Raw genomic sequence first — 144,179 nt, 5'->3', positions numbered from 1 at the left:
TTATTATGCATAGCCAAGGCTGGTCTGAAACGCTAATACTTCTGCCTCCACCTCCCAAGTGGTGGGGATACAGGTGAGCCATTGTGCTCAGTTATCAGCATCTTTGTAATGACATCCTGTCTACAGTATGTGCCTATTATGTGCAGATTCTGTGACTCTAAGTCATTCTCACTTGGAAGGTACTTGGTGGTTCTCAACCTTCCTGGTGCTGCAAACCTTTAATACAGTTCCTCGAGGTGTGGTGACCCCCAACCATGAAATTATTTTTGTTGCTACTTCACATCTGTAATTTTGCTACTGTTACAAATCATAACGTAAATATCTGTGTTTTCTGATGGTCTTTCTGGGATTGCAACCTAGTTTGAGAATAACTGCTTTATGTGAATCTGAAATATGCATACAGAACAGCCAGGAAGACTGACCAGAGTAGGTTTCCTCATCCACAGACAGTCTGCCTCTAAAGCCATTCCTCCTACCCATCACCACCCCAGGTCTCTACTTTTAAGTCAATCTGTCCCCCACATCATTATTTCCTTCTTTTTGATCCTGTTGGCATTTCCGCCAACACTAGGTGGAACTTCAGGTTATTTTAAGAAGTTATTTGTGGTCTGGAAAGTCCATTTTGTTGCTCTGATCACAAGGAAAGTCATACATCCCCTTGACCCTCTGCCCCAAATCAGGACTAGTCTTGAATCTGTTTTCAAAATAATGGCACCGTTAACTGTCATAGGAGTATCCACAAACCCGTCATAGCTTTTGATCTCAGTGCTTTGTGTGTGTCATGTGACTCAAGGGGGGGCAGAGAGGATGGCTCAGAAGGGATAAGGAACTCGCTCAAAGGCAAACAAGGTGGTAGGAAGAAGAGGCAAGCAAAAGCCATGCTGTGTGGATCCTCGGTCTTTTATTCTTGCCATGTAGCACAGAACTTCAAAGGTGAGTGAAAAATTACTGTCAAATGCTGAGATTTTTGCCTTGTGGGTATCCAAAGATTCCTCAAGGGGCATGGTGGGCTGACCCTGATGGAGATTTTGGCTTTACCATCTGGGTGTCCTGGTCCTGAGCTTGAGGGCAGCAGACAACTAGTTATACAAGGTTTTATCTCTGAAGGACAAGTCTTCCACAATCCTGATGCAGGCAGAAATTCTGCAACAGTGCCACGTCGTTCTAGCCTGTGGGACCCCAGCAAGGTCACAATCACCTGCCAAGCAGCCAAGCAGAAAATTTCCCTAGGTGTCACTTTGTTCCAGTTATGCCATCTGGGCTACAGGATCTTGGCACTGGGCTTGAACCTAGGACCTCATGCATTCCAGACAAACATCCCACCGCTGAGCTACATTCCAAGCCCATGAAACTGAATATCCTTGAACAGCTGACCTAGCACAAACACAGACTGGGCAGCCGCAAAGGTGAGCTGGTACAGCGCTCATCTGTGTGCTGTTCCTTTCTTCCTTTGTTCTTCTTTCTGTTTAATTATCTTCACTGCACATCACTTTTTTGCCCCCACCCTCCTTTTTATGGTTCCTGTCCTCTTGCCATGTTTTTACATGATATGTAATGCCACAGTTGTGTATATGTGTTTATTTATTATGTGAATATGTATTCATCTACACAAACATTTATAGATCCAGTATTTGGGGATTATCCACTTACTAAGACAGATTGAGTTATAAAAACTTGACAAGGGCTTGGTTTTGTTAACCAATAAGCTTCCTGGAGATCCCTTTAAGACTGGTGTTGCATGTTATTTTAGTCTATTTATTGTCACTATAGTCAAACACCTGAGACTAGGTAGTTTTTAAGGACGAGGGACTTTTGGTGACTGGATACATGTGGTAAAGAAGAAACACACAGGGCTGCTTTGTCTTGAAGTAGTCTCCTCTGCTGGTACCTACCTTGGTCCCCCAAATGACCTAAACATCTCTTAAAAGCCTTAGTTCCTACACCACCACAATGGCGATCTAATTCCAACAGAAGTCTTGGTGCAAATCATATAATTGTATATCTGCCTCTTTCTTTTGAATAATGGCAAATATCCTGTGGCCTGGTTACAGCAAATTTTATTCCATTATTTCTCTACTAATGGAAAATTTATTGTTTCTATTTTTACCACTCTATGAACAAAGGCAATAGCAAATGTTCTAAGACTCATGTCTTAATGTGCAGGAAATCTTTTTTACACAATACTTTTATTTATTCCTTAAAAATTTCATACATACATACATTTTATTTTGATCCATCCTTCCATCATCCTCTTCCAACTCAGCCCAGGACCCACCAGTTCATCTTCCTCCCACCTTCATATGCTCTCTGACCAGTCTTCAGTTAGCAGCTCTATACCCATAAACATAATTATCAAGAAGGTAATTTGACAACATGATCATTTAGCACAGCACACCCTAGAGTGTCCCTCTAGGGCCTATGACCTTCCAGTCAAGGGCATTTGACCCATTTTATGGTATCAGACATGAAACTTCTCCTGTGGCCCACGCCTCATGTCTAATCAGAATGTGGTTGGTTACCCGATAACAGTCATGCCAGTATTGCACCAGCGGTCACACCTCACCAGAAAGATCAGTACCGTGGCATTCAGGGTCCAGCCCTGGATACGGCCATAGGTGTCTTTCCTTACCCAGCAGCCTGCACAACACTTTCCAGCTCCTTCAGTACTAGCCAGCAGAGAGTTTACTGGCCAGGTTAATTCTGAATTCTGAGTTTATAGTATCTTTAGCAATGGGATCTTACCATTTTGCTATGGTGGACAAATGAGAGATGGAAACAGCCTGTGGTTTTTGGGGGGTACCTCTGAGACCTCCCTACCAGTAACTCAGAGAGAGGTATCCCATGCCTGGTGCTGAGATTCCCATCAAATAACCCAGGTCTTTGCAAGCAGTGTTGTTATTCAGCCATGCAGGGCACCTCTGCTCAAGCTTCCCCTTTCAGATTTTAAAACCAGCTTATAAATGAGTAGATTTTCCACAAGGCATCTCATGCAGCCCTAGTTTTGATTTTTCACCTCTAGTCCCTTGGTATCTTCTATCCCCCTGCCTCATCTCCATTTAAACCTTTAACCTGGAGCATTCCCCACCCTGTTCTTTCATGTTACCTGTGTCCTATTATCCCCTTTAGTAGTATTTTTTCCCCTTGAGTTGCAAGATCGTAGGTTTTAATGCATCCTTCCTTTTGGTTAAGTCTTTCTCCACCCACTGCGGAGATCTCATTTCTGTAGGAAGTATTGTCAGAAATGGGACTGTTAAACACCAGGTGTCTTTCTAAAGTGGTTGGTACTTTGCGTTTCCACTGCGTATAAGTTATAGATACAATTTCTCTACATACATACATACACACACATACATACACACTGCATAATAATAAACACAATTCAAAAAACTAATACTAATGCTTTTCAAACTATCCCATAAAATAGAAAAGTAAGGAATGCTACCAAACTTGGTGTACTGAATTTCCATGACAAAATCAGATAAACACAAAACAAGACACACACAAAAAAAATTTGTAGACCAATTTCCATGGTGAACGTAGATGCAAAAATTCTGTCCTGTTTTCTGTTGTGTTTTCTGTGTCTGCTTGTCAGTTCCATCTCTCTTGGGGAGAAACCCTGAGTGTGTGGGACCTAGTGGGAGGAGGCAAAAGCTCACATTCCACGTCTCTCTACCTGGTTAGCTCAGGGTCAGGTGGAGGATCCCTCCTGAACGGTGAGCCTGGGAGGGTTGCATTGGGACTCCTCACTGTAGAGAGGAATCCCCTACCCTCTGGGTCTGCACTGTCACCTGGTCTCCCTTGCTTAGCCTGCTTGCCACGCCTAGTCGCCCAGCCTTTCTGCTCTTTGTCATTTTTTTGATTCAGTTAGTCAGAGTTGACTTTTATTATTGATAAGAACTATGACTTATTGACAGTGTTATTCTTGCACTCCCCTCTAGCACTCCCTGTCGGTCAGAGGCCTACTGAGGCTGCCCTGATTTTTATTATTGATAAGAACTATGACTTATTGACAGCGTTATTCCTGTACTCCCCTCTAGCACTCCCTGTCGGTCAGAGGCCTACTGAGGCTACCCTGATTTTATTATTGATAAGAACTATGACTTATTGACAGCGTTATTCCTGCACTCCCCTCTAGCACTCCTTGTTGGTCAGAGGTCTACTGAGGCTGCCCTGCCCTCCGCCCTCTGAGGGCACTGGCTAGCACACAGACGCCATCTATTCTTTCCCCTCAGGAGAGAGGGGCTGTCCAGGGTCTGACCAGAAGCTGCCATCCTGGGATGCATTCACAGCTGATCTCTTGTCACAGAGGCCTGGTGTGACTTGCTGAAGAGCAGGAGACAATGGCCGTCCTTAACTCAAACTGGCTTCCTTAGAGAAGAAAGCATTGTGTGGAAGAGTCAGGGGCCCTCAGAGAGTCGGGGAATCGCTGGGGATTTCCCGGAGGGTCTTTCACAGTGCCGCTTGTCTCTCTCGCGTTACGCCCTCCTGTTGGGTGTCCCATTTTCTGTAACGTGAGTAAGCTTAAGGCCACTTAGATGTGTACTAGAAAATGACAAGTCAAGCTGGTCATCAGTAATGTGTGCCTGTAATCCCTACACTGCGGGAAAGGGGTGGTAGGTGTGTCTTGTCACTTGCATTCCAGAATCCTCTACTCTGATGCTACACTTGAATTCTTCAGGGAATCTGTGAAGCTGTGTGATTCTGGGGAGCTCTGTTGCCTTTGTGCCAACCCCAATGATTAGAGCCTCCTCCCCAGCCATCGGCCTTCCCTTCCTTGGTTTTTGACCACGTCTGAAAATACCTTTACTGGCTCATCTGGGCACTTGCTTCATAAGTCATGTTCATTGCAGACTTTGGGATATTTTTTACACCAGCCTTAGAATTTAAGTCTTAACTTTCAAAGTGCCTCTTTCTAATTTTCGATTGTTATTAATTTTGAAACATATATATGTAGTTATAAAATCAACATATATTTGGGCATTTGCAGAAATGCCAAAAGAGAAAAAAAGTAAAATAATGTAATTCCCCCACTCAAAGAGAAATATTTTAACATTTTTATTACTTTTGAGGTTATAATATAATTATATTTCTTCTTCCCCATTCCTTCCCCCAAACTCTTTCAGATACTTCTTCCTTCTCTCCTTCACTTCATGACCTTTTTTCATTAATTATTTAAGTATGGGATGTTTTCTTTCTTTCTGCCTATATTTATCTGTTTATTACTGTACTTTATGATCTTCTTACAGCAGGAGGGGAGAGATCACTGCCTTCCAAGTTAACCTTCCCAGGCTTTAAGGAATTGTTTTTGTTCAGAATCGGGCACTGCAGAAGCCACGTTGCTTGCTCCTTCTGTTGTCTCCGTTTTGTAACTACCTTATCCACGACTATGATTTTAGCAGGACCTGACCCATGATGGTTTTTGGTCATCAGCATCTCTGCATACTGTATCTGGATATTTAGCTTTGACTTTGAGGTAGGGGTCTGGCTACATTGCCCAGACCATCTCCAGACTCCTGGGCTCAAGCAGTCTTCCCAGCTCAGCTTTCTCAGAAGCTGAGACAGCAGACACTCATCTTCACACCATTAGGGGATGACCCTCCAGGCCTCCTATCCAGCTTTGCCTGTTTGTATTCATCTGTGCCCAGCTGAATGACTTCTGTTTTCCTGCCCACCCTTATTAAAATCTATAATGACAACATTAATAAGTCTCCACATGATTGATACTTTGCTGTTCTTCGGTCCCACTTCCTATTTTTCTTGCTTAGGGATGTGATAGCCTCAGTCTCTTGAATGGGAAGGTCCAGGGTTTAAGTACAATTTCTTATACTTCTGTGATCCTGAACAGCGGGGAAGATGTCATTCTTCCAAGGAATGGGGAGAAGGTGACCTAAGAGGGCGGATGTTCAGCATTCTCCGGAGTCCCAGAGGAGAACCCATCCACACACCATCACAAGCACCATACAAAGCTAGACTTTCATCTGCACTCCAGAGTCCAGAATGAGTTTGTCCCCTTTTCTTCTTTAGTCTGAGATGAGGGGCAGTAGCCACCTGAGTTTCACTAGACTGGAATGTTAGGGACCGACAGACAATCTTCTGAAAATGTTAAGAAGTCAAGCAAGGGACAGGATAGCAGAGACAGAACGAGGAGGTAGGTAGGGCAGGGCAGGGCTGGGCTGGGTTTGGGGTGGGTTGGGGATCATAAGTCAGGGTGGAGTTCAGTTGGTCCACTGTGGTCAGTGTCCTGGCTTTGGGTCCTCTGGTCATTGTTTAATTCTTTATTGTTTCTTGGATACACTGTTTTTATTGAACCACACACCTCAAGGCTTATCCGAGTTCACGTTTGCTGCTCCACTGACGACTACTCTTTCTGTACAATAAAATGCAAAGTATTGAGGTTGGGGGAGCGAGTGGATCCAGCACGCCCTCCACTGAGATGTGCACACGCGAGTGTGCGAGGGACATGAGCCGACTCATACTTACGATTTATTGAAGAAGAGGGTGGGACCCTTGGGGGAGGGCATGAGGGTCTATCCTGGGGGGCCATAAACAACAAGAGAACCAGAAGCTGCACACATCCTCCCTTCTAGTCACATGTGTGGGGGCTAGGAGTTTGGCCTGAACTAAGAGTCCCCAAGATATAAAACAGGATAAAGTTTCCAAGTGCCCACCCACCATTTGCCTTCTCCTTGGGGGTTACATCTGGCCTCTTGTGTACTTCTTAAAGAAACAAGACACTGACCACAGGTGTGTGAGGACAGAGAGCAGAATGGCTATGAGAATATCAGTGAGTCTGAGCTGGGTAAATTCTCCATGGCTCTGTGAGTCTTCAGACGAGGCGAAGGTCTAGCAGAGGCGATCAGAACAAGAATATGGACGCCGCCGCACTGACCTCTTTCCTCGCTCTGAGAAGACGACTTTCTTGTCTTTGCTCAGAAGAAGGCGCCAGGGACATTTTGGTTGTGTCGAGTTGTGTCTCTACACTAAGTTGTGCGGGTCTTTAAGACTTGATACTTTGAGGGTTTCTCTTCTTTTCTTTATTTCTGCCAGAGAGCTAGGGCCTCTCTTCAGGGATGGCCAGTATTCACTCATTCACCAAATAAGTAGTTATCACTGAAGAAGGCTTGTCCTGCAGAGGGTAGGGCCCTGGGCTCTGCTCTTAAGTCTCAGCGTTCCTTTCTACTTGCGTACATCTGCTCACACCATTCCCTCTGTGTGGCTTCTCATGGTTTTCTGAACTTGGGTACCACTGTCATTCCCAACTAAATAATTCTATGCTTTTGGGACTTCTTTGTGCATTGGAAGGCTTCTGGCAGCATCCTGGTTTCTGCCTACTGGCGGCTACACCCCACTTAGGCTGTTACAGCCAAAGAAATGTTGCCAAATGTCTCCTGGGGATGGAACCAATGTACTGGCTTGGTGGGAGCCTAGCCAGTTTGGATGTTCACCTTCCTAGATATGGACGGAGGGGGGAGGACCTAGGATTTACCACAGGGCAGGGAACCCTGACTGCTCTTTGGACTGGAGAGGGAGGGGGAGAAAAGTGGGGGGAAAGGGAGAGGGGTGGGAGGAGGGGGAGAAGAATGGGAGGAGGGGGAGGGAAATGGGAGGCTGGGAGGAGGTGGAAATTTGTTTTTTTTTTCTTTCTTTTCTTTATTCTCCTTTTATCAATAAAAAAAAATTTAAAAAAAAAAGAAATTTGTTTCTCTTATGACCATGTCTTCCATTCAGTTTGCCTCGGTTGCTTCTGCTCACACTTAGTCTCTTCTGCCCACCGTAGCTACTGCTATACAGCTTAACATAGAATTATTCATGCCCTTCTTTTATCCATTTGTGAAGAAACAGATCAGTGAGGATGGCCCTGAGGATGTGCGTTTCCTTTAAGGACTCGAACTTACTATATCTCCTGGAGCAAGCGGCTTCAATTCTGCCAAGGAGACCCCAGCATCTTCAAATGTCAAATCATTTTGCAGAGCTACGCCAACCACACATTACTGAAGATGTGGTGGGGACATTTGGGGCAGTTTCTAGGTGACAGTTGTCCCTAAAATGAAGTTTATGTTTATGTATTATACACTTAGTTTCTGTATGGGGTTTACTTGGAATAGTACAATAAATAAAATCTGTCCATGTTCTTAAAGGCTTCTCTAACATTCGACATGGAGATTTCATTTGTATTGAATTGTGCCTTCCCTCTAGGTTGAGAGTACCTACAGTGTTTCCTTGGGGACCTTTCATCCCTTCCCCTCCTCTCCCCATCTCCTTCTCTCCCCTTACCTCTCCTCTCCTCCCCCCCCTGCCCCTCTCCTCTCCTCTCCTTCCCTCCATCCACAGAGACTGACTGACATCAATCTTGTACTTCTCCTGCCTCTGCCTCCAGGATGCTGAGACCGCAGGTGTACCTCACCACGTCTACCTTTGGGGGTTCTTATTAGGAAAGCTAAAACTTTCCCAGAACTGTCTGTGTCTCACTGTCCAGTACCGAATCATGGCCACTGGAAGATGCAGGGACACTGGACTAGCGAATGCAGCTTGTTTCAACTTCACAGTAGAGAACTTGAAAGAGAAAGGAGGCAGATGGGTGCCGTGTTGGCCAAGCAGCAGGTCCGACCTCGTGCCCTCCTCATGTTCAGCAGGGGCTCTAGCACCTACAGCTGTGGAAGGTAGGCAGCTGGGAAACCAGCTCCTCAGTGAAGCCTGCCTTCTGAACTTCCCCACGGCCCCAGCATGGCTCAGGGTGGTCCCTGAGGCAGGGACAGTGGGTCACTGCTCTAGGGGTGGGGGCGAATGTATCCATGGTCAGGTTCCCCTTTCCTCTTGGCAGACTCTGCAGGTGGAATGGGAGGCTCCTCAACAAGGAAGCAATTAAAGGAAACAGACAATGCTGCCTGCCTTCTGAAATGCCACGGGTTTAACTAGGATTAGAAGTACTTGTGTGGTGTGGCATTACAAGCATGGCTCACCGGCAGGCAGAACTTGACATTTATGATGACTTTTGTCCAAGGGGCATTTGTTGATCTGAAGAGGAGGCTGAGAAATGGGTTATTTCTGAAAATTACAAGTGGCTGGTATTCAATGGTTGGAATCTATTGTTCACTTTCTTTTGTGGTGTAGGGGTCTCTGAAAAACATCTTGGCACTGAGAATCAAGACCCTGCCAGGCTTTCCTGTAGATCTGACATAAACTCAAAGTAAACTTCTGTCAAAGGAAGCCTTAGTTCCTCAGATTTCACTTAGTTGTTGAGGCTAACGGTAAGTCTGCAGCCTTGAACTTGGAGCAAGGGTATTGTAGATTGCAGTGCCCCTAGATGCCCTACCAGAGCAAATGAAGACCCTACCTTCAAGGAGATGCTATAAAGGTCTCAAATAGTTTCTATAGATACATTTTCAAATCTGATGAATGATACTAAAAGTAAGGGGCGACACAGATAAAGAACCAGCATGGACAAGGGGCATGAGGGTGCTCCAGTTCTTCCTCCTCTTCTTCCTTTTCAAATTTCTCTTTGAATTCATTGTTACATTTTCACACTGCGTATATTGCACATGGATTGTATTTCCTTCCCAAGTCCCCATCCCTTACCCTCTCCCCTCTCCCCGCTCTCATTCCTACGAGCCCCTCACTCATCCTCCTAGTCAACTTCACTTCTACGTAGCTATATAAACATCTAGGGACCAGAAATGAAGGAACAAATATCATACGTGTCTCTCTGAGACTGGCTTAATTCACTTGGTGATCATCACCAGTTAACACCATTTTCTAGTGAGATATTACTTCATACTTTATGGCTGAAAATACGCATTGTGGTAGCTTGAGAGATGGCTCCGTGAGCAAAAGGGCTGGGCGCGCAATCACAAGGACCTGGGTTCAGATCCCTGGCACCCATATAAAAAGCCAAGAACAGCCATATTCAACTGTTTAATGAAAGGCTTTGTCCCAAGGGAATACGGTGGAGAGAAATAGAGGACTCCCAACGTCCTTTTCACACCTCCATACTTGTGCAAATGGATGCTTGCATCCTCACACACATCCACATGTTTTTAAATATCAAAAAAGCAGAAAATTCCATTATACATATGCCGCATTTTCCTTATCCCTCCCTTTGCTTTTGGGCACCAAGGGGAGGTAAAGCTGCTTCTTATAGTTATTTTAATTTTAGTTTCTCCAGAAATCTCCATACTGACTTCTGTAGTGACTGGACTAGTTTGTACTCCCATTAGCAGAAGATGAGCTGCGAGCTTCTTGATCTGGGAGCACAGAGCCAAACTCAGGTCCAATGCCAAAGTGTGCTCAGGTTATGCTTGACGTAGTCTTGCCATGCCCAGACTTGAAAGCAACTCTGCTTGTTACATGTTAGAGGACATGAGAGGCCAAACAGAGTTCAGTAGTGACTATAAGTTACAGAAATAGTTGTTTAGCTTGAATAAACTCCAAAGCCTCTCTAATTGAAAGAAAAGGATTAATAACAGACATGAAGACCCCAGTGAATGTGCTCACCAGTAAATAATAGAACGGGAAGGTGGGTCAAGAAGTAACTACGCAGACAGAGCCCAGAAAGAGGGCAAAGGGTATGACTGAGGTCAAAAGCTCCTGTAATGTGTATTATATGCGAATAGAGTCCCAAACGGAAGGTACAGAAGAGGGTAGGAGTGAGGTGGGTCTTTTGAGGAAAGAAAAAGGTTAAGAATTTCCCCCAAATTAATAAAAGTCCTATAAATCTCAAGCAGGATAAATTTAAGACACTCAGATCTAGACACATCATGGTCAAATTTCAGGAGATCAAAAGCAAAGTGGGGAACCTTGAAAGCAGACTGGGGTGTAGAAGAAGAAAACAGAAAGAGGGCTGACCCCTAAACACAAGAAGTGGAAATGGAAAGACAGTAGAATGTTTGTTGGGAGAAATCCATGGCCAGTGTAGAACTCTGCACCCGGTAGAAACAGTGTTAAATGAAGTCGTTCACATGCAAGCAGGAAGAAGGGCTGCTGGAAAACCTGCATTAAAGAAAACTCTGCAAGATATTCTTTGGGTAGAGAGAAAGTGATCCCAGATGGAAGCTTGGAGCTGGAAAAAAGTGAAGAGGGATGAAAACAGAAACTATCAAATGGCTGTAGTGACGAAAATGGAAACAGTAATGCCTGGCAGTGTTTGTTTATTTACCTTAGCCCCTTAAGTGCTAGGGTGACAACTGTGAGCCACCATGCTTTGCTTTCCAGTCAGGCTTACAATGTAGACTCAGGCCAGAGCTGGTGGCTCGCGCCTACCATGCCAGCATTGTGCAGGTTGAGGTAGAGAGGACACAGGGTTGAGGCCAGCCTGGGCTATATAGTGAAACATTGTCTCAGAAAAGAAAAAAGTCTGATAACCTTAGTTTGTAAATCATGAGAAGGTAGGTGAAGGAAAAGTGCTCTAAGGTCCTCATGTTTCCTTGGGTAAGGGGAGACGGGGGGAGAAAAGGGAGAAGGGGAGGATGGGGGGAGAAAGGTAAAACTTAACGCTAGTGTTTGGTGAATCATAGGCAGCCGAATGTGGCGGTACAGGCTGTAACCCAGCACTTAGGAGACCGAGGCAGGAGCGTGAGAACCCTGGGGCCATACTGAGAAGCTGTCTCTAATAATATCCCACTAACATGAATGTTTGATATCCCAAGTAAATGTTGTGATATCAAGATAGATCACTAAAGAATGCAGATTGTGACATCCCCCCAAGGTCACTTTTAGTGGTAAGTATGGATCCCACCAAGACCCCAGCTACAGCTATGAAGTCTTCCTCTCTCTGGTCACTGTAAACTTCTTTTCTGCTCCTGGGAGAGACTCCTCTTTTATCTAGTTAGATGAGCTTCTGAGCAGCTATGAAACCTGCCTCTGCCACACTCACGCTCTCCTATGGATCTTCCAGAGCTTTAGGGGATTGACCCGCTTCAAATGGGAACACTTGTTTTAACTTGGAATTGTACCACAAGTTCCTTTTCTGTCTTCCATATGCTTATCCCATTGCCTCACAGGATGAGAGACTGGATACTTTTTACAGAAATAAATAACTGCAGAACACAAGGTAGTATCTGTGAGTTATTTCTCAGCTGGGAAAACGATTAACATGGTATCTACTTTAACATAGCTCGTAGGACTGCAGAGAGGCTCAGGTGGGCTAATGGAGAGGAGGGAACTCGGATTATGCAGTGCCCTATAAAGAATTACTGAAAGCAATAAGCAGTGATGGATCAAGTAGTCACTGGGGACTTGTAATACAGAGAATATTAAGCCAATGATTTAGAGTAAATAAAATTAAAGATTTCAAAAATTACATTGTTTAACAAGAATGGTCAGCTACATGGGCACCGGGTTAGTGAGATTCCAGGGTGAACACTCTAATAAATGTCTGTTCTTCCTTATGGGTGCCTCAGGATTATTTAGTCCAGTAGTTTGTAAACTTGAGCACAAATCAGAATCACCTGGAAGGCTGGTTAACCGACAGCTGGCTCATCCAGCTATGATGCCTAAGAACCACATCAATGACCAGCAAAACAATAGCCCTGTGGGGTGCAGTAGTGGCACACAGCTTGGTGGTAACCAAAGCTCCCTAGTTTGACTTAAGACCGACTCAACAGAAGTGAAACCAGGTCTGTTCCTGGAAACCTAGCTAAGTACTCAGTGCTGGTAAAATCATGGTTATTGGAGGGAAATCTACAACCTCTAATTTACCAAACCAGCACGATCCCTAACAACAATCAATGAACATTAGTTCTTTTTCCCATTGTTAAGTGAGGTCTTCACCCCTCATCGAGGAAAGTTCTCTTTGCCACAGATGGAGACCATTACAGAAAACCACAGCCAATCAAAATGCAGAGTTGTGGAGCCGAGGCCCGATGGATACATCTACAAAACACTCCCCAACTTAAGACTCAGGAACCACTGCAGAAGACAGAACAAAAAGATTGTAACCCAGTAGAATACTTCTGCAAGAGTAAAGCTTTCAGTTTTTATTACTACTTTATGGGTTTGGGTGTATATCTGTACACTACTTGGGTGCCTACTGTCCATGGAGGTCAGAAGAGGGTGTCAGATCTTCTGACACCGGAGTTACAGATGGTTGTGAGCTACCATGCGCTGGGAATCTAACTCAGGTCTAGTGGAAGAGCAGCCAGCACTCTTAACCTCTGAGCCATCTGTTCAGCCCCTGTAAGAGTGTCTTTTTAAAAGAATATCCTTCATCCTAAAAGAGTGAAAAATAAAAGTATTCTTTGATAAATTCATCAGTGTATACAATGAAATATGACCATATCCATCCCCACCTCTTCCCCTCATGTCCCTTCCCAGTTTGGAAACCAAGAAGAGCTGTTGTGCTTCCCGGGTGCACTGGCCTGCCTGCAGCCCACCAACTGGGCGAGAGTCCTGGCTGGAAACAGCCCCTCTGCCTGTGAGGCTTCCCGACACCCTCCCCAACCCGGGTGCTGCTCTGCAGCACCAACCTTGGGCCCCATCTCTGTGGCACTTGAGTCATTGCCTCAAAGGAGACTTTCTTGATGGTCAGGGTGAGCTATCATTGCCTCAAAGGAGACTTTCTTGATGGTCAGGGTGAGCTAGAGGTGATGGCCCTATTCCTAGGCATTTCGCTTCTGCTTCCAGTACCTCAGTGCCTCACCCTGCCTCTTCCCTAGTCTACATTTCAAAGCCTTCTGGTTACCGCAGCTCCTGGCTCTACCTACTTGGAGGTTCTCAGGGAAGCTCAGGCTTGACCAACTCACAAACAAATACAATATCCTGCTGAGGCGTGCTTTCTTAGGCTTATTGAGTTCTTTGAGGTTTTTGGCTTATGGGATATCACCGTGTCTCTCTAAAGCAAGCTTAATAATAGCGCACTGGATAGTTTTATGTCAACTTAACAAGCCAAAGTCACCACAGAGGAGGAGACTTTAATTGAGAAAACACCCGCATAAGATTGGGCTGTAATCAAGCCTGTAGGGCATTTTCTTAATTAGTGATTAATGGCGGAGGGCCCAGCCCATTGTGGGTGGTGCCATGCTTGGGCTGGTGGTCCTGGGTTCTATAAGAAAGCAGAGTGAGCAAGCCATGGGGAGCAAGTCAGTAAGCAGCCCCCCTCCATGGCCTCTGCATCAGCTCCTGCCTCCAGGGTCCTGTCCTGCTTGAGTTCCTGCCCTCACTGCTTTTGATGATTAACTGTTCTATGAACTGTGAGTGAAATAAACACTTTTATCTCCAACTCACTTTTTGGTCATGGTGTTTCATTACAATAGTAACTCAAATAAAAAAAGAGTAAGCGATATTATTACCATTAAGAGATGAATGATGAGGTTCCCTTCTCCTTTGCTCATCAGATGATAATCAAGAGTTTTCTGTCTACCTTGCTCTTTAATAAGCATTGTGGCTCATCCAAACTTGGGCAGCATAGACTTCCTTCCCTCCGGGAACCTAAAGATGATGTTGAGAAGGCAAACAATGCCACAGAGTTCACAGGCCACTCCATGTCACCGTTTGGGGGCATAGCTAGAAATGATGCAGACCTAATACATGCTGAGCTCTGAGGGTCTGAAGAAAAGTCATTCAAGTGGTCAGTGTTGGCTTCGGAAAGGTGGTGTGGAGTACGGAGGGCTGGGTAGCCATTAGCTCGGTGATCAGGGGAGATAGGGCTGTCTAGTTGGCGGCAAACTGGAAGTGAGGTAAACAAAGGTATAATCAAGGTGGTTGGAGGAAAGCTTCCCATGGGTGGGAAATGCGTGTCAACGTGTGACACGTCTTATTTTTGTATGTTTGGTGACAAGTGACCTTGGTAAGGCCACAAGATAAGACCTTGCTTCCCTGTTGGGTGCCACCTGAAACCGAGAACAAAGACAGAGCATTGAAAGCCAAGGACAATGGCTTTTCTACTTCCTCTGGAACCCGTGGGAAACGGCACACATCTGGGCAGGCACCTGAAGGCTAAACCAGAAAACAGGAAGTCATTTGGGATTTTTTTTATAAACAGCCTCATAATAGTGGCATCTGTCTTCTTGAGATGGTCTTTAATATTATTATTATTAAGAATCTATTGGTACGTGGTTAATAGCTTATTCAAACCCCAGCTAGCCAGGGATGAAAAAAAATCTTAGTTTTGATGGGTAAATTCTTTGTTAGTAAGAACAGCAGAGTTGGGAGGGAAGTATGTATGTCTTGAGACCATCATGAGAAAGTGTTTCCAGGGGGACTGGTGATTATGAGGCATTCTGAATAACACCTTGTTCAAATGGAGCCATTACAGGCGCCATTATCAAGCAGCTTAGGAAACAAACCATACCACAAACGGATACTATCACTGCATCATGGCCGGGGAAAGTACTAATACAGAGGGTCTCAGGGAAAGGGAGACGTTTTATTTTTTTTTCTTTTTTTTTAAATTTATTTATTTATTAAAGATTTCTGTCTCTTCCCCGCCACCGCCTCCCATTTCCCTCCCCCTCCCCCAATTAAGTCTCCCCCCAGCCCGAAAAGCAATCAGGGTTCCCTGTCCTGTGGGAAGTCCAAGGAACCCCCACCTCCATCCAGGTCTAGTAAGTTGAGCATCCAACCTGCCTAGGCTCCCACAAAGCCAGTGCGTGCAGTAGGATCAGAAACCCATTGCCATTGTTCTTGAGTTCTCAGTAGTCCTCATTGTCCGCTATGGTCAGAGAGTCCGGTTTTATCCCAGGCTTTATTAACCTTCAGCAAGCGATGAAAGGAGACAGAGACAGAGACCCAAATTGGAGCACAGGACTGAAATCTCAAGGTCCAAATCAGGAGCAGAAGGAGAGAGAGCACGAGCATGGAACTCAGGACCGCGAGGGGTGCACCCACACGCTGAAACAATGGGGATGTTCTATTGGGAACTCACCAAGGCCAGCTGGCCTGGGTCTGGAAAAGGGAGACGTTTTAAACTAATACTTTAAAATGTCATGTGTATGAGTGTTTGTCTGTCGAGGCTGCCTGTTTCCCGAGGAGGCCAGAAGGGGGCGATAGATCTCCTGGAACTGGAGTTACACAGTTGTGAGCCACTAAGAGGGTACTAGGAATGGAATCAGAGCTGTCCCACAGCAGCAGCAAGTGCTTTCCCCCACAGAGGCACCTCTCCAGCCCCACTTCCAGTAGTACTTTTATTCATTACAATAGACTTTTGTCCCTGAAAGGTAATGAAATATGGAATGTCATATCAAAGGATACATTTCAAGTTGTTATTGGATTCAGAAGGAATGGAGTATTAATGAAGGCCTTCTGCTGGGGGAGAGGAATGTGAACGGCTGTCTCACATCCGGTATAAAATTGATGGTCATCTTTGGGCTTATATGCAAAGATGTGAACTGAAGACAGAAGAAATACCAGGGACAGCACTAACATGGCTCTCTCTCAAATGTTATAGTCATTTCTCTCCTCATCTTCATCTCAGAGGTTATCTGAAATTCCAAGTGTACCTTTGGAAAGACACAGATTGTTCTGGGAAGAAGGCAAGAATGACAGGGGAGAGAAAGAGGGAGGCAGATAAAGTCTAAGGTCGGGGGTGTGTTGAGGGAGGGAATCTCAGAGGAGACCTACAGGAAGACACTTGACTATGGCAGGGGACTTTTGGGCGTGACATCAACAAGGAGTATGCAGACTGTTCTAGAGCAAGGATGGTCTGACTTTCTGTTGCAGCCTAACAACCCCCCAAACACTCAGTAACTTGAATCAACAACTATCTTATTATATCTAAAGAGTTTGAGAGTTAGGTGAAATTGGGGGCCATTGGCATGATTCTACTGTCTGCAGACCTGTGGACGTTATTTCGTCATTTCCACCGTCATTTTCAGAGGGGGAAGAAAAGACACCGAGTTGGTTGAAAGCACAGGTCCTGGAGTCTGAACGGCGCCGTCCTTTCCTACCTGTGTGGCCTCGTAAGAGACGCTTCGCCTCTAAGTGTCAGTTTTCATATCTGTAAAATAGGACAACTTCCTTGTGGGATTTTTATGAGGCTTAGATGATATGAGGCATCATAGAGGTAAGTGCTTGTTATAGTTATGTTTTTGTTTCTCTGGGAATAATATCTATTCCATGAAGGAGGAAGCAAAGATATAGCAGATACAGCCCCTCTTATCAAGCAACCCAGGAGACAAGCCTGATTCCACAGCCAGCTAGCATGTCCACACAGTAGCTGGGACAAGGTTAGTGGATGGGAGAGAGTGTGAGCCTAGAAGACTCCATGGGAGGTGTGAAAGCTAATCCTGGTTGCTTGATTATATCTGGAATCAATAAGTTTAAGCTGCTGGGCATGCCTTTGAGGAATATTATTGGCTGGGCTATTTGAGGAGGAAGACCCACCTGAAGTCAGGACCCCACGTTCTGGTGGCAGCCACATTAAAGGGCTTGGAGGAAAGGAACTTCTGATTTTTTTCCCTTGCCCTCACTCACTGGCGAGTCCATCTACCCCACTGCGGAGGCAATCCTTCGCCAATATGAGAACTTCTTCAGGATTCCGATGTCGACTGAAGATGAGCAGCCCTCCCAGAATCCTCCGGGGCTCCAGGGCCAAATCCAGATGACTGAGACATCCAGACAATTCATGGATTCTCGGCCTTCCCATCAGGAGACAGACACTGTTGGGCTGCCCGACCACAACCTGTGAGCCTGTCTAACAAACTTCCCTTCCTTCAGAACCTCCAAGTATATATGCATATACATATTTATTTCCTATATTTCATATATATTTATTTCATATAGTCTAGCAGTTCCTCTCCTCTAGAGACCCGACTAATATTCTAGGCAAGAACGTCTTTAAATGAGCAGAAGGGAATCAGGGCTACAGGGAGAGCGGAGAGATGAGGAAGATGAAGGGGTGCAGTAAGGTACTGAGTAGTTTCGGAGGGATGGCTGTGAGCTGAGCCTGCAAGGCAAGCGGGGCAAATGAGAAGTTCTGAAATTCCACCCTAAGCCCTTTGTCCTGTTTGCTCAGTTTCTTTTATACTTCTGCACTGAAGCATTCCATTCTAAGCCACAGCTGGATGGAAATCTCAGGCTTATTTCAGAAATTCGTGTGTGTGTGCGTGTGTGTGTGTGTTTTGCTTGATAATGTCTCCATGTTGACTTTTAATACAGAAATGCCTTTGAGGACTTGCTATTAGGTAAAAGGGCAAGCCCATATGACTTACATTTCCACGGTGGGACTTCTGAACTTGGCACGAGATAGGGTGCCATATGGGACTTGAGGGGACAGAAACTGGGTTGAGATGTCAGGGGTAGGTATGGATGGCAGAACTTACGGGAGGGGAGGATCTAGCAGCTTGGAGTGAAGGGGGTCACTGAAGATGACGGGGAGATGTCTCAGTGTTTGCAGACGCATGCTCAAAGCCAGACTCTGCCGCCTTGTTAGCCTCACAGCCCTTCCTCACTGAGAGGATGACTCTATTTTATGGGATTTGGACAAAAGTGATAGAGTACAGAAGCCATCCAAGAACTATGGCACCTAGCAGGGCCCTGAGAGACCATCCAAGAGCTATGACACCTAGCAGGGCCTCCCTCCCTTCCTTCTTTATTTTCACAGTCCCGCATCTTAGGTCTCTAGCATGATAGGATGGCATTAAACATGGAAGAAGAAAAGAAGGAAGGGAGGGAGGGAGGAAGGAAGGAAAGAAGGGAGTTTGAGTTCCCTCTTTAAACAACCAGTTTCCCCTGTGTTCCAAGTCATTTAGCCTCAATTTAGTTTTTACACCTGTAGAGTGGGAATACTTTCTTTACTGGTATTATGAGGTCCACATGTGATCACACACGAGCATGTAACCACACTTTCATTGCGCATTTATTAGTCAGTGGCTGTCTACGCCCATTCTATTTCCTACATTCTGTGAATACCCACATCCATGGATGTGCAAGCGTCTCTACAGGAAGATGTGAGGACCTTTGGCTGTGTGCCCTAGAGTGGCATAGGTGAGTCATTTGGTAGTTTTGTTTTTAGCTTTCAGAGAAAACTTGACACTAATTTCTGCAGTGGCTGTGACTGCACCAGCTCACACTCCCATCACCGAGGGGTAAGTGTCCCCTTTCCCTCCTCACCTGTACTGGCTGCTCTCTGTGTCCTTGATAACAGCCATTCTGCCTTGGATGAGGGGGCTGGGATGATGTCAAATGCTTTTAAAACTGTTAGCCATTTGGAGTTCTGCTTTTGAGACCTTTGTTTTGTTTCATGACCCATATTTTGATCGAGTTTTTGTTATTTTGATGCTTAGCTTGTTGAATCCTTTGTATTGTCTAGAGAACAATCCCCTGTTGGATGTGTAGCTGGAAGGGTTTCCTACCATTCTGCAGACTCCTCACTTGGTTGACGGTTTCCTTTGCATCATCTCACAGTGTGAGCTTTACCCTCCATGAGTTTGTGTGTGTTCTAGAGTTTCTCTTGCTGTTGATTTACAGTCTTATTCCACAGGGATTGGGTAGAATATAAGAAGTTATTTCTACTTTCTCATATTTGTTGATTTCTGTCTTTTTGTTTGTTTGTTTGCTTTTGTTTTTGTTTTTCAAGACAGGGTTTCTCTGTGTAGCTTTGGAGCCTGTCCTGGAATGAACTCTGTAGACCAGGCTGGCCTCAAACTCACAGAGATCCGCCTGCCTCTGCCTCCCAAGTGTTGGGATTAAAGGTGTGCACCACCACCACCCCGCTTTGATTCATGTCTTAATATATGATCTATTCTAGAGAAAGTTCATGGGCTGTTGAGGACCATGTGTGTCCTAAAGCATGTGGACGGAATATCCTGTAGATATCTGTTACGTGCATTTGATCTAGGAAGGAAGGAAGGTAAAGCCAAAAGTCCCTCTGGCTCTAGCAGGCTCCAGCGGTGTTATGTGAGGGAGGGCTGAGTGGAAGTCTAGATTCTATGCTATTGCGGCTGTGGTGTGGGGAGGATGGGAGGCTGTCAATCCTGGTGGTTCAGGCGGGCAGGTGGGCAGGCAGGTAGGAGAGCAGGAGAGGACCTCCAGCTGGACTGTGGCTCTCAGCTTTCCTGCCTGCTTCTCTGCAGAGATCTCCCCTGGCTTAATACATTCATTTACAGGTATTGTTTCTTGGATGAAAAGAACCTACTGTGTATTATCGCTACTATTTTCACCCCTTATTTTCAATTTTAAGATTAGCATACAGACTATTAAATGTCATGGCATTTTTGAACAGAGTGAACTTTAGGGATTATCCTCTCACTTGATCTCCCACATCCCTGCTAACTTGACACTCTCACCCCACCTGGTGACCTACCCCTTCAGTCTCTTTTTTTCTTCCATACCTCATGTGTCCTTCTGCTCACTCCATCCTTCATCATCACCTATTTTACCCTCTCTTGACGATCTTTTCTTTAGTTGTTTAGGCTATCCACATTCATATCCTTTTGTATACAAACATGTATACTATATACATTAAATATTATAGACTAGGGCCTGCATAGGTGAGAGAATATGCATTTTTTGTCTTTCTGAGTTTGGATCACCTTGCTTGATACTACACTTTCCAGACAAATCCACTGCAATTTCATGATTTCATTTTCCTTTGCAGCTGACTGCAGTCCCGCTGTGTAATGGACCACGTTTTCGTTATTCACTTGTGTTTTGATGGACATCTAGACTGGCTCCATTTCCTGGCTTTTGTGAATGAAACAGCCCTAAGCACGAGTGTGCAAGTGTCTCTGTGGCAGAATTGAATACCTTGCATGTCCAGGAATGACCTAGCTGGGCTCTTTGGAAGTTCTGTCCTTCAGAAACCTCCATACTAATATCCATGCTAGTTCTGCACTCCCAACTGCAGTGAATTAGGGTTTCTTCTTTCCCCACATCCTCTTCAGCATCTGCTGCTGAACTTCCTGCTGCTAGCTAGTCTGACTGAGGTGAACTGGGATCTCAAAGTTGTTTGAGTTTGCATCTCTCCAAATGACTAGGGATGTTGGAAATCAAAAACAAACAAACAGATAAACAACAGCAACAACCCCCTACACATCAGCAAGTTGTGTTTCTTCTTTTGAGAACTCTCTGCTCATTTTACTAATCCATCTTTGTGTTTTGTTGTTTGTCTTCTGCATTACTTTTTAAGTTCTCTGTAAGTTCTGGCTATTATCCCGCCATCTGGAGTGTAGATGGGAATGTCTCCCATTCTGTGGCTGGCTGTTCGCTCTGCTGATAGCTTCCCTCGCTTACGGAAACTTTAATAGTCATGTAGCCCCGTTATTGACTGCTGGTGCTGGTGCCTGTGTGATGGACAAGCTGTTCGGAGTGCTCTTGCCTGCACCCATCCCTGGAGGAGCACTCTCTATGCCTCCCTCTAGTAGTTTTAGTATTTATGGTTATAAATTAAGGTTTTGTTCACTCTGAGTTGATTTTTGTACGGGACGAAACTATGGATTTAGCTTTATTATTTTGTGTGCATTCACACATGCTTATAGCCACAATAAAAACAAAGGCAAAATTAAATTTATTTGGTTGGTGTATATGCACACAGAATGGGGGGGGCTGTAGAGATGACTCAACAGTTAAAAGTGTTGCTTTATTGTGAGGATCAAAGTTCAAATCCCAGCGTAGTCACCAGGTGGCTCACAGATGCTGTGAGTCCAGCTCCAAAGATCAGACATGCTGTTCTGGCCTCTCCAGGCTTCCACATGTGCATGCCCACAGACACAGACACAGACACAGACACAGACACACACACACACACACACACACACACACACAGAGAGAGACACACACACAGACACAGACACACACACACGCACACACACTCTAACGGAAGTGGAGGTTTAGTTGATGGGTTTCAAGGCTCCTGTGCTACACATTAGAAGTTTAATGTACATTGACTTACAAGGAAAGGTGAGGCTGCTCAGACAGGCAAAGCAGATCTGCAGGAAGCAGTGACTCTCTGGGGAGCCAGTCCACACAATCATCCTCCACACACCAGGCAACAGAGACACAGATAGCGCTGGGCTCAGGGTCTGACAGCTGCTTCATCAAGAAAGGAAGTTTTTCCCATCCCAGCAGCTCTAGGCAGAGCAACAGATGTTGCATTCCCATTCTTTCCTCCTCCTCCTCCTCCTCCTCCTCCTCCTCCTCCTCCTCCTCCTCTTCTTCTTCTTCTTCTTCTTCTTCTTCTTCTTCTTCTTCTTCTTCTTCTTCTTCTTCGAAACAGGGTTTCTCTATGTAGCTCTGGTTGTCCTGGAACTCACTCTGTAGACCAGGCTGGCCCCAAACTCACAGAGACTCACCTACCTGCCTCTGCGTCCTGAGTACCTGGATTTCAGGTGTGCACCACCACTGCCTGGCTACTTTTCCATTCTGAATCTGCTGTTGTGGCTGAGGCAAATAGGATGGACTGCTCCATCCTGCCTTGTGGGCTCCTCTCTGTAGTCAAGGGTTCAAAGTTTATGATGAGAAGGGTCAAGGTTGACACGCACACAGAGTGGCCAAAGACAATAGCTTCTTCTGCCCCATTCCCACAAGCTCAGAGTGTTCCTGTTTATGATAATAACACATTGCTCACACCTCTTTCCCCATGGGAAACAACCCAAGTCTTCTGAATGTGACTTCCCTGTCTCTATCAGGGAAGATTCCCAGGCCCTGACAAAGGAACAGATGTGTCACTGCAGTGCACCCCATGCGTAACCACGATGTGGCGGAACAACGGTTGAGATGCTCATCTCTAAAAGGGTAAAATATACAGGAGGTGGCGGAGAACGTACCTGCTGGGAATGCAGAGAACTTGGGCAAATGTGTTTGTCAGCTCATAGCCCATAGCAGAAGTGAGGGGTCAGCCAGTGTGGCTTCCCTGCTTTCTGGAACCTTCCATCCATACTTCAGCAGTTCAGCTTATTCACCTCCAAGGAACACTAGGGAAGATTTTGCTCCTGAGCGTGTCCTGCTTTGAGGTTTATCCTGCCCCAGCATGGGCTCTGGGACCTAGATGTCACTTCAGAATTGACAGCCACAAGTTTCTGTTTGCTCAGCCGAGGCTTTCCCAGGCCTCACACTCCCACTGACATCATTCAGCGAGTTCAGTTGGTGGCTTGTTTTACAAGCTTGAGGACCTAAGTTCAGATCCCCAGAACTCATGCTATGAGAAATAAATAAATGAAGAGCCAGATGAGCGGCATGTTCCTGTGATTCCATCACTGGGGAGGCAGAAATGAGAGGATTCGCAAGGCTTGCTGTTCAGCCAGTTTTCGGGAATTCAGCCGGACTCCAGGGTCGATGAGAGATTCATGCATATCTGCAGACACACACGAACAGTTTGACACACAAATATATTTACAGTGGTCACATTGAAATGCTCAAGTGCCAAATAAAAGCATCCTATGGTGACAGAGTGGGGAGAAGTGCCAGAGAGGGGACCAGCAGGATAGGGTGATATAAGGGAGGAAGCAGAAAAATGGGGGAGGAAGAGGGAGTGTGGTCATTTGAAGAAGAACGGTCCCCAGAGGCTCACATAGTTGAGTGCTTAGCCATCAGGGAGTGGCACAAGGAGAGAGGGATTAGGAAGTGTGTCCTTGTTGGAGTAAATGCGTCTCTGGGAGTGGGCTTTGGTGTTTTAAAAGCCAAGGCCAGGCCCTGTGTGCCTCTCTCTCTGCCTGCAGCGTACAGATCCAGATGTAAAACTCTCAGCAACTTCTCCAGCACCATGTGTGCCTCTGTGCCGCCATGCTCACTCCCATGATGGGGATGGACTAGATCTCTGACTGTGGAAGCCATCCCCAGGGAAATGATTTTCTTTTACAAGAGTTGCCGTGGTCATGGTGTCTCTTTGTAGCAATGGAACACTGAATAAGACAGGGAGGGAGGTCCGTACAGAAGGAGAGAAAAAGAGGAGGGGAAACAACATGGGTGTTGTTTGAAAAAGGCTGTAGGAATCATATTTTCTACTTACCTCAAATTACATATAAGTGTATGTATGTATACATGTACATATATAGTTTGTTTTTGCTTGTGAGCTTGTCCTTTAAAACTGAGCCATCTCTTCAGCCCTATATATATAGTTTAAATAAAGTTAAGCTCCTTGGGCCGAAAATGCTTCCCCAAAGAGTCATAGAACATCTGAGAAAAACCAAAGTACCAGTTATGAGAAATCCCGTTTCAAGTTGTTGGTCAGGGGAACTCCAAGCGACTCCAGAAACAGTTACTGTTGCCCTTGGTTACCTCCCAGAGGTTGAAGGTAAGTCCCTATTGCTGAAGACATCATGTACTTCAGAGGCAGGACCCGGGGGATGCAAGCCGGATGTGAAAGCTTCCTCCTCGAGGGTAGTCTTTCCTAGAACCAGACGATGCTATGCACGCTATCAAGACAGGGAAGCAACAAATAGCTCTACCCAGTTGTGAAGCCTCTGAATCACAACAACTAGCACGGCAAGGTAGCCCCAGGGTGAAACAGTGGCACTCATATCTTGCCAGTAGCCGGTCCTGTCTGACTGGACTTAATAATGGTCTTTTCAGCAGAATGGAAATCATGCCCCATCCTGAAAACCTAAACCAACAACCCAGGCCGAGTGATACCACGGATCTTAAGGGAGAACCCACCCCCACTTTGCTAAAGCACATTTCCTGACTGCATTCCAAATATTTATCTTTAAACTCACAGAGAAGTGTAGCTCCCAAGCCCCACCAAAGAAGCTTCTCTTTGCAACGGTCAGAGACTGCTAGAGAAAACCCACAATTGGTCAAAATGCACTGCCTGGCCCTAGTGGATAGGATGTCAATACAGCTCCTGCACCCAGAGCTCAAGGGACATTGAGGCAGAAGGGGCGGGAAACTGCAAGAGCCTGAGAACCAGGAAGTCCACTGTGAGAGCGTGTCTCCTAGAAACGACAGGAAAGCTCCACCCAGGCTGATGAAACAATATGGCTGCCTGAAGACGCTCTGGACATGGACAGCACCCACAGATGTGCCAATATGGATGGGGGAAGACTCATGAGGCCCCACCCCTCAAGAAAGAGTTACAGGCAACTAAGGTGTGCTGAGAGTGGGAGAAGGGTCTTCCCTCATGGAAAGGCCCCCTCATTGATCATCTAACTGAAATCGCGTCCCTGAAATCACATACACGCGGTGCTGAAGGACTCAGTAGGCTGCAGCTATATATTTATATGCATACATTACATATATAAAGCAAGGAATTTGGGAGGGAAAGGGGCATGGGAGGAGTCGGGGTAAGGAAAATGAAGGGAAATGATAGAATTTTATTTTAATAAAAACATTAATAAAAAATATGCTAGTAGTCCCCCAAAGAGTACAAATGAAGTCAATTTAAATTATTTTATTTCAGCAAACCTAAAGTATTATGTTAAACTTTAACATTTAATCAACTCAAAACTTGTTGACATTTTAACCCCCCTTTTTCATTAAGAGTTTGAAATCCAATATGTTCTTTACATTTGAAGTAAATTTCTACCGGGACTAATTCTTCTTCCAGCTTATTCATATTGCTCATTGCTCCCGTGTTCTATTAGGTGGAGCACACTGTCACTGAGAGGCCAACATGGGGAGGGGGGCTCAGAAGGAGAAAGGCGCCTTTGTTGGGCTGGCCGTCCTGTGCATTGCGCTCTTATTGCTTCAAGATGCACTTGGCCTTTGGGACACTGACTCACGGCCTAGCTGCCATTATTTCCTCGGAGACTTAATTTTAGCCAGGTTTCCTGGAACGGTTCCAACGTTCCTCTGTGCCTCATTTCTTCCCTTCCAAGCCCTCGCATGTCACCGCCGTGTAATTCAAAGCTTTGTCAGGCTGGAATCCAATGGACCCAGCCCAAACAGGAAATGGGATTTCTCATTGTTTACTTGAGACCATGAACCAGAAAATGTTGGACACTTGTTTTCAGTGCCTCATTGAGCTCGAAATGAAATGCAGCCATTCCCAAAGGTTTCCTGATGTGGAATGATTTAGGTGCTTCAACCATTGGATCAAGATAGAGGGCCTGCAGCGAGATGGCTCCGCGGAGAGACGTTATTGCTGCCAGTCCTGAAGATCGGATTGGAGCCCACACAGTGGAAGGAGAAGACAGGCTACCCAAGAGCTGTCCTCTGCCTCTCACATGCTCTGTGATGGTCTCCATCTCTCCCAACCCCCCAATCTCTTACACACATAAATAAATGAACGCTATTTCTTAAAGACAATGGTTTAGAACATGGGTTGGCTCTATGCTTTCCTTGTCTGAGTATTATCAAACCTCATCTTTGCTGACATTTTGTTAGAAACAGGATATAGAACCTTTCTATGAGGCTGGAACATCCCAATGCACTCTGGGAACATTCCAGCAAGTATTCCACAATTAATCTTTGTACAAACAGGTTTGTTGTAGGCCTCCGTCTCAAATTCCTCTAAAAGCCCTGAAATAGATTGTCTTGTCAATCACTCATTGCCGTGCCCAGCATGGGCACATAGGTACCATATATGTATGGTGGGCGGTACTCTATGCCCTCTGACAGACATGTTGTCTGTTTGTTCAATAGTTTTTTGTCTTGCTTCTTCTCAGTATGGTAGAGCTCACCCATTGTATTGAAAGCCGACAGTACCATACCCAGGCTTTCCCAAGCTCTTGTAGCCAGGAGCAGCCAAAAGATGTTCTAAATACACAGAAGTGAGAACATTTGGGCGAGGAGAGGGCATGAACCTCATCCTTTTGTTAAGAATTCACTCGTGCAGAATCTCACCCACTCCAGGACATGGATTCATTTGTGAAGGCAGACTCTTCACGACTAATCTCTTGAAGGCTCCATCTCTCCACCCTGTTGAGCTGGGGATTAACTTCCTAACACACACAGTTTGGATGAGACACTTAAGCCATAGAAGTGGGTAACATGTAAATTGTTACCCGTAGCTTGTAAAGTTTTATAGTGTCTTTTCTCTCTCAGACGAAAGGGACATTGTATGACAATGTAGAAAATTGTGATACAAGGAGACAGAGGTTTTGTTGCCGCGGAGGGCATTTTGATGGGGGTCATCCTACGGTGCCTCCAGTAGCTTTCTGTTTGGGATTCTTTCAAAGTCGTCCTTGAGTCTTGTTGAGGTGCCTTCCATTCTCAACATGGTTCTCAGATATGATAACCATGGAAATGGGAAGAGGGAGAGAAGTTCTTTCGGGAACAGAGGCAAGGCTGACGGGAACTTCTCCCTACTCTGAGGAGTGGCTTTCTCAGAGCCCTGACTCTAGGCTTGGCGCTGATGGGTACCCTGGATCTATGGCTTCCAGGATATTGCCCTCACAGGGCTAGTGAGGAGGATATCTCAACACGCCTAACAGTCAATTGTTCTCATACCTGAGGCGGGGGAACAAGGAGTAGTTACAAAGATGAACAGACCGGCCAATCTGGAATTGAGCAGAGTTTGATCAACTACCCACCTGATTTTGTTATTTGAGTTTTTGGGTCAAGACTCAGGCTCTGGTGGTCTCATCAAGCTAAGCATGCCCATCTACCCTCTCCCCCAAATATGCCCACCAAAGAGACCAGTAAGATAGGAAGGCAATGCAAGGACATCTGTTTAAAGTGGTCACACACAGGGAAGAGGAAGAAAGAAGTCCAACGGCCTCCAAGTCCACCTCGGGGTATTGGCATGAGGTTTAGGTTTAACCAGAAGGTAGAAAGTACATACAGCTCAGCAATCTGGGGCAAGGTGTGGCACTACCCATTGTTGCCTGGGCATCAGCCTGTCCCACAATGTGGTTCAATAAGTTACTAGAACTGGGAGATTTCTTCCTGGGGGGGCAAGTTCTTCTTCTGCCTGGCACCGTGCTTTGTCTTTTCCCTTTCTTCATACTGGGGAGGGGAAATTGTAACCCTTTGGATCCCATAATCTGCTAGCCAAAGGGAGGCCACACATGTCTCTCTTTAGAATATTTGTCTAGCCAGTTATAATTCTGGCTCAGAAATATAAGGGACACACAATTATGTATGTGAATGCTCATATCTATATAACAACATTACCAACTATAAAGACACATGAGAGTGAACTGAGCTGTGAATATAATTTATTCATATGTTTACACAGGAATCTGTTACACAGACAATAGCAAAAAAGGTACAAAGGGAGCCCTAAGAGTTTTCATTTAACTTTAGGATAATACTTAGTAACAAAAATACCTTAAAGACATTAATATTATATAAATAAAATAATATAGCAGGTTTTAAGCTTGTTCCCGTTTGAAGGTTTGAGGCGGAGCGGGATTAGGTGAGTTAGAGCTCTGTTTCTGAGGTGGGCTCAGGGGCATAGGGGAGAGCGTTTCAGTCTGTTCTGCTAGATTGCAGCTTCTTCCTTCTGGGGGGTTCTTTGTTTACCCTTCTCTTCTTGCTGTTCTCAGCCCCTACTTCACGAATTCCAAACAGGAAAATTTCAGTTCAAACTCTAGGAATTCAGATTTTCCATAGGAGGTCTCAGGAACCAGTGACAGTTGCAGATCCGTGGCTTCAAAGAGCTTTGGTCACAGGATGTAAAAACGGCCCCAGTTCTCAGGGTTGTTATCCTGAGGAGATGGAGGGGGACTGGCTCCCTAAGGCGTTTGCCCAGGCTTTCCTACAGCCTGACTTCAGCCCTTTGGCAATCTGTATTGTCTTCTCAGCACTTACTATGTTTTTGCTTTTGTATTTCCAGACAGGGTTTCTCCGTGTAGCCCTGGTTGTCCTGGAACTCACTCTGTAGACCAGGCTGGCCTCAAACTCACAGATTCAGCTGCCTCTAATTAAAAACAGGCCCCACCGCTGCCCGGATAACACTGACTCTTGAAGGGGGAGGGGGGAAAGTGTTTCTTTTTTGTTGTTGTTGTTGTTTGTTTTTTGAGATAGGGCCATTCAGTGTAGCCCACACCGCCCTTAAACTTGTGGTCCTTCTGCCTCAGTTGCCTGAGTGCTAGGATTTCAGGCATGAACAACATACTCAACAGGAAAAAAATTCTTTAGGATTTAAGTTTTCACTTCCCCAAGCTTCAAACAATAAATTTCATTGGGCAGAGCGTAAGAGGAGCTTTCTGTTCTCCTCTTTGGCATGATTGGTCAGAGAATTTTTACAGAAGCTACAACTTTTAAATTAAAAATATTAAAGAGAAAACCTGGAGATTGCCCCTCCCTGTATTTCTTTCAGGTGGTTCCAATACCACTAGTTTCCCAAACAGAGCATAGTGTGCAGAAAAGAAGTCTATGTGTGACTTAACAGCAGTGCCTAGATGTCCTCAGATTCATTAAAAATGTGACTGTAAAAGGCTCCTGAGGTTAATGACGTTGCCATGTATCTGAAACACTTAAAAAACTAACACATAGTCCCAGTGCTCGGGGAATGGAAACAGAGGGATGCTGACTTCTAGGCTAGCCTGAGCTACATAGCAAGACCTTATGTCAAACACCCCCCCAAACTAAAAGCTAATATAATAATTAAAGTAAAAGCAACTATGCTAAATATTCCATACATACATATTTTAGTTATTTTCTAGGAACTGGCTGGCTACAAACATATCAGTGAAAAAATTTTTTCATAAGAAGAATAAATAAACTCTCCCTGAAGTTTTGAAATGCCAAGAGCAGCAATTCAAAACTATTTTGACCAACAAAGCCCTCCTCACAGCTCTGGCAGCTTGAAAAAAAGCCTAATCATTCTCATTAAGAACGTCACACTTACTATAGTGCAGAAGCCACTGCCCTGCCGGCAAGCTACCCCATTGCAATGTTGGTCACGGCTGCTGTGAGTAGCTTGGCCTGACTCTGAAAGCAAACTGTTGATCTGAGGACTCTTTGGGTTGGCTTTGTTTCCATGCCTGTGAGTTCTGTAAGGCTTAGATGGCCACAGAACTTAACGCTTAATACTGACATCAAAGGTAGCTTTAAATAATAATTATTCTGCTTCCATTTCTTCTTTCTCTTGGAACATGTCGACTTTATAAATACATTACAATCTCCATGCTACCCCACCCCCCAGCACACAGTTGGGTTTAAATTCCATTCCAGAGAACATCACCTGGGCAAGGCGCTCATGTGCTTGACAATATATAGTCAAAAAGAAAAACACAAGGCAAGCAAAAGAATGGGTTGGTCGCTGATAGTCTGAAAGTCGTTCCCGTGGTGAAAAGCAGTCTCTGAGAATCTGGAAGCCTGGAGCTGCACTTGGAAATGACTCGTGACCACAGCTGTCGTGTGGGGTTCCTTTTACAGAGGGCTTTCAGCCACCCTTTTCTTGTTTTGTAGGTAGAAGATGCGGTTCTCTTCAGAGTAGGTGACTTTGCTGAGAGGTAGCCTGTAGATGTCAGGGTTTTTCGTGGTCAGCAAGAGAAACGGTAGCGTGGCCAAACAGAAGGCCCAAGTTCCAGAGGGCAAATGGACCTGGGGACAAAGACACAGGCCACACGTTCTTTTGAGATTCCATTTAAAGTGAGTTCACACAATGAACCCCCTGAACTTTCAACCCAGGGTACAAATTGGTGGGGGTCATTGCTCTGGAATCTGCTGTGCCCCCTTGTGAAATCCTAGTCATGTCTAAGATGTCGGGGAATCTAGAGCTAGCATTCATTGGAATGTTTTCACTTGTCTTTCTGCGGTGGTCAGTTCTGTCCCTTCTGTATGTCTGTCCGGTTTTCTCGTTTATCCATATTTCTTCAGCATGGCGTGCCAGGATGACACTGGGCACACAGGATGCCCCCAAACAGCTAATATCCTGACCACTCATCATATCCACAAGGGCTTCTCTGATTAGTCAACCATAGTGGCCTTTCTGACCTTGACTTTGCTCCAGCACTGAACTCTCCTTGTTCTTATTCCTTTTTACTTTCTCTCCTAAACAGACTTTTAATATCTGGGGGGGAGGTGCCACGCTTCAATGCTGCTATGTCAACTCACACATTTCTGAGTATTCTACGTTGATTAGCTGGCGTCTTTTGTATGGACCTCATAAGTGTGATGGGGAATAGGGTACCAATTCCTCCACTTTATCCTCAAACCAAGGGATGGGGCCTCAGGATCTGAAGTTTTCCTTCTCTCCCTAGCTAACCCATCCATCCAGTTCTGATCCACAGACTGATGATGCCTACGAATATATATTATATACATATATATTATATATACATATATTTTTTAATATATATGTGATGGATTTAAAATAACACCTGTTTCTCTAGTCAGTTATCCATTTATCTTTTCAGATTTTTTAATAAGTAAACTATATTCTAAAGTCAACTTCTGAACACCAGAGTTAGACTATGAACGTGATAATGTGGTATTGAGTTATTGATAAGGCTACTGTTAAAGTTATCCTTTAAACCAAGCAATCTGACATTTGTGATAAGCCTGGCAATTGTAGCTTGGGCTAGAGTTTGCTGTGATGTTGGAGGGCCGGAGTGGCTGAGAGCCAGCACCCACCAGAGCAATGTCACCAGATACTGCTCAGGTGGGCACCAGTGGACTTCCACATCGTTGACAAGTCATGCAGAGGACAAAATGGGATCAAAGAACTCACCACAGCCATCAGGTGTGTCATACAGGCTCCGACGTAGGCGGTAAACAGGGCTACGGGAAGAGGAAAGAACACTATTTGGTAGATGTAGTTTTCACCAGCATCCTAGACTGTTTACGTATACTTCGGGGTTCTACTAGCCAGCCCAGCACCCAGGTCCCCAGTTATAAATGTGAATTTAGACTCAGAAGCTATGAGTTCAGATCCTGGCCCATCCCTGCAGAACTCATGGTCTCCTTGGCTGTACAGCAGAAGCAACAGGACCAGCTCCTTCACAGGGCTGGGCGAGCATGAAGAAAACAGCACACATTCGGCACACGCTAAGTGCTCAATGAAAGTAGTCTTGCAGTGTGGTCTGCTCTTCTCATTGTGGTGGCAATACCTTAGGGAAAGGTTTTCTGTGACAAAAAAACCCTGCCATGTTGTTTTCTACACACATGACCGAATTTAGATGAAACAGCCTAGGTTCTCTACAGTCTCACTGCACCTAGGATCCCCATATTGATGGTTTGAGTTTTACAGCTACAAGAATTATGGAGTCTAAAAATAAGAAGGCAACAGCTTGGAGCATGGCAGAAGCAGGACAGACTCCCGAGACTCTCTTCACGTAATGCCTTCTCATGTGCTAAAGGTGGGCATATAACTCAATTAATTAGAATCTGATATTTCTATTTACTTTGAGAAAGAAAAGAGAAACAAACCAATGTAAATGGCATGTTCTGATCACATGTGTAGCTTTTACATGTAAAGCAACAGGAACAAAGGGCTCAACCAGTTAACCATCAATTTCTCTGTCTTGGCTGAGGAAGAGGCAAGGGGTCTGGAATGTCCTCAGCCTTCCCCAAACTGAAGAATGACTTTCCTATGTTGTTCACATAGTCATTTAGGCCACTGTCAGACAGCCACCAATCAATCAATGGATCAATGAGTACCTATCAATCACATGAGCTATCTTGGGAGCATGGCAGAGATGATGAGAGGTCTGTCTTATCATCATTTCCTTGTCCTTTTATTGATAATTTATCCCCAGTACCATGTTGCTTAAATAGTGCAATGAATCCTCTCTTGTCTTAGTTTCTCACGCTAATGAGACCTAATTTAGACACAGTTCTACTTTTGGATTCCCGGTCTTCCTCGTATTTTCTGTATAATGAATAAACTCAGATTTTTTTTGTTTTATCATTCAGAACTTAAAGGTCTGCTTTAGGGAGGCAGACAGTGAAATCTCAAATGAAATTTTCTATCCACCCAGAGCAACTGTGAACTCTTCCCTCTTGGCAGGGTACTAGGGTACCACTCTGAGAAGAAGGATGCTCATGACTTGGGTGGGAGGGATTCCCCTCTTTGCTTTCATCAATTTCACTCATTTTTGAGATCTAACTCACTCATTCAGCACCTATTCCTGGGTACTCTTCTCAGCACAAGCTGCACTCTGGCCTGCTCTCTTTAGCACCATCTCTTCCTCTGAGCACACCATACATTATTGTCTCTTATCTCCTTCAAAGGCCCAACACTTCTAAGACACGCTTCTGACACTCTTGAGTTTTGGACTGTTATATGCTTTGGAATAATCTCTAAGTCCATGTTGCTGTTTTCCCTACAGAGAAAGTCAGACTAATGAATGGCAGGCTGTCGTCATGAAGACTTGCATGCAGTGCAGAGCTGGGATGGGCTGACACCAGGGAAGCTTCTGCACACTGTGCATCTGTGATCGCATTAGAAAAGACCGCTACAGCTCAGTGAGAGCCTGGATTTCATGGGCAAGGGCCCCTCTCAATGTACTGTCATGGGTGAAAGCTCCTATAGCAACCCAACTATTGATAGGGTACAAAATAGGCTTAAAACTTCTATAAAGGACATAAAAACAAGGCTATTCCTTGGCCACCCAGCTCCTGATCTCCAGGTAAGGAAAACAGCCCTGTCAGGTACCATTGCAGGTTCCCAAGTTCTCCCTGGCAGAGACTTGTGGGAGGCAGAAAAGAACAGTTCTGTAACCAGTGTCTGCTGTTTATTTACCTTGGCAGATAAGGTGGGCCTTTTGTTTGGCAGTGACAGGGCAACGTGGGCAAGCTGAAACTTGCTGTGGCATTTTACACAAAAGGCTTGCCTTGCAAGAGGGGTTAGAGGTCTGCCCCAAGAGTTTATGTGTGGGTGTTAGGAAGTCTGCTGGGGTGCAGCGGGGATGGGGTTGAGACTCTCACACTCTCAGCCTCAGAAGGAACTGGGATGGCTCTCAGGAGATGAGCTCCACATTTGTGGATATTGCAATTGCCATTCCCTTTGAACTATCAATTTTGATTGCAGAAACATGTTGCAGAAATGTTCATATAATGCACTTTTGGATATTTACACCAAAAGCGTTCACTTGAGAAATATCATAAATGGCTCCAAACTAGAAGCCATGTAAAACCCCCTGCATGACAGTCTTGTCAGAGAAGCCATGCAACTAGCCCCTGCATGACAATCTCATCATATCTAAAGCATCTGTATGACCCCAACCAACAGAGCCATAATCTCCTGACTGTTCACCTGTACTAAGAGAAAGGCCCTGGCTTTCAATCCCCATTGAGAGCTGTCACTCAAACAGCTGGGATCTCTTGGGAAACAAATTCTTAGAACAAAGAAAGGGGACAGACATCTAAAGAGACCAAATGCTAGGAAAGACAGACACAATGGAGCAAACGCTTAGTCAAAGCCTGAAGCAAAGAAGGCACTAGATGACGGGATGAAGCATAATGGATAGAGCCAAAAATGGTTCAGTGGGCTGGCGAAACTGGAGGTTCTTGTGAAGGGATGATGAGGGGAAAATAATAAGAAAAAGTTCATAGCAATGGGAAAGCTCACACGGAACTAACCCCCTAGGAATATTTGGAGAGACTATTTGAGAAACTAAAAGCAGACACAATCCTAGAATTAAAGAAAGACAGGAGAGCTCACACCACACCGAAAGAATCTGAGTGTCTAATCACAGAGGGGATGGGGAACTCTCACATCTAGACAGCTCCATCCTTTTCCCTCGCCTGCCAGAACCAAATCCACTTCTCATGTGGTCAAGGAAAATATGCGAAGATAAGATTCCAAATGTCCAGAGAACAAAATAAAATTACCTTTAACAAGAATTAGGTTTTTTTCAGAAGTCTATATGGCAGTTTGGGATGTAGAAAGACAACAGGATCATCTTTGAGGACAACTTTCAAAAGGTTTGTTAGGAGAGAAAACAAAATCCTCAAATCTGGTGCTGTTTTCAGATGGCTGCCCTAAAATGTAAGCCAGGGAGAAAGGAAGCCGTTCTCCCCTCAACAAAACCAGCTCTGGAGAAGACACTGACAGGTCAGTTTGAGCTGCAGGGCAGGGTGGATACACACCCAAAGGCAGTGGTTACTAAACAAGGAAGTATGAAAATGCTTGTTTATATGGATCTAAAGTAAAAATTCTATATAATAGCAGCGTGGTTTCAGTGGCTGTTGGGGGCGGGCCTCCCAGTGGGGGCTGATGCAGGCCAAGGTATTGTTCATATCTGGAGATAAGATAAAAGTATGGATAAAGTTAAGACTTTGATAAGGAATAGTAAACAAGGTTAATTCTTAATAAGTTAATAACTTATGCAAAGCCACCAGAAAAAAAGTTTTCTATACCTTTAAATAAAACAAACAAGTGCAGGATACTTATGTTTCATACGATGTATGCACACACTACTTAATCCTAGACAAATTCAGTGGGGGCACCACAACCCCTCTTTTTAAATGGGGAAACCTAGGCTCAACAGTGTTAGGAACCCTGCTGTAATTAAGTTCTAGGTAGTCTGGTAACAAGGCCAGGGTTGGTCTTTGTTTTGGGTTTTTCTTTTTAAAATTTTATTATTATTGTCAGGGTCTTATTGTGTAACTCCTACCTCACCTCCTCACCTTCCAAAATTATATCAAAGGCAAAAAAGTACTGCAGACAGAAAATTGCTCCCTAGTGGGGTCCACATCCTGATGCCCAGAATCTGTGATTATGAAAAGGAATTTGCAACCTTGGTTAAGTTAAAGATTGTGAGTGGGAAGATTATCCAGGATGGGGTTAGTAGACCATAGTCATCATAAGGAACTGCACAGAAAGAGCTTACATAGATGCCCGAGGGAGAAGGATGAAGCAGCCTTCCTTTCTACTTTATATCTCTTTGTACTGACTTAACAATGAAACTGTTACAATAATAGTACAATAAAATAAATAATGAAAAGATTTTCCTTTGGGGGAAACATTTGCAAAAGTCTTAGGCTCTATCCTTTTTGCTAGCCTGTCAGAACCAAATCCACTTTTCACATGGTCAGAATGCTTTCTGCTTGACTTAGGCTGTCTCCACGCCAACCAGCGCCATCTTCCCTACCAAATGGCCTCCACTCCTGGGCTAGGGCTCACAGAAAAGTCACCGTCTCCAGGCAGTACTCCCTGATAACTCTGACAATAATTGCCTCACCCCAGATCCTGCACTACAGATTTCTTCTTGTTCTGGTCCAGACCTTGAGAGCCTCCCTCAGAACTTCCCTCCCGCCAAAATCACCAGGTTCCTCCTTCTAGTCCAGTGCTCTCTGCTCAGGAATTACAGGGGACCCAAAGTTTCTAATCCAAGGTCTTTCCAGTATCCGCCCGGGCTACAGTATGAATATCTAAACACATTAATGCGCTTGTCGCTACTGCACACACAGAACCGTAAAGAATGCACTCCCGATAAAGGTGTGAAAGCAATCTCGGAGCGAAGCTGGGGCTGGAGGATGAGAGACTCTCCCAATTAAGCTAAGACTGTCCCCTAGCACTTGGCCTGCTTTGCTTTGAACTTGAGAACAGATGAAGAGCAGAGTAGCAAACATTGACAGAGCTCAACCGAGTCTCTACAAAGCAACAAAATGACATCTAAATCTGAGATCTGCTAGCTATGCCACAGCATAAACCCAAACTGAGCAGCGTCTACAAACCCTTCACCTCTGCTCCCCTCCTGCACTCCAGATCCTGCCTAGCACGGGGTCTACCATGACAACCAGTTAGACGGCTGAGGTCGAGCAGTCTGGAGATAAAATGTCTTTAGACCTCTGTTACATCAGGTTAGAAAGAATTTCTCTACAACTCACGGCCCCTTTACCTTTTATTCTCCTAGGGTATCACTCTTTCCATCCTAGAAATATCTTTCATGTTTTTATTTGTGTGGGACTAGAGATGACACAGGCTATAGGGGAATGTCTGTCTCTCATCAGCAGCTTGGGGAGCCCACCAGCTTCCCAAGTCCAGAGTTCTTGAGGCCCACCTTACTTTAAGGAGCTGACACACAGTCTGAAAGCTACAGCCAGGAATCAGCCCAGGGTAGCAGAGCAGCTGTGGGGAAGACTGGTGGACACAGCGTCTAGGTTTGGATTTATTCCTCCTGGACTTAATGTGCTCCAGCACGTCCCTGACCCAAGGTCAACAGTCTGTGTATTCACCAACATTTCTGGTGATTCTGGCACAGGCTCAGGTCTGAAAACAGTTGATTAAACCAGCCCTCAAAGGACCACACGAAACCCTACCTGGTTCACCAAACAACATAGCTTTAGTAGAACAAAGTATTTCTTTTTAGGTTTTGGGGGCATAACAACAAGCACACACAAACTTCTATATCAATATATATTTATATCTATATCTACATATATGTGTGTGTGCGTGTATTCAATATTCTGTATCAACTAGAATGGCTACTAGGATTTCACAGGCTCTTCCTTCACAATAACCAGTGTGACAGGTAAAGATGACTTTAATTCTCCCAGAGGAGGAGCATCACTTGCCCCCACCCACAGCAAACCCAAACACCAATCCCAGTTTGAATTTCTCATATGATCCTTTAAATATATTTTTGTGTCATTGTTTACTGCTTGCCCATGGTTTTGATCGAGTCGTCACGGGCACCCTCTACATATGGGCACCCACACCATATGTCGACTACTCACCACAGGCGAGAGCCAGGAGGTGGGTCTGCCAGGTGAGAGCCATGAACATGCCTCCAATGGCAATGCAGGCCAGAGAACTGTTGAAACCCCAGAGCCCAGCATAGATGTCTTCAAACGGAGCTGCAAGACTGAGTCCTGTAGGGAAAAACAAGAGTGGTCAGAGCTTGGGACAAAGAGCAGGATGCTGTGCAGTGAGTTGTGGGGTCGTGGGAAATATCCTAAGGACTCCCTTTGCCCAGAGACCTCGGGAAAGCTCTGCAGTATGAAAGACGCCTGTGACATGCACAGGATGGATAAGATGCCAATGTTAGGTAGCACGTCTTATACTCACCTGCGATGACACCCAGCAGAGATCCAATAGCAGCATGCAGGCACATGAGTGGGGAGGAAAGGAGAATGGCACAGAGGAAAATGCCCCCTGTCCATGGGTTATCGCAGCCGTATATCTGACCGACTCCCACTGGAAGGGACTTCAATAACTGCAATAGAAGAAAGGGCAGAATTGTAGCCACTCAAACAACAGACAAGAAGACCACAGCACACTTAATACACAACAACCTTACAGGTTGCAATTTTTAGAATTAGCATGTTTTATCCTTCAAGATCAGTGCCAATATTTTATTAATACAGAAAAAAAACCCTCTTATCTCATCTGTTCTTTAGCTGTCTCTAGAGAGGTACACCCGTCCTGCTCGGGTGTCTGCCGAGCAGCACAGCGCTTCCAAGCCTCTTGTGCTCACTAACTTTCCCACTATCGTGAGGCTTGCAGTGTGCTGTATCTTCCCTAGTATGGCAGGGACACAGGACATGATTCAGTTGTCCATCAGTGCTGGCAGCAAATCAGTGCTGTTCCAGAGTCTGTAGAAACACTCTTACAATCGAGTTGGCTGCCCAGATTAAAAGGCCAGTGAACGGAATAAGATTAGCTCATCCATAATGTAGAAGTAATTATAGCCAGCATGATGAGTCGGGACCACACTTGCCAGGCTGATCCCAAATGGAACGTGTATCATTTAATAAAAATACCTCTGGCTTATTTTAGTCACTAACACCTGTCTATCAGATCTCAAGACACGAAAGCACAGACCTTCCAATTCTGTTTTCCGGTAGAAGCCTGAATCTACCTGAAATGTTTACAGAGTGACAGTTCTCAGGAAGGGAAAGGATTTGGCTCAAACATGATGTTTCCATATAATAAAACTTTTGGTTGGGCCAAGAAAATATAACCACACATGGCTTCTCCCTTTGAGCAAAACATTTCCTGAAAGATAATGGCCTCTTTACCTTCTCACGGATCCTTTGGTAGGAACCTAGAAGCAATGACTCTCACTGGCAGGGGAAGCCCCAGCTTGGGCTTCCAAACACTGGCTTGGCCCTTGTTCAGTGCACTGGACCACACTGAGACTCGGTCATCCTTAAGGTGGTCTCTAAATGCTCTCTGTACCCAGTCTTATCTATAGATAGCCATCCTATCTCTTCTAGACCTGGGAACTTTGCACAGGTAGAGACTGGATAGACTTTTTATCTCTGAACTTGGTATCCATGTATCTCTTGGGTAGCCAGGAGTGGGAAGGTTGAGTGAGCTATCACATAAAGAGGCTCAGAATCGGGGGAGGTCAACTGACCTTCAGAACCTTCCTGTTGATAGTCCCTATCTGAGCTCTCCAGGGCAGCGGGCACTAGCCACACAGTTACTGAGACTCTGAATTGCGACAGATGAAGTTGAGAAACAGAGTTGTGAATGCATCTACATCTAACTTTAAATGGGGGTAATGACTGCCTTCTGAGACAAGGTAGTTGGAGAGAGTGAGACAGTTTGGCAGTGGTACTTTTAACCAGTATGTGCTTTCTTTACATTTGGGGCTAGTTCCAAGTGCTGCCATTTGCTTACTGGGTCAAAGATAAAGCAAACGCTATGTAAACGCCTCCCGTGTTCTCCTCTCTCAGCAGAGAGGATGGTGAAGCGCACATCTGATCTGACGGCTGGAGAGCGAGTCTGCACATTGAACTAAAATCCAAACTAGCAAGGCCTCTTTTGTTTTCTTTGACTTCAAGTATCTCCTTAGTTTCAGAAATTAAGAAACATTAAGAAAGGGTCTAAGATGCAGCAAATTGGCAGAGTGCCTGGCATGTATGATGCTCTATTGCAATCTGTATACACGCACGTGCACACACACACATATGCTCACATGCACACACATACACGTGAAACCTTCTGCAGACTTCTTATAGAAACAAGTATGGGAAAGAGCCAGGATTTCAATTTGCGAGAAGCAACTTTTTTAATAACACGGCTCTCTCTGCACCTATCTGTAAGGAGGTGAACCATATCCTCCCCCCTCCCCCGTGACTCAGCAGATCTCAAGTTGTGTCCACCAGCACTGTTTGGAGGAGCTTGTTGATACAGATTCCCAGGCCCCACTCTACCTTGAGAGCCCTTCGTATTCTGTAAGAAGGCAGAACAGCCAGGGTCTGCAGAGCCCAAAAAGTCTAACAGTTCTGACTAGGGGAAGCTGCTCACGAATGCTCTAACTCCAGTGAGAGATCACCTGCCTTGTCTCAGCCACTCAGACAAGGGCTAAGCTCTCCACAGTGTCTGATCTCCAATGAACTGTCCTTGGGAACTGTCATTGCAGATTTTTAGGGGAAAAAAAAGCTGATATTTTACCTCAAGGGCATTCAGCTCAGTCCATGTGATATTGGGCACGGAGGTGACAGGTGTGAAGAGTTTGCTCGGAAAGAATGCATTGTAATGTCCCGTGGCCGAAAGGTACATCGACAGCGCCATGTTGAAAGGGAGCGTGAAGACAGGGAGGTCCCATTTGCTGAACACGGAGTTCAGTGCACTTGAGAAGAGTGGGCTAAAGGAAGGTCACAGAGGATTGAGAATCAGTGCGAGCAGTCAGGCTGAGCCCCCAGCCTTTCCGCGAGGTGGCCTGCTGCAGTTCTAACAAGCTTTGAAATAGTACACTGACAAACCTTCCACAGGGCATAGGGCTGGGGGGGGCAGTGACTTGGGATCAGTCCCATTGCAGAGACAACAACTTATCTAACACACACCACAAAATAAACTCTTGGCTGACATTTTAGAAAAAAAAAGTACCCCAAAAGTGGCTCAAAGTAAGTTATAATCAAGTTTTTAAAAACAAGTTTGGAGCTTGTAATAAAGAGAAATCTTCTCTGCATAGTTAGTGCCCCGTGATCCTGGGGTCCGTCCTCCACCCCAGGGTCGCCACTGTCCTGAATTTGGAAGATAGCCCTCTGTCTGTCTTCTCTATAGGTTTCTATTTTGGAGAAAAGAAACGACTAGGGTTTGGGGCACTGAGGCTGGGGACTAAAAAGTTCTGTAGAAGTGGTCAGACTGTCTGTCCTTGAGCTATTATTGGTTACCTTGAGACTTCACACTTCACACACATACTCTTTTCCTCACTCTGTGGTGTGCAAGTTTAGATTTGCTTTGAATGGTGGAGATCAGTGGTTCTCAACCTGTGGGTCATGACCCCTCCATGGGTCGAACAGCCCTTTTACAGGGGTCAAATATCAGGTATTTGCAAACCAGATATTTACATTATGATTCATAGCTGTAGCAAAATTACACGTATCAAGTATCAATGAGATAATTTTATGGCTGGGGCACAGAAGCCAGTTTTTAAAGATCCAGGTTTTGTAAAGATGGGGTTGAATTTAGAAAAAAACAAAAGAGGAGATGGCAGCTTGGTTGAGTACACAAGGTGACCCTACTGCCCCTGGGGGATGTAAAAACCTCAGCATCTAGAGCAGGTGTACGCGCTAAGTGTGTAGCTACGGTTGAGAACGCCTGGATGAAGGGGAGGTGCAGCTGCTTTGATATAAGGACAAATGCCCGGCTGTAAGAAAATCCACACCTTTGAGATGACTGCTTTAGTTTCCACGACCAAGGGTATAACCTGGTTCTAACTTTTTAAGTATTTTTTAATTTGTGGCATTACCATTTATTATTATATTGTTTTGCCTTTTCTTTCTTAGATTGCCTCTCTAGACAAATTAGCCTGGAACTCACTATAAGTTCAGGCTGACCTTACACTCAGCAATCGGCTTCACTTAGCTTCCCAAATGCAGGCATTATAGGTGTGTGCCTCGGTAGCTGGCACCACTAAATGACTTTCCTTTTATTTTACATTTAACCTGTGTTTGTGTAGGTGGGTGAGCGTGCGTGGAGAGGCTTGTGTGGAGGTCAGAGGAACACTGGGAAGTCAGCTCCCTCCTACCATGTGGGTTCCTGGGGTTAACCTCAGGTTGTTATCCTTGGCTACAAGTGTCTTTTTCCGATAAGCCAACTTGGCAGCCCTATTTCACTATTTAAGGTGTAAAGGTCAATGGCACATTGACGGTGGTGTACAGCTACCATTGACTCACAGGGTAATTGTCACCTTACAAACGTGTGCTCCTTAACCACCAACCCTTCATTCCTTCTACCCACCACAGGCATTCTGAAGACCAAGCACAACTTACCAAGTCATAGACATTACAGATATAGGGAATATCAGCCACCAGAAATAGTCGCCCTTGTCTGAGAAAACAGCCATGAGGATTCCCACAAGGGTGGCGTTGTAGCCGTGGAGTCCGGCTGCTATCGCTGACCTGCAGGCATGGGGACAGCACAGACACTCTGAGTGGACGTAGTCAGGGTCAGACATAGACACAAGCGTAACTTCTAGAGATCACATCCACTTTAGAAAACACAGTCCTACCTGGGTATGTGTTCCAAAGCCTTTCATGAATCATGCAAACACAACTAAATTATAGATAAAACTCTGACATGTGAACCTGGGACAAGACCCTCCAGGGTTTGCCACAAGGCACAGGAAGGATGGCATCTGGTGGAGGAGAGGGGCCTGGGTAGGGCAATCTGCTCTTCGCTCAGCCTTTCCCGAGGAAAGTTTTATTTATTTTAAATCACTGGGGACCTTGACTTGAACAGGGCTTTCAAGCAGTCTTAATTCTGATTTCTCAGTGAGAGATACGTGATTCCTGGAAGGCAAGTCCTTTCATAGAAACATTCAATGTCAAATTAGTGGACATTTTCGTCTTCTTGGGATTCTATTTTGCGGACTCTAAGTGTACATCTCCAGGTTATTACAGATAAAAATGACAATTTTTACTTGCCCAAGCACCCATTTAATTATGTGCACACTTCGCCCCTCTTGTTGAGCCCTCTCTGGGATGGTAAGATATTTAGTCTGTCTCCTCAGTTCCTCTAGAGAACCCTGACGAATACACCCGTTCTGTGCTTGCTATTTAACATCTCTTTCTTTTGTTCTTTTGGTTTTGTAAGACAGGGTTTCTCTGTAGCTTTGGAACCTGTTCTGGAACTAGCTCTTGTAGACCAGGCTGGCCTCAAACTCACGAGATCCACCTGCCTCTTCTGAGAGCTTCAAGTACTGGGATTAAAGGTGCGCGCCATCCCTGCCTGGCCTTAACATCACTTTCAGAGTGTTATATGTCAGCCTCCACTCTGGCTGTAATGGACTCTACGGCACAATCAGGAACGAGAAGCCGCAAGTGAGCAATGGGAATAGTCTGTAGAATAAGGCCCTAGTCTGGCAAGCGCCCTCCTTTTGGATTCTGAGAATTGGAGATGAAGGCATCATGAAGGACAATAAGGTCCATTTCCAGCCTGACGCTCAGAGATAATGACTGTGGGGATCTATGGGGTAAAGGTTGTGAAGTTCGGTCAGATGCAGGGCCTGTGGGGGAGGAGCCACCCTGCAGTGGGTGTGAGAGTTTCCCGCTTTGATCTGACCCGTGCACAAAGGTGCCAGTGCAACCAATAGGCTGGCGTCACATCTGCTCAGCATGGGGGACACCAGCGGTTGGCCTCTAGTTTCAAAGTCCTTTGTCTCTTTTCAGTAATCCTCCCGAAACTGGAGTTATTCCTGAGCACAGTGGAGAGCGCTTCAGACTGAACCTCCCTCAGCGTTGTTGGTGGGCAATGAATGGCAATATTTGCAAGTCAGGGGATGCCCCAGTGCCAGCCACAGGACGATCCAGTTACTTAAATGGAATTGTCGTTCTGACTCGGGATGAAATGCAGGGCTTTGTACATGCTTGGCCAGTGCTCTGCCGCTGAACTGCACGACTGGCCCAGAATCGTGCTTCATTGCAGCATAAACAGTGAGGGATAGAGCTCCTCACTCCTGGGATTGAGCTCTGCATAAGCCCGGGAACTGAACTGGCTTGCGTGGAAGGAGGTAACTATGTTACACTAGTGAGGGACCCGAGGTATAACGGGGGTTGCTAAAGCCTCTTCTTTTCAGGAACTCAGAAGCATTTTGCGTCAGTTGTAATAAATAATTGTATCACTAAAGGAGACTTCAGCAGGCTCTTCCCTGGCGTTAGATGAATCTGGCTACCAGACACAGCCAGTAAGACTCAGACTGATCCCTTGTTCAGACGAGAGGGATCGAAGACTATCTGTGATCCTCTGGCCTCTGACGAAAGGCAGAGAGTTCTGTGGGATAAAGGCGTGTGTGTGTGTGTGTGTGTGTGGTGTTTCACCTGGAAGGGTGTGGCTTTATTATGACTGCCCATGGTAGCTGTCCAGCTAGTAGCTCAGAAAGACAAGGGAGCTAGCATATGCGGGTTTGCCTACCTGTCTTGGCTCAGCAAGAGGGCTGTCAGAGTGGAGACCACAGTTCCTACACAGCCACAGAGAGCCCACCAGGGGTTCTGGACCAGAAGTCCCACCAGAATCAGGATTCCACTGATGGGGTTGCTGACGAACACCACCTGGGATATGCCACGGAGAATCCAGTCCACGAACTGGAGCACCACGGGCTTGTCTGGAGAGACAAGATGAGCAGAGGTAAGGAAGAAACAAGGTCACCCTGAACAAAGCCACCAGAACCTGCAGGAGCTGAAACATTTGGGTATTTTGTGAAGCCTCCCTCTGACCCCTTGGCTTGTTTGTAGTCTGTCCACCCTGCCCCTACTGGAACTCAAGCTTCAGGAAGCAGCTAAGGCTCCCATTTGCCATGCTCAGAGATACAGACTAAGCCAAAGCAATGAATTATCAATAGGGAAAATTGTAGGATGATTGTAGGATGCAGACTCCCCACTATTCACACACACACACACACACACACACACACACACACACACACACACACACACAAAGGTGTGAAAAGGTTAGCAAGTTAGAAGATGCAAATCAGGAAACTGTTTCCAGGGACGGCTTGAGAGCAGAGCTAAGACATGGGCAGAAGCACAAGCAAAGGGTTTCCTCGAAGCTGCTTCTCTCATCTCTCACAATGAATGTGTAGATACCTTTAAGCCAGCTGGCAAATTCTTTCATATCACCAGTGACATAGCCAAGCACTCTGAAGCCGCAACGTCTCCCCCGACATGATGAAACCTGGTTTTCACCCCGGTCTACTTTAACCATGGTGGGACTGTCTTCCAAGGCCATCTCTTCCTCTGGGTCCTTGAAGGAAGGAAGGACAGAGCTTGTAAACATCCTGAACGAGAACCCTGTGGGTTGGCTACTTAGGCTGTGCAGTTGTTTGGAAGATGAGTTTGGAGGCATTCGCCTAGACCGAGGCAGTGCTGAGGGCCCGCGAACTTGCTCTTTCCCCCTGGAGGATCATTGAGGAACTCATTGTCCAAATCAAACATCAACCTTTGTCCTTGATGTCTTTAATGCTACCATGAGAAGGTTCTTGTCTGTACCCTCAGAAGGCCTGGGTTCTAACTTAACAAGTGTTTGTTGAGCCCCCATTTCCTGCACTCAGGGGACTTAGCAGTGTTGAAGGAAAAGAAAAACAGATAAAGTCAACACAATAAGTTAAATAATATAGAAAGAGCTAAAATAAGTAACTTTTAAAAAAATATTTATTTATTAAGCATACAATGTACTGCTGGCAAGGAAGGCACCAGGTCTCATTATAGACGGCTGTGAGCCACCATGTGGTTGCTGGTAATTGAACTCAGGACATCTGGAAGAGCAGCCAGTGCTCTTACCCTCTGAGCTATCTCTCCAGCCCAAAATATGTAACTTTAAAATTTGCATTTTTGGTTTTTTTTACAAAATAGTAATTAGAAGTCTGAGTGGTGGCACACACCTGTAATCCCCGCACTTGAGAGCTGGAGGCAGGAGGATTGGGAGTTCAAAGCCAACCTCAGCAACATGATGGTTCAAGCACAGACTGAGTTACATGAGATTCTGTCCCAGTAAAACACCAACATATGAAGCATCCAAACTACTGATTTTATTTAAAATTTATTTGAAAAAGAAAAAAAATTAAAACAGTATGTGTGTGTTGATACAACCTAAGAATCCCCAGTCTTCAAGAATAGGATTGGTTGAATATGTTCTTATGTTAGGCAGTTACCTCTGAGGGTCTGTAATTTGGACTTCATCATAAATGCATAAAAGGAAGAAAGATACACCACAAAGGTGCAGAACAGTAGTTCTCAGCCTATAGGTCGAGGCCCCTTGGGGGATGTGTGACCCTGTCACAGGTTGCCTAGGACTATCAGAAGACACAGATATTTACATTATGATTCATAGCAGTAGCAAAATTACGGTTATAAAGTAACAACAAAAATAACTTTATGGTTGGGGGTTGCCAGAACACGAGGAACTGTATTAAAGGGTCGCAGCATTAGGAAGGTTGAGAACCGCTGGTCTAAAAACTTCGAGAGGTGGAAATGGACGAGGCTGTCAAAAGCCAAAGATGGTGATGGAACGATTACATGCTATAAGAATGCACAGGGTTTTTATCACAGTCAGAGTGTCTTGTCAGAACCCAAACACTAGAGGCATAATGTGTGTTGACTACAGGGTTACCTAGTTCTCATGGTGAGGATATAATAAGAGAGAACCAACATCCTTGGGGTTGGTACCCTGCAGACACACATGAAGAATTCATGGTGCCAACCACAGATGCGAGGACTACCAATGATAAACTCCTAGAGGTGGAGACAAGGACAACAGCCAGGTCACCCCGGTTGTATGAAGAAAGCACAGCACAGACAGCTAAGAAGGAAGAGGGCAGCCCCATCGTCAACCTTACAACCTTCAGTGGAGACTATGTGGAAACCACAGCCACAAAAGACAAGACCAAGGGAGTGCCCAGAGCTGCACCGGTACGCCAGCCCACCTCTCCTTACAGCAGGGCATGGACAAAGTTCCTCCAACTCATTCTGGTCCCTTCTATTTGCCACATTCACCAGCTAGCATTTGATAGCCAATAAAATGATGTCTTTTTTTACAAAAGTGGACTCTACTTTTGACTTACATTAATCCCAGGACAGAATCAATGTTTCATTACTGATTTATTACTGTGTAACAATTTTACCTCTCACTCTGGCTCACTCTGGCCTTGGGCTTGCTATGATCCTCCTGCCTCTGCCACCCAAGTGCAGGTATATTCCACCACGCCTGACTGTCTTCCTGTTTCTTAAACAATGGTGCACCATTGATCGTCACACAAAGTTGGAGCCATTTCTACAACGCATTCCAGACCAAGGTCATTGTGCCTTGGCAATGCTCAACCTGACACCAACATTTGTGAGTCTCTCAGAGAATCTCCGTATTTCACACTTCCTTTTTCACACTGAAAAGTGCTGGAGCCGTGGAACCTAAATCACACCCACATAACTCTGCTCTATGCCTAAAATTTACAAACCCATTTAAGTAACCCAACATTTATGAAAAGGGGTCTTCTGTTTCATAATCTAAGCAGAGGCTATCACTTATTTTAGACCTCTGCCTCTCAAACCTCATAACTGAAAATATTGTGGGGTTAGACCCTTAGCGACAGCAACCCATTTTCAAAGTCACACCGGTTATAGGAGGCACGAGGCTTCAGTCTCAGCCATGACATGAAGAAGCTCGAAGGACAATTGTCCTGAGTTGCTATAATCGAACATGTCAAGGCCTGAAATTGGCCATTTCCATCCACCACAGAAATCAATTCCAGAAAACACAAGTGCATGCTCTCAAAATGTCCAACCTGTGTTTATTTAAGAGAGTTTCGGATACCAAATCACCCCGGAGATTCGAAACCTGATAGCGTAACCGGCCAGACATGGCTGGGAACCTGAATGGCCTGTGTCCCCTGCAGAGCCACCCCAAGTTAAAACTAACCCATTTTCGTTCAAATCCACAGCCCAACCTAGAGCTATGCCTTAATTGTTGGGATGCATTGGAGGGCTGTAACTTTGTTCCCCACTGCCCCCCACCACAGAGAAAGACCCATTCTGACTGCACAGAGTGGCTACATCCCAGAGGCCCTGGAGCCAGTTATTCTAAACGGCTGATCTTCCTGTAGCTCCTGAGATCCCTGACACCTGTTCCAGATTGCCAGCATGAGGGCCCGTTAGGAGAAAACAGTAGTTTAAATCTTGTTCACTCTGGAATGTTATCATCCTATAAAGTCTGTGTCTCTTTTGGGAACTGGGATACTGTGCCCAGGAGAGAAACATTCTAGCTGGTGCTCACACATTGCATTTCCGTGGAGAGGAGAGGGCAGTGAGGGGGATCTTAAACTAACACAAGCAGGAGAATCATAAGCTCTAAGCTGTGCTTTCCTGGGTTTTCCAAGGCCCTTTAAATGCCTTAGCTCAGGGGTAGAGCCTCTACCTATCGGGGTAGCGAGGCCACAGACCATGCCCAGCAGACCTTGCTGACTACCCATGCCCAGCCTGGGCTCAGAAGAGACACCAAGCTGGAAACAGGCTCTAAGGTTCCCCAAGGACCAAACTTCTGGAAGGGAGCCTACCTGTTCTTTCCACCCGTGTGCCAGAGCCAAGCTTAGCCGTCTGAAGCCTCCTGAAGCTGCCTCACGGGCTTTATTTCCAAAGGGGTCTATCCAAAGAAGACCGTGATGGACGTCATCAGTACCACCAATCAAAGACTGTTCACTCATCCTTCCTTTTTTCCATATATGACAAAGGGCAAAGAGATGTCAATCAGCAGGATATGTCCTGGCTCTGGGGAGCACAGGAAAAGCTAGATCAGGGGAGACAGACAGGCCCGTGGGAGTTTCTGCTAAGGGAAAATATTCCCTGTCCTGGTGCCCTAGAGCAGAGGTCCCCACTCATCGAGGAGCTTCCAATGAGAGGGAGGAAAGAGGACACTGACTGTGTTCATTGCATTCAAGACAGTTCTTCTCCCAGAAGTTCTAGAATGTTCTATGTGTGATATTTGTCTCTGCCTCTATCATTTACTTTGTTTTCAGATTCTTCTACTGACTTGGTCTGAAACATAGAAACTTTACCAAAGCAACCTGAAGAATCCGCAGCTGTGGAAAAATATTTCTGACCTATCTTATGGGAAAAAAGTGTGTGTGTGTGTGTGTGTGTGTGTGTATGTGTGTGTATGTATGTATGTATGTGAGACCTTATGGTAAACTATCTGGCTAGTACTAGTATTCCTGGCATTTGCAATATGAGCAATTTTGGTTGGTACGAAACAATACCGAGAAGTTCCAATGGCAAGAATCTTATACCGTGCTAAGGAGTGGGGGACAAGAAAGAAAGAATAAAAACCGAAATGATCGAAAGCAGAGAAAAGGAAAAGAGGAGGGGAAGGGTCACGATTCCTTAGAATGAGTGCCTACTGCTTCCTTTGTTCTCTGTCTGCCTTCCTCAGCCCTTACAGCCCACAGAACTATCTCCACAAGGTCAGCATCAATATTATCTTATGGACAGAACTGGACAAATATGTGCATATTTGAGATATCACAGTTTATAGATAACAAGGCTCAGTGGTACTTCTCAAGTCTACCCAGTCCACGGCAGGCAGAATCAGCTTATGCAGGCATTAAGTCCTGTGCTTCTGTCTTCCGGTTTGGGGCCAGGCAGGCTAGTGTCACCCAGGGTTTTATTTAAGTCACCGATGGCAGTAGCAGCTTCTGCACGGTAGGATCTGGAGTGGGTGTCAGGCCACAGCACTCTGAATTCAGTCACCGTGAAGACCACCGGATCAAACAACGACAAAGAAGGGGCTCTGTGCCCTCTCTGGGGTCTGTTACTGTCCAAAGCAATACCAGTGGTTCCTCAAAGCCAGCCTCTCTCCTGCACCACTGACAAGGCTATCAACGAGCCTTCAGGAATATTCTGGAAGCTGTGCATGGTGAACCTGCTGCTGGGAGTTGGAAAGTGTGTTCGAGAGGCCAAATCACCAGTGGAACGAGGCAGTGCTCAGTATTTGTCCCGAGACAAACATGAAGGCCTCACGTCTACTGTCTTCCCTACTCACTCACACACAGTGAACCCATTGTTCTGAGGCATGGATTAGTAATGGGTTCAATTGGAGAGGCCTGAAAGCCCTCAATTTTCCATGCTTTGAGTATTGCTTCAAATAATACCAAGTGTTAGATCTGGGTTTCTTGAAACGTCTTTGTGTTCTGTCATGATAAAAAAAAAAAAAAGACTTTCTGCGCGGACATTTATTTGCTACTTTGTCTAATCTTTATTTTAGGTCATTTTTGATCACAATGGGAGGAACTGCTCAGTTCTCCTTAGAGCTGTAATCAGAAACAAAGAACCCCTGTCAGGTATTTCTGCCTCCTGATTAAAACACTTCCCTCCACAGCAGACACCGCTCCTCAGAGCCTTGAACTGTGCAGGCACAGGGCTCTGCAGGAAGCCACCAAATCTCTGGCTAAGCTTGTGACTGGCTTGTGACTGATCGGAGTGCCCCATGGGCACACAGCACACTCCCTTCAGCAGGACAGCACATGCACAGGAGCCCCAAGCCCATAGCGGGAAGGGCTGTTCCCAGTACCCCACATCTTCTTGTGAGTCATAAAAATGCTGCCTCCAGTTTTGCTTCATGTTTTTCAAGAGTGCAGCCTGATGAAACTTCTCATTCTGTCAATTAGGCCAGGCTGTTTAGTATACAGAGTGAGTGCCCCGTGGGAAGGCTCATCCACTTCAGCCCAGAGCAGCTCCCACTCTCCCCAGGAATCATAGCCCAGGCATTGCTTTTTAAGCTTCTGGGAAGAGGACTGTGGCTTTGGTGAGTAGCCTTCTAGTCTACCAGAACTCCAACTATTCAGTTCCAACAATCAGAGACGCAGTTCACCATTTAAAGGAGAGCAGAGTTGGTGATGGGAAGGCAAGAGGGCGAGAGAGGGCCGGAGAGGGCAGAAAGGAAAGCAAACACAATCTAGATACAGTCTGTGCGTGTATATAGATGTGGCAGTGAGGTTCATTAACTTGTATCGTTAAAATGCCTAATATAATAAATAATAATACAAAGTATAGTCTCCGGAGTTAGACACTATGCTCAAGCCTCTGTTCTGTCTTTAAAAAGGAAAAGGGACAAGATTAAGGGGACAAAGACAAGCTCCAACAAGAATAATTGGAATTAACAAACAAGGGGGGTACTTACCCTGCAGCTGGCTTTCCGGTGGCAGAAGGCAAGGCCTGATAAAGAGTGGCCAGGCTCTCTCAGAAGGGAGAGGTGGTGCAGGAGAGGCACCTCACCCTTTTATACCCACAGTCTGCTCTTCAGGTCTCTGAACTAACTGGCTTTCTCCTCCCACTTCATCAATGCCAGAACAACACGGGGGTGGGGTGGGGGATGGGGGCATGACTGGCCTCAGTGCCTCAAGTCTCTTCCTTGCTTTCTCTTCTTTTGACATGGTGCCAACGGTTCTGTGATGTCTCCACGGCATCCCAGGGTCTTTACTTGGTGATAAGCAAACTCAAACTCACCTTTTCTCTTCTATGCCATTTCCTACCCCCACCTTGAAATGTTTTTTTTCTTTTTGGAAAATTTGTAACCAGAAAGGATCCACATAGTGCCATTTATACAGCAAATGGCTTCTCTTGCAATAGGAGTATGTTGGAGTTGATACTTCTGCTCTGGTATGAGAACAAGGCTCAAGGGCGGTGGGAGAGGGAGCAGGGACAAGGGGAACACAAGTTATTGCTATCTGTTGCCTGTGCAGGAAAAAACCCAAACCCACAAATGCTTCCCTAGTTGTTCCTCTTTGGGGTGATAAGCACGGGATGCACAGCCTTTAAAATGTTAGCAGACGGAGGTCCAGAGCAGAATCTAATACTGAACAAAAAGTCCCATTCGTCCCCATTCTTCTTCGGACCCCAGTGTTGTGGCTTGTTCCACTATGGCAGAAATACGGTAAAGTCGTTGGCACCATGTGAACAAAGAATTAGGAAAAAAACAAGAAAGAAAAGAAAACCCTTCCTGCTCCAAGAGGGTCTCCTCTGCAGGCTCGCTGATGTGCAGAGTCGCCTTATCGGCCCTCCACCAGGCAGCCAGGGACTCTCGGGCTCCACCCGCTGGATGCCTGCCAGACCACTGGGCTTCTTCTCTGCAGGAGGGGGGGGGGCTCTGCAGGGGGGCCCTCCAGTGCCTGGGGCTGATCCCAGGGGGGAGCCGGTGGGCTCAAGTTCACTATGAGAACTTTGAGATTCAGGCAAATCTCTCTTTACACCTTTTTTTCCCCCTGGTAAAACAAGAAGCAATGAGCCCTCCCAGTCCCCCTGCTGCTGGTGTGAGGCCAGCTTTGGGAAGGAAAGGAATCGTTCTATTCTTTTTTCTTTTCTGGTGTTCGTTAAGATGAATAACGAACCACAATAACGAACCGCAATTTCCCATAATAATGATGATAAAGGATAGTGATAAAAAATGATAAGAATGACCTAAAAGGGGTTGGGTGTTTCCTCTGGTTGCCAGCATTGTTAAACACCTGGCAGGCATGAGCCATTTGATCACCTCAAATTACATATGGAATGCTGGGTTTTAGCTCACTGGTAGAGAGCTTGGCTTGCCTTCCATCCCTAAGGCATTAGGTCCTAGTACTTCAAAAACTACTCCCCCCCCCAAAAAAAAAACTAGCCCAAACAACCCTGAAGACCCAACAGAACAACAGGAAACCAAGCAAAACCCTATAGGGTGCCTTTATTCATATTTTGCAAGTGAGGAAACCAAGACTTTATTTATTAATAACTTGTGTGAAGTCTGAACTGTGGGCAACTCTAGAGCTGTCCGCTACTGCCAACTTCTGCCTGTTCTGTTTGCTTAATTCACCCATGAGTTCAGTAGTCATGATCATCATGTCTGGAGCTGCGACCTCCAGCACCCGGGTAGCCTTCTGTCTCCTGCTGTTATCAGGCTGGGCTAGTGGAGTGAGCTAGTCTCAGGTTTCCTGGACAGAGCCACTTTCTCTGGCCGGCACTCTCCCTTCCTCCCTGGCCTCTGCTCCAGTCCTGTAGAGCCACACCTCAAGTGCAGGTCACAGAATGCAGCCCTGAGTCAGGCAAAACAAAAGGATATGTGTTTCCAAGGCAACCAAACCTGAGTTTGAATCCTGGTTTTTGTCCCTATGTCACCTTAGAACTTCGGACTTCTCACTGTGAAGTGGGGGAGACATGTCCTTTAGGAACTGTCACGATGGATGATGTGTGAATGTAAAACCTTGCCCCTGGTGCATGGAGTCCTCTGTCCTGCCCACCCATCTCTCAGCACTTGCTTGGCTCCCAGGATCCCTTCTCTTGTCCTCAGACTGGGTGCAAAACCTCCAAGGTTGCTAGGTGTGGTGTCTCACACCTTTAATCCCAGCACCCAGGAAGCAGAAACAAATGAATCTCTGTGAGTTTGAGACCAGTCTGGTCTACATAGTGAGTTCCAGGACAGCCAGGGATACAGAGAGAGACCTTATCTCAAAAAACAAAACAAAACAACAAGCAAACAAACACCCCAAACCAAAACCAAACAAAACTAAAGCTCTTGGGTAGCCATTGGGGTTTGTTAACTTGGGTAGCCATTGGGGTTTGTTAACTTCTCTTCTGCAAGCTATCAAGACACCAGGGTCTGCTCTCTTTGGGGAGAACCTATGGGAAAATCAGAGACAGCTGGAACTGCTGGGCGCCTGGCTGAGCTCCTGGTGTCTCAAGACAGCCTTCCCATGGCACAGCTCAATGTCTTAGCTCAGGACTTCCTGCGGTGCTATTGACAAGCCCTGAATCCTCCATAGAGCGCTATAGCCCGCTGCAGTCCTGGCCGTGCCTCCTCTGAAAGCCCCTAACATCACCTTCTGCCTCTTCCTGTCTTCTTCCAAGCAACATGGAGCTCTTCTGTTCTCCTCTCTCCTGGAATTTCTGCCCCAGAAAGTTCTCTCTAGTCTCTTCCTATGCAGACTCTGTCCAAAACTATTTGAATTTCTCATGAACTTAAAACAACCTATTCCTTGCTGGCCAGGTGAAAAACAGCCATACAGCAACTATTCTGGTATTGTCTTCTAAATACTTCCTGGGTGTGACTGTACACTCCTGGAACCTCAGGTTGGGACATTGAGACAGGAAGACAGTGAACCTGAGCCCAGCCTGGGCTACATGATGAGATCCTATCTCAAACACTCCCGGCCTTCACAATGAGATCCTATCTCAAACACTCCCAGCCTTTTAAATGTTGCTCAATCTCACCTGGGCTAGAAGGGATCGGACAACATGATCAGGACCTGATAGTTCTCTTTATTCATGATGAATCTCTCTTTCCAGAAAGATTTTTAGGAAAGTTCATTAAGTATATAATGTGAGAGGAGATAGGATTGGATGAAGAAATGGGAAGAGGGGAGGACAAAACTGGCCGGAGGCAGCTATGTTTTCCTACACACGATGCATGCATGCACGTTCCTAAGTACTCCTTTGGTTCAGAACCTGCTCCAACACTATTTTCCTTCAGTCACTGCTTGACATTGATCTTTTCCACAGGCAGTTTAACTTTGTAAATGTTCTGCTTATGTAGTGGGGCAGCGGCCACATGGGGATTCTGTAGAGAATGCCTCTCCCAGCTCTTCTGCATCCGGACAGGGACAGGACAGGGACAAACATTCTTTCTCATACGCCCTCCACAACCCGCAAGAGAAGCAAAGACTGCAGTGACATAGTCCTACGCAGCGTGTTTGGATCCAAGGATATTTGGGCTTGGTAAACAAAACAGCAGGCAAGAAGTCATCAGGTGAGAGTTAAATCAATCACTGACGCAGAACATCATGTGGGCGCCCATTGTGGAAGGCGTTCTCTAGACATGGTACCTTGGGGACAGCAGTGTCACAGTGCACAGGTCTCACTGAAGCCTCTACTGCCTGTCCTTGACCCTGCTAGAGGAGCGTGCTGGTGGCAAGGACACTGATGTACCCTCAGTTTTCCCCTCTGCAATGCGGTGCAGGAGTTAGCTCCGATTAGCACAGATCAGAACAATCAGGAACCTCAGTTCTACCTCCAACTTTCCTCAGATATGCACAAGCAGCCTTTAATTCTGTCTCTAGTGTCTCTGGCTAGTGCTTAAAGCTGCAAAGGCTGCACGTGTACAAATGCATGGCATCTAAAGGGCTATCACTAACATTTATGCTTTTCCCGAAATACAAGTCATGCAGATGGCACAAGAATGTCTTGAGGGGTATTGTGGCACCTGCGAGAAAGGGAGGTGCTAACGAGCAATGTCCTGCTGATGCTTTTGTTTTATTTTATTATTTATTTATCTATTTTTTTGCAATTGTTTACAATGCTGTTTCTCAATGAGGAGCAAGAAGGGAGAGAATGTCTTCAGTCTGGTTAGACAAGGCTGAGATGGGGATTAGGGCTTTGAGAAGTTAAGGAAGGGAGTGACAACTTCTCTGAGCCCCGTCTTGAGGGCAACTCACCACCCCTGGGATGGTTCCTTATGAGAGACATGAGGACGGATATTGTACCCCAGGAACCTTTACTTGGAAACTGGTTTGGAAGAAGAAGATGTGAGATGATGGGACTCTCTGGTGTCCACTCACCAGAGTCTGGCTGGAGTGGGGAGGGTGTGGTCAGACTGAAGCCAGGGAGGCAGCTGCTGTCTTGGGCCCCTCATAGTTGTTCCATCTGTGGGTTTAATATCTGCTAGGTATACAGCCTGAATTAAAGGACCCTTCATGGTTTTTGGAACTATCTTCTTACATCTTCCTTCTCTTTCCTACTGTTGACGTTAGTCAAGGCTGGTGTTAAGACCAAAGCAAGCAGAACTTCTCGACAGCTGATTGTGGTACTTGCCTTCCCGTCAGCTTGAAACAGGAGCAATCATTACCTCATTAGTTCTTGGACTGAACACTTATTTCTTTGTTGATCTGCTGTTTTTATAAAACCTGCTGCCTCAGGTATTTTGTGATAGTCATGGAAAGCTTGGAATGCCCCACATCTTTTGACTCCTTGACCTCACATTTTTATAGAACTCTAGGCCTTTGTAATCTTAGAGAGACTTTGCTACCATTTAAGCTCAACAATTTTTTGGTAGCTTTTTATCTCAAATATTTAAACAGGAAAAATACACTTTAAAACAATACTCGTGACAGGTTATGAAGGGGGTAGAGAAGTGGGGCATGGGACCCTTCTCAGTTTATATCTGAGGTTTCTATTGGAGAAGATGCTTGCACACCCAGCTCCTCAACTTGATTATGCAAGAGCTGATGCCCTGAGGTCCCTAGAAGAGGTTCTTTTCTTTTTCTTCAAACACTGTTTCCATACAGTTGGTCTAGTTCATCTCGTTACCTGGAAACAATCCCAATCTTAGGAATAAAATCTCAAAGCGTGGGTCTCTAATGGCAGCTCTTTGCTCTCATCCTTCTTTGATTACGCTGTATGAAGCAAAGTCTCCTGCCATCACCCCCTTGCTCGGCCCCAGAGTGACTTTCTCTGCTTGGTTTGCTAACTTTCTTGTCCATTAGACCCACACCACTTTTCTTGACGCGTATAGCTGCTTTGGCCTCCCATATAGCTGCTGTGTCCTGTGGGCTAAGTGCCCGAGATTTCATAGAGGAGTAGAGGGTTCTTAATTTTCACGATTTGGGCTTGGCCTGCTTTTTGGCCACTCTGAGTCTTGCAGCTCCTAAACGTGTGTTGCTACTCATATCGTCTTGAATTCTCAGCCCCCCTCTCCACAGTTTCCCCTGGTAACCCCGCTTCCACCCCCTCACCTTCTGCTTCTTCCTGCAACATCACTTTGTTTGGCTAATCCACTGGAGAGAGTCCCAGGGTAGGCATGGAGATGTACGAGCTTGGACTCTGACAAGATTGCTCGTTCACCCGTCAGCATTTCAGCTGCCCTGCTTATAGATCCTGGCAAAATCAGGGCTTCTCAGGGGTGGCTGTGGCTTGGGGGAGCTTTAACAATATTCTGCTCCCCCATCCGCACTGGGTGGCTGGTTTGGGGTGGTGAGCACTCGGAATGTCTCGGTTATTCCAGTGGTAGGCCAGGTGGAGAAGACGGGGCTGGAACTACCTAACCCTAATTTCTCGTTTGGTGTAACAGGGAAGTAGGCTACAGGTTTGGAGTTTGACAAACCAAGTTCAAATTCCAGTCGGCAATAAAACCGCAGCGGAAGCTAGTTCACTTTTACAAACTTCAATGTTCCTATAAAATTAATGGAGACTAAGGATGTCCGCTTTCCCAAATGCAAAGATTCCAGGTGGCCAAAGCACATACTAGGCATTTGAGCAAAGGTAACTTTTATAAGTTTGTCCTTAGAACAGTCCCTGTCTCTGGCTTCCTTATTTCTGCCAATGGTGCCATCGTATGTCAATTCTGAGGCTTGGAAGATTGCTTGTTGCCAGGTGTGGCGACACACACCTCGTAATCCTAACACTTGGGAGGCTGAAGCAGGAGGACCACAGATTTGAGGTTAGCCAGGCCTTGGTGGAGGGGGGGAAATGGTAGATCAATGTCTGCTCTGCCCCCATGAAGCAGGGATGAAGGCTTATGTTTACTCATCCTGGATAAGAGTCTTAACAATTCGCTGTTGTAGGAGGCCTTCCAAATCAGAACCTGCATTTCAATCAGATTCCCAGGGAGTCTGAGCACTTGTGAAAGCTGGAATCTAGGGAGCGGTGGTGGTGCACACCTTTAATCCCACACTTGGGAGGCAGAGGCAGGTCGGCGGATCTCTGAGTTCGAGGCCAGCCTGGGCTACAGAGTGAGTTCCAGAATAGCCAGGGCCATGCAGAGAATCCCTGTCCAGGGGAGAAGGGAGAGAAAGAAAGTTGAAATCTGCTCTAAGGCCTCTCCCTTTCTTGAGACTTAGCAGGGGGCACTGGCAGAGTGAATTCGGGCTCCTGGGGTGGTAACAGCTGACAAATTCCGAGGTCTCGCTTAGAGACACTCTGGTGAGTCCAAGTGAGTCAGAGAGGTTGGCACCAGAAACATGTTGTCTTTGGTTAGGGCACGCCTGAGGAAGGCAGTGCTAAAACCCATCAGCCCCCATCCCATTAGATGCCATCAAGTCTCCACGATGCTCGCCCTTGCCGGGTTAGGCTTGGTGGGTGCGTCAGGTCATCAATCACCAAGAGAGATTACCACAGGTCACGGAAGCTGCTGCTCACACGCAGAGGAGCAGGGCTTGCTTCAGCCCCAGGAGCCTGGCAGCAGCTCCTATGGTCTGACCAGAGAGGCCTTTGTGCCCTGCCCATCCATGGGGCTGACACTGCAGTGCGTTAGAGTCCCCCAGAGACTCTGAGATTTCTTAAAAATATATTCTGTATGTGCTTCTATTCTTACTTTATTTTAATTTATTTTTTCTATTTGTCTTCCTTTTTTTTTTTTTTTTTTTTTTGAGACAGGGTTTCTCTGTGTAGCCCTAGCTGTCCTGGAACTCACTCTGTAGACCAGACTGACCTCGAACTCAGGGATCCAGGGATCCACCTGCCTCTGCCTCCCGAGTGCTAGGACTGACATCACGTGCCACCTCTGCCTGGCCAATATTTTGTATTTCTTGGCATCTCAATCCTGGGTCCCAGCTGTCATTCCTACCTGATTTCAGTGTATCACTCATTTGGCTAAAATCTCCTAAACTTCACGGAGCACACTCTCTACAGCGCTACATTACAGCAATAGATTTATTGAATTCCCCTTGGCAAAGAACATCCGTCTTCCCAATTGCTGCCTCTCACACCCAGGGCAGGGTGGGCTCAGGAGTGGGCGCATCGCTCCCATTAAGACTGACTGATGGGAAAAGCTCAACCTTCAGGCCACAGCTGTAACCGCTGTAACACTCAGTGTCTTGCTTTCCTGCCATAGTGTTTATCAGTATTTACAGTTAGACAATTTTGCTTTATTATACTTGCCTATTGGCCTGCAACCTTCCCAGAGGGCAGAGTCTCCACTGGTTTTACACATTGCTTCATCCTGGTGTTAGGTGCAGTGTCTAGCCACTGACATTCTTAGGAACTGATTTGCTGAGTCACGGGAAGAAATGGGTGGATGACTCTGGGGACTTGAAGGGCTAGAGTGAGATTTTTGTGCTGTGCTGAGAGGAAGCAAAGCCTGGGGCCAGACTTCTCCCAATCACAGGTCCAGGTAAGGGGCTTACAGCATAATGCCAAGGACATGTAGTCTAGAGAAGCATGCCCCTGCCTCAGGTCAACAGTCTAGGGCACAAGCAGCCAGTACCCTAGCCTCACGGTTCGCCGCTGCACTTTCGGCTTTGGCTTGCCTTTAGGACAGCCCTACAGCTGCAAACGGCTGAGCCTCCAGCACCACTTGGGTAGATTGGCCCGTCCTGGGGATACCTAGACCATTCTGAGGATGGCAGATAGAGAGGAAGCCTGGCTTAGCAGAGCCTCCTTGATTAGATCAATGAGATGCTATAAAATAGTCTCAATCCCAGCTACTAAACACAGGCCAAACCAAACACAGGACCTGGAGTCCCCAAGTCCTCACTGTGGGGGTACTGCTGCCTCTCTTCCCTTTGTAGCCTAGCTGTGTCTTCCAATTCAGACTGCCCTGGCCTGCTCACTACCTCTTAGTGCCTGAAACTCAGCTCTCTTTCAGCTGTCGGCCACCTGCAGGCCCCTCCATCATCTGTCCTGTTCTGGTTTCCCATCCCACTGGCTCCTGGCAGATGAAGTGTGTAAGACAGCTCTTGTGTCTGGCAAAGCAAGGAGATACAGGTACACATGTGTCAAAGCCAAGATCCCGTGATCAGTGATTATTCTGTGCGTGGAACAGATCTGAGCAGGGGTTATAATATAATCCATCAAGGAGGAAGCCCAGGCTCCAGGCTTCAGGCAAAGAGGACCAGACATCTTAACCGATACTAACGAAGCACTGGTATGACTTCGGGTTAAAGAGTTCTTCATAAGGAATGCCTGGAGAGGTGGAGGGACCCCAAAGATGTCGACTTCACATTTGAGCTGCACTGTGTGAAGGGCTAATACAGGGAATGACCTCCCAGTGGGAGCCCTGATGCCAGGTTAAGAGAAGCGGGGTGCTGTGGGGTGATGTGGGGTTACTGACAGCCTGTAATCAACCTGTAGGGTGTGTGGGGTGAGTCATGGCCCACGAATCTTGTCCCCGATGTGTCCATACGAAAACAACGCCCCTTTGCATTTACAGAAGGCATGCGCCGGCCATTCACCCGGGTGAGACAACTTCGTGACCAGGTACAGAGTGCCCCTCCCCCACTGCCCTGGAAAAACAGCGTCCAATAAAAAGTAGATACAACAAAATGCTGCATATAAAAGAAAAGGCTTATGTTTGAGTCTTGGTGGACATATAAAACAGCAAAGCTTTGCTAAATTCCAAAACATGGGAAATATCAAAGCCTAGAATCTCTTGTACCATGTGTTTGCCTATGTAATAACTGTAATAAACCATGAGCAAGTGTAAACCATGACAGTTTAATTTGCCTCCATAAAATGTGGCGAATTGTAGCAAAAGTTTGTTTGCTGTTTATCTACCCTCCCACCTCCACCCATCCGCTTATCCCCACCCCCATTGGCTCTCGACAATGATAGGTGTTCTCGAACATTCTCTCCTGGAGGAAGATGCTTGACAGATGTACCTGATGAGGACCTTGATCTCACGGAGAAGCAGTTTGGAAAGTGGGGAGCTGGAATTTCTGTTACTGGCTCTTCCCTCATCCAGTTAATGCTCCAATTTCTGCTGGTTTCAGATCAAAACCTGATTACCGCTAAAGAAGAGGGGTTTACTTTAAAAAGTCATAGAGCGTTTGGGCAAATCATCAGGATTTTTAAAAAGCTCTTTACAACTCGAGGCTTCTGTGAGAACAGGAGTGTTGAGACAAGCTTTCGCCTCTGAAAGCTGTCGCCACCGAGTCTTTTTTGTGGCCTGGAAGAGGGGCGTTTCTGAAGGACGGTTAATAGAGAGGACTGTTTTCCTGCCAAGAAAGCTGGTATCCTAGACTCACCAGAAGAGGGATTAAAGCATTGGGGAAAAAAAAATTAAAGCAGACAGTCTCAAAAGGAGAGATGGGGGTTGGTGTGATTGCTGACCAGATTTGTGGGGGGAATGTCAACAGATCTGGATCTAAAGGGCCAGGGGACCAGGAACTGTGGAGTTTGGCCTGTTGCTGTGTGGAGGGGATTATGTGCAAGTGGCCCACAGTGCCCGGGGCAAGATAGTACAGGGGGAAGGGCCCAGAGCATGGGATAACTGGGGAGGAAAAGATCTATTGACAGACATGGGTAACAGGAAGGGGGAATCAAAATGGCATTGCATACTGGTGAGGGGTGGAGTTAGAAAGGGCATCATCTATGTGCTCTGTGGCCAGACAGTTCCTTCCCAGGACTATACACAGCAATGCCCTGTAGCGACACGCGTGTAAGAGCCACAGGGGGCATGAGTCAAATGCCCTCAGCAGTGTAGTGTGTAAACAATGACAGCAGGAGAAGCAGGGCTTGCGGCTCCACCCGGTGGTGTAAATGGCTCTCAGGAAGCTGAAGGAAAACAGCGGCAGCAGAGGAGTGGGGAGTGTGTACCAAGTTCAAAGCCAGGAGTTAACCTGCAGGAGTCAAGGTTTAGAGTCTACTGGAAGGGGCACATGGGTGATGGCCACGTTTGTTTCTTTATTCAGATGCTGCTTCCCTAGGCAAGCTGGCTCATGAATATTCATTAGGATGCATACATGTGATATGCGGACTTCAGTTTAAGTCTATCACGCTTTATAAAAAAGATAGAATGACAACACAGAGTGTAGCAAAGGCAGCTGGTGATGACTTGAGATGCCTGGACAGGCAGGTGTAAACCCGGGATGTGATTAGCGATGCACGATTTTGGTCTGGGTAAGACTCAGGGCTGCACACACTGAACTTGGGGACCATCTGCAGAGAATGACAGCGAAGAGGGGAGCAGAACACAAGAACAGTAGGAGGGCAGATAAAGACAGGAGGAGCCCGAGTTCATGAGCCAGTCCTTAGAGACCGTCTCAGCACCCATAACACAGTGGCTTGGGGGCTGTCTGCATGGCTTATTTCTTAACGCGATGGGAGTAGAAGCTCCTTTCTCTCTCAGGAGATAATGCCCCCGGTCCCACACACCTCTCCTTTGTGAAGATGCTGGGATCCAACCTTGGGCCTCACACCTACCAGGCAAGCCAGCCTCTTTTCTCCAAAGTGGAGGAAACAAGCTAGCCATGGTAAAGCAGAACTAAAATCTCAGCATTTAGGAGGTGGAGGCAGGGGGACCAGTAGTTCAAGGTCATGATCTTCTGCCTCGTGTGTTCAGGGCCAGTCTGGGCTGGTTGAGACCCTCCCTCAACAAAATAAACAATTAAACAAAGAAAAAAAACTAAGGAAACAGTGAACGCGGTGAACCCGTACAGTATTAGTGAGGAGTGGAGTGAGGGGACCCCTTAGCCTTCTGCTTCCAGGTGTCTCTGATGTACAGCTCTGAACAGCAGGGGGCAGTGAGGCTCCTGGTTAGCTTGTGTTCAGGACCTGGCCTCTACCCTACTCTTCCAATCTTAACTCTGTCACTCAGTGAGACTTTACGTGGAAATGTCAAGTTCCCTGGAGGGAAGCGCTCTAGGTCAGCTGTTCCCACACGTACCCACGTCTGTAAGCATAATAACCTGTCAGGAGAAGTTCTACTTCCCTTAGTTTCCCATGCTTTAAAATGAGGTGGACACTCATTTTAAGGCACCTGTGAGGACCCTAGCCCAGGGACCAGCAGAAGGTGGCAGATGGCCGTTTGTAGTTGGTTTCAGTGTCATGTCGTCACAAACCCCTGCTGAGATGACCATATCAAGGTGATGTTTTCCAGCCATCGCCAGCAGTTTCCCTTGGTTAGACAGAGCAGTTGGATCTCTGCGACTTCTGATACGTCTGCTCTCATATTTGAAATCTCATAGCTCATTTCTCACAGCATAAGGTTAAATGGAAACACAGTTGTTGGAGGGCAGCTGGCTGGTCACGGTCTGTGTCTCAGCCTGGTGGTGGTGACACGGGCGTGTTAATTTATGGGGAACGTATTGCCGAAGAGCTCCACTTGCAAATGGGTACACATTATACTTTAATAAAACGTAGAAGCCAAAATAAAGCAGAAACCTTTGTTCGGGGCTGTCTGAATGCGGTGTATGTTCTGCTCTTTGCTCTGCCGCCTGATCTCACGGTGGGCATGTGAGACCGTGATGACGGAGCAGCCTGAGGCAGCTGCCAGGTCTCTGATGAGCAAAGAGATCCTGCTATGCTCTTAAAAGCCAAATTAGAAAAAAAACAAACAAAAAACTAAAGATGAAGTGTATACAAGTAGCACATATGTGTGGAAGAAAGGTGTTCAAGTTTGCCTTGAAAACCAGAAAAGTCCTCACAAAAGACCTTAGCTACCCAGGAGCTGGGCATTGACCACCGATAGAGAAGAATTTACAAAGGAGAGTGGAAGAAAGAGATGAAAATTAATGTGTATTAGAACCAAGACTCAGGAGTATTCTAATGTCTCTCTCTCTGCATGTGTGTGAGAGTGTGTGTGTGAAAAAGAGAGACAGAGAGACAGAGACAAAGACAGAGACAGAGCATGAGTTGGATTAGAACAATTCAAGAATTTGGGCTTTTCCCCTTTTTCCTCCAGCCAGCTGGGCCCTCTGCCAGGACCCCTTCTATTTCTACTGTTTACAATTCTGCCGCAACGCTGCCATCGTCACCAGTTCACCACTAATACTACCGCTTCCTTCGCCGTCACCGCCTCCAGACTACCTGTTCTAATTGTGCTCATAGAATGAATCAATTATAAAAATGCTAAAACCTGACTTTTTGATTCAAGCTTTCAGGTTTCTTAGCCATGTAAATCACTGCCTTGTTTAGGAGACTGGCTGGGAGCTGACCAAGGAGCTTAACCTCACTTCGCTGTGAAAATAACTTAGAGGCCTGCAACTTCCTGTTGGGAAGAGAAGTGAGGGCTTGGGGCAGTGGGTAGGTCCCTCAGCTCCAGAATTAATACGTGTGTTTGTTAGCGGCTCTGCACTTGCAGGCCCTCCAGTGTCCCTTGAAGAGTTGCGGCATCAGGGAAGTGGGGACAAATGAGCACTAGCCGCTGACTAGAACAAGGAGGGGCGTTTGGAGGTGCTTTGGTGCCCTCTAGTGCATGCCGCACGCCTGGGCCCAGGGACTGTATGTAGCTTCCCTAGGATGTGTCACAAAGAGAAATGGGCCATGGGAAATAAAGGGCTTTTTAGTCCCAGGCAGCTGTAACCCGGGTCCTCATCTTTTTACTGACGTGGGGAGGGGCTCTTTCTGAATGGAAGGGGTTTACTGTTCTCAAAATTTGATGCACATAGCAATCATCAGGGGCTCGAGGGTGCAGCTTAGGGTGAGTTCTAGCCCTAGACTCTAGCTACTCAGTCTGAAGGCTCCCCGGGAATTTGTAGTTTTGACCATGCCTGAATGATTGTGATTCAGGTGGGTTTGGACTGCACTTTAAAACCAAACCAAAATAATACATGGAAATTTGACAGCTACAGGGAAACTGATAGAACTGGAGGTGATTATTCTAAATGGAAGAAACAAACTATGCTCAGAAAACAAACATTTTCTCTCAATGTGGAATGCAGTAGGTGTGTGTGTGTGTGTTAAGATGGCACACACCCCCTCTGTGGCACACTCTCGATGGCACACTCTGTCTATGGTACACTTTCTAGATGGCAACCCTCTCTTACTGCCCGTGGGGGCAGCACAGAGAACCAGAACATGTGAAACCCACTCCTGCCCACGCTGGTACTGTTCCTGTCTAAAGCCTGGAGCTGTGGTCAAGGAGCAAGGTTGATGTCAAGGAGGAGGAAGCCACCCCTAGCAGCAGTTGGCAAGTCCAGGAGGGGTGGTAGATGTGCTGGGCCAGTGTAGGATGCAGCTCTATCCTGTCCTGCTCTAGGCCAGAGTTACTAGCAGTGTCTCTGGGCATTACATCTTTCAGGAGGTTTAAGAACAAATACGACCCACAGATTAGCAGAGTTGGATTCTATGATCTTTAATTTTTTAATTTATTTTTTAAAAACGATCTCACTATGCATCCCTGGTTGGCATTGAACTCACATGGGTCCATTTGCCTCCTGAGTGCAGGTTCCTGAGGTTTAATCTCACTGGGCTCCACTCTCTGCCTCGGTGTCTCTCTCTCTTTCTTTTCTTTTGACAAGGTCTTACTATGTAGCCCTAACTGACCTGGAACTCTTTGTAGCCCAGGCAGGCCTTGAACTCACATACATCATCCTTCCTCTGCCTCCCAAGTGCTGGGATCAGAGGCATGTGCCAATATTCTGGCGTTTCACCTGGTCTTTAGAGGATCCAGAAGCCTGGTTTCAATGCCCAGACCAAGAATTTAAGAATCTCACAGTCACAAACCACCTTTGACCTCAGTGATTGGAACGACTTCTCCATGACAAAAATTATGTTGCCTGCACAAGTTCTGTACCAATCCAAGCCAGAATGGGTCCCAGCATTGAGAGGAGAAGTAGAGACAAGCTCTTATTCCTAATGAAGAATCTATCTCCAATTGACAACTGTTCACAAAGAAAAAATTAGTTTCTTCAAGCGAGTCTCCCTGTGTATACAGACCACACTTTAGGGCAGGCCCCATGCCCAGCAGTGGATGGGCAACACATAATGACTCAATGGTGTTTTGTTTTTTTTCTTTTCTGTTTCATAGTGTTTTGTTTGGACATATTTCCTTAACCTTGCTGGTATTTTGCTTCTACATTAGGTGGGGAGGATCTGGGAGGAGATGAGGGAGGGGAAACTGTGATCAGAATATATTGTATGAAAAAATTATTTTCAGTTAAAAAAATCATGCTGCCTGGGATCCTTCTTCTGGAAGATTCCCTCCCAATGCTGATAACACAGAGGTTTGTCCTCACCTTCTAAGAGTGTGTGCCAACCTTGATTGCCCATGGGCCTATTCTGGGAGTTTTGAAAACCATTCACGCCAGGACACACCCTAGAGATCCTGGTGGGGCCAGGCTGGACCTGAACGCTGGAGTTTTTGCATGGTCCCCTCACACTCCTTTCTGCACTGCTCAGCCTGGTAAAAGAACGGCAGACTGTCCTGCAGCATTGCGCCTCGTGGTTTGGTCAGACCCCTCAAGAAGTGCCTGGGAAAGGATTGAGATCCACCCTCATCCTCGGCTGGTGCTCCGTGAACCAGGCCGCTCTCAGGGGACTGGAACCCCCTCACTTTCCCATCCTAACGACACCCCCCTTCCTGTTCTGGTACCGCACACCCAGAGGCAAGCACTCTAGTTCTTCCTCCTGTCTCCCGTGTCCTGCTTTTCTCCATCTCCTTGGCTTCTTATCTCAAACTATGTCACTTAGGACTTCCTGCATGCTTGTGTTCCTGGGGCAAGCTCCTTTTGCTATGGTGGTTGCTGTCACCGCTCCACAGCCCTCCCATCTTCTAGCCACACCCTTGGGACAACCTTCCCTTCCTACCTGCTCACAGGTGCACCTGCTGTGTCTCAGTGGCCGCCATGCCCTCTTCTGGCTCCCACTGCGCCCCTGCAGTGTGGCTGGAGGGGCTGCTGACTCCTCTGCTCTTGTACTTTTCCATTAGGGTCAATGGGCACACTCAGTGACTTCTGGGGCCAATGCAAAACCTTGCTTCTTTCTTGAGCCGGATGTTTCTGGTTAGTGGTTTCATTTTTCTTTGGCTTCCGTTAGAGTGCAGAGCTAGCCCCCAACTATTACTGAGAAAGAGACTTTATTTTGGAAGTTTCTTACTTCCTCCTGCCTGTTGGTACCCAGTGTTTCTGTTCCTCACTATGCCTCATGACGATAGGGACTGAATTCTTAACAGTCTCCAGGTGTGATCCGCAGTGTGCACAGAAAGGGAAGGGCTTATTGGAGGCAGTGTCTCACTTGCAAATCTATGTGAGAGCTTCTCAAAGTGTGGCTCCAGGTCCACAGCATCCCTGACCTGGGAATTAACAGAGAGGCCGATTCCCACACCTCTACCACCAGATCAAATCCTTGCAGGCTGCTGGGTCATCTCTGTTAAATACGCAGTTCCAAACAATTCCAACACACGCTGAACTCCAACTGCCCTGATATACCACCTACCTGTCTCTCCTGAGATTTAGGGGGCTAAGGTATGAGGGACCGTAAGGGAAGCAGTGCTCGGCCACCGAGTCACACCCTGTTTTGTGGCTCTGAAGGGAAAGGATGGTTGTGGAAGGCTGCACAGGGGCTCACAGTTATTATTGCTCATGAATTGACGACAAGCTTGGGGTTAGCTGGTACGGACCGTTCTGCAGGTTGTTGCCTGAACACCATACGTAAATGTTGGAAGGAAGATCAGGGCAGTAAGTTCTGGAAGTGAGACTCATAGGCTAGGTTGCTGGAAAGTCTTGTGTGTGCACATAAGTGTTTGTTGTGTGCAGCACAGAGTTCAAATTCTCTCCAGGACAGGTAAATGGATGCTGTCAAAGGCAAGGCAGTCAACGATCAATGATGACTCAGGGCTACGACATGACACCAACATGCTAGTTTAAACGAGTGACAGAGACAACAGCAAAAAGAACAACATCTGCCCCCAAGTAATTGTTTCCTGAGAGACTTGAGTTAATCACGTGGCTTAGCCTTGGACAAATCAACCCCACTGTTCATGCAAGGACTGTCTCATGAATGAACGAAAGCGTGCATATGTTTTATTTGTATACCTCACCCTGCTTCCTCGCCCGTATCACAACAATGCTGTTTTGTTTTTTTCTCGTGCTTACAAATGGTGTTGCTTTGTGTGTATGCTCAGATTTGTAGAGTTTTGCCGGGTTTTTTTCGTAGTATAAAACTTTTACCAGACAATACTGAAAACATTCTGGAAGGTGATGTAATTTTGCTTTAAAAATAAGAATTTGGTTTTTCTGTATTTCATTATTTTCAATAAAACTCAAGTGTTTTGAACTTAAAACCAGGACTGCTTCCGCGTGCTCAGGAGGATGCTGTTGAATGGCTTGGAGAAGACCTGCTCACGTACACCGCTGTCTCCCTGGAGCTGGCGAAGCCGGCTCCAGCTATCTACGGCTCATGCATTGAAGTGCGAGACTTGACAGTCCACTTTGGGATCCCACGGACCTCGTATATTTCCACAGGCGTTCTTTCTCCCCATCTGTTTCCTCCTTGCTGGGAATTCTGGGCCAGCTCAGCTTGCTTTATAGGTGAGGCTAGTGGAATACTCAGAGCAGCTGAAGGATTTTATTAGTGATCGGTAATCAGAATGCCATACACATGGAGGGGTTCCTACGCTCGTTAGAATCAGATTATAAGGCTTTGGTGGAAACACACAAGGACCCCTTCTCTAATGCTTAGACATCATCACGTGGCGGTTGAGGGGCAGCTGAGTGAGCTTCGAGCATAAACAGCCTTTGGGTGAAATTCCTGAGCCCTTGATCCTTAGAGAACCATAACTCCACGGTCATTAAAATACAGCCTGGGACCTCCGTGGCCTCGAGGTGTGATCACAAGCTCAGAGGTAGCTCGGAGTGTGAGTCACTTCCTTTTCCTCTGTGCAGGACTTTTCTGTTCGGAGAAGCGCTCTACTTTCCTGGAAAAGTCATAAAGGGCTGGACAGGGTCTGGAAGGGAAATATACACCTCCAAACTCTTGAGCTGGTGCTAAAAGATGGCTGGGATCTCTGGTATACAGCAAAATGAAAATATAAATGTAGAAACTCGCTCTTTTTTAAAAAGTGGATTTTGGTAAAGGGCAATGCTTTCTTTATCCAGCATTTATGAGTATGTTTTCTCATTGTCACCCCAATGTATGCATGCATTTTACATGTGTGTGGGTGGGTGCATGGGGAGACCAGAGGTTGAAGTTGGGTGTCTTTCTTTATCGTTCCATGGTGATTCTGGTGTTCACCAATTTGGTAAGGTTAGCTGGACCTCCAGCTCTAGGAATCTGCCCGTCTCCGCCTCCCTAGAGCTGGGGTTGCAGTTGCATGCCAGCACATCTAGCTTTTTAAACAGAATCCAAACTCAGACCCTCGTGTTTGTGCGGCAGGTGCTTACTGACTGAGCCATCTCCCCAGCCCCGGCCCCTTGTGATCTCAGCGCCTCATCATGCTGAACTGGCAATGTGTGTGTTGGGAGAGGTTCAGCTCCTCTGGAGAAGGCTGGAAGGCTGGGCCAAGTGGCTTCCTGTGAAGGATGACTGTAACGGGAGCACAGTAGGAGCCACACTCGGTTACAAGGGACTGGCCACGCAGGAAGGGCTGGGCTACCAATCTTGGTGCATAAGGCTGAAGGATTGTATGCGGAAATGAATGGGAGCCGTTGATCTGTACCAACACTGCAGGGAGCAAAGTGCACGGCCGTCTCTGCAAACCTCTCCACAGGAAAACTGACTTCTCTTCTGACTGTTCCCACCCCCCATTTCCTCTTTCCAGACACATGATTGAGTGTGAACCCCGCCCCCCCCCCCACACACACTTAGGGCACTCTTAGAGCATGTCGGTAAGTCCCAGTTTAAGAAAACCCAGATACCAACTTGCAAATTTCAAGTTTAATGAGAATATGATTTTGAATATTACACAAGTAAAGACATTTGTTTATACAATGATTTGGATGTTGGAAAAATCAGTTTTTACCTTCTGATGCTTCTGGAAATATTTCTCTGGTGTAAAGAAGGCACACTGGCATATTCAATGAATTCAAGTTGCTAGCCCCACGTCTGGAGAGCATCTCCCATGGTCAAGACCAAACTTCCACGACAAGAACACTATCCTCTCTCTCCGCTGAGGGCCCTCACATAAGTAACTCAGCTCGGGACAATTTCTTGCTGCTCATGCCTAGTTGATTAGTTCACAGGAGATGGAAAAAAATAAACATTTTGCAGGTAGAAAGACTTTGGTGTCCTTCCTTGTCATAAAGAAATCTCTGGCAATGAGGAAACAGACTGAGAATGGACAAGGACTGGTTGAGGCAGTGGGACCCCGTTAGTAGCACAGCAGGCAGGGCCAGGCCCTCTTGCCTTGCAGGCTAATAAACATTTCCTGGATTCATTCTTTGCTCCACTAAGTAACTGAAGGGGGTGACTGTAAGTTCCCCCCAAAGAGAGTTCCCAAAGAATCATCGGTGGTGTTTGTCTAAACTAACAAGGCTTTGATGAGTACTGGGGATCTTAGCAAGGGTGATGGGGTGGGCAGTGTCCCAGCTGATGACCACGTGCACACGTGCACATCAGATAGAAGGGAGGGTGCAGACTGTGTGCTGGAGGCTGCATTTATGTGACATGCTTTCGAAAGGGCAGCTTAGGAGACGTCGTAGGCCTGGTACTTGGTTATAGTCGATGCCCTTCTGTTTTTCTCCTGGGTCAGGAAGTAGATGCGGTTGGCCTCTGGGTAGGTGACTTTGCTGAGCGGGAGCTTGTAGATGGCAGGGTTGTTGGTTGTCAGGAGAAGAAAGGTGAGTGCTGAGAGGCAGAAGGGCCAGGTGCAGGGTGGTAATCCAAACTGGAGGAGGAGGAGGTAAGAGAAATTTCTGTTACATCAGATGTGAATGCTTGTTTAATTGGCCTTTATCAGGTAGAGGAAGGGCTGATCAATCGGTAAGGGTGTTACTTAACTGATAGCCAATATGAACAAAACCAGGCTGTTAGTTTATTCTGTGACAGGTTAAATACACACCTTCCAAAATACAGTCATTGGAACTCTAAAGGTATTAAGTGTGTTTTTTACGTACAAGACTTGTTTTGTCTTGGGGAACCTGGCGAGTCTATGCTTACAGCTCCAGGAACTATGGACTCTGTATGCCTTCCTCAACCAGCCTCCTTTGAAGGGATGCATTCGGCATCCATTTGTAGCTAAAGACCTAGCTGTGGTTAATTGGCCTAGAGATAGGCGGCACCGGGGTTCAAAATAGAGACATGGCGTGAGCCGATAGAACCCTCTTCTGAGAATGCGAATTGAAAGGAACAGAGACAATGTCAACAGCGCTCTGGACCTGAAAGGACTGGAGAGGAGCCGAGCAGTGGCAGCTGGGGATTTAGACGCTGTGTGGACAGAACTCCTTTGTAGAGGGACCTAGGAAATGAGCACACAGGGAGAAGCCGAGGAGTGCTGGGTCTGTCCTTGGGGCTGGAGGTGACGGTCAGCCACCTCTCTCCTCAAGGCTTCGCCTACCGTCCCGTTCATTCGCACTGCATTGACCTGGCCTTTATTCCTGGAGATACCATTTTCACACTGTCCCCCATTCTTCCACTGGGACAGCCAAGCGAATGGTTTGCAGAGAGCCTACAGATCCAATTATGAGGCAGATCAAACCATCCTTCCAGCCTCCCAGCATTTTACTATAACCAGTAGAGGGCTCAGCTGGTGCCAGGGGGTCACACTGCTGGTCGTGTGGAAGTCCAAAGACCACACTGTTAGCAAGATGTGGAAGTGCCGGAATAATACCAGATGGAGGCTGGAAGGGATACATATTCATGAGTGACGGATTCCACTCAACAAGTCTTCCCAAAGCTCCAATAAGATGCAATAAAGTGTTTTGGGAAGCATCCGTGGAAGCCCCACGGTAGACAATCCTCAGTTCTGATTACCTCAGTATGGATTTTGCATCTTTCTGAGACCTTTTCTCTCAACAGTGTACTGCTGCCTACTCAGAGACTTGTTGCTTAGTGCATGCCAAGTACCCCATAAATGGTCCTCAGGGCCCAGCCATCATTATCAAGCGGATAACAGCACCGTTGAAGGCCAGGACTTGCATACACACATTCTGGTTAGAAAGACAAAGAATAACAGCTTCTAGGGCTTTCCAAGGAGTCAGTGTCAATAGTGCACAATCCACAATCCAGGTGGGCAGATAATTTACATGCAAACGCAAGTTAAATGATAAACATTTAAAAATCAGTTCTATAGGATGGTAGACTAGAATGGAGTTATACTTGAAAGATTTCTCTCTAAAGTGCACCACTGGCCGCCGGTGATGGGGTTTGGTCCACCCAAAGTTGACATATAAGCTTTTGAGACCTAGTTCCTTCCTGTGAGTATTAAGGCGGGTATCAGGATGTGAGCTAATGGGCAGAGGGATTTGATGGAGTGTTTGGGCATGTGGCTTATAGCCCACACGACTTACCACAGACAGCACATTAGCGAGGGCGGCACCAAGATAGGCTGAGAACAGCGCTGGAAAAAAGAAAGAAGGTAAACAGCTCAGTAAAGATCCAATGGCAGCTCAGCCTAGTGCACTCGCGCCCTCTTGGTTGATGCTATGTCTCAAATGCTATCTCTTGCACACACTGAGTCCCACTTCCTCTGTCTTGCACCTTTGAAAGGGTGAAATTCCAGGGAAATGCCAGCGCAGCTAAGAGAGCAGATGCCCTTTGTTAGAAAGGGCCAGCATTCAGCTATGACAGTTCCCTTGGGTCTCGCTATCATGCCTTCCAGTAAAGGAACATTTAATAGCATAAACCATAAATGAAAGTTGTACAATAAAGCAAAAGCAAGTGAGTCTCAGAAATCCCTGTTGGACTATTCCATCAGGAGCTATTAGCATAACATGAGTTTCTAGGGAGAAACAGCATCCTGTAAGTTTGGGGGAGACCAAACCTCCTACCACCTTGTATTTTAGTCTGGGTGGAGAAGGCCATGAACAAGTTGCATGCTGGGAAGAACCAAGCACTGAAAGAAGATGGAAGGTATTAAAGTGGGCCAACAAAATTGGGTTTGGCTTTTGGGCCTATTTTCCAAAGAGGGTGTTCCAGTTGTCCCTAAAATATTAGTCATAAGTTACTCACCAACCATATCCTTCATCATTCCTTATAAGTAAGAAGTATTATTGTCTTGATTACACGTACCACCACCACCACCACCACCACCACCACCACCACCACCACCACCACCACCACCTCCACCAAATGATAAATCCTCTTAGAGGACTTGGAATCCCAACATCCTTCCCTTGACTACAGATAAGCAGACCTGAACCTTCCAGGCTCTTCCTAGATGTTACTACTGTTCTTGCATTAGTCATTCACCTGATTTCATTTTGACCACAGTCCTACAATGCAAGCACTGCTTGTGTCAGACATCAAGATGTGAGGTGACTTCCGGGGACTGTGTCTGACTGGGCAGAGCCCTGACCAGCTGGTCCTTAGGGTGCACTCTTAACCGCACAGAACTGCAGCTCCTCAGGATATTATGCAGTTAGAAAGATGAGAGGAGAGGGGCCAACCCAAGTACCACAGACACTCCAGAATATGGGGGGATGTAAGATCCACAGGGCGGCTCTAGGCTTGGTCTTTGAAGAGCAGGGGCTCAGAAAGAGCAGGGCCTTTCCTGAAGCCAGACCTACCCGACTGCCCCACTGGGGAAGACAGTCAAAGGATTAATTCCTGTGCTCCCTTGGCCTCACTGCTATCTTATTTTTTAATCTAACTGGGTCTGTTGTATCAAGAAGACCTCCCCAAAGCTTTGCAAGTGCTCATGTGTGGTCCCAGAACTGTAGAACAGTGGTGGTCATAAAATGGTTAGAAATACATTTCCAAACTATCTGAAATCAACAAATATATGACTATATATGATTCAGAAAAATTCTCTATCCCAGAAAACATATTCTGGAATTTTTTTTATTGTAAACTTATTTTTTAAAACCTTATTTGTTAACATTTCAGCGTCCATGGCTGTACTGAAATAGAAACTCCACTTTAAATATTTTGGTCAAAGGTTTTTTTTTTTCCATTCATAGAACATGAAAGATGCCCAAAGTCGAGAATCTGTAAATCTAGTGAGTTATGATGGTCATCCTAACTTCCTGTGATGCTGAAGAAATAGGCAAGAGGCATGCGGTCATCTGAATGGTGCACGGTCAGTGGCTGATATTCAGCTCTGGTCACTGTGTATGGTGTGCGTTGCTCAGTTCTGCATGAAACGGTTAACATCAGGGAGCTGCTCTCCCAGCTCCATCACCAGCCAGGAGAGCCGCAACCCCAGGAGACAGCCCTGAGCATCAATGAAAAACTATCACCTAAGAACACCTGCCTCTGAGTGGCCAAACATCATGTATACAGTGAACGCAGTCGAAGACGCAGACCACAGTGCCAACCAACAGCTTTTATAAAGCAAACAATTGCCCTATCGTCTTCTGGGAGTGGCTTTCTTTTCTGGGGGTTCACACGGGCCTTCCCTGTGCTCGGGAGGGTATTCTGGGAGTGGTACCTACCACAGGCAATGGCAAGCAGGTGGGTCTGCCAGGTAATGACGTAGAACATGCCTCCGATGGCGATGCAGGCCAGAGTGCTGTTGAAGCCGCAGAGGCCGAAGTAGATGGAGTCAAAAGGTGTGGCGATGCTGAGTGCTGAGGAAGAAGAGCACCGGAACTGAGTGAGGTGTGAGGCGCTCACCAGTCCTCCTGAGACACGCCTGTCGGGTGTACTCACACCTAACCCAATCTTCAAGCCAGAATCAGCTACCAGAATCACAGGCAGGCATTCACAGAGAGGAATTTCAGCTTTTCAGTGAAAATACACGTAAAGGCAATAAGTGGGCAGGACCACAAGAACAGTAGTGGCTAAGCTGTTATGAGCTGGAGAGATCTTTGGAGTAAGGACTCTGAGCTCTGATTTAAACAGCACAGAGTATGTCCTTTGCCACACATCTTAGTTGTAAGCAGGGTCCCAATTTTTGTCATTGGATATCACTCAAATATCCTTGGAAAAATCTCTCCCAGACTTTAAATTTATGCTGAGGGTTAAATATCTGATGACAAAGTCTTTTTTTTTTCTTTTGTAGATAGCTTTTGCTTATAAGAACATGAGGGCACTAGCACCAAAATGCGGGAATCAGGAGCGAGGGGAAGAGGAGGCTTCCAGAGTCGGCAGATGATGACTGTCTCTGAAGCCGGCCCCAGCACTGCCCCCTACAGCTCACTAAGGAGGATGGCATCCAAAGCAGCGACACACCTGCGAGCATCCCGATGGTGGATCCGATGGCTGCGTGCAAGCAGACGAGAGGTGAAGCTATGAGCAGAGCCATGAGGAAGATTCCTCCGGTCCAGGGATTGTCACAGCCATACACCTGGCCGATCCCAACCGGGATGGCTCTCAGGAGCTGTACAACGACAGGGTCACACATTGGCTACGGAAGTAGACAGGTAGCTCGCACCTCCACACCAAAGTCCCACGCGAATGTGTTTCTCGAGCTGGCCTTGGAGTTTCGATCCTCCTGCCTCAGCTCCTTGAGTGTACACTAACGTTTTACAACAGGACTCACGGAAGACATTCCTGCTCAAGTAGGTTAATGCTGACGGGGGCAAAGGCTTTATCCTCTCAATTTTGAGTCTTGGGGCAGTAAGTAGTTAGGATGTTCAGTTTCTCTCATGCAGAGACATCAATGTGGGGCATTTATTCTCTTGTAAAGTGAAACTGAAAATTTTCAGAAGGGCATTTACTAGTTATTAGAAATATAATATATATCTGATAAAACAACTCTCATATTTTTAAAAACAAAATGATAGAAGCCTTTCAGGAGGAAAATGGTCCTCTGTGCTTCTAAGACGCTCATGTCTGGCTGTGGCAATAGTCCTGTGTGGCCGAGGAGCTGGAGTCTGGGGTCTACGGAAGGGCTTTGCAGGGGCAGTAGGGTCTGGGAACTGCCTCAGGTCTTCCTACAAGTACCCCAAGCTCCTGGGTAGGATGTCAGTGAGGGAAAGAACTGCTACACAGACGGGAGGACAGGCCAGGTGGGCTAACCTCAGAGGGTTAGCCCAATCTCCCACCCCGCCGGGGCAGAGAACAGAACAGGGCTCAGCCGTGGCCTGCCAGGACGAGCGGACAGGCATGAGAATATTCACAGACAACAACACATGGCTGTTTATTCCCACACACCCCAGTTGTGCCCTCTGGGCATCTCCTCGGTGATCACCCAGCACCGTTGGAATCTCTAGACCCTCTTTCTGATATTTATTGCTCATTTTCCTGAAATGTAAAGTACACATTTTAATTGGGAGAGGACCCAACACATGAATCCTGATCGTAGTCCAGAAATCTATTCTTCAAGAATGACTGCCCAAAATTGATTTTTTTTTTTGAATCTTTGGGCGGTGGTCTAAACTATTTGTATAAGATAATTAAAAATATTTCTTTTCTTGAAAAGTCTGAACTATTTTAACTGAGAACATAACAAGCTTTATCTTATGATTTCTAACATTATCTTTGCATAGCACATCGAGCAGAACAATTTTGCCTCCAAAAGATAGGGACTGGGTAAATCCCACAAGCAGAAAAACTCCCGAGAGTGATCACCAAATCGGCCCCTCTTCTCACCGCTCACCCACGAATGTCCCTCCTCCGCTTGGCAATGGCCAAGGATGAGGCTGACAGAATAAAGTCTTTTCTGAATAATGACACCTCTCAGTGTGTTTGCCTGCTATGCCAATGACACCATGGAATGCTGAGAGGCACTGGGCGTCATTATTTCTGAAACTTTGTTTAACAAGCTCCAAGACTTTGGAGTGATGGGTCGCCAATAACAAAGCTCCAGGTTGAGCTATAGATTGGGACAGAAAGTCCTTTAGTATAATGGGAAAGTAGGAGGTCTTTAAAAAAAAAGCGCCTAGTTAGTTAAGAAGCCTAACGGCCACATTTCCCCATCTTGTTTAATACTTTTAATATTGCTTCTTATTCACTATCTTGGCAGGCTTCCAGAGGTCAATGTCATACATAAAATACTTTAAAAAGATGAAAACCTCTGCTACCTTTGTTTCTTAATGGAGGTTAAACTGGTGTTTTAAAACACGAGCAAGGCTCATGGAGAGAACAGAATAGGCTACCACGACTTCTGAAGCTGTTGGGTAGCGGTGTGGTCTGTATACTTTAATGGTGCAGGGCCATGAATGAAAAAAAAAATACACAGCATTAGTATGTTTAAATGGGGCTTAAGGACCAAAAAGGGTTCCAAATGAAGGAAAGAAGCCAAGAGCCCAGACCACGTATCAGGGGGTCAGAGCTCTAGCCTGGACTTGGCTGTCCGTTAATCCGCTGTGGAACCTTGGGTGGGTCTTTTAATTTGGCTTTGGTTTCTTCCTTTGTGTTATCATAGGGTGGGACCAGAAACAAAACTTTTAGCCCCTAGGAGACAAGGATGGGATCTCACAGGATAGATATGTAGAACGCCTCGTACTGTATACTTGTGAACAACCATCTTTTGCTTGTGAGCATGTTCAGTTTGACATTGAATTTGTACAAATGCCATCCTTCCTTCTTTCATGACACCTACCAAAGGCACTTGGATGCTTGACCAGGTGATGTTGGGTGTGGCGGCTGCAGGCTGTAACAGTGTGGTGGGGAAGAAGAGGTTGTAGTGGCCTGTGGCTGCCAGGTACAGGGTCACGGCGATGTTGAAGGGCAGTGTGAAGACTGGGAGGTCCCACTTGCTGAAGATGGTGCTCAGGGCACTGGACAGGATGGGGCTGGGGGAAGAGACATGGGAAGCCTATCAGCTCTCGCCTGCTTTGGCATAGACCACACGGCCACAGAGAACCCTGGTTCACCCAGAGATAAGTAGCTTCCTGGCTGCCGTTGCTTGGGCTTCTTTCTCGAGTCAGACACAGAGGCTGGGGAAGGGTCACACTCAGCCTCAGAAGGATGGCTTTAGGAGAGCCTTGGGGTTTCCTCAGAGAGTCATCGGACTCCATCCCCCAGGCAGGAGGAGTGAGAGAGGCTCTAGAGAAGACTGGGCAGGAATTACAGTCATTAATAAAGTTTGAGTGGCCAAGAATTCTGCCTTCATGGACAGAGTACCCTCCATTTTCTGGAGATGAAGGAGAAGTCTGGTACTTGGAGGTCTCTGCCTCATGGGTGGCCTTCAGTCCACCCTGAGAGGGCATCTCAATCTGATCAGTAGTCTAAAGGAAGGAGAAAATCTCGTGGGAACAGGAGGGATGAGATTTCAGGCCCGGGGAGGGCTCTGCAGCTCTTAGCTTATGTGGCCAGCTGTTTCTTGCTTTGCACTAGCCAGGGCAGGACCAGAGGCCCTTTGAGAGCTCAGACAAAGGGTAGTAGCTGAGGAGGCCCTGTACACAGATGGTCTGGCATGACGGTAATGCCTCAGGTCATTAGGAACTGCCTCCCGTGGGTGCTTCTGGCGTTCAAGCCAAACGACAAATACTTGAAAATGGAAGTAAGAAAGACTCTCCAAGGTTTGGCTTAAGAAGATGCTGATTGGGATGGGGAGATGACTCAGGGGGTAAAGTGTGAGGCCAATATTAGGACTAGAGTTTGGATTCCCAGCACCCATGTAAAATGTTGGACATGGCAACGTGTCTATAACCCCACTTTTGAGGGTGGAGATGGGCAAAATTCTGGATCTGGCAGGCCAGCTAGCCTCACTGTGGCAATGGCCAGGGTCAGTGAGAAACCTTTTCTCAGGAAATGACATGGAGAGCAATAGAGTGGACAGCTGAAGTCAGCCCCTGACTTCCACGGTGACCATACAGGTGAACACACCTGAGTTCAAGAACGCGTGTGAGCACACACACACACACACACACACACACACACACACACGCATGTGCTCACGAGGGATTTTAGAAGCAAACTTACCAAGTCATGGACATAACGGTGACAGGGAGCAGCAGCCACCAGTAATAGTTGCCCTTGTCCGAGAACACGGCCATCAGGAGTCCCACAAGCACCCCATTGTAGCCATGGAGTCCTGCTGCGATGGCCGACCTGGGGCACAAGGATGAGCTGATGGAGTGGAGGACCCCCTGTGATTTTAGCTGTTTTCAGAATCACAGCTTCCTAACTTGGGGCCTGACAACCCATCCTCAAACAAGCAGGGAGCAGGGAACAAGAAGCGAAGATAACCTGTCTAGCGCTTACTGGTCAACATTGGGCCTTGGGGACGTACTTGTCCTGGCTCAGGATGAGGGCGGTCAAGGTGGACGCAATAATGCCCACGCAGCCCGAGATGGCCCACCAGGGATTCTGCACGAAGAGGCCCAGGGCGATGAGGAGGCCGCTGAGAGGGTTGTTCACAAACATCACCTGGGACAGGCCTCGGAGCACCCAGTCAAGAAACTGGAACACTGGAGATTTGTCTGAAACGATAGGGAAAGTCGGCGGACACTCAGAGCAGGTTAGGCCTGGGCTGGGCCTCAGGCGGCAGCAGGAGTGGAGGTCTTCAGGGGCCCAGCCTGCATTTTCATCAGTCAAGTCCCAGGCTAGACAAAGAGCACAGGGATGCATTTGAATGCCCAGAGCCTTGCCAGCCACTGCAGTCTCTACTCGTCTCTAGGCTGCTTTTCCCATGGTGGGGAATCAGGTACCTACCCTGAGCTTAATTCTGCTTCCCATGAGAGTGGCATAAAGTTTCCAGAAAACTCTCTTGCCGCAGAGAGGGTATGAAACCCATGAGCCAAGCAATGTGGAGATTTCTAGGGAGAATCCCCAGCCCCAGTAGACACAGTTCCCCTGAGCCACCCAGCACCTGTTTGTCTAGGATGCCAGATTCAGAATCCCAGTCTTGTCTGAAACATTAGGTGGTATATTTGGGTCAGCAGAACTTTGCTACTGACAAACAAGAAACAAATTACAGTTACAAATACGGGTGTTTATGTCCCAAGAGACCCTCTGTGTTAATGGTAGAAGGAGCTTCTCTGAGAGGCCCCCAAAAGAGATCTCCAGCTGGCCCACAGAGAATCCCAGCAGTGTGTTTCCACAGGGCAAGCAAGGCTTTGGGGGTTGTCAAGGACTGATGTCACAGACTGTACCTTTAAGTCTCTCTCCGCATTCCTTCATCTCTCCAGTGATGTAGCTCAAGGATTTGCTAACTCGCTTCCCTGCAGCGGCCATAAAGCTCTGAATCCAGGAAGTCCTGGCCGTGTTAGCTTCCACCTTTATCTCAGAGCTCTCCTCCATGGTGTCCATATCCTGCCCAGGAACCAGAAAGAGGCGAGAATTGTCCACAGTGCTGTGATTTTCACACCAGGTGACATTTGAAGTCTCTTGGAGGACCAAACTAAGGTTTGCATTTGAGATTTTGTTAAACTGCTGTTTAGCCAGCTCCCTGTCTCTTTAGGTTGGTTTGTTGGACACGTTGTCATCTTTGATATAGTCAACCTCAAAGATGTAGAATGAGATGGTACCTTCACCCTTGTCCTGTGGATGAGGACTCAGGCATGCAGGAGTTCTTGTCACAAGGGTCAACATCAAACGGCAGGATGAAGATACAGCCACACCTGTCTTGATTTTCTTAAAAACTACGCCTTACATTCTACCTAAAAGAAACTATATCCCCACCTGGCAATCAAGGTTTCAAATTTTAAATGCAAAGACTCTTAAAAAAAAACAAAAAGCACCCTGGCACAATCTTATTTCCTAAATGCAAGCTGAAGATCAATCACAGCCGAAGGTATGGCAGCTCCCAAAGCGAACTGAGAAAGAGAGATATTTCTATCCATGCACTGTATCCATCAGAGTGTCCCCGATGGACGGCATCTCCCCACCCTCCTGTGGGCTGTAGGCTGCGGCCTCTGGTCTGGGGTCACCACACTCACGAGCAACTCCACTGCAGGCTTCTGGTATGGGTAGGGAAGCGGCTCTTTGGTTTGTCTCTCTTGGTGTTCTCCTTTTCCAAACACTGGAGTTGGTTGGAAAGAGAGAGTCATCAGTTCGACACCCGAACTTTGACACTTTTACAGTAATTTCTGCAAAGACTCGAGTTATAACATGTGTTGTTTTCTATTCTACAGAGGAAGCATAAAACTGCAGTCTATGGATAAGAGTCCTTCTTTTCCTTTAGGGCCTCTCTTTGGGGGTGTGTGCATATTGTCATGTTTGAACTTGGAAATGATTCTCTGCATGCAGAGGGTTTTAAAATCACCCCCTCCCTGCCTCCCTCTTTTGATTATGGCATTTGTTCTTGTTTTTGAGATGAGGTCTCACTATGTAGCCTGGCTGGCCTGGAACTTGCTATGAAAACCAAGCTGGCCTTGAACTCATAGAGATCGATCTACTTCTGCCTCCCAAGTGCTGGGATTAAAGGTGACTGCCGCCAAGCCTGGCGACGATGACATTTGATTTTAACCTAATGATGGTCACACATTTTCTCTGTGGTCCAAGACTGATACGTTCCTGTTCCTCTGGTAAATAACCTCATACCATGCTTGGGCAAGAAACACTAATTACACTCAGAAAATAAGGAAAATGCTTTAACAAGCTTTTGTCTGAATTTTGGCGTTTTAATAGGTTGGATCAGGGCACATGACATCCATGCAGTCACTTTAAGTAGGCTTTGTGTTCTTATAAGTCTACAGAGCTCTTGTAATGTGACTCTAAACATCTGTCATTGGTAGGCTGGCTGTTTTCAAGGATGATCCTTTTCCCTTAAGTACTCTTGGGAAAGAGCAGGCCCTTTGAAGCTTTGGACTTGGTGCTCTGGTGCCCTCCTGTGGTCAACTGTGAGACGGCAGGCTGGACTCTGCCTTCCTGTTTGCAGTCTGCTATTCCCCTTAGGGTATCTAAGCACTGGAAGGGATGTACTTAAGGCACCCTGTTCCCACCTGTGAAGAAGCAGGGGCTACAAACACCAGTGTGGTTTGGAACCACATAGTCGGAGATGAGTTAATTTTAAAAGCTTTGGAAAAAGGGGTAGGAAACAGAAAAAATGACCTCTGCTTCTGTCTGAAGCAGCCTGCCAGACTTCAGCTTTTCTAAGAGACTTCCCCATTCCAGGCCTCTTTGCACAGGGCTGCACTCCCCTGGGCCCCCATGGACAGGGCCCCTCTCAAAGACCTGCACAACTCTCTCTACGTGCAAGTTTTCCCATAACCACTCTAGGCTGCTTGCTCTAACTTGGCTGAATTAGGTATGAATGGATGAGATCGGAGAAAGTACAGAAAGACAGCCAGACACTGAGGAAGCTTCTGGGAGGCACTTGACACGAGGGTCACCAACCCAGGGGCCAGTTCCTACTTTGCAGTGTCCGACCCAAAGTAGGACTAAGTGTTTCTACTTTGGGTACTGTCACTGTGCGGTGGGTACTGTCACCGTGTGGTGGGTACTGTCACCATGTGGTGGGTACTGTCACCATGTGGTGGGTACTGTCACCGTGCGGTGGGTACTGTCACCATGTGGTGGGTACTGTCACTGTGCGGTGGGTACTGTCACCGTGCGGTGGGTACTGTCACCGTGCGGCGGGTACTGTCACCGTGCGGCGGGTACTGTCACCATGTGGTGGGTACTGTCACCGTGTGGTGGGTACTGCCACTGTGTGGTGGGTACTGTCACCGTGTGGTGGGTACTGTCACTGTGCGGTGGGTACTGTCACCATGTGGTGGGTACTGTCACCGTGTGGTGGGTACTGTCACTGTGCGGTGGGTACTGTCACCATGTGGTGGGTACTGTCACCGTGTGGTGGGTACTGTCACCGTGCGGCGGGTACTGTCACCATGTGGTGGGTACTGTCACCGTGTGGTGGGTACTGTCACCGTGTGGTGGGTACTGTCACCGTGTGGTGGGTACTGTCACCGTGCGGCGGGTACTGTCACCATGTGGTGGGTACTGTCACCGTGTGGTGGGTACTGTCACCGTGTGGTGGGTACTGTCACTGTGCGGTGGGTACTGTCACTGTGCGGTGGGTACTGTCACTGCGGTGGGTACTGCCACTGTGCGGTGGGTACTGTCACTGTGCGGTGGGTACTGTCACTGCGGTGGGTACTGCCACTATGCTGTGGGTACTGTCACTGTGCGGTGGGTACTGTCACTGCGGTGGGTACTGTCACCGTGTGGTGGGTACTGTCACTGTGCGGTGCACTGTAACCGTGCGGTGGGTACTGTCAACTGTGCGGTGGGTACTGTCACCGTGTGGTGGGTACTGTCACTGTGCGGTGCACTGTAACCGTGCGGTGGGTACTGTCAACTGTGCGGTGGGTACTGTCAACTGTGTGGTGGGTACTGCCACTGTGCGGTGGGTACTGTCACCGTGCGGCGGGTACTGTCACCGTGCGGCGGGTACTGTCACCGTGTGGTGGGTACTGCCACTGTGTGGTGGGTACTGTCACTGTGCGGTGGGTACTGTCACCGTGTGGTGGGTACTGCCACTATGCTGTGGGTACTGTCACTGTGCGGTGGGTACTGTCACTGTGCGGTGGGTACTGCCACTGTGCGGTGGGTACTATCAGTCACTCTGTAGTGGCTGCCCAGTTGTCTACTTTGAGACAGGATCTGGGCCTGTGTGTGAGACAGACAATGTACACACCTTTGCTCCTCCTCCGGATGGACGACCACTCGATGTGGAACACACTCCTCCGTCTCAGGAGCACAGTCTCGGAGCCCTCCTCTGCCTTCCACTGGCCTGCTCCTGGGGACTGCTCTCCCCTGCCACCTAGCCAGGGGCGAGAAGAGACAAGTCAGTATGCCACCTGGTCTGCATCTCTAAGAGCCCAGCTGTGAAGGCGAGAAGAACACAGAAGCCAGAGAGGTGTGAGCGACGCTGCTTCATGCTGGAGGAGCAACTGCTTCTGAGTTTGTGCAAAACGCCCTGTGGCCCTGCTCCTCCCTTTACAACATCCATTTCCTTTCTCCACAGAAACTTAAGTTACATCTGGTCAAGGGATCAACGGACCAGGAGTTGGCCCATTTAACCACACTAGAGGGAGTAAGGCAGACCCTGAGCAGATTGGCCAGTCACTCACTAAGCTTCAGCCAACAACTTGGACCTTTCTGATGGAGTTCCAAAAGTGGCTGCATATTAGACCACCTGGAGACTCAAAAAACATCTGAGCCTTCCCCACCCCAGACCAGTGGAAAAGGTAAAAGATGGCCACCATGTGCAGCTTGGGCTGAGAACCGTTGATAGTGATTCTTGCTGCTCAGTCTGGTCCTTGCAGCAGCCCTGGTATCAGTCGAGAGCTGTTAGAAGGTCCTGATTCCAGCCTTAACCACAGACTGGCCAAACAAGAATCTGCATTTCAATAGGCCCTCCTACTTGAGTTATCTGTATATTAAAAATTTGCAAGTCCCCATATAGGAGGGGCCAAAAGTCTGGGACACATTCCTGGCTGCAAGAGATCCTTGGCTGTCCCCACCGTCTTCAATCACCACATTATGGGGAGAATATTCTTGAATTAGGAATAAGATCTCTGGGGTGTAGATTGGGATCAGGTGAGATTGAATCACGTGGGCTGCTTAAGGAAGTGCAGGCTCCCTGGGCCTGCCCCAGGTCTGTGGACCTGAGGCTTTGGGTATAGTACAGGCTTGCTTGGTATAAGGAAAGGGCTTTCCTCTTAGCTTGGCCCTGATCCTGGATATCAGAGCTCACAACAAAACCACACATCAACTTGTGCTATTTTTCATATATATTATATGTTTAATAAGCCAAGGCTCCATACGTAAAGGGAAGTTTTTGTTAAGATATCCAACTTTTGAGGCTAAACACTTCGCCAGAGGAATGGAGGTAGCTGCTGATAGAGGTTTGGGGGGTTGGGTGGCTAAGGGATGCCTAGTGAGACCGGGCTCATCCACCAGGCAGATCCCATGATGATCCGGGCTCTTGTGTTGAGTAACTCAGATTCTGCACTGACACAGAGGCAGGGAAGTGGGTCAAACTGTGTCTAATGGAGCTTATGGCCCAATCACAGCAAAGCACTCAAGGAGCATCCCGGGGTCCACAGCCCTTAGCGGTGCCAGCCAAGAGTTGAGAGAGAGATGTGGGAAAGGGGTGAAGCCTGAAAATGAACCAACCGACTTCCAAAGGCTTGAGAACACTGATAGTAAAAGATTACTCTGGGCACCTAGGAAACACTCAGAACACTCTGGGCAGATAACAGTAACTTCAAGGGTATCGAGAACCCGGGTCCATGGCTGTAGAAATGAGATGTACCATCCGTGCAGTATGAGAGAAAGCCTAGAAACACTGGCTAGGATGCAGAAGTCATTACCTTCTGCTTGGCATTTTGCAACTCGTTCGTAACCTCGTTGACACTTTCCTTAATTGCAGGATGTAATTCTTCCAGAAAGAAATATACAGCCCCTGTAGGGCCAACCTTCTCAACCCGACCTGTAGACGATGACAGAGATCTGCAAATCTAATCTACCATGTCTCCCCTGTGCTGTAACAAAACCAGATAACGCTTAGGAAACACCCTGGAAGGAATTATAGCTGTTCACACCCCAGACACATCCGCAGGGAGGACACTTCTCGCTGATGGCACCGGCTCCTCTGCTCCGGGCAGGATGGTCCCTTCTCCTTGGTGAACGGTCTCCATTTTCCATCTGCCTGCGCAGACTCTTACCTAACTGTGCCTTAGGCAGAGTTCTTGGCTAGTGATATTCTTGATTTTCTCCAGCACTGCCACCATCTAGCACACATCCAGGAGACAGATGATAAGTGCTCAGGTGCTGGTGAATAAATTACCAAGGGCTGGTGTAGCTGGTGGCTCGTGACTTGGAGTCATTGGGTAAGTACCTACGGCTGGTGTAGCTGGTGGTTCTTGATTTTTCCCCTTTGAGGCTGTGTAAACTGAAGTTAATGTTTTCAAAGATTATGCTATACACTATAGAGGCCTTGAATCTTAGAATTGGAAAAGAAAAACTAGAATTTTGAGATCCGTTGGTCAGGTCCTCTCATTTTCCAGATTTTTATAGATTTTACGGACTGGGAATTTGGCTCCACCAGTTCTCTGCTTCCAAATGTGGTGGCCTACTACAGCTATTCGAAAATCCAGTTTTCTTTAACTGCTTCTTCTCTTTTCTCAAGAAAACACATTCCTAAACCATCCAAACACTGCTGGACTGAGCAGTGGCCTGAAAGGCAGACTGGATGAGGAGGATTTGTTCATGAGGGCACTTTGTTATCTGGGATTCCAGTCTCTTAACACAGGACCGACGGTCCAGTTTTTATGAATGTGGGATATGACTCTTTGTAATCATGAGGTAAGTAAGACTCGTATTAACAGTTGAGACTTTGAACTCCTCTTGTTCCCCCATATAGGTCATTAGTTGGCCAATGGACATGCCACAATTTTGATTTCTTTTGGTGCTTCTTGTCTCGCTCTGTGGAAGATATCGATATGTGTAAATGAGCTAACACCTCACTTAAACTCATGAAATCTTATGAGAATCTCGTAAATGAGATTGGAGAGTCAAAAGGTTAACTATAACATAGGTAATTCTTGGCTCATTTTCCCTCAAAATGACATTGCGCTCTCTTCCCATCCAATCTACACCCTCAGAACTGTCTGTTAGCACGGCCAGTCTTTCTGAGTTTGATCTGTGCTCTTCTAATCCATTCTGTATTCCAATAAAGCTGTATGTTAAATTCCACTTTCTTACTCAATACTCTACATAGCGCCACAATGTCCCAGCTCCCCCACCTGGCTTTCTAGATATTCTTTAATAGGACAAGCGTCATTAGCCAACCTCATATTTTTGCTTCTAACAGAGGTTCTGCTATGACATGCTAGCTTTTCATGGCTTCTCAGTGTTTCCTCCACCCCACACCTAAGCTGTACCCAGCCCTTCCGTCTTGTTTGGGTTCTGCATATTCCATGAAACTCCCCTGGCCTTAGTTTGGTCACATGGGTCCATCCATTCTCTGAATTCTCACTGAGTTTTCACAAAGGGTTCTAGGACATGCCTTCTGGAGTTTAGGCCGTGGCAGAGTTTTTTTGTTTTGTTTTGTTTTATGTATCTCAGGAAGAGCCTAAATGTACGGTCCTCCTGCATTAGCCTTCAGTACCCTGAGGTTATCAACACACACCAACCACATCAGCTCGTAGTAGAATTGTACGCCCACAGTCGCAACACATGTGAAATGTTTTTGATAAATATTTTTCAACCTAATTAACATACTCCGAGTAACCAATTCTTCCGTAACCAAGTGACCTTTGAGTCTAGGCACTGGTAGAAAGAAACTGAGGCCCAGAGAGAAGCGTCTCACCTGGGCCACATAGTTGGTCAGTTATGAAGCCAGGTATGACCTTGTTTTGAATTTTATTCCTGCAATGTAGGAGTCTTACAGTTAGCTGAAGCCTTTTGCATGAAATCAATCAGCTTGTGACTTTTTTTTTAAAAAGCAAAAATTATTTCATCTATCAGAAAGGATAATAAGAAACTACAAAAATAAGCATCACCATTGGGAACAAATCGTCCTGGGTCATTGTCATAGGTTCTTCTCTAGGCAAAGCTTCCGTACTCTTTCCACACACCGTGGCCTTTTGTGCCTTTCCCCTTTTCTTAGGAAGACATAGCTAATTGATTGCAGACCTTTCCAGTAAGTTTAGACACAACGTCAGAATCCTTAACACGATGACCCAAACATCTAATGCTAATCAGAGTTGGCCCTTGAGGGCAAAATTGTTTTTCTTTCCAACGTTATGGAAGGTATCGGTGGGGTACATACTTGACAGTGGGGGTATGTCGGGGTGTGGTGTTGACAATAGGCAGAGGCCACAGGTAGGGATATCTAAGGGTCACAGAGTGCCTTTTCCCAGTAGAGAAATCAAAAAGCCAAGGATAGAAGGCTGTAAAAAAGGGCAAAATCCTCTACTGTCTATTAATAAGACTCTACTTGAACCAGACCCAGTGGGCTTGTGATATTTTATATAAACAATTACAACCCCTCTCTAACGATACTTGGAGCTTCTCCGTAAATGGCCAGGAAGGACGGATGGGGTTATAAAATTTACTACCTAACAAGATAATGAGCTGCCCACCTCTTATCTACTCAGATATGGCTTATGAGACAAATGGCCCATGAGAAAAGGCCGAATAACTTCTCTTAACTGCCATTAAAGTGCCCCATTGTCCCTTAGGGGAGTGAGTCTGTCTCCTGGAATTTGGCTGCTGCGTTCCTGTCTACAGCATATACTCTTGGTTGAAAGTTTTTGGTGGGTTCTGGTCTGGTAAATGCTGTCCCCCTGAGCCCTGGGCTTCCTTTCCTGGCAGGATACTTTGGTGGCTCAACCAGGGAATCTTCCCTCCCCTTCTGCTGCTCTTCACTGCGAGGCTTATGGTGGTTGGCAGAGTGGTCAGTGGGCGCCTGAGAATCCTCTGGGGCTGTTCTCCAGCGAGCTCCAAAGCTGCTGGGTTGAGACTCCACACAGCTGTCACCCATTAAGGTATGAACTAAGGAGTTCACTTTGGCTCACTTGTTCAGTAGTGAGGGGCTGCTTTTCTTCCTCTTGGGACCTCCCTCACTCTCAACATGTGATACAGGGACAAAATCAGCTCTCACACACAGTCTCATTCTGAGGATTCCTGGAGGCAGGATCACCATTTTGGACTGAGGCAGAGGTAAGAGCCGGTGGCTGCACGTTTTGCTTTTCTGACTTTCAAGCTGAACCCCAATATCTGTCTCTGGGTTTTTATTAATCATTTTATACTGGTCATATTGGGCCGCTGGTGTAGGGGATGACAGAGGGAGGATTGATAGAAACACATAATCATCTATCTATTGAAGACGGCGATAAAGGCTGTGCGTGTGTGTGCGCGCGCGTGTGCATGCGCATGAGAGAGAGATAGATGTGCATGCGTATGTGTGGGTGGGTGTGAATGCGTACCTATAGGTGAGTGTGTGTTTGTGCCTGGTGGGAGTGTGGAGGCCAGAGGAGGCCATCACTGTCTCTCTGTGTCACTCTTCACCTTACTGACTTAAGGCCTTTCACTGAACCTGGAGCTCACTATTTTTTTGGGGGGGGGCGCAGGTTGGTTGGATAGCAAGCCCCAGCAAGCCTCCCATCTGTGTTTCTGCCTCCCATCAAGTACTGGGGTTGCTTGCATGCATGGCCATACCTGCTTTTATGTGGGTGCTGGGGCTCAAACTCGGATCCTTGTGCTTGCACAGCGAGCACCCTAATCTGCTGAGCCATATCTCCATCCTGGAAAGGGCCATGACTACAGCTGTCAATTATAGCTGTGGGGAACAACACAGGGGCTTCTGAGCACCCTGCTCTCTAGAATAACTGAAGTGTCTATGAAAATAAACTAGCCTTAGTCCTGAGAGTCCAGAGGGCCAAGCTATCCCAGCCGTAGCTGGATAAGCTAAGACTCTAAACAGGAGTTAAAAAGCTTCAGACAAAAGACCATGGGCTGCAGACTCCATCCTCTACTTATAAGACATATGCAGCCTTTAAGTTCTCTAATAATTGGAGGAGACCTTTGGCCCAAAAGGTCACACTGGCCGAAGAAAGGGATTAGAGGCAGGACACTTAAGGCAATAGTCTTTCCTGCCCACAGCGGGACATCTTAGGCCTCCATCTTGTTGCGACCTGACCTAGTCTAAGGAAACTAACTTAGTCTCCAGTCAAAGGACTCTTTCCTGCTAATTGTCGTGGCTAGCCAGGACATTTCATCTGAGAGGGCCCAAGGCTACCAGGCTACAGGCCTCACGCAAGGCCATGCCCAATCTGCAAAGTAGAAGCCCGAAGAAAGTGAGAGAGTCACTCTTTTCCCAGTGAGGGATCGAGCCCAAGGAGGGACAAATGCCCCTGACTCTGTTCCTTGACTCTGAGGCGTCAACAAGGAAGGAGGCCCACCCTCTCCTTGAGGAATATTTGGCTCTGGGGTTGCAAGCTTCTGTGTTCTCGAGGTCTGTGGATGGCCCTTGCATAAGTCTATATGTGACAGGGAGAAAAATCACTCTTCCCTCTGATGCAGGGGCTAAGTTTTCAGCCCTTAGCATGGCCTGCAGTTTGACTTTTCAGTCTTCCATCCCCCTTGCTGGTACTGATGGCAAACACCACCAGCCTGGTTCACGTCCCCTTTAATCTGTATGATAAACAAGCATCTTTCATTAATTCCTTATGATCCTATCTAGGTGCCCCATTCCTTCCCCAGATAGAGTCACTGTGCCTACATTTCAGGCTCATCTAAGTTTCTGAGATTCTAAATGCTCTATGACCCTTGTACCTGACACCAAGTCCCTGTCCCATCACGGTCCAGAATCATCTATAGCTTTAAAGACCTTCCCTGCCGTCACCACCCAGCAAGTCCCCAGTAAACAATGGAATACTTCCATTCCTGGGCATCCATTAACAACCACTCTGGTCGCAGAGTTCTGAAAGACCCTGACAGTTTTTATGGTCAGAAATCAGAGGAAATAGCGGCACAGATTGGTCTGTTCTTATCACGTGACCCACACCCATGCAGCCATCAGGAAACAAAGAGCTATCCTCACTGTCGATGATACCCAATTAAACATGCTCCTGACATCACGGGCCTTCTAGGAGCTACCTGGCCTTGAACTCAGGTGGCCATCATGTATATACTACAAACATTGCAAGATTCACCTAAAGCAGCGCTTTGACACTTCTCTGAGTAAAAGATGAGCTGATTGACAAGCCAAACAGGAATCTTAGCTTCCATTCAAGCCTGCTTGGGTCTCAGTGTCCCCTTCCCACTTTCAACGATATCAAGAGCCTCAACAGACTTCAGACCAGGGCTTTATAGCCACCCCAGAGGGATGGTTGCAGAGCCCAGAAAATAAGGGATGCTCCCCCAACGATCTTCCTCAGACTGCACATCTGAGGGCTAAAGCTCCCCAAATCCTAATCAGGCCTCTGCTCACAGACTCAGACATTCTGCACACACTTTATTCCCAAAGTCTGCCCCGCTCGTCAGGGCAATCCCAGAGGAGCATTAGACTCCGTCTCCTTTTATAGCCTGTCCGGAGTAGGGAACTGTGCTGGTAGACGGGCGAACAGATTCCACTGACATCCTTCCTTGTGCAAGAATGGAAACATCTGCCAGCTCTAGTGTATACCTTAGCTGGGCGGATGGAGCGCTCCTCACAAAAATAGAAAGGGCCTCGGAGGTACCAGCCACCACAGAACACAGTATTTCCACCCTGGGTTCCCTGGGTCCCTGCAGTCTGGCCTGACTTTCATTTCCAGTACCATTAGGAAATGAGCAAGGTTCTCAGAATTAAGTACTGTTTTATGCACCCCCCCCCTCGTCTTCTGGGAAAGTCCAAAGGGTGAATCGGAGCTTTGTGACAGGCTCCTCCCCTCATTGTGTTAGTAACAGTAAGACAGACCATCGCGGCTGTCACCTCAATCGGAGACAAGCCTCACTTCAAGCATCTTTCCAAGATCACGTCACATTAACTTGGGAGACTGAGCCCATCTTCTAAGCCACCCACAGGACAGAAAGTCATCTGAAGCTGTCTGAACCTGACTCAGTCATGTCCTCAACTGGAACCAAGTTACAAGCCTGCCATTCTGGATTCAAACATCCAGAGTTAAGGTTTTATCCCCTAAAATCAACTCTTCCCCTGAGCCACCTGGGAATCTCCATCTTGTGTGTATCCAGCTCCAGGGGAAAACTACGTTCAGATTCCTCCAGTTTATTAATTGACCCTGCTCGTGACTGGAATGGTAACTACTGCCTTTATCTATTACCCCAACATTACTGTTCTCCTAGACTGGGCACAGGGCTCCTTTTCATGTTCGTAATCACTCTTGGACTTCCTACCTGTCTCCCTCAAATCACTCTGCGGAGCCACTTTCAAGCCCCATAGGTTTCCTTTCTCTCTTATTCCTGCTTGTAGTTCCTTTCCTAGTGTCTTAATTCTACTCTGTGTCTCACCCCCTTCTTCCTTCACATTCTGGTGTAATGGGTATCTCCCTGACGACACTGCCTCTGGGATGGCAACCATTGCCGTTTACATCGGTACCCACCCTCTATCACTGGAAACCTCTTGACCTCCAGATGACATCACAGTCTAGCTTTCAAAACAAGACTCGAGCCTTTTATGTCATGTGGCCTATGAATATGTGGCAGACCAGCAATGTCCGCTGGGTTCCCTGGCTGCTCTTTTGCGGCTCCCAAATAATTCCAGATGAAAGAAGACTTTTCCCCCTTTGTTAATGGTTTGACCGTGTTGATCTGCCAGGGCAAATGTAGAAATAAAAAGGCCAAATTAAGCCCTCCCCCAATAAAACTAAAAATTCTTTACTCTCACGGTCAGATCCCAAATGCTATTTTAGTGCTCGACCCGGTGAACTGTATTATAACAACAATGATAGCCTAGCTCCCAGTGACCCCCCCATCCCGAATGAACAGTCCCAGGAAGGACAAACGGAGTCATAAAATTTACTATCTCCCCTGAGAGTGAGTTGCCAGCTTCCTATCCACTTCCATGTGACCCCATAAAAATGGCCCATGAGGCGTGTCCGGGTCATTTTTCTTACCTGATATTATGTACCCTGTTCTCTCCCAGGGAGGCGATTCTCTTCCTCGAGAATTTACTCACTGTGTAGTAAACCTTTAGACCGCTGTATTAAAACTTTCGTGTTGGCCCCTGGGAAGCTGGCCCAGCAGATACAGCACTCATGGTACAGCACAAAGATTAGAATTTGGATCCCTAGACCCACAGAAAAGCCAAAGGGTGTAGGAAGCCTGAAATTCCCGCAGCTGGGAGGCAAGAAAGGGGACCAGGCCAAGCCAGACTGGCTAAAATTGGTGATTTCTGGGATCAGTGAGAAATCTTGCCTCAGTAAATATAGGATAATTGACATCCAGTGTCAACATTAGCTCTCTACACGAATGCATACATGTACAATTGCATACATGTGGACACACAAACACACTCTTATCTCAATTCATATCTGATAAATACTTTTACCCCATGCTTTGGTCTTGAGACAAATCACATATTTTGAAAAATTGTTCATGTTTCAATCAGATAGCTTCAATGTCCTGAACAATGCTTCTTATGGTATGGCCTCCAGAAATACTTCTTTCTATACCCATGTGGAATAAGTCTATACTATTGAAATTGTATATATGAAGGCACCAAGGAAACAGCTTGTTGAGGAGCTGGTATGTGTAGACACACCCGGACTAGGATGACCCAGTTCTACTGGTGTGTCTACAAAAAGGAACCGGATACAAAGAGGTAGGTGAAGCCTGGAGCAGGTAACTGGTCTCTGCAAACAGCAGGCAATGACTCCCTGGAGGAAGGTGTTCGAGACCATCTCATTAGCCAGTGCGTCCCTGGAGACCATATGACATCAGAGCTAGAAGGTTTGAAATCTCGTGGATTGGATAACAAAAGGCACATGGCTCACTCATGGGAAAGGGGATCCACGGCTGATTAGTTTCCCTGGCTCTGCCGCGAGGTGCGTGAGACAGGCAGCTCAGGTTGCCAGTTCACACACCTGAAGTTCAGCCCACGCTCACTCATCACTCGGATAAGTCTCTGGACTAGCCAAAGCAAGAGGTTTGCACTGCAAATATTTAAGAGCCTTTTAGATGTTAAGTTTCCAAGAGCTAGATTTTTTCCCCCAAATTCTTACTTAATAGGTTTCCTATCCCATGACTGTGTCCCCAGATACAGTTCAATGGAAGAAAGGACAGCTTCCTTTTGCAAAGCCAGGTGGTCCCGTAGGTTGGCATCTACCTGGCTCACTTCTGCCCCAGCCTCTCTTACCTGGGCTTCTTTTGATTCCTAGACAGGGCTGGAGGAATCTAGACCAACAGGCTCGAGAGGAACTTCTTTCCAGTGGCTTTCGTCCTCAGCTCCAGGCGCTGCGCTGTCTCCTAGACCTGAACCCCCTCACTTCCCTGCATCTTTCAGCCCATCCTCTTGACAACTTCCTGTAAATCCAGTCATTCTGATCCCCAAGCCCATGCCTGGCACGGGTCTGCCAACTGAGGAAGAAGAAAGACAAATGCCTCTCAGCAGCCCTCTTGCACCCTGGCCTTCTTGACTAAAGCTGCTTCCTAAACGCCCCAGGGAAGATATATTCTAGCTGCTATGGCCTCCACGCCAGCTGGGTCAGGCAGCTTCACTCTCCTTAAAGCGCAGCCCTGGCAACTGTCTTCTTGCTTCTTTGTTTTTTGCTCAGGCGTTACCCCTCTCATTAGAACTCTGGCTCCAGAATTTTTCTTTAAGCAGTTACCTCAGTGTTTTCTCCTTGGGGGGCAATTTGCCTTCCAAGCCCAATAAGTGCACTTAATTCCCCAACAGGCAGGACACAGGCTGGGGACTAGATGCCTGCACCTGTGTCTCAATGGAAAGTTTTGCCTAGTACTAAACGTCTTTCTGTGGAAAATTTCTGAGCTTTCCTCCTGACACCTGTTGACCAGGGTCTCCTGGTCGCTCACCAGGACCCTCTCAGATTAAGAAGGGCATGACCTAACCACTGTGACCAGAACATACTCTGAGGTCTATATATCAGGGAGGTGGCTCTCGAAAGTCCCGTGAAGCCATGGATCTGATGGGATGACTTGGCAGGGGTGAGCTATCAAAACATGTTTTGTTTGGCCTCTGCATGATGGGTCAGCATGCCACACTCGCACGCTTAGGGGTGGAAGGTGGTGTCCTCCCCAGGATCGGGCCCATACCACACACCAAGGACATTAGCTCCACATGAGTAGACAAACTCTCCTGCTGACGTCAAAGGGTTCCTTCCTACCCCAGGTGTTTGGGGCTCCCAAAGATGGATCTTGATCAAGGAGGGTGAAAAGCAAACAGAAGGGATAGGAGGCACCCAGATGCCCCCACATTCCAGGGACAGGAAGGGAGCTGTAGGAGAGTAGGCCAGTTTCAGGCTAACACGGCAGGCTACTGACCATAGCTAAGCCTCCCCTTTCTTCCCCCTGCCTGTCTCTCTCAGCTCCATCTTAGACGCTAGCCCTTTGCCTTCTTGCCCCAGCCTCTCCGAAGGGCTTCCGACTTTTCCGTAGTGAACTCAGTCCTGCTTTTCCAGGATCCGTCCTGGTTAACTCAGACACATATGGAGGTGTTGCTCATAAACAACCATAGGCCAGCTAAGCTGGAAAGAGAAGAAGCCACCCATGAAGAAGCTGTCCAGGAAGGTCACACAGGGTTCATGAGATAACAGAACCATGGCGTAGCCCTGCATCTCAGCCACACATGTTATACACGTGGTCCATGTAGGGCGAGGCATTCAGCTGTCCTAGGAAGCAGAATGAGCTGTGGACTCTTGTGTCTAACAGGTCCCAGCACTACCAAGAGCACTTGGAGCTCTTTAGACTAGACTGTCCCTTAACCAGAAGTCACTTCAGAATGCTCCAGCTTCCTGCAGCTCTGCATTTCTGTATTTGACGGAGGAGAGTAAAGTTAATACCAGGGCCAAAGTGGTAAGCAGATTCTTCTGTGGAAAGGGCCATGCTCCTTGTGGAGCGAATTCAAGTTCAAGCTCTCTGGGGTCCAAAGGCGTGGTCTCTTTTGCTTTACTGTTCCATGTTCCAGCAGCCCCTACCCATGACTGGGGTATCTGAGTTATCTCTCATAAAGGGTGGGTTCAAGGGGACTTGCTTCCCTTACACTTCACTCCTTTAGGTTTTGGAATTTTTAGTTCCTCTTGATGTAGAAGGGGTCTCTATGGTGGTTGGGTCTTAAGAGTTCAGAGGGAAGAGGTACTGGGAGGGGCAGAGTGAGGGAAAGCTCAGGTGACCGACGCTCACCATTCCACCCTGTCCTCTCAAGTAATCAGGGTGAGGATTTTGGGAACCTGGCCAGATGACCGATTGGTCAAACTCTAGAAAAACCCAGAAAGCAATAACGGCATATGTTGGTAACTCTTATCTCTGTATTCTGATGTTTCTGCTGCATTAGTGATACTTCATCTCTATTCTTCAGTGCGAACTCAGGGTCCCAGAATCATGGATACTGGGATTTGAAAGAGGAACACTGCAATGGTCACCTGGTCCAGCCTCTGCCCACTGGACAGTGACTCTGCAGGTCTCCAGTTGCTTCCGCATTGCCTGGGTGGTAAACTGAGTCTAAGCAGACACCATGGCTCAGGCGAGTTGCCTTGTTACAAAGAGACTTCCTTCACTGACTCATCCTCTGTGCTGTGCTTTGGAGTCTCCCACTGCAGACAGCTAAGGCTCTGTCTGCTTTTTTTTCGCAAGGCATGTCTATCACCATGCCCAGAGGGATAGGGATGCTTTGGCCCTTCTTTACCCTACTTGGCCTCATCTCAGCATGCCCCTTTCTATCACAGACAGGTTCAGAATATGCTGCTTGTGTTTTCATGGTACTCTCCCATTCCTTGTAATCAAACCTATTCTCAGAAGCGACACCAACCACCTAAGATGCGAGTGACCGACCATGCTTACACCATTGCTAGCCCAGGGCTGTTTATATTTGAACAGGTTCCAAACCTTAGGGATGACTGGGAATGCTTGGGTAGCAGCTATGGGAAACATTGGGGGCAGGAGGAGAATAGGCATAGAAATTTTCCTGGAGTCCTTACCGATCAGGTAAGTGCCTCGCTATAAAAACGGGTGCTGTGAACTTAATTGCACTCGGGCTGTCTGGCCAGCATCTTTGTCTCAGGTGATGCTATTCAGCTGGCCAGGCAAGTCCCCATAAAACAAATTCCTTGAAGGCAGGGATGGGGCTGATTCTCTCCTGGTTTATTGTCAAGCTCAAGGTTGAGTAACATATTAATAATTCTGTATTAAAAAAGTCTTCTGGGTGAATGATCAAATATGGTCAGACCACAAGGCAGAATTCTCAGGCTCTGAGCATTGGCAGATAGTACATGGTCACCAACATGAAAGCCCAGCTGGAATGAGATTAGGGGGAATGGGATGAAGTTGGGGTCACATAGATTTCAAAGGCAAGAGGAAACAGACAACCAAAAATTATGAACATACACGGCAGTTCAAGTGCATCTCCAACCCCAAAGGTTTCATAGAACCCAAGCTTTGATTTCTGAACCCCAAGTTCTTAGCACCTGCTAAATTGCAGGAATGAACCCATGGCTGGTAGCTGACGGGGAAGAAATACCTCAGAACAGAGCAAAAGACCAATGGTGAAAACTGTGAAGGGGAGGTAAGTGGCTTGGAACAGCGGTCACGGAGGATTAACAGTGGGGTGGGGAAAAACGTGAGTCAGAGCTAGGAAGGGGAGACCACGGGCAATCACGCCAATGGTTGGAGCAACCCTCTGAGGGGAAGAGAGACTTGGGTTTACAGGCTGAAAGGTAGATTGATACAAAAGGACATGTGGGCTCAAGTTTATAAACAGAACACACAACTAGGAAGGAAGGTTATTTATCAAAGAAAAATGAATCATGTTTCTAATTTGGAATAGAGATAGGAAATGAAACGACATTTATGGACTACTGGGGATCCCATGTCCAGACGTGGTCACGTGAAGAGCTGGAGAACCTATAACCTGTCTTCTTTCAGGTCTTATTTGAAGAAGAGCCCTAAGGAAGCCTTCTAAAGGAGTAACACATGGACGAGCACACGTTTGCAAGACAGGATGGTGAATATAGGCGTAAGGAATGATCAGAAGTCAATGTTTGGGATTGGCGGGGAATTCAAAGGGACAGGCACGACATGGGCTTGACTAGGATTCTAGCAAAAACAAGAGGCATGTTATTAAAAATGATGACTATCCCCAAATACCAGTCTTTTAGAAGTGAGCATTAGGGAGGGGGAAGAGAGAATGGCTATCTATACAGGCTTTAGGGTCTCAGACTGGGAGAGGTGGAACATCTTAGGATTAGTTATTAGGTATTTTCTTTATACATGATGAAGAAATAGGCTTATATCTCAAGTGCCGGGGAAGCTATCTAACTGCTAGCGGCAGGGAAAGCTTGAAGGTTCAAGATGCCTTATGCGTATTCCCAGGAGCTCCAGCTTTCCATGTTTGACTATTTTATTACCACGAAAGCCCTCTTCTGTGGGAAGCTCTTTGTGCCCATCAACCCCAACTCTAAACTAGGGTGCCTTTACTTCTTACCACATGCCCTCACGTGTCTCTGCTCTGCCCCTCTAGGAACCACTCCGCAAGGCCAGTTCTGTAACATCTATTGTTTTAGACATGCCAGTGTCCTCTCCCACCTCTCCTCTCCAAAGACTAAGCAACGATTTTGTTTTATGCCAACAACATGTAAATCAGACTCCTCACTTCCAACACCAGCACGGGTGTCCCAGCTTCCTTTAAGGTTGCACCATGGGTAGTTATAAAGATCTGGGCAGAGGAGCAAATCAGCTTCAGGGTTTGGAGGGCCCAGTGTGTTTGATTCGATGCAGGTGCAAGGAGAGGCGAAGGAAGCGGGCTAAGTTGATTGGCCCAGAGTTGAGAGCACAGGGAGGCAGGCAAGCGCATTTCTGCTTGGAGCTGGGCTAGTCACCATTGGGGGACTTCTCTTCTTCATTGCTCTTCAGGGTCAGGAAGTAGATGCGGTTGGCCTCGGGGTAGGTGACTTTGCTGAGCGGGAGCTTGTAGATGCCAGGGTTGTTGCTCGTCAGGAGAAGGAAGGTGAGGGTGGAGAGGCAGAAGGCCCAGGTGCCTGGTGGCAGGCCAACCTGCAAATTGAAACAGGAGATAGAAGAATGTTTCCAGGCTCCTGTGTTGGGCCAGAAACCCGGGGAGATGGATATGATAGGAATTGAGCACAGGGCGCCCTGCCTTCTGCCACGTGAAGCGTTAGTGTTTCTGGACTCAGTGTTAGAGGAGCTGATCAAAGATTTGAGGTGTTGTTCTCTTTGGGTAAACTCAGAATCCTTTAATGCTGGGCCTGAATGGTTCTGACTCCCAGCCTTAGAGAGCTATTTGTCTGTCCCTGTTCTCCACTGCTCTTTCAACATATAAACACAGACACACAGACACACAGACACACACACACATACACACACAGACACACACACAAAGTGTAGAAAGACATGCAAAGAGTTCTCCTTTGGATGAATCATGGATAAACCTTGACACACACACACTGGGTGAAGAACCAGATTCTATTAACCCTATGCCATTTCCAGTCTTCTCTAAGCCCCCAAGTGCCCAGAAGTTCTGATGGGGAGAAAGACTTTAGGTAGGTATCCAGCTAGCCCAGACTTACCACTGCCATCATGTTGGAGATGGCCGCTCCCATATATGCACAGAACAGGGCTGTGGAGGAAGAAGACCAGCAGAGTCAGCATCCTTCTCCTTCAGCCACTGCCTAGTAAACCAGGATGGTCCAGACCCAGAGCTGGCTTTGCTACAACCCTGGCGGCCAACACCAGCATTTACCGGATGCTAGTCTTTACTTTGCAGCTATTTCTCCCGACTATGCATTCTCTGAGGTCAGAAGTTGGAGCTTGTGTATCCTTTGATCCTCTCCCCACTTTTATCGTGACTTTTCATAGGGTTGATAGTCCCTTCTCATCTTGTCTCCACCAGTTCTAACAAGTTAGCACAGGCATACAACCAATAGAAGACCAGCCAGAGGGGCTTGGTTGTCACTTTCTTAAAAACCTACCACAGACAAGTGCCAGCACATGCGTCTGCCAGGTGAGGGCGTAGAACATGCCTCCGATAGCGATACAGGAGAGGACACAGTTGTAGCTCCAAAGGCCCATGTAGATGGTCTCAAAGGGTGTGGCCATAGTCAGTGCTATGAAAGAAGGTGTGGTATTTCTGGGTAACTTTGGGCCACAGAAGAGAGGCCTTCCCACGGCCGCTGCCAGGCCTCAAGGTGGCCTCTGTCCTGTCATTCACCATAGACCTACAGCTCTGTTTATCAGCTGTTTATCAGTAAATAGCCAGTCATCACAGGAAGTCAAACAGTGAGGGAGTCCTGGGTTCACACAGTGGTGTGTAGAAGTGTGCCTGTGTGCGTGTATATTCATATGTACACACAGGTGTGTTTCTGCATGCATGTGTGCGTGTGGTTATGCATGCATGCATGTGTGCGTGCGTGTGTGTGCGTGTGCATGCACACGTGTGTGATGACATCTGGGATAAGGAGCAGCCTAGGAAGGGACATTAGCACCCGTCTTCAGTCCAAGCAGCTGCATCATCAGCAGTTTCAATCCTGTTTCAGAGGGTTCAGAACAAATAAGTCCCGAGACGAGTAGATGGCCATAGACATAGGCATGTCAGAGCCTCAGGGGCCAGTGGGAACAGCAGGTAAAATCTGGGTAATGAGTGAGTGCTTCTTGCGTTGCCGCTTTGTAATTTTGATGAATTTAAAATGATTTCCAATTACGATTCTTTTTTGGAAAGTTCTGTTCCCAAAGGTCTTGGCAAAACATTAGAATAATTCAAAAATAGTCCTTGACTCCCAGGGTCCCCTACCCCATTTTCTGACTCTATTGTGGGAAAGAGCATATCCATATATAAATGTGTGTGCATACATATACATATGTGTAGAATATGGAATTACACTTCAGAAATGCCAGTCCAATTTTAGGGAAGCTTTCCTTTAGCTTGCCCGAAACTTCCAAGTGCTGGACCACGCGTACCCCAGCTTGGGTCATCACTGCTCCCCTCCTCCAGCTCCCTCCGCTGCTGGGCTCTATACCGAGGGCCTTTTTGCATTTCTCCACATGTTCTGTTAACTTCAATCTGCTCTCTCTGGAGGAGGCTCAAGGAAGAGAAAAATAGACACCCTACCCCTGACAGTGTTTAAACTCAAGTAAAGACAAGTCTGGGATGGTTGCTGTGTGCTGAGGAAAGTGGGCAAGGGTAACAACTCTAGAGATTTCCCTACAGAACCGGGGTTCTTCTTACCTGCTAGCAGCCCCACGATGGACCCTATGGCTGCGTGCAAGCAGATGAGTGGGGAGGAGATAAACAGGGCCACCAGGATCATGCCACCTGTCCAGGGGTTGTCACAGCCATAAACCTGGCCAACCCCAACAGGAATGGTTTGTAACAGCTGCAAAGTCAACAGAAAGCAGGTCACTGGAGAGGGGGGCAGATAATGCAAAACCCAGGCATCAGGGCCAAAACCAGGCCCGTGGGTAATGAAGGGGAACAGAAGGATGGCTGGGCCCTCCAGCGTGAGAGAGAATGGGGGAAGGAAGGCACAAGCTGGAACAAATACTTCCTCACTCCACCACCTACCTGGCATCCAGCATCCATCATGCAGTCAGGTGGAGCCCCTAACAGTGCTGGGCATGACTGCTTCTGGGGAACACATGGCTTTTACTCTGAGGGGAGGAACCTGGAGGGGGCCAGAATGCACTTCCTTCCTAGATTGCCACCAGGGTATAAGGCACCAGGGTATTTCCTATAGACTTCTGGAAGTCCTAGGAATGTTCTGGAAATATTGCGAGTATTCTAGGCTGTTCTCACGAATGATTTGAGAAATGACGAGTGTAGTGTGCAGAGCCTTTGGAGTTGACTCCTAGTCTAAGGCCTTTTCAAGACACTATTGGCTTGTCCTGTTTGAGGGAGCTTGGCCTAGCTAATGGCCTTGCAAATTTAAAATCCTAGGGTGACAGAGAGATGGCTCAGTAGCTAAGACTATTTGTGGTTCTTGCAGAGGACCTGAGTTTGGTTTTCAGGACACACATAATGTTCACTGCTGTCTCTAATTCCTACTCCATGGGATCCAGTACCCTCTTCTGAACTCCATAGACACTAGACATGCTTGTGGCTCATACACATCCATGCAGGTAAAACACTCACACATATAAGATGCATACATCTAAATAATTAGAACAATTCTCTAGTTTTAGTGACAGCTCATGCTAGTGAACGTGTGGAGTAAGGGGACACTCATCTATTGCTGGTGGGAATGCTAACTTGCGTTTTTTTTTTTTTTATTTTCGAGACAGGGTTTCTCTGTAGCTTTTTGGTTCCTGTCCTGGAACTAGCTTTTCTAGACCAGGCTGGCCTCGAACTCACAGAGGCCTGCCTCTGCCTCCCAAGTGCTGGGATTAAAGGCGTGCACCACCACCGCCCGGCGGGAATGCTAACTTGTACACCCCTACCAAAATCAGTGTAGTGATTGATCAGGAAGATGGGAATGGATCTACTCAAGGTCAAGCTGCACCCCTCTTGGGCATATTCCCAAAGGTTGCTTCATCCTACCACAGAGAAGCTTGCTTGATGATGTTCATTGCTACTCCATTTATAATAGCCAAAAATGGAAAAACTTAGACATCTCTCAACAGAAGAATGGATAAAGAAAAATGTGGTACATTTACACAATGGAGTATTGTTTAGCCATTTAAAAACTGAAACCATTAAATTCTCAGATAAATGGGTGAAAATAGAAAAAATCATCCTGAGCGAAGTATCTCAGACCCAGAAAGACAAATATGGCATGCATTTGTTTATATGTGGATATTAGCTGTTAAGTCAATAACCAAGCTGTAGTCCACAGAACCACAGAGGTTAGGTACAGAGTAAGGGACTGGTGCGGGGAGGAGCAGATAGATCTCTGTAGGAAAGAAAAATAGAATAGATAGTTATGGATAAATGAGGCCGTAATGGAACTGGAGGATTAAATGGGGAGGGAGAAGGGAAAGGCAGAGAATTAGGAAAGAAATAGCTAAAATTTAAGGGTTTTTGTAGTTTTTTTACTCTTTTGGCTTTTTACTCTTTTTTGGAGGGGACACTACCCAGCTCCCAAATAAATCACACATGGAGGCTTGTTCTTAGTTAGGAATGCCCAGCCTTAGCTGGACTTATTTCTATTCGGCTTTCCTAAGCTTAAATTATCCTGTCTACCCTTTCTCTGGGCTTTCTCCTTCTCTGACTGCTGTAATCTCACTTCCACTCTTCTTCCTCCATGGCTGCTGTGTAGCTGGCCCCTAGCATCTTCTCCTTGTTCTCTCCTTGCTTCCCTCTTGTTTCTCTTTCTATTTATCCTCTCTGCCCACCAACCCCGCCTATCCTTACTCCTGCCTTGCTATTGGCTGTCCATCTCTTTATTAGGACCCTCAGGTGTTTTAGGCAGGCACAGTAACACAGCTTCACGGAGTTAAATGCAGCATAAACAAAAGTAACACACCTTAAAACAATATTCCCCAACAGCCATTCGAGGGGTAGTATTGGAAACCTAACACAGTAGAAGTTTCCTAAAATATATACATACTGGAAGGTGATCTAAATGAAATCATCAAATAACGGGGGAGACAGAGCCCCAACTGGCCCTTTCCTGTCACCAAATGAAGCTTTCAGTACCAGGATTGGGTTACATCTAATTGAACTGTTGGCCAAAAGGATCCCATGGGAATCTTCAAACAACCCTGGGTATTGCAAAAGACTATAGGTTGCTCTGCACGAGCTGACGGCAATGCCCCTTTACTGAAGTTAACATCTACACAACCCACTGAATGTGGAAAAGTTGAGCTGGTGCTTACACAGAGCCTTCACCATATGCTCTAGCATCTTTGACAAGGGAGTTATTCTGCATGCTACCAAAAGAGAAGCATAAACACCAGCCCAGCCACAAATCATTTGATCTACAATGGTGTCCTGCCTGCAAGATATACAGGGCAATGGTGTTACAAAGCTTGTGAGAGGAACCAGCCAATATCTAATTGGACTTACGGTCCACTCCACGAGAGGGAACCCATACCTGACACTGACTGGGTGACCAAGAACTTGATCTGGAAAACCCAGAGACAAATAAACCAAATACCATCCATTGTTAATCTATCTGTCTGTCTATCATCTATCTATCTATCTATCTATCTATCTATCTATCTATCTATCTATCTATCTATCATCTGTCTATCTATCTATCTATCTATCTATCTATCATCTATCTATCTATTATCTATCTATCTATCTATCATCTATCTATCTATCTATCTATCTATCTATCTATCTATCTATCTATCATCTATCTATCTACCTATCTATCATCTATCTATCTATCATCTATCTGTCTGTCTATCTATCTATCTATCTATCTATCTATCATCTATCTATCTATCTATCTATCTATCTATCATCTATCTAGCTATCTATCATCTATCTATCTATCTATCTATCTATCTATCTATCTATCTATCATCTATTTACCATCTATCTATCTATCTATCTATCTATCTATCTATCTATCTATCTATCATCTATCTATCTATCGCAATCAAATGACTCCTAATGACATTCTTCTACACACACAGACCAGTGCCTTGCTCAGCCATCATCAGAGAATCTTCCTCCTGAAGCAGATGAACAAACACAGAAATGCACCGCTCAACATTATGCAGCGAGGGGGAGGCCTTGGAACAGACAGCCCTAAAGGGGGTGTCTCCATCAGCTTCCTCCCCTCATGACTCAAACCTTGTAGAAGAGGAGACAGAAAGAAGATAAAAGCCAGAGGGGATGGAGGACGCCAAGAGAACAAGGCCTTCTAAATCAACACGAGCAAAGCTCAGATGAACTCACAGAGACGGAGGCAGCATGCCCAGGGCCTGCAGGGTCTGCACCAGGTCCTCTGTGCACATATTATGGCTTCCACATTAGTGTTTTTATGGGATTCCTAAGTGGGTTTGCTTCTTGTGCCTTTTCTTGGGCTCTTTCCTTCTGTTTGTTTTGTCCCGTTTGGATGTGTTTGTTTTTGTTTTATCTAATATTTTATTTATTATCATCTCCTAAGAGCCTGCTTGTTTTCTGATGAGAGACAGAAATGGAGTGGATCAGGATGGGAGAGGAGGTGGGGGGGTATGGGAGGAGTAGAGGGAGCAGAAACCATAATAAGGATATAGTATGTGAGGGAAAAAATTCCTATTTTCAACAAAAGGAAAAGAAGAAAAAAGATTCTGTAGTTCTTTTCTGTATTAGGTCGTATGAGTCTAAGAGACCAGAGCCCTTTGTGGCTGAGCATACAACAGGTGTTTAATAACTATACACAGATTGCCTAGTGATTCTCAAACGTTGTGTCCATTGGCACCCAGGGGAGCTTTAAGTAATAAAACCTCCTGGCTTCTCCACCGGGCATCCAATGACAAGCAGGGAGCTTCCCTGGCTGCAAGCAGTGGTTTGGTTTCTACTGGATTCATAGATCACCTGCTGCAGATGTGGACAATTGCTTTGTCCGTCTCAGGGTTTTGTCATCAGCTACAGGATTTGGTTTTAGAACGTCTGATTTCTTTAGGGAGTAAAAAGTTCTCACAGAGAACTCTCAAGTGTTGGAATCTCTTGTTTCCTAATGAGAGGCTTTTCACAGCTGCACTTTGTCACAAGCGTATGGAAGGGATGGTGGGGTGGGCCTGGGGCCCAGTCTTGTCTCCAAGGACCGGGAAGACGTGAACCGGAAGTGTCAGCGGATGTCCGATGACATGGCCGCACCTGAAGAATGTGGAATGCTGAGACCAGCTTCCATGTTTCCATCTGGGAACACAGGTTGTAAGCCTACACGGTCAAGAATGAGAGGGCTGAGGGGACAGTGTCCTGGGACAGAGCCTGAGTTCGGAGCGAAGCGCCTCCACTGCGGGGATCCATGTTTTAGCTTGTGAACTGCGCACTGCTGCCGCTCCCTGCTACAGCAGACACCCAAGGTAAAGGGCAGTCAGGTGAACAGTGGAAATTTACCGAGCACCTGCCTTCCTCTTGTGGTTCTCAGGGACCCACCGGCTGCTTAGCCAAGGAGGAAGCCGGTCCTCCCCTCTTTTGCAGGGTAAAAGCAAAATGGAATTGACTTTTCAAGACGGGGTGTGTGTGTGGGCGGAGAGGAGAATTTGCTGGTTGTCAAGAGTAGCAGATTTTGGCAGGTGAGAGGGTGAACTTGGATGACGAGGTACCCAGATTTGTGTTCAACCGTTTGCTGTGTGTAGGCAGGCTTCTTTGCTCTGTGACCCATACCACACTGGCTACCACAGCACTGAGGTGTCTGGCCTTGCATGTGGGCTGAGGCCTTCCTTGGTTATCACTACTCTCTAGGTTATGCCATCATGAGCCTGGGGTTAACTCATGTGTGTGTGCGCACACACACGTGTGTGTGTTCCTCTTGCTGGTCAGACGGCTGAACATTGACAATGGGTCTAGCTTTTCTTCCTTTTCCTTTTGCCTCTGGAGCTGAGCCTTCCTGCAAAGGCAGGGTTTTGTGAGACTGTCTCTAGAAGACCCAGGGGTGATGGAGCTGAGCACCAGCAGAAGCCACAGTAGCTATGGCTGGATGGCAAACCTGTTTCTAGCTGAGGACTTGGGTTATTTTCAAACACTGAAAAAACTTTGACGTAGGCAAATCTGAGATACTCAGAGCTAGAAGTGTGGGTCGTACGTAAAGGGAGATGGATTTTCAAGGCCAGGGTGGAGCAAGTCTTTAACTAAAGGGACCTGGTGCTAAGCAGACCTTTCCGGGAAGCAGTGAATTTTAGCATATGATGATTGCCCCGACCTGTGGGCATTCTGGGAAGCAGGAAGTTTTAGCATATGATTGTCCCAGGCTGAGAACACATGTCCAGGCTGGAGTATGGGATGGTGGTTCAAAGTTAGGATTCTGCAACACTTGCCTAGGTGTTAAGCTAGGTGCTAGTTGCAGGTTGTGACCTTGGACAGCTTCCTCAGTGCCTCAGTGCCTCAGTTTCCTCATTTGTAAATTGGAAGTAACGGTAAAATACTTAATCAGGTATCACCCTGTAATTCCTGCAGAGTAGAATGAGTTAATATAGTAAGGGTGTAGGATAGTGTTGATACATAATCATATTCAGCTTGCATTTATACAACGTTAAAGTATTATACATGATACAAAAGTACTAGCTGGTGGCTATTTCTATGTTTGGTGACAAGGCTAAGGTTTTATAATTCTACATACTTTCAGACTCTTACGGTAGATTTTTATCATGTTCCTATATCCTTATGTGCAAACATCAGGAAAGTCAATGAGCATGCACATTTGTAAGCTGGTTATAAAGAAAACCCTCCATTCTGGCTCTACCAGCATCCCAGTTTATCTAATTCTTTGCTGGGGGAGTGGTGACTGTTCTGTACACTGTAGGATCTTTAATAGTATATATGGATTCTACTCACTGGATGCCAGTATTGTGTGTGTGTGTGCGTGATAGGTATGTGTGTGTGTCACAGCACATGTGTGACGGTCAGACGAAAGCAAGCCCTGGAATTTGGTTATTTCCCCCTAGTATGTGTTTTGAGGGCTGAACTCATATGAGCTTAGATTATCAGATGTGCATGGCAACCATTTTCCCCTGCTAAACTAGCTCGCTGGTCTAGTATTCACTTCTTAATCTCCCTTTCCCTCCTTCTCCCCTTCTTCCCTTCCTTCCTCTTTTTAAAGACATGTTATGCAGGCTGGCCTCAAGGTTGATATGGTGTTGAGGATGACCTGCTTCTTTTGCCTCCATCTTCCAAGTGTTGGATTGCAATCATGTGCCTCTACACTAGCTTTATATGGTGCTTAGGGCTGAACCCAGGGCTTCATATACGCTTGTCATGTACTCTGCAAACCGAGCCAAACTAACCACTGGTCATGCTTGACAATAAAACACATTTCTAGACATTGACTAAAGTTCCCGAGGAGTAAAAGAGTTGTCTCTTTTCTTGTGTAGAATGTAGGTCTCATAATTGGCTTCTTTCAAGTGTATTCTTGGAATCTGAGAATTTCAGGCATGAGCTAGATGTCTAGTAGAGACTTGCTGAATGTATGGGTGTGGCTGCAAGCCATTCCGGTCTATGCTGAGGCCATCATCTGGCTTCTTTCTTTCTTTCTTTCTTTCTTTCTTTCTTTCTTTCTTTCTTTCTTTCTTTCTTTCTTTCTTTCTCTCCCCGCCTCTCTTTTTGAGACAGGTTCTCATTATGCAGTCCCAATTGGCCTAGAGAGCCCTATGTAGACCAGGCTGGCCTCAAACTCATAGAGACCCACCTGCCTCTACCTCCTCTGAATGCTAGAATTAAAAGTATGCATCACCATGGACCCACCCCATCTGCTTTCTAATGAAGGATGGAACCTGGCTAACACATCAGCTGGCAAGTGAAAGGGTCCACAGTATAGCCCAGAGTTTTTGACTCATTGCCACTGGGCAACTCACCAAAGGCATTTCAATCTCTGTCCAGGAGATATTGGGAACGGAAGACACAGGCTCGACAAGCGCTGAGGGGAAGAAGAGGTTGTAGGGGCCTGTGGCTGCCAGGTACAGCGTTAAGACAATATTGAAGGGCAGTGTGAAGATTGGCACGTCCCACTTGGTGAAGATGCTGCTCAGGGCACTGGAAATAACTGGGCTGAAGGGAGAAGAGAGAAAGCATCATCACCCTGATTACCCTTAAGCTGACTCTGTCTTACCTCTGGCCATTGGACCATCTGCCATCTCCATCTCTGTGCTGCCTTTGGGATTCTGGTGGTTCGCTGAGTTAGGATTGGAAATAAGCTTCTCAGTTTGAAGAAGCAAAATAAAAATACAATACTTTGAATGGAATACCTTCTGAAATGGTTTAAATACGTTTTTGTTTCCTCAACTGAGGAAACCAAACAAAACATGACCTCTATAAAATGCCATTATTGCCTTTGGCTCATCCAGATGTGCACCAGCTATTGCCTGGGGCTGTGGCAGCATTTTTTCGGGTCTGACCTTCTAGATGGATGATACTAGGACATGTAGGCAATGAGAGGGATTGGACTCCGGGAGCCACTCTGGGAACTGCTAGACAAAACAGAATCTTGAGTTGTTTGCTTACTCTGCCTTCTTGGCCTCTGGCCTATTCCTGGGAAAGAGCATGGATCTTGGACACGGATGGAGCTGAATGCAAATCCAGGCTCTTATAAAGCAGACTAAGTGAGCAATGCTAAGAAATGAATTTCCCCCAGCTTCAGCCTTCCCTGGAAGGGATTAGCCACTCCTGATACCCCACACATCTCTCAGCTCAGAGGCAGCTAGAGAAGGCAGAAAGCTCCATGACCTGGTAGCACGGCCTGTCTTTAATTAGTGGCCATGGCTCTCACGTGGGCAGTCAGGCCTGCCTGAACTAACTCTAATACACCGAGAGCTGCCTCGTATTTGCTTTTCTCTTTGAATTCTTACTGTCTGCATTTCTTTCTGTCTGGGTCAACCGCAAGGTTTTATTTACTTCATAAAAAAGTGATGGCATGGGAAATAGTCCATTTTCTCGACCATAGAAACCCACGCCCTGCCAGCTTTGCCCCACATTGCCTCTCTGCCTCCCACATCTAATGGAAGTGTCCCCACTCCTTCGTCAGATCAGCTCCTGCCCCTGCTCTTTGGTTTGGATTCATCTCAAGGTCTTCACTCTCGTGACAGTCTCTGCAGCACAGACCTCTTTTTCTCCGACCGTTCCTGTCAGGCTATGGTAGGTACACTTTCGCAGTGTCTACTCCAGATGCTGTCTCCCTTTGACTCGGCACCCACTCCTTCCCAAGCCTGCTGTTCCACAGCAGCGTTCCTCAGACTGGCCGCTCTGTCATCCCAGCCTCCTGCTCCTATCGTCCCTGCACCCCATTCAGTCAGGTGTGTGTTCTCAAATCAGCACAGACATGGCTCTCATCAGGTTCACCAAATGACGTCTCACCTGGCGAGTTCACAGCCCCTCCCCCCCCACCTCTCCTAATATGAAGTTGGAATCTTGCCCTGTATGGAAATACTTTCTGTGTGGGCTACCACGGCATTGAGCTCTCTTAGATTGCTGCTCGCTTGCTCCTTCTCAATCAATTTCCCTTCCATGACATTCCCTCTTTTCTGCCAGACAGCCAATTGGGAGATTCCTTGGTTCTGACTTGGATTCTTTCTTTCTTCCATCTTCTCCTTTGGGTGGTATTCTTTAGTCCCCTAAATGAAACACCTTGTATGTGCTTTTGGCTTTCAAATTTGACTCTTATTAGCTTCTAGATTTTTATGTCCATTTGTCTCAACACCTCTGCTTGGAAGTCTAACACACTCTGTGTCTAGAAAGAAGTTTGCTTCTGTCTCCCTGTTTTGCTCTTAGACATCTCCATGACCCATGTACAATTTACAATTGTTACAATTGTATATTGGATATTCTCCCCCGAATTTTTTCCTATTGCCATCTTCTTAGAAAGTCTTGTTGCCTTTGTCTTCCTTAAATAAACCAGAAACCCAGTCTTTTCTGGCAATATTCATGGACCTCGCTCTAGTCCAAGCATTCCTGTCTCTGTGGATCTTTTTAGCAAATTATTAGGATTATGAAACCACTCTTGCTCTGTCTAAATCCATTCTCCATTTTGTAGGTGGTGAAGCTTATTTAGCTTTGAGTTTACATCATTGCTCTAATTCAAACCTTGTAACTGCGTTCCATTTTTATCACAGATGTAATAAAAGCCAGAATATTTATTGGATGCATATTGTGCTAGGGCCCCACGTCATCTACTCTCCTTTCACCCCCTGCCACATCTCCATCCCTCTCAGGGCCTCAGTCTCTCTGCTCTTGCCTCTATTTCTTGGACGCATCCCATTCTGCATTTGGAGTCTTTTATCTGAAGCATCCTTCACCTAGACCTTTAGTTGGTACGTGCCTTCCTGTCGTATGAGTGGTGGCCAAACTTCGCATCTGCAACGTGTCTTCCCTGACCGTCCATGTCTGGAGGCACTCTCGCTTCTCTCAAAGCACTAAACACATCATGAAGGAATTTTATTTGCTGGTTTATAAGTTTACCTCCTATAAACTAGTTAATAAAGAAAAAACACATAAAGCCAAGAGAGTAGAAGTTCCTCCTTATCCACACTTATCAATCCCTGTGCTCAGTGAATAATCGCAGGCACTCAGATTATTGGATGAATCTTGAAAATAGCGCTATGATCCCCGGGCTAAAAGAACCGAATTCCAAGGGCTGCATGAATGGATGAATGAATACACCAGAGTAGAAGGTGGTTCAGAGTTCCGCCTGGAGCAAGAGTCAGTATTTTCTGCCTTTTAATTTGGGAAATGGGGGTTAGGGGCATTGAAGTCTAAGCAGCCACCCGGTGCCATATGGCGGAGGGGCTGTGTTGAGGGCTTGAATCTCTGTAGTTTAAAAACAAATGCATGCAAATGAGTATGAGCCCTGCTCCTCACTGGAGAACATGCGGGGAGCATTAAGAAAACCCCCCACAGAAATGACCGTCTTATCTTTTGTCCCAGTGCATCAAGGAAGATAGAAACCCCAAGAAGAAAAATAAATCTCCTCGAATGCCTAATGCAGTAATTTATTTGCGAGCGCCACTGAAAAGCAATGAAACTACTTAAGCTAAATTGAACTAACTGGTTTTAGTAACTCCAGACTTTGAGACCTAAGGAAGACATTTACTTCTTGGAGATGTTACAAATAAATCACCACGTCTGATTTATTGCTGAGAACAGGAATAATAAATCACCATGTCTGAGAGGGGTTGAGAGCAGGGTGGTATAGACCTGTCACGTGAAAAGTTGGAGATGCAGGCTCACACGGTAGCCGGCCTGCTATTGGACCATTTGGACACGTTACTCACCCTCTTCAGATTCAGACAGAATTAAGATCGTCCGTGTGAACGGCTAAGCATCCTCTGCATGCACCTCTTCACCTCTGCTCCTACCTCTTCCCTCTTGAAAAAGCTCTCAGATGAAAGTTCCAGCTCAAAGACTGTGCTTTGCATCCCAACCTCCTGTTCCAAGAAGGCCTCTTGATTCTATCACGAGTGAGTTTTTAGATTCGAAGGCTTAGTTAGGCCCCACAGTGGGTGATTCCCATGTAGGCTGGAGTTTAATAATGCAGATTCTAGATTCAGAAAGCCAGCCTCAAAAACTCTGACCGTCTGACCTGGAATGAGTTACTTACTTTTTCTATGTCTTAGTCTTCTCTCTGCAAGCTGGGACCAAATATAACCCCACCTTGCTTAGCACTGTGCCTGGTGCTTACGAACTATTAAATAAATGTCAGCCTTTATTATTTATGAAGGAAGATTAACAACTCAATAAAACATGTGGTCTTTTATTGCTCTACAGGGTCTCCGGTAATCCATATTTCCACTTAACCCCATTGTATTGCTTCTGAAATCATGAATTTATTATGGATTATCATGGTATCTTGCTAGACAAAGTCATCTGCTTATGGAGAGACACTGGGCTACACAAGTGCATGCGTCCCATCCCTGCCGAGTGAGCATCTCTGTGAGCAGAAATAGGGAGGTACCTCACCAGGCCATGGAGGCGAAGGTCACAGGAAGCAGAAGCCACCAGTAGTAGTCTAACTTCTCTGAGTACACGGCCACCAGCAGTCCCACCAGCATCCCATTGTAGCCATGGAGTCCAGAGGCGATGGTGGACCTGGGTGGGGTGGAAATATTTTGCTTTAGCATTTGGTGGTGCATGTCCAGCTTTCACTGAAACTCTAGAATCTGCATGACTTAGATGATCCCTTAATAACAGATGGAGAGTGAGGCTCTGGGCAAGATGGCGGACTAGAAGTGTAGATGGCCCAGCAGGAGAAGCGTCAGGGTAAAGTAGAAAATAAAGCATTTCCAAAGAGAGGAATGCTTCAGAAATAAAAAAAAATAAAGAGTGTCAAGATGGCTGAGGATAAGTCATGGCTCTCTGGCAGGACAGGATCAGTGGTAGAGAGAAATTTCTCTGGCTTGGGGCTGTAGTGGATGCCATCTTGAGAGGGAACCTATTTTTCACAATAGTGTGTGTGTGTGTGTGTGTGTGTGTGTGTTGGCTTATAAAAAGAAGAAATCGTAAGTCGGAAAGCCGGTACAGAATCTATATTAACCCCAGCCCCATGAGATAGTTGTGTGGCGGGAGGGGTTGACACCGACATGCTGAACTCTCCCCAAAGGCGGTGTGGTGTTTAGGGGAAGGGAGTCCACCAACCATGTTGTCTGGGAGCAGACCTCATGGACTGAGAATAATTCTGGCCTTTGAGTCTCAGGTTGGTAGGCTGACACCTGTTGGCGGTGTGGAGTCGGAGCATTCTGATGCTCCAGCACACTGAGTTCGATTAGTCTCACCCCTCTAGCAGGACCACTGCTGCTTAGCGCGTTCCGACAGTCAAAAGATAGGCCTACTTCTGTAGGAACCAAGGCCGCAGTTGCTTCCATTACTTTCAGCATACGAGGGAGACACCTTCCAGCCAGAATATTAGCCACCCCAGGGGTTATGAACTGGGGACTCTCAGAGGTGAAAAGAGCTCGTGTAATCCATGAGCTACGCACCTCATTTTGGCTAGCAGAGATACAGAAATAAGAGAAACTTCTAACATGAAGACAGGTCCAGCAGACATTAGACGGCATTAGACATGAGACGCACCACACAGGCTCAGCACGGTTACAGAGCACAGCACATGAAAGATGGTTGAGACCCATCCGGCTCTCCTATCCCTGCATAGACACGGCAGTCTCTAATTTTCAAGGACATAGAAGAAAGTCACCCAAACTCCTCATTTTTTTTTATTCAGTTTTTTTCTTCACCTCCCCTGAATCAACCCCTTTCTGGTACTTTTCATAGTAGTTTTACTTTATCCTCTTAAAAACATGTTTTTTAAATTTCCAAAAAACCCCACACCTATAACTGCAAAAGTCTCCAAAAACAAAACAAAACAAAACAAAAAAACAAAAAAGCCCAGCGCCTGATGGTTTTCACCAGAATTCTGTAAGATTTTCAAAGAAGAACTAATACAAATACTCCTCAAATTGTTCCACACAATAGAAATAGAAGGAACATTGCCAAACTCTTTTTATGAGGCTACAACTACCCTGATACCCAAACCACATAATATAAGAAAGAATTACAGACCAATCTCACTCATGAACATTTATCCAAAAATACTAAATATTGGCAAATAGAATCCAAGAACACATCAGAACCATCATCCACCATGATCAAGTAGGCTTTATTCCAGAGATGCAGGGATGGCTCAACATATAAAAATTTGTCAGTGTAATCCACCATATAAACAAACTGAAAAACAAAAACCACATGATCATCTCCTTAGATGCTGAAAAAAGCCTTCAACAAAATACAACATCCCTTCATGACAAAGGTCTTGGAGACAGCAGAGATACAAGGAACATACCTAAACATAATAAACAGCCAACATCAAGCTAAAAGGAGAGAAACTCACAGCGATCCCACTGAAATCAGGAACAAGACAAGGTTGTCCTCTTTCTCCATATCTATTCAATATAGTTTTTGAGGTCCTAGCTAGAGCAATAAGATACCAAAAGGAGATCAAGGGGATACGAATTGGAAAAGAAGTCAAACTCTCACTATTTGCTGATGATATGATAGTTTGCATATGTTGTGTAGTTGTTCAGAGACAAAGGGTTCAAAGTTCATGGAGACTAATTAGGGAGTCATCCCAGAGGAGGGAGACTTGGAGGAATGATGGAAGTAGACAGGGAAATAAGAGTTAGTAGGAATTACAGAGACAAACTGGTGCTAAGCAAACTCTTGGTAGGAAAGGGACATTAACTAAGGTTTTAGAAGTCACGTTCAGGGCTTGGGTTTCTGTTTGATGATTTCTAATCTTAGTATTTTGGGGGATGAGGTGGGCCCAGTGTGTACCTCCTCTGGTGGAAGTAGTAGTGAACGAAGTGACTCTTGGAACAGTTCGGGAGTTGGGACTTGGGCTCATCTACCATAAGCTACAGGTTTTTACAGGCAAGAGTGATGACGCTAAGCTGGGCATGCTTGTCTGAGGTTACAAAATGAGGACAGCAGTGGGCTGAATGGCCTCAAGGTCAGTTCCAGTGAATTTTGGTAAAACAGTATCTTGTTAGGGTTTCTACTGCTGTGATGAACACCATGACCAAAAAGCAAGTTGGGAAGAACAGGTTTATTCAATTTACTCTTCTGCATCACAGCTCATCATCAAAGGAAGTCAGGGCAGGTCCTCAACTAGGGCAGGAACCTGGAGGCAGGAGCTGATGTAGAGGCCATGGGAGGGGCTACTTTCTGTCTTGCTTCCCATGGATTGCTCAGCCTGCTTTCTGATAGAACCCAGGACCACAATCCCAGGGATGACATCACCCACCCTGGGCTGGACCTTGCTAAATCAATTACTAATTAAGAAAATGCCTTACAGGCTTGCTACAACTTAATTTTGTGGAGGCATTTTGTCAACTGAGGCCCCCTCTTCTCTGATAATGTTAGCATAAGTCAAGCTGACATAAAACTAGACAGCACAATCAGTAAGGAAAGGGTTCTATGCCAGCCCCTCATACAATGGCGGGTTAATTGGAAAGAGAACTGAGGCCCACTGGCTGAAGCAGACACTCAACCTTGATAGGAGTAGATTATCAAGTAGCTCACCAGACCTGCACACTCAAGAATACAACTTCTAGTGGCCTTACTGCTGCTAAGATTGGAGTGGTCCTTCAAGGCCACTGGGATGTGTGGGGACAACCTCTTGGGGACAAGCTGATAGATGCATTTACCTCGGTGGACTCTGGAAGGTTAGCAGGGCCTAGAGGAAGCAGGATGTGCTGATGGCTTAATGCTCTCTGGTCACTGCTCTTCTGGGCCTTCCTTCTAAGTCTAGGGCCACACTATACAGGTGCAATGACAACAGCCCCATGGCTTGGAGCCTAAGCGAACTTTATGGTGTGGGCCAGCCTATGTCCTATCAGTCAGACACAGTAACTTAGGCGGGACCTTGCGTCTGCTCTTCCTTTGTCCCTCAATTATAAAATACAGTCTCTGTTTCACCCATTGGCTACTTCTGGTTGTGATGTTGAGAGTCACAAATATTCAGGCACGCTGGTAAAAATTGTTCTTGAGAAACCCACTGTAAAGAAATCTATTTTATAGTATGATCTAGTTCTCGTACCACAGATATAACAAAAATTTATATTTACTTCCACTCCGCACCAATAACTTTAATCTGTTGTGTTTTACTGAGTGGTTTAATTAAAAAAATTACTGATGGCTCAAGATCTGCAGACCCCAAATTGAAAAGCATAAGATATGGGATAATCTAGTATTTATTTTCCAGATTTCTTAAATCATAAGAAGTTCCTGGGAGACTGAAAAGTCGCTTCCCAAAATGGAGCAAACATGTACCAAAATCTGTGCACAAAAGGCTCCCAGTCACGTTATTTGTGATAGATAAAACATTTCAAGGCATGTTCTAGCCAGAGCAAGAGAGGATAATGCAGGAGGATGGTCTCGGTGAGTGTCACCAGAGGAATACGGTGCTGTTGTGATGGGTATGGGCACATCAGGGGTTTCTTCTGTGAAGGATATGCTATTTCTTGGTACACATATTTCTTGCATAAGTCTTAATAAAGCTGAACAGACCAATGCTTCCTGCTAGTTATTCCTGCTAGTTATATGCCTATCCCAGAAGAACATAACTTGTAAGTGTTCAAATAATAGATCAAAATGTAATAAAATATGTGCTTAGCACACAGTAAGTGCTCAATAAAAAATTAGTCATTGCAGCAAGAAAAGATTGTCTTTCATCAGATCCATCGAGTGAGAATATTTACAGGTTGGAGGGAAGTGGGTAGTACTGAAGTGAATTTCTTCAAGTCATGCCCCAGATGGTTCTGAACATCAGGAAAGTTTGGGGGAATGAATGTCAGAGCAACATCTAACAAAGTCCGAAGAGAGTCGAATTCTACAAGATGCTATTTGTTAGTGTTACTTGGTTTCCCACCAGCCAGGCTGCCTCCATGTGTCTTCCCATTGCTTCTGTTTCTCCAAAACAACAACAACAACAACAACAACAACAACAACAACAACAACAACAAAAAAGTGGCTGATCACTCTTTGAACTTTGCCAGTAAAAGGTAGAACAGATTTTCAAATTACCTGCTTCATGGAAAAGTCTGCCAGATACTATGGGCCTATAGGTTGAAGATGGATGCCCCAACATTAAAAAGAACTTTGGGTAACTGTCCAGGCAGCAAGATGTTTCTATCAATTCTAGAGTTTTGGAAGTTGCCTACAATGCACTTCCTGTTTATTTAGGTAATATTATATCCTTCTGGGGTCTTTGATGGAGTTGAAGACAGATAGTATAGTTATAGTTTTCCTTAGTTATGATAAAAGATAAATTAGATGTGAAACTTTCTGGATACAAATGGACTAAATTTATTAAGTGTAAATCTTTCTTGATTCCTGTTTTGTTATATGTAATTTTACTATATTAAAGTTAAAACCCTCCTTTTTGTTTAGGCAGAAAAGGGAGATGATGTGGGATTCTGTCTGTATGCTGTGAATATGTTTTATTACCATTGGTTAATAAAGAAGCTACTTTGGCCTATGGCAGGGCAGAACATAGGTAGGAGGGAAAACTAAACTGAATGCAGGGAGAAAGAAAGCAGAGTCAGGCAGATGCCATGTAGTTGCTGAAGAAGCAAGATGCAAGCCAGCTGCCAGGAAACAAGACACGTAGAAAATGAGGTAATACCATGGCCACATGGGAATACATAGACTAATAGAAATGGGTTAATTTAAGATGTGAGAGTTAGCTAGAAATATGCCTGAGCCATTGGCCAAACTGTTGTAATTACTATAGTTTCTATGTGATTATTCAGGTCTGGGTGGCCAGAAAAGGAAAGCACAGTCTTAGACTACAACTAAATCAAACACTTCACCTGTCTGCCATGCACCATGCACTAGGTCCATAGAGAGCACTTACCTGTCCTGGCTTAAGGCAAGGGCAGTTAAGGTGGAGACCACTGTCCCCAGGGCCCCAGCAATTGTCCACCAGGGATTCTGGATCAGGAGCCCTATGAAGATGATGAGTCCACTAAGGGGGTTGTTGACAAACACCACCTGAGCTGCTCCCCGTAAGACCCAGTCTAGGAACTGGAGGACCAGGGGCTTATCTGCAAGAGATAGACAGCGTCATCAGCAGGGTACAGCCTGTATATCAGACTACTGGTTGGCATGGGAACGGAGGTGCACAGAGATGCACAAGCCAGGGTATTTCTCCTCATCCAGCCTGGCCTGGGGTGGGAGAATGAAGGGGTTGGGAGTGGGTGTTGGCACTCAGCCCAAGGCTCTGAGTGGCCCAGCAATTGGTCTCCAGCGGGTGGTAGTTTTTGCCATACAAACTGAGGGAACACGCTGAGACCAATTTAAAGGAGTTCCAGCCATTGGCTTGGTTGGCAAGGAGCCCCAGGAGCATTCCATGGGAAATTTATTGGTCCAGGGGAAGAGGTGGGGAGGGAAGCAAAGTCCCACATTGTGTAGTGCTGTGTGACTCAGTTGAGGGCTGGTATCTGAGCAGCAGAGAAAGTCGCGTCAATAAGGGATGTTGGAAAAGAAATTGTTAGAGCCCAGCTGTGAAAATCATTATTGAATTGGGGCCTAGACGAAGCCAGGTGTAGGAGAGGGGACATGTGTTCTGCCTCCTCTGGTGTGGTTTCCAGGACAACCACGCTGGTGGGGGGCAGGTAGGGACTGGTGGGGAGAATGTGGTGTTTGCTAAAGCATTAAAGTTCAGAAAGAGGTGAAAAGGAAAGAATCCTGGAGCTGGGAGAGGGAGATGCCGATCTTTTCTTGGCACATAATAGGCATCATGAATGGCTGTGGGGGAAGTGGAGGAATGGCCAGGCAGTTTATTCGGGGAAATGGATCGTATGTCACTAATTTGTTTGCCCTCTATCAGTTCCGCACAGGGATGAATGACTGGCAAAGGACTGAAATCAATGAAATGTATTAATTCTAAAAGGGAAGGACAGGCTAATTGGGTTCATGCCCACCTGGGGTCAACTCAACTTCCCCTCTCTGTGTCTGTCCCTGCTGTGAGAGAGAGAGGGAACAGCTTCGTTGGCCAGGTTGGAGGAGAGGCTGTCTCTGAACTGCCCCTTGCTCTCCCTTGGACACTTGCTTACCTTTCAGCCAGCTATTGCATTCCTTCATGTCACCAGTGAGATAGCCCACAGTTTGGAAGAAGCTGAAGCCTCCCTGGGCTGCGGAAGCCCTGCGGGACACCTCACTTTCTCTCCTTTTGCTCCTTTCATTGGGTCTTTGGATTTTCACGATGTGGCTGTCTTCATCAGGTGGTCGGAGATCCTTTATGGAAAGAAAGGAGAAACTATTAAGTGGCATGCCTTTCGTGTATTGATCTTTCTTTGAGACAGGGTCTCATTGGTAGCCCAGGCTGTCCTTGAACTCACTGTAAGGCTCGGTAAGCTGCCTTGTACTCTCAATCCTCTCCACTCTGTCTCCTGAGTGCTGGCATTGTGAGCACATGTTAGCAAATACAGTTTTAAATGATGTCCTTTGAAAGTAGGGAAATTGGGAACAGAGGGCCCTGTCAGGGATTCTGATAGAGATGTGGGATCATGAGGGAAAAGATGAGACTTACACCTACTGCCTAAAGCTGTCCCCAGCGTGAACCTGCCCATCCCAGGACTATTTCAGGCTCTGCACACAAGGTTTTCTTAATGATTGTGACAAGGGTTCCTCTTGGCAGTTTAATGATGCTTATGGACTTCTTTCCATAATGAGTAGTTAGAAATGCTTAAAACAAAATAAGTACAAAGAAAATTATATTGAAATGCAGTGATTATAGAATTTAAAATAATTGTGATCCATAGGTAAACATTCTATGTAATGGCTCTAAAGCTTAAAGTCAGTGATGTGTGGGTGTGTGGGACCTTCTCCCTCCAGCTCAGGGCGGTTCTGTATCTCAGGCTAGCTCAGATCCATCACCAGAGCAACTTTGGTCTTTACTATGGCTGTATCACGGTTCAGTTTCTCCTCTGGCCTAGTCCTACTGCCCTTTCTCACCTATAAGTGTGGCTCCCCAAGGCACACCCCAGGAAACTTCTTTCTTGTAAATCTTTATGTAAGTCCAGTTCCTGGGGAATCTGGCCTATGTCAGCTTGGATAGAAATCTCAGGTACTATTAATGTGACTACCACTCCTTGCTTATATTATTTGTAATTGAGGTAAATGCCAATTGGGGATTGGTAGATATAATGATGGATTATTTCCCTCGCCCCAGTTCATCTGCTCCTCAATTTCACATGTGTAACACTTGGCCAAGGAGGCTTCTTTCTTTAAAGTCATGTTTTTCAATATGGTAGTTCTTAAGACAAGCATCTAGTGAGCATTTGAAATGTGGTTGGTTCTCAATGAACTAGGAATAGATGAAAAGTTTCTAAGTTTGATGGAAGACATTTACTAAAGACCCTGAGTGATACTACATGTAATAGTGAAAGGTTAGAAACCTCTGTCTCTAAGATCAAACACAAAACAAAGACGTCTGCTCTTGTTATGACTATTCAACATTGTGTTCTAGCACAAACAAACAGGCAAAGAAAAGGAGACAAAAGGAACAGATTGTAAAGAAAAATGTTAAATATAGGTTGTATCCCTACCTGCATGTTCTTTTGTATAGAAAATTCTTAAGGTATCTGCAAAGGTCTTATTAGAAGTCTGAATAAGTTTAGCAAAGTTACAGAATAGAGATACAAATCAAATTTATCTTTATGCCCTGACATTTAAAAATCTAAAATTAAAATTAATAAAATAATTTTATTCATGATAGAATAAAAAGAAGAACATATTTGTGAATAAATTTAAAAAATGTGCAAATGCTACCCATTGAAAACTCCATAAAAGAAAATAAAGCTCAAAATACATGGAAAGATAGCCCATGTTCATGGATTGGAAAATTTAGTCTTATTGCAATGGAAATAGTTCTCAAATTTATATACAGATTTAATATAATTCCCATCAAAGCTTGTCATCTTTTCTTTTCCTTTAGAAATGGAAACTATGATCCTAAAATCCACATGGAAATATACCAGAATTGAAATCATCATTCACTCCCTTGCTCTCTGATTGACTACTCAAGAACCATCTTAGCGGGGAGTGGGGTCAGGCTCACCTTTTCTTCAGGCATTTCCAGCAGGGGAAGGGCTGGGTGTGTATCCTGGGGGCTGGAAGGCCAGGTAGGGCTGCTTAGTTCTGACTCATATAGTTTGTATCTGCTGGAAAGAGGCTCTGGCAGGAGAGGGCTCCTGTTGCTCTCAGACATCTCCTTCAGCGGGTGGTCACTCATCTTCCTGGAAAGAGAGAATGAGAAAGGACAGATAGATGGGCACAGGGGACTTGGCTAAGGTCAGGCAGACACATGGGGAGGCCTCGCATCTGACCTGGAGGGGTAAGAAGTGACAGAAATGGAATATAGATAAATTTTAAAGATGGACTCTCATGTCACCGAGGCTGGCCTTGAACTTGGCCAAGCATGACCTTGGCCAAGGGTCGAATCTTCCTGTTTCTACCCTTTGAACTGTGAGATTACAGGATTATGATCCAATGTTTTGAGCATGCTAGTAAAACACTCTGCCAATTGAGTTAGATCCCCAGACCCAAGTAGGGCTTTATGTACCTATAGCTGGTGCTTCCAGAAGATCCTGAGGCCAACGCTCCATCCACAATAGCGTTACCTTAAAAATACTCCTATTCTTCCATGTTCAGAACAAAGTCCTTTTGTGTTGTAAAGGTTTACCTGAATGTAGGCCAAGTCTCTGTTCTTTTTAATATATATATTTCTCCAGCATTCATGTGGTCCATTGTGCTATCTCTACGTGGTAGTCAGTTGGCGATTTCTGTGGGGTCTAAATGGAACTCATTTTCTGTGTTGCCAGAGAAAGCATGTTGGTTCAGTTGGCCTCTAATTCCCCTTCTTTCCCCCATGTCCCCTGTGACTGTTCTTGTCTCTTTCTTTTTGTCCTTCCTCGGAGTGACACAGAGACAAAGCCCTGGCATGCTCTATTGGAAGCTGTGGTCTTTCCCTTCCATGTGGGCCTCCTTTCTCCTTCACTGCTAAGGCTGGGGCTGTGCCATGGCTTGCTCCAGGAACGCCCTTTGCTGCAGGCCTCCAGTTTCTTGTTTTATCTCGCTGCCTCTGGTAATGGCACACATAACATCTCTCTCTCCCATTCGATTATTCTATCTATTCCTCTTTGGCATCCTCAACCTTCTGCACGTCTTTATTTACTTTCCTGTATTCTGAGAGTGGCTTTGAACCTGTATACAGTCGCCTCTCGCTATTCTTTAGCTTTTCCCCATTGCTCTTCATTGCCTCATCTGAGTTTTAGGACGTCTGCTCAGGACACAGACTGCAGATCTCTTCCTCACGCTTGTTATCACAGGTGCTGCTCCAGGTTCGCACTAGTCCTTTCTGGAAGGGATCAAGGCGTGTCTGTCCTTGCATCAGCGTCATTTCCCTGGTCATTTCCATTCTCTTCCTCTACAGTTGCTTCCAGACGACCGTTCCCCGTGTGTGCACAGTAGCCGTCTTCCCTGTGGCTCACACTGAGCATCTCCTCTCTAGATGCTCATTGCTCTTACTAACTTAACTAATATGCCTGGTTAGAGCACCTAAAGCCTTTGCTGAGGACGGCTTTAGGTGGCCCAACCAGGCATCTTCCTCCTGACTCTAATTCAATGCCCGTTGCTTCTTCTCTGGCTTCTCATCTTCGGGAATTGTTTCCATTTAATCTCTCCAGTCGCAGTTGCCACAGTCAAAGCGTGGATTTGGAATTATTCCTATATGAACTCTCAAAGTCGTACCTCTCTTCTGGCGCCTATCTCTTGTTCTTTCAACTCACTTGCCCAAGTGGCCCTTATGACCCAGCCCTTTGACTTTCTAGAGACTTCTGAAAGGTAGACCACTGGCTCCACCTTTCCTTAGTGACCAAGTTAGGTTTCATGGCTTGTCACTTACCTCTCTGATTCCCTTGCTCCTCTCTCATGCTTGTGCAGTGAAACCTCAGCTTTTCCAAACCCTACTCTCCTTCTCAAGGGCCCCCATTGAAAGATTTCTCATCGAAAAGCCTGGAGTCAGACTTACTGGTCCCTCCTCTGTCATTCTCCAAACCTAGCAATTCTGTCCTCAAAAAATAGTTCTATCGTGACAGTCACTATCAATTTACTTTATCATCTTTTGCCTCCTCTCTGGTCATTACCACCTGGAAGTGTCTGCTGGCCTCTTGATTCTCCAAGTCACGGTCTATATGGTTTCATAAGAAAGTGCCAACCCACCAAAGATGGTTCTGAACGTAAAGCCTCAATGAAGCTGGGCATGGTGATGCACTCTTGCAATCCCGGCACGTGGGAGACTGAGGCAGGAGGAGCCCCGCAACTTTGACCTTGGGTTATATTACCAGGACCAGACCAGCTGGAGATCATTCTCAATAACAAAATCCGAGCAAACGAACCTATGGCCCTCCTCCCTCAAAACAACTTCAGATGCCCTCAGAACAAAACTCACATCTTTAGTGCACAAGCAGGGCTTTATGCTGTGAATTCCCACAGATTCAGTTGTCCTAAACGTCTCTGGCCCATGGCTCTGGCCTCCACACAGACTTTCGTTGGTTAGTGGATGGTGTTGCCTTCCTTCTATTGTGGTGGCATTGAGAGGGCAGGCCTGGGGCTTGGAAGCTCGGTCCTTCACCTTTTGGTGGGGTTTGTTTCAGTTACCTCATCAGAGAAGCCATCCCGGGTACACCATGGAGTGGAAACAGCCCCTCGCTGTGACAAGGAGGATCTACCTCCTGAAACACAGCTATGAGTGGCCACTCTAAGCCTGTTGGGGACCTCTGAGACCCTAGAGGATCTGCAAAGTTTTATATAGAAACAAGCACTGTTGGGGGCCACTATTTTTCCTTGTAGCTGATTTGTAGATTTTGTCTACATCTCCCAGAACCAAGATTCATAAAGACAGTGATTAGTTCTCCTTACTTCGACGTCTCTGCTCCTGGCACAGTTCTTCGCATATAGTAAGTATTCAATAATTCCCACTAAGTGTAGAGAGGAAAAGAAGAAGGGCAGGGGGAATGGACAGAGGGAGGGAAAGAAGAAAGAGGAAGGGATTTTAAGGAAGGCTCCAGGTGACAGCAAAAGTGAACACATTTCTTTAGAAAGCATCACAAATCCTTGTGGATCTCGGGAGTCTCCGAATGGCTTATGAATAAGGTGGCCATCCCTCAGGTCTGCCTTTGTAGCAGGCAGAGCCCTGGCCATGACTAGTTCCTTTTTCTGCTCGTGAGATCAGCTCATTAAACTAGGGCTGAGTTTTATGTGGCTCTAGAATTCAGCCCGCATCGACCGTGTTGTCCATGTGGAACAGGGTCCCTCTCCTGATCTGACCCTGCAGGCGGGAGTCCAGTGACAGGCAGACAGGCTGTTGTAGAGGGGCATACTGGAAAGATTTAGGAGAAAGCAGAAGCCACAGCACAAGGAGACTGGGCATCTGTCCCTCAGTGTTCTCTCCCCCTCTAGTGGCCCAAAGTTGATACTGCATCTCTGGGACCTCCGTAAACATTTCAATGGAAACAATAGCAAGGGAGACAGATATCCAGACCTGAGAGCCATCCATGCATCTGGGTGGGCTAAGGATGTTTTGAAAAGATCCATGCAAAATCCACCAATGGTCTCATTGAAGAATAATGACAACGCTTGTTTTTTAAAACCTTATATCTTATTGACTCTAAGATGCTATCAACTATAAGATATGTATTGTTCATTTTGTATACCACCAAGAGAAAAGAAACTGCCAATCAAACTCTTTTATATGCTTCTTGATTGGTGGTCATGTAAGGGAAGCGCTACTCTCCAAAGACGCTGCTTTCTTTTCTGCCCCAAACCCTACTGAATGCCGACAGGGTTCTAGAAAGTCAAGGTACAGAACACCAGAGAGCAAGGCTTTCTCAGGCACCTTCAGTAGCGCTCTCTGTACTTGCCAGAGAAGTTCCCCTTTCACTGTGGTATCTACAGGAGACCAATACCGCAGCACTGCCGGTTTGCTGCAATGTGCGGACTCGATCCAGCCCCCAACCTGAGCTCCCCTGTCACTCTCGTTGCCTTGCTGGGACCCAGCTGAGGTCTGCAGAGCTGATGCCGAGCCCTAGGCCCCTATCTGGGACCTCGGCCCAGCACTTGGTTTCATAAGCCCACACGGCCTCTGCAGGAATGAGGTGCTTGCATCTCCTCTAGGGAACACAGTGTTCCTCTGCCATGGGAATGTTTATCCTGTGAAAACAAGGGGAATTTTGGCTTGAGGGCAGTGCTGAGATGTGTGGCAAAAAAAAAAAAAAAAAAAAAAAAAAAAAAACGGCCTCGTAAAGAGAAGAAAGAGAAGGAAGAGAGGTCTCTATGCTCGGAAAGTGCCCAGCTGCTTGCGCAGTGCGGGACTCCATGTTGCCTCTTCAAAGGGTAACCTAGGAGTCCTAGGATGATAAAAGTGCTGACTTAGTTCCTGGCACACGGTAGTCAGTTTGTGCCTTTTAATTTTCCTTCTAGTGCTTCCAAATCGATGAGAAAAATGGCTAGAATAATTAGGGACAAGAATTCTGATCTCAAACAGAACCAATCTCTTTCTTCTTCCCTCCTCCCCTCCTTCCTCTTTTCTCTTACATTTTTAGTACATAAAATTGTTTTATTATGACCTTTTCATATATATATATATCGTAGTATTCGGCTTATATTTTCACCACCTAATATTCTCCCCTACCCCTGTTCCTTGCCCCTTGCCAGTTCCCATCCTGCCCACAAATAGTTCACCTTCTGCTTTCCTGTTTCACATGTGTGTGCGTACACACACACACACACACACACACACACACACACACACCTAGGTTTCATATGAAGGAAAAACGTGACATTGTCTTCCTTTCCCCCATTACCCTTTCTTCCTCCCCCATCATAGTCTCCCTTCTATTTCTCATGGCTATATTTAAATCAAGACTCTGCATCCGAGAGAAAACACATGATATTTGTGCTTCTGAGTCTCAAAGAGCAAAGTTTCCACAAGGCGTCTCCGTTTGGTAGAAGTGAATGTGGCTCTCTGCCCCAGCCACGTCCTGACTGAGGGCCTCAGAGCCCGTTCCCAGCCCTGCTTTGAGCCAGTCCATTAAACTGGCTTCCAAGAACACATAATGATCTGCTTGGCGTGTTCTCTTTCTCTTTGGCTGCCCCTCACCTTCTCTTCTCCCTCAGAAGTACCGACAGAAAGGCTATTTGGACCAGCCCCACATCTCTCCATGAAGCCAGGCATCCCAAACAGACTGGCTTCTCCATTCTGCTTGCAAGAGCCCTTTTTATTGGGTACCTACTGTGACTCTTAGCCCTCCCTTAAGTGGAAAGGCTCCTTGTCTAAGAAGAGCTGGGTTTGGATGGCAGGGACAGGACAATGGGTAGTGGGCACGAGAGGAAACGAGGTGACACAAGGTATGCCTGGCCAGCTTGCCCTTGCCGTGCTGGAGGAACTGAGATCCACTGTTCACGTCAGGTCTCAGATCTGTGGGCAAGTAAGAGAAATCACACTCCAGGTCAAAGAGCCTGAGATACAACCCGGAATGGTGCCAGAATTCTCACTGTGGATCCTGGTGGCACATAGGGAGGATGTCTCCATCAAAGACAAGATAGAGACCCCAGTGCTTTTCCCAATGTTTGGAAAATGTGATTCTACTCTGCTGCTCTCATTTTGAAATTTTATCTTGGCTCCTTTCTCTAAACGATAGTTCATCCCTCACAGAACCACAAATACTCATGGCCAAAGGGGAAAGGTTAGCTCCCACCCAGCATGCTCCTGTTGCCCTGGGCGGGGCTGGACTTGGCCTTGGAGGATTACTGTGCGGTCAAGGTTCTCCTGCCATCATGGTCTCTTAGTTTAAGTGTAGATATGGCCCGAATCTCAAATAGCCCATTTATGCTGTTCTGAGGTTGCCACTGCTCTGGAGAAGGAAGAATGATCCGTGGGTTCTTGAGGATATGTGTTGGATTGATTGGTTTTGCAACTGATACAGGGAAGAGTTCCACAGAGTTTTACAACCTTAGTTAGGATCCAAGACTGGGGGTTCCAGTTGCCCTTCCATGTCCTAGCACTTTGGATAGGTGAGCTACTCCTACTGGCAAAGATTCCACAGGTCCCATGAGGCTGATTGTTATTTTAAAGTGAAGAGGCCACATTAGTGACAGTCCTTGGATCTATGAGGCTAACACAGTCCCCCCCCCCCCCCCCCAATGCTTTCATCCTTTCCTGTTCAAATTCTCCAGACCCTGCTATTCTGGTCAGTTATTAGGCAGATAGAGTAAGTGAACATTTTAGTAACTGGGCCAGGGTGAGCTGTACCTTTGTCAGCGGGGGTTGTGTAAGAGGCTGGCTAGGGCCCATCATTTATAGGGATGCTCAGTTTTTCTTGGCAGCTCCAGCTCACCAAATCTAATCTGGACAGAAAGGCTAACTCACTGGCCAGAGGTTCAGGCTGGGAGGGACAGGGTCAGAAGCAGCATAGTCTTCCTGGACCAGCTGCAGACTGTCTGGACTTAGAGACAGCTGGTGACCAGAGGGTCTGTGGCTGTGCCTTTTGGGTTCTCCCACAGGGCCTGACTTCCTATAGGCACTCCTAATTCTCCTTTGGCCTGGGTGGTACTTAGGGCATATTTGAAAGAACCTCTCTCTTTCTCTCTCTCTTTCCTCTTTATTTCTCCTTCCCTTCCTCCCTCTCTTTCTTTCCCCTTTCCCTCATTCCATTACTTGAATGAAACTGTACCCTGATGGCATTGGGTAGTTGATGTTGCTGAATAGGGATTATGTAGAGCTAGATTTACTGGTTCAAGTCTTGGGAAAGCTCTCCATCTTCTCTGTCTCTGGTTATTTCATCCATGAGGCATAGACAAAACCAGTGGCTATGCCATAGGTTAACTCCCTGCCACTGCTGTTTATATGCCGTCTCTTATAGATGATAGATAGATAGCTAGATAGCTAGATAGATAGATAGATAGATAGATAGGAAACGGTGAAGGACAGTTGAAGTCCAGCCAGCATTGTCTACATAGCAGCTACTCATTAAATAGGTTTTACTGGCTGAATGAATGAAGTAATCCCTGGAGGTTGGAGATCGTGACTCCAAACTCTGGAATGTCTTAGTCATCATGGACACCATGTTTTACCCCCCATCCCACCCCCACAGCAGCTTCTAAGGTTATCCCCATATCGGCAGAGGCGGCAGTGACGGGGTGGGGGGCGGGCACTGTACTTTTCAGTTGACAGGCCTAGAGAAATGAGAGTGCTTGCTTGAAGTCACATAGAAAGCGGACCCAGGACCTGAACTGACCCAGTATCCTCGTGCACAACCCTGGGCCCCTTTTTACAATGCCGCCATCAACTCCTTTGCTGCGGGTCCTCGACCCTTCCCTGAAGATGTCTCTCTTTCACACAGGGACTATGGGCTGCTCAGTCTTTAATGCTCTCTGGAGTCCAGCACTGTGTAGCTGAAACTGGTGACCCTGGATTCCATGTGTAAGAGCACATCTCCTCCTCAATATGGGGAGAAGACGGCTTGCTGTGTTCAGGTCCACGGCCCCTTACCTCACTCAGGCAAGGATCCAGCCTTTCTGAACTCGACCCAAGGACTTTGTTCATCCTTGAGTACTTGTACAGTATTCTCCTTCCAAGGGAAGCAACCCCTCGAAGGGGTGGGGTGAGGGTTCCTGAGACGCAGGAGGTAATCAAAGGTGTTATGTCTGCAAGAATAGAAACTCGCAAGATTCTGGAGGGCAACTCCCCAGCATAAGGAGTAGCAAGCCGCTGTTGGGGAGGAGATTCTGGGCAGCCAAACGATAGGAAGCAGAGACGCCCTAGACTGTTGAGCTGCCTGCAAACCGTGCAGAGTCTGCAGGGGCAGCTCCCAGAGCCATCATGTTGGATGAGCTTCCCAGTGACATAGCTGCTTTTGAGTCACCGCTGCTTGTAAGCAACGCCTTACTCATACTCCCGTTAATAACACCAGTAAAGAGTCACTGGTTCACTGCATTGAAAGTTGTTGAAACCAGGACTTGGTCTGTCAAGGGTTCCCTTTCTGGGGTGAGTAGACTGTGTCTGACATCTCCTCTAGGGAAAACATCTGTCACAAAACAGCGCCACCTTTACTTCCCCAAACCAAACCAAACGCTGATCCTTTTTTCTGCACACAGTTGTTTTTAAAAAGCACCACCAAGGCAGAGTGGGAAGGCAGGACTGAGCCTGGGTGGGTGGGGCCTGGGACAGTGCTCAGCAGGTGCCATTCCAGGACCCTCTAGTTCAGAGAACACCAAAGAGAAGACTATTGACAGTTCTTTTGCAGGAGCATGCGGTGCATATAACGGCATTAGAGTCATGTTAGGTGAGCTAGGGAGGCAGTCGATGGTGTCTTTTAAGTACCAGCAGACCAGCAGAAGGAACCCCAGGGCTTGATTAACTTAGTACAGCATCCAGGGGTCGAGCCTCCTCCTTGCCTGTGTATGGCATGTCTCAGCATGACACGACATTGGCAGGAGTCCTTCTAGGCAGTGAATTTTCCCACAAAACCCACAGCTCTTCGAAATTGGCTTCAGGTGGCATTTTCTATGATGACGCTCTTTGAATCATCGCTTAGCCTGACTTGGTGGCAAGCACAGTAGGTGACTAGGAGGAGAGGCTGTGACTCTAATCATGATCTGAAGGTGTTGAGAAGTCAGAGGTAGAGAAAATTAGACCTGCGGGGAAAGATGCCAGCTGTGCGTGGCCACCCACAGCCAGCCTGCCACACAAGGGAGTGAGAGAACTACAGGACTTCCCAGAGGCCACCATTCCCAGATGGCTTTTGCTGGCCCGTGAAGGAGGGTGCAAGTTCTCCAGCTCCACGTGACTGCTCCTGACTCCAGCTCTCAGAGCAGAATCCCAGAGCCAGAGGCAGGCGGATCTCTGAATTTGAGGCCAGCCTGGTCTACAGAGTGAGTTCCAGGACAGCCAGGGCTACAGAGAGAATGTCTGTCTTGAAAAACAAAACAAAGCAAAACAAACAAACAAAAAAAAAACAACGCCCCTACTGTGTTCAGGTCTTCTCCACAGATCCTGAACTAATGTGTCTTCCCACACGGGGACACTAAGAGTTTTAAAAGCACCACAGTTAATGCTAATGTGTAATCAAGTCTGAAGAGTTTGCCTTAGGTCTGTCTTTGTTCTGGCTGCGTACATTTTGGCGCCCGCCCACTCCAGGTGAGTGCTGAACACCAGCTTCTCCTGGGAGGGCAGGCAGGCAGGCAGGCTCGCAGGGCTACCTGGGAAGCAGGGTCTGTATGCGAAGGAGTCTGACTGCCCCTCAGCTCATTCACACAGGTGTGGAGGTGAAACCTGGGATCCTGGCTACGGAAAACCACCAAGCAAGAGGAAGTGGGGTGAAGGGAGAGGCATGGAAGCAATCTTCATGGATTCCACAATTTATGCTTAGCGGTCAAATCATTCAGAAAATAAGCAAAACCAGATTTCATTTAGCAACAACAAAACCAAAACACAACAAAAGCTCGGCTCATGGCTGTAAAGACTATTTACATCCTCCATCTCCAGATGAAACGAGATGCCAACACCCCAGCAATTTCAGAGTGTGCCATAGCCTGTGGAAGTTCAATTGTGCTTCCCTCACAGCCTTCTGGGGGTCACACCCAAACAGCAGGCTCCCGAGGAAGCCAGTTGCAGGTGGTATGCAATCTCAGACGTAAGAGTGTGTGACTTATGGAAATGGAACTCTTTCAGTAATTCACATCTTCCATAACGGATCACCCTTTGCTCTGCAAACCAGAGGCAATCATGGAGAGGAGACAGATGGTTTGTTGACACTCTTAGCCTTGAGGAAGACAGATGCACAGGCCCCTGGACCTAAGTTGAGGTGACTCAAGATTATGGAGTTTTCTGGTAGAGGGTCCTTAGTGACGTTTCTAGAGCTGAGATAAAGCACTGCTCAAAAGCAGCTTGGTGAAAGAAAGGATATATTTGACTTATAGGTTATAGTCCATTAGGAAGGAAGTCATGGCAGGAACTTGGGGCTGGAACCTAGAGGCAGGAGCTGAAGCAGAGACTGTGGGAGAATGCTTCCTGACATGCTCACATGGCTGGCTCAGTCTGCTTGCTTTAACACACAACCCAGGACCACTGTCCAAGGGGTGCATCATCTACAGTGGGCTGGGTCTCTACCACATCAATCATTAATCAAGAAAATGCCCACCTAACCAGCCTTCAGACCAATCTTAGCAGCCATTTTTTTTTAACTGAGAAGTTTTCTGCCCAAATGACCCTCATTTGTGTCAAGTTGACAAGAAGCTAACCAGCACAGAGATTTTATGAAGTATAGCTATCAAGTTCGGCGGGATGCTGGGAGTTTGGATAGAGAACATTAGTTAAGATCATTAGTAATCAAACAGAGTTTGTAGAATATCAAAGAGAGAAGAAAGGAAGCCCACCCGGAGTGGAAATGGGTGCTGTGCACTGGGGAGAAGTATAGTTACAACTGACAGAAAGGAGGGATGGGAGACTCAGAAAGTTCCAGTAAGGAAGGGAAGAAGAATAAAGAGAAAGGGATATAAAAGACAGGAGAGAAAGGCAATGGAGAGGTGCTGCAGAGGAGAAGCTGGAAGGCTGTTGCTGAGAAGGGATGCAGGACACAGGAGACTGTCCCTAAGCCCTGCATCCTGCTCTAAAGGGCAGCACCTTTCAAGCTTAGACTCCCTGGGCAGTTGCCCCTCCTCAGCTGCCCTTTTCTCTAGGAATCTTGTTAAGGATAAAGCAAAAGTCAGTCCTTGTTCCCACTGCCCTGTGGTTCCCGGAAAATCAGCTGGGTTCTAAAATAGAGAAATCTGGACCAGTTTACCCAAGAGGTAAACTCAAAGACTAGGCACGGAACTGAGGACCTAACAATTTCAGTTTTATCAGTTCCTTCTCCTTTATGCCTAACTAACCGGGTTTCCAAAGTGTGCTTCCTTCAGATTTTCAAAAGAGTCATTTAGGGCTGGCCTGTAGGAGTTGCGTATGAAGGGTTGTTTATGTTCTGGAGGTCCTTAAAGACGTTTGCCAATGTGTTTGTCATCTAGCCTCTCCCACATGACCTGGAAGTTGTCTGTATTTAAATATCAAAGACTATGAAAAGATGGAGTTGTTCTGGATATCACTGGAAAATAAATTGAGTGTTAAAAATCTTCAAACACAAGTTTGCTAAAATCAGGGTGAGTTCTGATAAACAAAACCCACCGGGATAGTCATGGTAGTGAGACAAAAAGAAATGGGACCAAGAGTCCAGTTAAACCCAGCCCTATCACTTGCTACAGAGCAATGTTGGCCTCAGATCCCTCTTCACATGAGATGCTGAAAACTGCCTCATAAGGAAGTGTGTGGAGGACCGGCGCACGGGTATCTCGCAACTGTCAGCACGCGGCAGCTCTGGCCACTTTCCTCTCAGCCTTTTCTGGGGTTGCTCACCAGCTCTAAAGACTCTAACTACAGAGATTTAATGAGAGGATTTGCTAGAATAAATATTTAGGAAGGCTAATCTTTTTAAAGCACCGATTTCTCCACAATAAATCCTGTGTTGGATACTAGTCATTGAAGAGGGTTTGATAAATACCTATTAAGTGTACCAATCACAAGGAATTAAAAAATGAGCAAGAAATGGTTCCCACAGGAGGATGGAAGTGGGTAGGAGATAGGGGTAGGACGTTTTAATCGTTGCCATGCCCAGGAGATATCACTAGTATTTATTTGGTAGAACATAGAGAGGCCAAATATCCTGCAATGTGTAGGTTATGTCTGTGCAACAAAAGATTGTCCCACTCAAAATGCGGAATGAGTGTGTTAGTCAGAACTTGTGTCACAGTCACAGAGTGTGCGACAGGAACAAGGCCAAGCAGGAAGGATGCATCTTGCTCACACAGTGCATTGTGACGGGCAAGGGGCCATAGACATCACCTCATGGAAGACAGCAGCAGAGGGCAGGGCCAGGGGACAGTGCAGCTCCTAGGGACCAGCTCCTGCAGCTCCCTTCTTCCAACCAGACCCCACCTTCCACATTTCCTTCCACAGCTCCCACTAGACTTGTAAGATTTTGAACCCATCAGAGGGTAACACCATTTTATACCACAGCCCTCAAGATCTGGAAACACCCTTGCAGACCCATTGGAGGTCTACAATTCGTTCTTAATTCCTTCACACTGAAGGCTGAGGCAGTTGGCTCTGAACTAAAGAGAGTGAAAATCTGATCAGGAGTTTGGAGGGAACCCCACTGATGCACGAGTTTTCCTCCGTGAGCACTCCATTTATGGCCATGAATAAGGACGGGGTGGGGGACACAGAAACAGTGGAGACATGCAATTCACTTAGATATAAACGTGCTATCTTTGGCTTCAGGGAGACCTCTCCTTCAGCAGGGCACGCAGTATTCCACTCAGTCCCAATGGTTCACCTATGACATCTCTGCCAACACTTGTGGCTTTAGATATAGACATTCTAAAAGTTGCACGTGGAAGGTAAGATGAGAATACAGCCCACCAAGGGAGCGTATTCTTATTCTTATGTTTAGATCTAAGAGTACACAAAGAGAACAAAACCCATTACTGTTTTCTGAATTCAGAATTGGCCGCTGTGGACACAGGGAGAGCACAGACTGTGCTTTGCTCATAATCCACGCAGCAGGAAAGGTGGACGGCTGGCAATAGTCTTCCAGACGGGTGGAGGAGGCGCAACTTATGAACTATTTTAAATTAATTTTAATTTTTGAGACAGAGTAGCCTGTCTGATTTTGAATTTGCTGTATAGCTAAAGATGACTTAAACTCTTGAGCTTCCTGCTTCAACGATCACACCCAGCTTTTATGTAAATTATAGGGAATATATGAATTATTATATTTAATTTTACATGACTTTGTCTAAAGGAGCATGAATTAATATGAAGCTAAAGAAATTGCAAAACTTTAGAGAAATTTCTATTTCTTGATAGCAGTATTTTTAGTTTTTATAACCCTATAAAGATAGGAAAACAGAAAAAAATTTTGAAAAACACTAAAAACTTGATACTTGTATAAAACTTTCAATTTCTACATTTAAAAAAGTATGATAATTTCTATACTAAGAAAAACAAAAAATATTTTCTTATATTTTTAAAATTTTTATTAATTTATCATCTATCTATTTTGTTTATTAAAATAAAATGATTTTTACTTTTTAATTATTAAGAAATTATTTAGTAATTTATTATTTAATGATGGTCATTTGAAAGTTAATTTTGAGAAATGTAACACCTTCAGTCCTATTATTCTTTTAATTTTTGAAAAGGTATATATAATTTTCTTGTAGCATTATAATTCACAGCTCTCTTTCTCTCTCACACACATAGTGTACATGTGTAGATTTACATGTGTTTGTAAAATAATTCAGTGATCATCCTTACAGTTCTTTTTTATCAGACTTTACATATACCTACATAATTTTATTTTATACATGACAAAATTTTATTACACATATATGTATACATAACACATCCCCACATATGTCTATCATTGAAAGAACTGATCCTAGGCACTCTATCCTTTGATTAGGACCATGTCAGGGCATAGTATGAGTTACTTTAAAGATAAAATTATTTAGTATTTATAGTTTTTCAGATGAGTCATGTGCTCTAGAGCTGAACTCCCAACAAAGATAAAAGCATCTCCAATGATGCTTCACACTGTTGAATTAAGTTATTTAAAGCCAGAGCCTGTCATGGTGGCATACACCTGCGATCCCAGTAACTTAGGATCCTGAGGCAGGAGGATAACAAATTCAAGACCCATCTGAAAAATAACTGAAAAAAAAATTCAAATTCTCTCCCACATCATACCTGGAAGAGTCAATTTAGGCTGTTTTTAGACATGACAGCCAGCCAACAAGGTGGCCTTCCCTCCACTTGCCTTCTGGTATTCATAGAGTTGAATTCTGTAGCTAGCAGGAAACGGTGGGAAGAATATTCTGTGACTTTGACTTAAATTATGAAAGACATTTCCACTTTAGCAGTGTGTTCCGGTCACTGGGTTTGGCAGAGGCTGCTTCCAGGTCATGGCCACAGTCAAGATTCTTGAGCTCATGAAGAGAAGCTGGGGACTTTACTGGGGCCCATGACAGCTCGTCAGTCCCGTCTGAGCCACTTTGACAGTGAATGCCTAAGTGACAGGCGGCAGCATCCCTGGCCATCATGATTACTGCAGTTGCACTGGGGATCCTAAACCCTCGTGATCTTGTCACACTACTGCTGGATTTCCATTCAAGCACAGTGAGACATGACTGCTGCTTTAAGCTGTTAAGAGCGGTAATCTGTCACATGTAGAGGACAACAGAGAAGCTGCTATTACCCCCTCAAAGGTTAGATTGGAGGATCTCTAAGCAGGAACCCAGATATGTCTATTGTCTATTTTTTAGTGATGTATTTATGTGCAATGGTGTGAAGGTGTCAGATCATCCTGGAACTGGATTTACAATTACTTATGAGATGCCATGTGGATGCTGGGAATTGAACCCGGGTCCTCTGAAAGAGCAGTCAGTGCTTTTAACCACCCAGCCATCTCTCTAGCGTGTCTATTTCTTAATGAAAGGAGAGAGTTTGTGGGAGAAGAAAGTGGCTATTATTTATTGAATACCTACTACGAGGTAGATATGGCCACTTATCTTCTTGATTAGTAATAATATTAGTTGATTAATTACCAATATTCAATTATTAATCAAATAATATTGATTAATAATAATTGAAAATGGTACAAAAAAGCATTTGCCCACTGGAGACATTATAAAGGCAAAATAGGATGATAAAGTAAGAAAAGACTATTGTCTTCTCAATTTTGTTGCCTATTCGTTAGATCTCATGGGATAGAGATACCATTTGGGAGGAGAAAACCTATTGGTGATTAGTTTGGAATATACATTCATTTCTCTAATTAAGGGACATAAGTGTATACCCACCCCATAGCTCCCCTTTGGGAACATTGCCAAGTAATATTAATGTGCAATGCCTTCAAGGAGGTCAAATGTATAGGGCATATTTAGACACATGAAAAAAATCAAAAGGAAAATAAGACAAAACTGAAAAGAAAGTGCTTTTCCATTTAATTTTTATCTTTAGTGAGTCTCTTCCATTCGCAAGGTTTGTGGTGGGAAGATGTGAAGTCCATGTTCCCTGACTTTTGGGTATTGAGTGGAAGTTAGATACATGGGTATGGCATAGCATGTGGCAGAAAGAGTCTTTGGCTGCCTAGCCACAAACCCAGCCATACACAAGGTACTAGAAGGAAAACTCCAACCCGAAGAAGTTAGCTACATCCACAAAAGCACAGACAATATATGATCTCACAGCAGCAAATCCCAAAGAAAGGAAAAAAAACCACAATAACATCACCAACAATGAAAACTAAAATAACAGGAGATAGCAATCACTGGTCATTAATATCCCTTAATATAAATGGACTCAACTAACCTATAAAAAGATACAGGCTAATATAATTGGATACAAAAACAGAATCCATCCTTCTTCTGCATACAAGAAACACATCTCAACCTCAAAGACAGACATCACCTCAGAGCAAAGGGTTGGGAAAATTTTTCAATCAAATGGACCTAAAAAACAAGTTGGTGTAGCTATTCTAATATCTAACAAAATAGACTTCAAGCTAAAATCAACCAAAAGGGACAAAGAAGGACATTTCATATTAGTCACCGGAAAAACCCATCAAGAGAAATTTTGAATACTGAACATCTATGCCCCAAATACAAGGGCACCTCATATGTAAAAGAAACACTTCTAAAGCTTAAATTGGAGATTAAACCCCACACACTAATAGTGGGAGACTTCAACAGGCCACTCTCACCACTGGACAGGTCAATCAGACAAAAAATGAGCAGAGAAATAAAGAACTAACAGATGTTCTGACTCAAGTGGACTTAACGGACATCTATAGATCATTCCATCCAAACAGAAAAGAATATACCTTCTTCTCAACACCTCCTGAAACCTTCTCAAAACATGATGACATACTAGGTAAAAAAAAAACTCAACAGATACAAAAAAAATTGAAATCACCCCATGTATCTTATCGGATCACCATGGTTTAAAATTGGAATTCAACAGCGACACTAATTCTAGAAAGCCCACAAACACTTGGAAATAAACAATTCTCACCTGAATCATCAGTGGGTCAAAGAAATAAAGGAAGAAATTAAAGACTTTCTAGAATCAATGAAAATGAGCACACAGCATTCCCAAATTTATGGGATACAATGAAAGCAGTGTGAAGAGGAAAGTTCATAGCACTAAATGCCTACATAAAGAAGCTGGAAAAATCCCATACTAGTGAGTCAACAGGACACCTGAAAACTCTAGAACAAAAAGAAGCAAACATCCAGGAGAACTATCCAGCAGGAAATAATCAAATTGAGAGCTGAAATCAACAAAATAGAAACAACTTAAGCTGGAGAGGATGTGGAGTAAAGGGAACACTCTTCCACTGCTGGTGGGAGTGCAAACTAGTACAGCCACTTTGGATATCAGTATGGTGATTTCTCAGAAAATTAGGAAACAACCTTCCTTAAGACCCAGCAATACTTTTGGGTATGTATTCAAAGGATGCTCAATTGTGCCACAAGGACATGTGCTCAACTATGTTCATAGCAACTTTGTTTGTCATAGCCAGAATCTGGAAACAAGCTAAATGCCCCTCAACCAAGGAATGGATAAGAAAAATGTGGTACATTTACACAATGAAGCACTACACAGTACCAGCAGAAAAAAATGACATCTTGAAATTTGCAGATAAACAGATGGATCTAGAAAACATCATATTGAGTGAGGTAACTCAGACCCAGAAAGACAAATATCATATGTACTCACTCATTAGTGGCTTTTAGACATAAAACAAAGAAAAAACAGCCTACAATTTACAACCCCAGAGAACTTAGACAACAAAGAGGACCCTCAGAGAGACATACATGGATCTAATCTACATGGGAAGCAGAAAAAGACAAGATCTCTTGAGTAAATTGGGAGCATGGGGACCGTGAGAAGGGTAGAAGGGGAAGGGGGAGGAAGGGAGGGGAGCAGAGAAAAATATATAGCTCAATGAAAACTATAAAAAAGAGAGAGTCTTGACTAACTCAGACCTCCTTTTAGGATATATTGCAATGCTCTGGTATAGGCCTCTGAAGTTCATTTCTTAGCTTCCTTTTAGGTAGCTTTTAAGAAGAAAACCAAGCTGTGTTAATATAGGTATGTAAAGATTCTCTTCAGTGTGTGTGTGTGTGTGTGTGTGTGTGTGTGTGTGTGTATGTGGTATGTGTGCATATGTGTGTGTGTTTGTGTGTGTATATGTGTATGTGCCTGATTATGTGTGTGTGTGCACATGAATATGTGTATGTGTGCATGTGTGTGTGTGTGCATGTGTGCGGGTATGTGTGTGTGCTTTCAGAAGCCAATGGAGAGTATTGGATCCTTTGGAGCTGAGTTATAGGCACCAGCACCTACTGATGTGTGCGTGCTGAGAAGCAAATTCTGGTCCTCTTTGCAGGAAGTTCTTCTAACAGCTGAGAATCTCTCCAGCCCTGACTGTAGACACTTAGGCAACACTTGAGAAAGTGATGGTGAAGCGGAAGGCTTCTTCCTGTGCTGTCTGTTGTCTTAGCAGACGAGGCCCATGGATACATGACCTTTCCCTGCATCTCTGCATCTCAGTACGGGCATCGGGTCCTGGGGCTGAGGGAAAATGATTCTGCTTTCCAGTCTCTAATCCACTGGCTGGACCTTAAGTACAGTAGTCCAGTGCTGGCTTCCTGCAACCCTGTTCCAAATTTTCGAAGCCTTTAAATACCCAGAATCCATTTCTGCTTATAATACCTAGAAGCTTCTCTTTCTTATGCTGAATCCTGACTGATCAGTTCCAAGGAAGGGACCAGAGAGTGTTTTGTGGGATGAATGGGAGGAAGGGGTAATTAGAAAGGCACCAGGGGATTTTGTGGACTATTTAAGATGTGTCATGTTTGTTTATGCTGTGGAAAATTTGTTTAATGACGCAAAGATGTGCTGTTGATTTTTTTTTTTTTTTGTTTTTTGAGACAGGGTTTCTCTGTAGCTTTGGTGCCCGTCCTGGAACTAGCTCTTGGAGACCAGGCTGGCCTTGAACTCACAGAGATCCGCCTGCCTCTGCCTCCCGAGTGCTGGGATTAAAGGCGTGCACCACCACCGCCCGGCCTCTGTTGCATTTGTTTAAGTCTGTAAAACTGTGTTCTTTTGCCTGTCTAAAACAACCTGATTGGTCTGATAAAGAACTGAATGGCCAATAGCTAGGCAGGCAAAAGAAACAGGCTGGGCTGGTGGCAGAGAGAATAAATAGGAGGGGAAATCTTGAGCAAACTAGGAGCAAGAAAAGGAGAAGGAGAGGAGGATGCCAGGGGCCAGCTCCCAGCCAGCCACAGAGTAAGAAGGAGAGAAAGATATATAGAATAAAGCAAGGTAAAAAGTCCAGTGGCAAAATGCAATTAAAGAGAAATGGGAAAATTGAAGTTAGAAAAGCTGGCTAGAAACAAGCCAAGCTAAGGCCAAGTAAGAATAAGTCTCTGTGTATTTATTTGGGTGCTGTGTAACTGGCTCCCAAAGAGTGAAAAACAAAACAAAAGACAGCTACTTGGGGAGGAGATCACTTTCTAGGATGAAGGAATATAGATTTCAAGCATCTCAGAAGGATAGATGAGAACCCCAAGTGGGAATGAGTAGATGAGCATTTCTCCACACTTGGTACTTCCTTCTCGGTTCCCACACTCTCCAGCTGACTGGGTTATGGTTTTAATTAAGACTTGGACTTGAATGAAAATATAGTCAAATCTCCACTTGTTGTCACTGGGAAACAAGTTATCTTAGGGCTGAGAAGGTGGATTGTCATGGAGCCTCCATGTGGATCCTGCAAAGACAGATGTACCTGGAAAGGCAGTGCCATTTCCTTTCCAATTGCTGTCCTTCGTCACCCTGCTGGAGGCCACAAGCTGCTGTCCTCTGCTGACTTTTTGATCACCTACCTCCCTGGGGGAAAGCAAACCAGAGGGACCAGGTGTTCCTTGACAGAGCAAACCAGAAGAAAAATGACTTCAAGGGGAGTGAGGAGACACAAGATCTATCTATAGCTCCGTTGCCTATTAGGTAGATGACCTTGGGAAAGTTTAATTAATGAACAATGCAGTAATCTGTGCTTCTTTCCACTCTAAAGGCTGCAACCTCAACTCTGACTTTAGTCATTTCTCCTGCTGAGACTTCTGTTATCCGTGTGTCCTCCGCCATTCCAGTCTGGAATATTATTGAAAAAACACACGTCTCGAGAAAATAATACATATTATCTCTCCTTCCAGACTCTTCAGTGCTTCCCAGGGGCCCCAGGATGTTAAACCTCCTGAGCAGAGTGTGAAGTCTGGTCTGCCTCAGTGGCACGCTCCCCTTTTTCTCACAGAGGGCTTATCCACCCCAAATTAGAGAGTTCATCCTGAGATGTATGTAAGTCCATCTTGTGGGGTGTGGGTGAAAACTACTGCTTCTTCAGTGTTAGCTTTATTTCAACCTTAAGAAGTAAACCATGCCTTACTAGCATTTGATATAAGGCGTCCTGGCTCGGAGTATCTCTTAGATTGTCACCTGTCGTACATGGATGGCTCTTGCCTATCATGTGTCGAGATCAGCATTGTACAGTTAAGAGGATGGTGGTAGCTTATGCACGCTCTGGATAAATACTTTTCCATTGGTTAATAACCTTACCTTCTTACGATGCTGTTTGGGGAATGTGTGGGAGTTTCATGGTGCCAAAGGATTTACCTAACATGGACAGTCAGGGGTATTCTAAGAAGACAAATCTGAGTCCCAGAACTTTGAAAGAAATTTGTGGGGCTCTTGTTTTTAGTTTTGATCATGAGCTCATCACAGTCATCTTACGAAACAAAACTACAGTGAAAACTATAATTCCCCAAATGTCAAAATTGTGATGTCTACCTTAAACAAGTACTTACCATTCATTGCCATTAAAGATAGTCCACCCCTGTGTATTGTACCCTGATACTTTTATCGGCTTATATAATTGCATACAAACATACTGTGGTGCCTGCTCAAAATACATTTTTTTTTTTTTTTTAGCAAAGAATCTACAGACTGCAGAACTATATAGAGTCTTGGGTTTTCGACCTAGGCCTTTCCCTAGACCCAATACGCATCCTTTGATGTAAAATAAGAATATGAACTTCTTGGTTATTGAGGAACCTTATGTAGAACTCTTGTTTCCATATAGTATATTTTCAATAGGCCTTAGACAAACAGACTTTATGATTTAGAGTATTTTGGCTGCAAAACTATTTGAAAGATTTAACTGTGATATTTATTGTCAGACTATGTGGCATACAAAAGTATGTTTGGGTAGGATAGGTTATGGTATCCTGTTATTGAAGATGTCAGTTGGCCTCCTGGCATTAGGATCAGTTGGATCACACACCAGTTTCACCCTGAAAAACCCAACAAGGAATGCCCTTTTGCTCCAGAGTCACCCTTGAAGTTACTTGTTTTTCCTGGACATCAGAACTCAGCCAACAAACCATAGGGACTGACAGGGTGTCACAGTGTAGGCAATAGAAGTAAACTGGAAAAGTAAATTGTAGGTGGCAAGGGACTAGCAGTAAATAATCGTCTTATTCCCAATTTAGAAATGTCTAGGACCAGTGGCGACATCTAACCAGTGGAACTGGACAAGAGTAGGTCACTTTATCCCATGGAAACAGTGAATATTTTCTGCTTCTATAAGTGAGATGACTTTTCAAATACCGATCAAAACCACCACAGTTGCCGGCTACTCTTCCTCCTCTAGGCAGTTAGCTGCCTGACATGTTAGCCACCAATCGTTCTCTGCTTTGGGCTAGCGCCAACCTCTCGGAGTTCTATCTTCTTCTGAATTGACACTTTTTAACTACATTATTTATTTACTTATGAATGTGCTTGAGTAAGCCTGTGCCACAGCCCTCCGGGGGAGGTCAGAGGTCGGCTTTCTGGAGTTGGACGTGGGTCCCAAGGATTGAACTCAGGTCATTAGGTTTGGTGGGAAGCATTTTCACCTGCCGAGCTGTCCCCCTGGCCCTCTATTCTCTTAAGAAAGCATGCATCCTGGAAAGAACCCACCGCGTGCATGGTAGTTTAATGCTACTGCCTATGAAATGATCCCCCGGCAGAGCTCTGGGTCAGGATTAGGGTCCATGGCAGGCAAATTTCTTAAAAGAATAGAAAATTACTCTTTAATGCCAAAACAATTGATGGAGGCTCCCTGCTGTGCATTTCCTAAGGTCCCAGCTTTTACTGCTCTTGTGGATGACTGAGCAGTGGCCATGCTGACAGTCACTTTCATTGGAGGCAGAGCCTTGCCATTATGCAGGCAGGTAGGCCTGGAGTTCACAGTCTGCCCCCCCCTCCCCCACACCTCCTTCCCAGTCTTTGTTTTCTGAGGACCCAGACTGAAGGGTGCAGCACCATGCCTAGCTCCCAGGGGATGTTTAGATGACTCACTTCTAATGCTTGCTTCCTTGCTTATTAGCAAGCAGATGCAACCATTGAGTGCCGCCCCTCCCAGCAGCTGATGGTTTCAGGAGATTCAGGAAAGAAAAGAATCAAAGCTGTTTGTCAAAATGTACTTTTTGGATAGAATTTATCCGTCACTTGTTAACTAAATTGAAGGGTTATTTTTGTCTTGATGTTGTATTTTGTTTTTTTCTGTTTTGTTTTTGGAAATAACAAGTTGAGTACCTCGAAAGACCAGGTGTCTAATCGACTTGGCTGGTGGTACTGATGGGTATTTGATACAACACCAGTTGACTAAACTGATGGGAATTTGAATGAGTTCAGTCAAAATGCTTAAGGCTCTCAGCAGGGAGTATCAACCAAGTTTTGCTCCTGAGAAGTAAATGGATGCTTTAGGATGAGGAAACACAGATCTTTTGGCAGCGAGGCACACATGGAAGGGAAAGCTTTGCAAAAAGAGCTCTTTGAAAGAACCTGAATAAGTTTTTCTATCTTCCGATCGTTTGCAGCCGGTTTGCCTGGTTCAAGTCTCCCAGGAAAAGATCTTCACTAACCCCACATCAGACAGAGGTCTGACCTCCAAAATATACAAAGAACTCAAGAAACTGGTCACCAAAAGAACACATAATCCAATAAAAAAATGGAGTACAGACCTAAACAGAGAATTCTCAACAGAGGAATCTAAAATGGCTGAAAGACACTTAAGGAAATGTTCAACATCCTTAGTCATCAGAGAAATGCAAATCAAAACAACTCTGAGATTCCATCTTACACCTGTAAGCATGGCGAAAATCAAAAACACAGGACAACTTATGCTGGAGAGGATGTGGGGTAAAGGGAACACTTCTGCATTGCTGGTGGGAATGCAAGCTGGTACAGTCCCTTTGGATATCAGTGTGGCGATTTCTCAAAAAATTAGTAAACAACCTTCCTCAGGTCTCCCAGGAAGAGAGAATTGGCAGAGCACACCATGGGGGTGAATGAGGGTGACCGTAGTTTTCACATCACACCGCTAACTCAACTCCAGTCTCACACTTGGGGTAAGGCTGGAGTCAGCCCAGGGATGAAGCATGCAGTAGACCAAGGCGGCTCCAGTCCTCTGTAGGTTTTGTTTTTGACACCTCGCCTTGCCTCAAGTTCCCTTTCCTCTTTCTCCACCTTCTCTAGCACCCTGTAACACCCCATCTCCAGATCCAGTGCTATTATTCCTGCCATGGAACAAAGGACAAATCACTCTACTCTCATTTCACTAAAGACTGGCATCAGTTGAACCCCCTGTGCTCCAGGCTCTGTGCTCCACACTGTCCACAGTTCCCCACTTAGCATCTGTAACCACCAGGGGTCGGAGGTCCTTTCGATATTTCATGAAATAAGTGTCCTTGGCTGACATTTAGAGATGAAGTTCTGGGACACTTTTTGGCTTGAGCTGGTGAACTGGAATACCTGGAGCTGGTCCTGGGTTCCAGGAGGAAGGAGATGTATAGGCATCGTGAAGAACTGAAGTCATGAGAACTAAAGCAATAGCTGGTACCAAAGGCTGTGACTGCCTGGCTCTTTCGGGCAGTTCTGTCCAAGTGTCTTCCATAAAACTAGTAAAAATGCTCCTCACCTGCTCAAGAAGTGTGAGCCACAGGAAAGCCTTACAGGCTCAGGGTCACTCCATTCTGTGGCCCAAGGTTAGACCTCAGTCAGCACCGACTAATTGAACAATCTGATCCACTGATTTGAGAAAAGAGCCTGTGCAGGAGATTCCCAGGTGACACTCATGTGGCGAATCTCTGCTTAGGGAGTACAGGGGGCACTTTCCGGGTCTCTCCTGGAGAAAGCTAGACTGTTAGACAGAGGGGAAACACCTCTAGAATCAAGACAGTGAAACCCAAGGGGTTATACAAAGACATGGAAAACACAGTTCCAAGACATCTGAGTGGTAAACGGGTCCAACCCATTTCTCTCTTACTGGGTGGTCACAGGGAGGGGTTCTTCTATGGCACAGTGTGTACACTGTCCTTTCTAGACAACCAGGACAAGGGCTAGCTGCTTGGAGGTTGGCGGGAAAGACCTGGGAAGATGTCTGACAGGTCTGGGAAGGGACCTTCAGACAATAACCAGATGCTTTTACCATAAATGTTCCTTTATGAGCCTGTGAGATTTTTACCCACACTTCCTCCACGTGGCAAGCGGAGATAAAGCTCAGAGAGGTTAAGTAACTTGCCACAGGTGAACAACAGTGGCTGGGTCAGCACGGTGGAAGAGGCTGGCAGGATACGGTTTTGCTTCGGCACAGGACCCTGTGATGAAGTGCTAGGGAGGGCTGACAACTGACTCATGTTGAGATATTATTTCCTATCTCAACCTCATAATCTTGGGCAGATTGCAGGGCCTGTGTTCTCCCATTTGTCAAATGAAAGATGGTAAAAAAAATGACCTAAGGTTAGCTTCGTGAGCATGTAGCCAGTATGATTGCATATGGCCCTGTCTGTAAGTCACTGTCAATTCGGAAGTATTCAAAATCTCCAATTATCCAAAAATCTTGAATTTCTATAGAACATGAGTCATGGAATCCTGGGTTCTGCCTCATCTGCTATTCCTAGTTTCTCATTACTTCTCTGTGTATGGTCCTTTCTTGTTTCCCAAACAGATGGC

At 46.1% G+C, this 144,179-nt stretch overlaps 2 protein-coding genes across 4 annotated transcripts; both read right to left on the bottom strand.

The window, feature by feature from the left end:
- Positions 1–27,944: 27,944 nt before the first annotated feature.
- On the bottom strand, positions 27,945–66,197 carry Slc14a1 (solute carrier family 14 member 1 (Kidd blood group)). Of its 3 annotated transcripts, XM_075968206.1 has the most exons (10): positions 50,765–50,865; positions 48,147–48,298; positions 44,689–44,845; positions 44,015–44,204; positions 41,875–42,003; positions 40,052–40,244; positions 37,715–37,862; positions 37,384–37,518; positions 31,430–31,479; positions 27,945–30,300 (listed from the first exon to the last, which is right to left on the bottom strand). In XM_075968206.1, exons 2-10 carry the CDS (start codon positions 48,291–48,293, stop codon positions 30,127–30,129), a joined length of 1,323 nt encoding a protein of 440 aa, XP_075824321.1. In that variant the 5' UTR covers positions 48,294–48,298; positions 50,765–50,865; the 3' UTR covers positions 27,945–30,126. The 3 variants fall into 3 exon arrangements, with proteins under 3 accessions (XP_075824321.1, XP_075824323.1, XP_075824322.1); XM_075968208.1 differs by lacking the exons at positions 48,147–48,298; positions 50,765–50,865 and adding an exon at positions 66,070–66,197 and having other exon boundaries at positions 27,950–30,300; XM_075968207.1 differs by lacking the exon at positions 48,147–48,298 and having other exon boundaries at positions 27,950–30,300; positions 50,765–50,902.
- Positions 66,198–69,883: 3,686 nt separating this feature from the next.
- On the bottom strand, positions 69,884–120,200 carry Slc14a2 (solute carrier family 14 member 2). The gene is made up of 19 exons (XM_075970802.1): positions 120,027–120,200; positions 118,021–118,201; positions 116,820–117,009; positions 111,371–111,499; positions 107,278–107,470; positions 100,058–100,205; positions 98,805–98,939; positions 98,403–98,452; positions 97,695–97,869; positions 82,829–82,954; positions 80,127–80,209; positions 79,341–79,500; positions 78,479–78,668; positions 78,169–78,297; positions 76,844–77,036; positions 74,530–74,677; positions 73,791–73,925; positions 71,706–71,755; positions 69,884–70,084 (listed from the first exon to the last, which is right to left on the bottom strand). Exons 1-19 carry the CDS (start codon positions 120,198–120,200, stop codon positions 69,884–69,886), a joined length of 2,790 nt encoding a protein of 929 aa, XP_075826917.1.
- Positions 120,201–144,179: the final 23,979 nt, after the last annotated feature.

Source organism: Microtus pennsylvanicus, chromosome 4 (assembly GCF_037038515.1).
Source record: "Microtus pennsylvanicus isolate mMicPen1 chromosome 4, mMicPen1.hap1, whole genome shotgun sequence".
Lineage (NCBI taxonomy): Eukaryota > Metazoa > Chordata > Mammalia > Rodentia > Cricetidae > Microtus > Microtus pennsylvanicus.
This window is presented reverse-complemented; position numbering and strand designations above follow the sequence as displayed.

Coding starts and splice junctions, on each gene's coding strand:
- Slc14a1 (XM_075968206.1), bottom strand. CDS start 48,293: ATGAGTGAACAGTCTTTGATTGGTGGTACTGATGACGTCCATCACGGT. Junction 42,004..44,014: donor CTCTTGCTGAGCCAAGACAG/GTAGGCAAACCC, acceptor CCATGCCTGCAG/GTCAGCGATAGCAGCCGGAC. Junction 37,863..40,051: donor CTGAGCTGAATGCCCTTGAG/GTAAAATATCAG, acceptor CTTCTATTGCAG/TTATTGAAGTCCCTTCCAGT.
- Slc14a2 (XM_075970802.1), bottom strand. CDS start 120,200: ATGAGTGACCACCCGCTGAAGGAGATGTCTGAGAGCAACAGGAGCCCT. Junction 118,202..120,026: donor TGGAAATGCCTGAAGAAAAG/GTGAGCCTGACC, acceptor CTTTCCATAAAG/GATCTCCGACCACCTGATGA. Junction 80,210..82,828: donor CATCCGGAGGAGGAGCAAAG/GTGTGTACATTG, acceptor AACCAACTCCAG/TGTTTGGAAAAGGAGAACAC.